At 40.7% G+C, this 144,179-nt stretch overlaps 2 protein-coding genes and 1 long non-coding RNA gene across 4 annotated transcripts; all 3 read left to right on the top strand.

Annotated features, from left to right (window-relative positions):
* The first annotated feature begins 6,429 nt into the window (after nt 1–6,429).
* PENK (proenkephalin) lies at nt 6,430–12,244 on the top strand. The gene is made up of 4 exons (XM_003823230.5): nt 6,430–6,636; nt 6,724–6,780; nt 7,249–7,389; nt 11,267–12,244. Exons 3-4 carry the CDS (start codon nt 7,252–7,254, stop codon nt 11,930–11,932), a joined length of 804 nt encoding a protein of 267 aa, XP_003823278.1. The 5' UTR covers nt 6,430–6,636; nt 6,724–6,780; nt 7,249–7,251; the 3' UTR covers nt 11,933–12,244.
* A 61,146-nt stretch (nt 12,245–73,390) lies between these two features.
* On the top strand, nt 73,391–91,685 carry LOC130541749 (uncharacterized). The gene is made up of 4 exons (XR_008955851.2): nt 73,391–74,271; nt 81,371–81,496; nt 83,021–83,052; nt 90,388–91,685. It is a non-coding gene; the product is annotated as an uncharacterized LOC130541749 (long non-coding RNA).
* A 15,724-nt stretch (nt 91,686–107,409) lies between these two features.
* SDR16C5 (short chain dehydrogenase/reductase family 16C member 5) lies at nt 107,410–130,193 on the top strand. 2 transcript variants are annotated; one of them, XM_034966119.3, is made up of 7 exons: nt 107,410–109,689; nt 113,378–113,724; nt 117,468–117,599; nt 120,965–121,064; nt 123,172–123,316; nt 124,270–124,395; nt 128,398–130,193. In XM_034966119.3, the coding sequence occupies exons 2-7, from the start codon at nt 113,392–113,394 to the stop codon at nt 128,489–128,491; spliced, it is 930 nt and encodes a 309-aa protein (XP_034822010.1). In that variant the 5' UTR covers nt 107,410–109,689; nt 113,378–113,391; the 3' UTR covers nt 128,492–130,193. The 2 variants fall into 2 exon arrangements, with proteins under 2 accessions (XP_034822010.1, XP_003823279.1); XM_003823231.5 differs by having other exon boundaries at nt 107,412–109,677.
* The last annotated feature ends 13,986 nt before the right edge of the window (nt 130,194–144,179 follow it).

Here is a 144,179-nt window from a genome sequence, read left to right as displayed (position 1 = left end):
ATTTTTAATGTAGATCCAAGTTTTTGACCTTTATTATTTTCCTTCTCTCTAAAGAATTTAACATTTCTTGCAAGGCAGGTTTACTGGCAATCAATTCTCTCAATTTTTGTTTGTCTAAGAAATTATTTCTCTTTCACTTTTGAAGGACAATTTCACAAAATAAAGAATTCTAGCTTGATGGGGTTTTTTTTCTCTTAATACTTTCAATATTTTACTCCTGTCTCTTCTTGCTTGCATGATTTCTGAGAAATCAGATGTAGTTATTATCTTTTTTTTTTTTTTTTTGAGATGGAGTCTTGCTCTGTCACCAGGCTTGAGTGCAGTGCCACGATCTCAGCTCACTGCAACCTCCGCCTCCCAGGTTGAAGCGATTCTCCTGCCTCAGCCTCCTGAGTAGCTGGGACTACAGGCGCCTGCCACCACGCCTGGCTAATTTTTTTGTATTTTTTAAGTACAGACGGGGTTTCAGCGTGTTAGCCAGAATGGTCTTGATCTCCTGACCTTGTGATCCACCCGCCTCTGCCTCCCAAAGTGCTGGGATTACAGGTGTGAGCCACCGCACCCGGCCGTAGTTCTTATCTTTACTCCTCTATGGGTAAGGTGTTCTTCCCCTCTCTGGCTTCCTTCAGGATGCTTTCCTTATGTTTGATTTTCTGTAGTTTGAAAATGGTATGCACAGGTATAGGGTTTTTGGCATTTATCCTGCTCAGTGTTGTCTGGGCTTCCTGACAACATATCCTGATATATAGGGGTTAGCATCTGACAAAATTTGGGGCAATTCTCAGTTACTATTGTTTCAAACATTTCTTCTGTTTCTCTCTTCTCCTTTTGGAATTCTCATTACATTTGTGTTACTGCTTTTATAATGGTCCTGCAGTTCTTGGATATTCTGTTTTTTGTTTTTTGTTTTTTCAGTCTTTTTTATCTTTGCTTTTCAGTTTTGGCAGTTTCTATTGACATATCCCCAAGTCCAGAGATTCTTTCCTCAGCCATATCCAGTCTAACAATAAACCCATCAAAGGCATTTTTCATTTCTGTGACAGTGTTTTTGATCTCTAGCATTTCTTCTAGGATCTTTCTTAGAATTTCTGTTTCTTTGCTTACATTGTCCATCTGTTCTTGCATGCTGTCTACCTCATCCTTTAGTGTTTTAATCATAGTTGTTTTAAGTTCCCCATCTGGTAATTCTAACATCTCTGACATATCTGAGCCTGGTTCTGATGCTTGCTCTCTCTCTTCAAACTGTGGGGATTTTTTTTTTTTTTGGTTTTTAGTATGTCTTGTAATTTTTTCTTGACAGCCAGACTTGATGTACTGGGTAAACGGAAATGTTATAAATATGCCTTTAGTAATGTGTTGATAAAGCAGGAAGGGAGTGTTCTGCAGTCCTCTGAGTAGGTCTCAGTCTTTAGTGAGCCTGTACCACTGGGCTGTGAACTTTACATATGTTCTTAGTCCCCAGCCTCCCCTTCAGTAGAACACAATGGCTGGAGGGGGCTGGAGTTGGGTATTTCCAGTCCCTCAGGTCAGCTATTTTCTGATAAAACTTCAGGAGATTGGACTCTGGTTAACTAGGTTCTCCTGTGGGCAAACCTTGTTAGGAACACAATGTTCCGGTGTATTTCAAAATGGCTCTTTTTTCCCTCCCACTGCTTAAAGCACAAGGGAAATTTTTTCCATTATTCATTGTGAGAACCTGGTTGAACACCTGTAAGTAAAACTCATGAAAGTGTGGAGGCCTCCGTGGACTGGGTTCTCCTGGAATTTTTATCTCAGATTTGTTCACACAGTTTCCCGGAATTTGTCAGCTGTAGTTCAGGTTTTTCTACCTCCCAACTGATTCTCTGGGAGGTTTCTGCACCAGCAAGCCAGGACCCTCTGTGTTTGCCTGTTGGTCTCTCCAATTTGGGGGGACAGTGGTTTCCCCTGTGACCCAACCTCTATGATAGATCTAAGAAGAGTCGTGGTTTTTCAGTTTGCTCAGTTTTTATTTGATAGCTTTGAAAGATTTGAGTGCTTTCCCTATATAATTTTATTAAAACATTTTGACCTCTTGGGTCTATCCCACCATTCACCATCACTTGGGAGCTATGGAAGATGTAACTATAAGCAAAAACACATGTTTTAAAAGCAACTTCACTGAGTCTCTACTATGTGCAAACATCTGTGCTGTGGATCATATGCAAAGGGATTCCCTTAAGAACTTGGTATCCTGCAGCCATTGCATTCATTCCGATAACTTACTATTGATCAAAGTCTATTTAGAACTTCTCTTCTAGCATTCCTTCAACTGTGGAAATTGTCTCTGGTGGATGAATATTTTTGAATGCCTTCTATACAGGTCCCATAAGTGGGATCTAATATTTGATTTCAGAAACAACCAAAACACCAAATCAAAGTCAAGTTGTTGAATAAGGTTTGAATCCAATGAGGTGACACAATTTTTTTTGTGATGGAGTCTTGCTCTGTCCCCCAAGCTGGAGTGCAGTGACGCGATCTCGACTCACTGCAAGCTCCACCTCCCAGGTTCCTGCCATTCTCCTGCCTCAGCCTCCTGAGTAGCTAGGACTACAGGCACCCGCCACCATACCCAGCTCATTTTTTTTTGTATTTTTATTAGAGACGGGGTTTCACTGAGGCAACACAATTTTTTAACATTGACTGGTTCTCTCGTGTGGCTATTAAATTTCTCAAGGCAATTTCAAAAGTCATTATTAAAAGTCAAGCTGCTCAAGACACACTCTATTGGTTGGACTCACAGCTATATGTTATTTTAATCTAATTTTTCGTAATAGGACTTGCTTTATTCATTGTCTAATTACCTATACTTAATAGTAAGATTGATCTTTTCCCTCCTGGAGAGCAAAAGGCCAAAGTTAGGAAGTGTGTTTCAATCCTCCTTAAGTTTACAGTACATAAACAATATGTTTGATATTCTTGGTTTAATTTACCTTCCCTTTCTCCCCACCTCCTCTGACACATTGACATGTTTTCTATTATTTAAACTCATTCTATTATTTAATTTATATTATTTAAACTCTTTCTATTATTTAATCTGGCAACTTCGTACCAGATTACCCTTTCTTCCTAGAGTTTTATTCTATTTCCTGGTACATTTTCCAGAATGTTCCAAGACTGACTTTCCTTAAAATGGGGTTTGTGACACCATAAAACATCTCGTTCAAGCCAACCCCACTTCCAGCTGCTCTGTTATGGTGTTCTGAGCCAGTCTGAAAAAGAATCCCTTAACAGTGCTACTTCACAGTTATATGCCCAACTCACAGAATCACATTTTGCAAACTGTGCACTTTAGATTATAACTGAAAACGGGGATGTCTCCCCTGACTCTGGCATGACTCCAAACATCTGAAATGTTAGAACATGTTGCTTTTATGCCGAACCATCACACAATTGCCTGAGTGCTGAAGGGGCTTGTTTCCACTACTGCTACTTTAGAGAGAGGGGGACAGACAGAAATGGCTTTCTGTAATAAAATATGTGTGCTTGGGTGACAGGAAGGGGAGGGGAGCAGAGGAGTGAGTACCAGAAAGACATCATTCAATTTAGGCATCTTCCATCTGAAAATAATGGAAGAGGACACTAAAAGAAGATTGTAAAATCCCACCTTTTTAGACTCTGAGAACACCTAAGAACTGAGTAAAATGCCATTCATCATCAGGGTTAAAAAGTCAGATTTCTTAGTCTCTAGGATGAATCCCTTTGGGCAAATGCTTGGGACCCTAGGATCAGAAGATGAGTTATTGATCCTAACCTGAAAATAAAAAATGTCTGGATTGAATGCTTTAAGACAGAGCCCCTTCCCTTTTTTAGTCTGATTTCTAGAGCAGCTTTCTCCCAGATCATAACTGCAAAGTCTGTTCACTCTTGATAAATATTTAAAAGATGATGAAAAAATGAATTTCTTACAACTCATTGCCACCAGAATGACTTTTAGTTTCTCAGGTCGATGGGGGAGGATGATGGGAAGAGATGTCACTGATTTGGGGTAGGCAAACAAGGTCGACCTCCTATCACTTCATTCATTCATTCAGTCAGCCGGTCGACACACATTTACCAAGCAACCACTGTGCCCCAAGCATCTAGGAAGGTCTCGTGGGGGACTGCACACTCTTGCACTGCCCCTAGGAGGCGCCCTCTCTTTCCCTTTCTGTTTCTCTCTCCCCTGACATTTCAGGAGTCTCAGGGGGAAATGCAAATGTGCCAAGAGACCCTAACTCAGAGCAAACATGACTAGTTCCAACAGAAACAAACTAGGCCTGAGGTAGGTTTCAGGGAAGGAACTCAGAGGCTGGAAAACCTGGTCTGCCACTGCCTTGGCTGGTCACTCAGACGTTCTGAGCCTTGGTTTTTACCATCTGTAGAACGGGCGGTGGAATAAATTATCCCTAAAACCCCTTCCAAACTTAAGCTTCTACTTTTCCAAGATCCTAACGAGACTTTGTGTCGCCAGAGTGCAGAAATGCACTGTTTCCACTACTGCGCGCTGTGCACCCTTAAAAAGCATCGCGTGATGTGGTCATTCCAAACACACACACACACACGCACACACACACACACACACACACACCTACCTCAGCCTCCCGCTCCTGATTATGTGTTTAAAGTTCTTAGGTGATCCCAGGTTCGCAAGTGCTCAGCTATAGCAAGTTTCCTTTAATTTTAGGTAGAATTTGTTCATGCAATACTTTCGCACTGAGTACTGCAGTGGAGTCAGCTTCCTTTCCAAAGCCCAGGCAACAGGGAAAAATCTGAAGTAAAGACAGAAGCTCTCCTTTGCCTTGAGGAGAGAGTAAGGAGCTAGTAAGGGGCCCCATGATGAAAAGAACCTAAAGCGGGAAACACTGTGTTTTCCTGCTCAGAGGGTAATGCTGGCTCCCTAGGGCTATGTCCGGCGTTCTCCAGCCCCACTCCAGGGCTCTGCTTTCCCGACCTTGCTACCGTGATGCCCCGGCCGGGAGGCAGGCGGTGCTCGGGTGCAGCTTCGGGGCTAATCCGAGGGCTGCGTGTCAAGCCCGCACATTGAGGCCTGCGGAGAACTGAGACCCCAGTCCCCGCAAGCCCAGCCTACGCAGGAGAGCGCTGCCCTCTAGCGACTATAATGGGACATGCAGCGCGGCCCGAGCCCCGCGGGAGCAGCGCCGCTGCAGGTCCTAGCGACTGTAGAAATCAGCCCTTTGCAGAGGGCGCAGAGGGCCTGGAAACCTCTGGGACCTTTTCCCAGGAACTGTTTCTGGTTTCCCCCTAGGTCTAGGAGAGATAGATGCATAGGTGGATTGGATACATCGATGGTAGATGTAAGGTAAGCAGACAATGGTCATAGATGGAAAGGTGGACGGACGGATGACGGATGGTTAGGAAGATGTTTTGAGGGCTTGCTATAGTGCCAGGCACAAGGCTAAGAGATTTCGTCCAGTATTTCATTTGATTCTCTCCAGAACCTTATGAATGGCATATTACCTCTGTTCCTATTTTTCAAATAGGGAAACTGAGGCCTCAGGAAATGTAAGCAGCTTGCCGCTTAGCAATCTTTTGCAGAGCCAGGAAGCGGGAAAGCGTGTCTTAATGGACAGTACCAGCCTCCACAGTGTGCCCTCGGCCCCCTCCCGGTGGAGAAGAGGTTCCAAGCCCCGGCGTCCCGGGTAGGGTGTCCCTCATCCCTCCCTCCCCACCACACTCCTGGCGCGCTGACATTACACCCGCCCCGGCACCCCCCTCTCACTGATCCAACACCCCCGGACACCCTGGACAGCGCTCTCAAGGCAGTAGGTCTTCGACTTGGGAGCCCCGGGGAGCTGGTTAAACACAGATCCTCTCCCACAGTGGCTGAAAAGCGCGCAGTCCCGGAACCTGAGGGTTTACCTGCTTCTACGCTTGGCCAAGGGTCTCTAACTGGAAAGGTGAAAATTCTGTCCCGAGATTTTAAGATTCCCAGAAAGTTTCAATCGTTCAGTTCCTGTAACCATTAATTGAGCGCCTAAACTGCGCACCTTGACGCTGTTAGATGCTGCGGTAAGGAACTCGGAGTCAAGTGTGGGGAACAGGTTGGTCAATAAATGACGACATTCCGGACGGCTGTGCTTGGTGCCCACGGGGACCCGCGAGGGGGCCCAGGGAGGAGGCGGAAAAGGGGCAGGTTCACCGGCCCGCTGGGTCTCCAGCACATTCCAGAAGTCTAAGCCAGTCCATCTATCCTTCCAAACGCCCCCACCTCGCTTCCCTCCCTGGAGCCCGCATCCCACGGTGCAATTTCAGTGACTTTATGCGGAGAAACTTGATTCTATCTCACTCTCCCCAAACTTCCTAACTGCCTTGGGTTTGTCACCTGGCCGTGTGGGGGGCCACCGAGCGCCCCCTGTGGCCCCCACCCGAGCTCGGCGGGGGGAGCGGCGCGCGGGTGCTGGGGGACCGACCCCTCCCGCGAAGGCGTCGGCGCGGGGCTGGCGTAGGGCCTGCGTCAGCTGCAGCCCGCCGGCGATTGGGGCGCGCGCGCCTCCTTCGGTTTGGGGCTAATTATAAAGTGGCTCCAGCAGCCGTTAAGCCCCGGGACGGCGAGGCAGGCGCTCAGAGCCCCGCAGCCTGGCCCGTGACCCCGCAGAGACGCTGAGGACCGCGACGGTGAGGCCCTACGTCCGCCAGCACACCCGGGCCCGCTCCTCCCCGACGCCCGCCCTCCTCACACTTGCCTTCTTCTCTTCCCTCTAGAGTCGTGTCTGGAACCCGGCTTTTCCAATTGGCCTGCTCCATCCGAACAGCGTCAACGTGAGTGAATTTGCCCGAAGCTTGTCTTTGCTGCGCGGGTTTGGGGACGTCTGCCCGCCCTCTTTCCCTTCACATTTCATTGCATGGGTTCCCCAACAGCGTTCCCTGGTTCTTCTTTGTGACCCCAGTCAATGTCCTGCCTCCCCCGGCTCCCGCTCTCTCGCCCCTGGTCTGCGGCGTTCTCTCCGGAATCTTGCCCTGGGCCGCGGACGCCCAGGATAAGAGCCGGGTGCCCCAGGCAGCCTCGCGCTGGGGGCGACCGCGCCATCCCGGGAACCGCGAGGCGATCTGAGTCGCCTCCAGGTCTACCTAAAAGCTGTCGGCCGGGAGGGCGGGGCCCCAGAAAGGAGCATTCCTGCGGGCTTTTGCTCGACGATCCCCTGCTGAGGCTGTCGCGGCGAGGGTCCTGCCGAGGGACCCGTTCTGCGCCCAGGCAGGCTCGAAGCACGCGTCCCTCTCTCTTCGCAGTCCATGGCGCGGTTCCTGACACTTTGCACTTGGCTGCTGTTGCTCGGCCCCGGGATCCTGGCGACCGTGCGGGCCGAATGCAGCCAGGATTGCGCGACGTGCAGCTACCGCCTAGTGCGCCCGGCCGACATCAACTTCCTGGTGAGTGTTGCGCGCGGCGAGTGTTGCGCACCTTGTGAGACAGAGTTTCCGCAACAGTACGCGGACTGCCCCCGGCCCACCGCGCGGCGCGTATGGCGGTTCGCACCGGGTCGGAGCCGCAGCGGCGCGAGCCCGTGGTGACCTGGGTGTCTCAGCTGTTCCTGGAACACTGACTGAAGTCCTGCCCTGGCTCTTAGCTTCGGGGATCCGCGACTATCTGGGGACCGGTAAGGGTAGCGGTGTCGCCGCACAAACCAAGTTTGTTTTAACCCTGGGAATTCGGGAACCCCGAGAAGTCCTCTGTTCAGCACCTCGGATAGCACTGGGTTCTCTCCTGGGCTGTCAGAAGGAAGATGGCTGTCACCAGGACTCCTAACATATCCCAGCTAAGGGCCCCTCCACACGCAGCCATCTTCCCATCTTTCCCACAAATAATGTAATTTTTTGTTAGTGACATTTCGGTGCCTTTCTTTAGATTTATGTTCCCCAGCTCTCTTAATCTCAGGTCCCTCATTCCCTACCCTCACCTGTAAATAGGAGAGAGCAAAGGGATGGAAAAGGGGTACGGGGAGAGGAAGGCGAAATAACCGTAGAAAGGAAAGAGTTCAAACTGTCTCACTAGCCAGTGATGCTGGAATTCAACTTCTGTTTCGACTTCCCTTTGTAATAGTAACTAAAACAACAGTTTAATTTGGCTATGAGAAAGGAACAAGAGAAGTGGCCAGTGTCCAATGGGTGACAACAGTCCAAAGATACACTGCACTACAGGGGGTTGGGGAAAGAAAAAGCTGAGGACAAAATAACTTTCATTCTGATCATGGTTCCCCATGGGCTGTCGAATCACCTCTGGTGCTCTACTGAGTCTGAATCTCCAACCTCGAGACTCAGGTAGCTTCACTTTTACCAGCTCCCCTGACAATTCCTTTGCATTGCTTTTGAAATTTGTTGAAATTTTATGGTGACTTAAAAAGCTCATAGAGAATAGTGTATTCATCCAAGCTGCTTTGGGTTCCACGTGGAATTGAGGACATTTTACCTTATATAGATGTTTGAAATGGGGAGAAAACCAAGGAACAGTTTCCAAATATCTGTGGTATATATTTCAGGTTAAATGTTTGTTTGTTTGACCTGTGCTAACTTGGCATTAAAGAGAAGACACATAGGAAGGTTGTATATTTAAACTATGAGAAAAATGTTTCATCTTCAATAGGAGAAACAATCCCCTTCACCCATCTTTCTTCTTTCTCCTGTAGTCATGAGCTTTTAACCTATGCCTAAAAATTGAGCCAGTGCTGCAAATATAAGCATAGATCTTGTGGATAAAGAATTTTAGACACAGAAGGAGGAAGAGAAATCCAAAACATGCCATATAGAAGACTCCACTTTCTGACCCCATAATTCCCTGTGCCCAGTCACACATATTTTGAGCTTTGCCTGCTCAACATGTCGGGGGCTCAGCCCCCTCCCCTAGCTTTCTCTGCCATCTGAATAAAGGTTATATGGATTCTAGTCTAATTTTTCTAATCACACAGACTGACCCCAAAGTAGTATCATATTTACTTAAATTATGTGAGTTAGCGAATTAATATGACTGACTTTTAATCATGCCTATTCAAACGGGTTTTTTTCATACTTAATCTGTTTGATTCACCAAGCTCCCAAAATGCTACTAATCTTCCTTTTGCATTGTTGAGGAACTTGAGCAGAGCTCACTGGGTAGCAGCTAGCCCTTCCCTGGGTATCACCTCAAATCTTGACTTCTCTCCCTCTCTCACCCTCTTCTCATCATGTAACAGGATTGTGGGGGAGGAGAAGAGGAAGGCTGCTCTTTCCAGAATTTTCCTTACTGCTTTTTATGCTCTTGTTGTTATCACTTATTACTATTTTCATTACTTTAATCCAGGTGATGGAATGGCACATGTAGTGTTAGCAACTTGAAAAAAATAGATAATAAGCAACCATCAATAAAAATAGTCTTATAGAAAGGCATTTTGCATAATAACTGATTTGCATTGGACCCTACATTTAGGGTTGTTATTGTCTCAATGACAAAAGGTTTACTTAGTGACTGTCTCGCTAGAATTACAATATTCTGGGATTTTGGCTCGGATGCAAAAGACATGTGAGAAATGAGGTTGCCTAGCCAAAATTATGTAGTGAAATCAATGTAACAAATATTTATTGAGCTTCTACCATGAGAAAGACACTTATGATTGGTACTGTGGTGGATGCAGAGATGAGCAGGCGTGCTATGGCTGATGTCCAAATAGAATTTCCCATCTAATGTGATCTTGACCATACCACACAAAGTGTGGTAAATACCACAAAACATGCATACATGGCTATAGGAGCCATCAGTTAACATCGCTACCTTAGTACGAGTGCATTATTCTGATATTTGTTACTATTTGGTTTTGAAGGAATCTCATATCACATACATTTAAAAATCTTCTGGTATTAGTATGCAAAACATTCAACATTAATTTTTAACAACAAGATCACTTAGATACAACTTTAGAATGGAAATATTATTGCCCCTTAAATATCTTAAGCTTCTAATGGTGTTTTTATTTGTTCATCATATGTCAGGAATAAAATAAGACATTTTAATTATTAATGGATCATCTTTAGATTCTTATGTAGTTATATATTTAATCTTCTCAGACACGAAGCTTAAATACTCATTAAGAGCTTACTAAATACGTGCCTTCAAGATTTTGTTGCACTAATAAAATGCTTTCTTTCATTGTGAAAATAATATATGTGTATTTAACATCACTTAATATACCAGTATATTTTTAATACCAAGAAAGACTTCAGAGGGCTATAAAAAACTCCTGAAATGCTAAGAAATATCATGCATGTTTTGTAAATGTTCACATATTAGTACTTTCTTTATCATACCCAAGTGATGTGTTAAATAGAAAAAAACTTAAGATCATTCGAATGTATAGACTTACAATGATTTTGTATTTAATATTTATATAAGAAAAAGGAAAGAATGTATGCTGATGATTCCTATTTTACCAAACACCATGATTTCCATTGAAAAATACTTTTTCTGTACAACAGTGACTAAATGTGAAGAAAATAAAAATGAATAATTTGTGCACTTGCATTTGTATAATTTTATATCTGATCTCATCATTATAGACATTTTGTTCAAAATAATAAAGTCTGTTGTATCCAGCAAAGAAAAAAGGAAAAAAACAAAAGATCTGTACTTACAACAAATTAACAAATTAATAAGAATGCAAATAATTCATAAGATTTAAACTGAGTTTTTAGGATGTGTTTATAAACTTTTTTAAAATTGTTGTTTTTCTTTGAAGATTGAAAGTATTTGCAGGAATACTGGATACCATTTTAGGTAAAATATTAACACAAAAAAGCAAATGACCCTTAGGTTATTAATATTGATTTTATCTCTAAGACAAGAAGATAAAAGGAATTTTGAGGAAATATCCCTGATTAGGTAAATAAAAATTTCTCCTTTTTGGTTAGAAAAATCTCGAACAAAATTATATCAGAAGTGGAAAAGTTATCCAGTGAAATTAGATTGTGAAAGCAGTCAATCTAAGTTAAAACTGCATGGAAAATTTTTTTTTTTAATTCTTTAAAATTTCTATGGGTTTAAAATCCAAAGGCAGATTCCTAACTGGATTCAGTGAACCCCTCCACTTTCCCCTTTCCAAATTTTATTTGTTTCATTTGCATGCTCAGCCTTATGAAAAGTCATGATAAGAAATTGGAGATGACCTTATTATAATAAGGAAGTTATTATGTCAAAGTAAGCATATTTTGGTCCACAAAAGTTCATTTGCTTAATGAAATCACAGAAGCTTCTTTTTATCATTACATCAAATTGTTTTCCCAGGCTTGCGTAATGGAATGTGAAGGTAAACTGCCTTCTCTGAAAATTTGGGAAACCTGCAAGGAGCTCCTGCAGCTGTCCAAACCAGAGCTTCCTCAAGATGGCACCAGCACCCTCAGAGAAAGCAGCAAACCGGAAGAAAGCCATTTGCTAGCCAAAAGGTATGGGGGCTTCATGAAAAGGTATGGAGGCTTCATGAAGAAAATGGATGAGCTTTATCCCATGGAGCCAGAAGAAGAGGCCAATGGAAGTGAGATCCTCGCCAAGCGGTATGGGGGCTTCATGAAGAAGGATGCAGAGGAGGACGACTCGCTGGCCAATTCCTCAGACCTGCTAAAAGAGCTTCTGGAAACAGGGGACAACCGAGAGCGTAGCCACCACCAGGATGGCAGTGATAATGAGGAAGAAGTGAGCAAGAGATATGGGGGCTTCATGAGAGGCTTAAAGAGAAGCCCCCAACTGGAAGATGAAGCCAAAGAGCTGCAGAAGCGATATGGGGGCTTCATGAGAAGAGTAGGTCGCCCAGAGTGGTGGATGGACTACCAGAAACGGTATGGAGGTTTCCTGAAGCGCTTTGCCGAGGCTCTGCCCTCCGACGAAGAAGGCGAAAGTTACTCCAAAGAAGTTCCCGAAATGGAAAAAAGATACGGAGGATTTATGAGATTTTAATATCTTTTCCCACCAGTGTGGCCCCAGGCCCCAGCAAGCCTCCCTCCATCCTCCAGTGGAAAACTGTTGATGGTGTTTTATTGTCATGTGTTGCTTGCCTTGTATAGTTGACTTCATTGTCTGGATAACTATACAACCTGAAAACTGTCATTTCAGGTTCTGTGCTCTTTTTGGAGTCTTTAAGCTCAGTATTGGTCTATTGCAGCTATCTCGTTTTCATGCTAAAATAGTTTTTGTTATCTTGTCTCTTATTTTTGACAAACATCAATAAATGCTTATAGAGATAATAAACCTATTACCCCAATTGCATAATATCCTTGTAAGTCTCTTTTTCTCCAAGGCTCTCATTTACCTTTGGGTTTCCACAGCAATCCTAGACTCAGGGACAGTAGAACCATCTGCTTTTGACATAATTTTGACATCATAATCATTGTCTTTCTTCTCTTTCAGCCAAGGCTCAAAAACATTTTTTATTTAATTCCTCACAGCATGAAATCTTAGATGAGTAAACACGTGGGAGCAAAATAAAATGTATTTTCACTCTCATTTCCGGAAATCAGATACATGAAGAAAAACCAAAGCCTAATAAAGGAGCCAGCTATGCCCCCATTAAACACACACACACACACACACACACATACTTGCATTTACATCAGATGTGTATGTCTCTTTTCTTCAGTAAAGTATTTTAGAAGTTAGTAAGAAATTAAAGATAATTTAGTCCAATTTTACAAATGAAGAAAGGGAAGCCAAGAAAGGTTGTGTAGTTGGCCCAAAGTTGCCCAGCAGTTGAAGGACAAAACTAGGATTAAAACCCCAAACTTTTTGTGCCCAGTCAATATCCTTTTCACTGCAGTTCCTTATCTCCTATCCACGTCACTAGTAAGAATTGTAAGAATGTGGAACTACATCTTAGTCACCATTGTACACCTCTACACTATGACTGTAGCAGATTCTCCAATATCGGATGAATGGATATATGAATGATGAATAAATTAATTTGGTGACCAGATAATGAGGAAAGATATTGTGTTTTGTAAGGTAAATCCCCAAAACACAAGGTGCTTTAATGAGACATATTAATGAGACAATGCTCAGATATAAGAAATGTAACTTTTCATTTTTGTTTATATTATTATTATTATACTTTAAGTTTTAGGGTACATGTGCACAACATGCAGGTTTGTTACATATGTATACATGTGCCATTAACTCGTCATTCTGGTTTCTCTTCAGATCGTGCAAATCTTTCGCCTTTAACTTTTCATTTTTCTAACTGAAACAACATACGGCTTAACCCCTACTCACTAAATCATTTTTCCAGGACCCCCACCAACCCTTTCTCTTGTGTTTCTCAAAACATTGGAATTTAGCAACTCTGGAAAGTGGGGGACGAGTCTCTGGTCTGCAGTCTACCAAGGCTGCTGCCGAGATGCTCACTGTGCAAGCCTGTGTGCCCCATCTGATAAGGCAGCTGCACTGTGCTCGGCAGTTTGTTCTCTATGTACAGCCCCGCCAGGGCTCACAGGACATCCACATGATCATGCTGTTAGGAGACCCATCTCCTGGAATTAGTGCAAGGAATCACAGGGCCCCACACTCACAGAGCCCCAACTCCATCAATCTTCCTGATCCTTGGTAAACTAATTTTTTCTTCCAGGCAAAGCCTGGGAGGAAAAAAGATAATACAATAATTACTGATAAGATAATACCATTATTACCTCACAATAGTCCAATATGTATACTTACATATCTCATACAATGTGTTTGAGAAAATAACAAAGTTCACCATCAGACAAATACATTTTTTAAAGCAAGCGCAGTTTCATGCGTGTCCATGTGAAGAGACCACCAAACAGGCTTTGTGTGAGCAATAAAGCTTTTAATCATCTGGGTGCAGGCGGGCTGAGTCCGAAAAGAGAGTCAGCGAAGGGAGATAAGGGTGGGGCCATTTTATAAGATTTGGGTAGGTAAAGGAAAATTACAGTCAAAGGGGAGTTGTTCTCTGGCGGGCAGGTGTGGGGGTCACAAGGTGCTCAGTAGGGGAGCTTTTGAGCCAGGACGAGCCAGGAGAAGGAATTTCACAAGATAATGTCATCACTTAAGGCAAGAACAGGCCATTTTCACTTCTTTTGTGCTAGAATGTCATCAGTTAAAGCAGGAACTGGCCATCTGGATGTGTACGTGCAGGTCACAGGGGATATGATGGCTTAGCTTGGGCTCTGAGGCCTGACACACAGTTCTTTTTTTTTTTTTTTTTTTTGGAGATGAGGGCTCACTTGGTTACCCAGGCTGGAGTGCAGTCGCTAGCTCACTTCCGCCTCGGCTTCCTGGCCTCAAGCGATCCTCCCGCCTCAGCCTCACAAAATGCTGAGATTACAGGCGTGAGCCACCGCGCCTGGGCAAGCACAGTTTTTTTAATCTAGGAGGCTTTCTTCTCTTTTGGGGAAGCAGTGTAGACTGGGCTAAGGCACTCGTGGTAGTTAACAGACAGTTGTCTGCGGCTCCATTTCACCCCCTACCCCCCAACACTCCCCCCCCCCCACGCCCCGCCGGTCGCCTCCGCCAACGGCCTCACGATGCTCGGGGTGGGACAGCGTCACACATTTGCAGTTCCTCAATTCTCTCATGTCTGGTGTAGAATCGGGAACCTAGAGGATGCTTCAAAATTGCTTAGGGAAGGAAGGAACAGAGGAGAGGGGTCGGGACACGAGGAAAGGGGGAAGGGGCGATCGGGGATGACTCCTCTCCAGGCCGCGGAGCGATGCCAACCAAGGCTGTGCGCCCGCCCCGGGCATTACAGGACGCAGGACCCCCTCCTCCAGAGGTCCTCAGCAGTAAGTACGGGCGGTCGTCCACAAAACATGACTCGAGGGGGTTGCGTAGGCCTCACTCACTCTCCAAATTTCTCCTGAGCTGTCTGGCCTTCAATTTGAAATTCCAGCATTAGAAGTTTGCTTTCCAACTCTTAAGGGCTTTGATGTTTGATGTTTTTAAGAATTTCCTATTTGAATTCTGAGGGGCCCAGGCTCCCTAGGTTGCTATTCTAAGGGCCGCTAGCCGGACTTTGTTGTGGCACTCGGTGCGTACTCAGCGCATATGTCTGAGTTCTGAAAACACGAGACAGGCTAAGGTGGGGACTAACCTAGGACTAGGACTTAAGGTGAGATGAACCCAAAGCCACAGCTGATTTGAGAGGGTCTCAGAGAAAACCACGTGGAACAAGAAGAAGGAAAATCCACAACCTGCAGAGGGCGCTGCTGTTCCATTCCGCGCTCTCCCGGTGCTGGGGCTGGTTCCTATCCACTCGGGCCTTCCACTGCCACCACCAAGCCTGCGTCCCGCTCTGGGCTCCCTCTGAGAGTTCATTTGTGAGGCCAGGCTGCCTGCATCGAAATCCCAGGTAGCTGTGTGAACTGCAGCTCTCCCTGCCTTGGTTTCTCCTCTGTGCCTCATTCAGTTGTTGTGATAAGTAAAATGTGTTAGGGAGTAGAGTCTTTAAGCCAGGGCCAGCGCACAGCAGCACTTACAGGATTAGCAGCCACGATTGCTCTTCCACGTGGATCTTGGGCTCCCCCACCCCACCACACACACCCACTTCACCCTGGCTCTTTCAGAGATTAGATACCATCCATGAGCCTCCGTCCTGGTCACCAGGCAGGGGGCTCCTTTCCTGACAGTTATATCCCACGAGGCAGAAACTGCTTGCAAAGCCACCTCATACTCATCTTCACTTGTTCGGTTTTCTATTACAAACCTGGAAAACCTGTGTAATCAAAGAATTATCCACATGTCATTCTGCATTTGTCCAAACCACAGAAGGTCCAACACCAAGAGCGAACCCTAATGTAAACTATGGCCTCTCGGTGATAATGATGTGTCAGTGCAAGTTCATCAACCTTAACAACTGGACCTCTCTGGCGGGGCCTGTTGATCATGTGGGAGGCTGTGCATGCGCCCGGACAAGGTGCATACAGGAAATCTCTGTACCTGCCACTCAATTCTGCTGTGAACCTAAAACTGGTCTTAAAAAGAGAGAGGAGAGAGAGAGAGAGAAATTATCCAAAAATAAAACGCATGAAGACTCTGAGCCTTGAGCTAAAACGATTCTTAGGAGAAGATAGGGGAGGGGTGTAAAGCTTTGACCATTTTTATTTATGTGTTTGTTTTTCTTCTTTTCCTGAAATGTACAGAAGCACCCCCGCATATATCAATTCATTCATTCAACAAATGAATATTTGATGGAAGAGGCTCCAGATGGAGGGAAGAGCCAGTGCAATGCCTCAAAATGGAGACATGGTGTATTAATGGAGAAGCAGCAGGACTTGTGAAAGCCTGGGACGAGGGCTTGGGGTTTTATTCTCAATATGATAGAAAATGATTCAAGGCTGAGAGCAGGAGAGTGGCAGGATATACTGACATATTTAAATCTCACTGTCTCCCACAAAGAACAAGTTTTATCTCTCCTCATGCTCCTGAGAGAAGAATGTACTGCTTATCTACCATCATTTCTGCATCCATCGAAACATCTGGGTTTACCTGAAAAAAAATTATATAAAACTTTCAGTGTTTTCTAATAAAAATGCAATGAATACATTCTTTATCAATTCCTATTCCAAAAATCAGAACTCACAGCACTCGCCAATAGCTTTGAGAATGACAAATTACAAACAAAACAAAACATACAATTATATTATTGGCCAGGCACGTGTGTCTCTGCAGGGAGTGCAAAATTCACATCTGCAGAGGAGCTTGGCAATAGCCTAAACACAACCATCCATGTTTCATGCTTATCCTTCTTCTCTTACCTTTTTTTTTTTATCAGGTATAACATAAACACAAAGAGTTCCACATATCACGAGGGCACTTCTCACTGGATTGCTATGAAGGAAACATTCCCATGAACCACCCTCCAGGGCAAGAAAGAGAATATCACCTGCATGTCAAAAACCCCACTCATGGCCCCCCCAGTTAACCATTCTTCCCTTCTGCCCAAGGTGACCACCCTCAGGACTTTGAAAAACCATGGATTAGTTCGCCTGTTTTCAAATTTTATAGACATGGAAACACACTTTTCCCCCCATCTATTTGGCTCCATATTTGATTTGTGAGATTCATCCATGGTGTTGCATATCGACATGGTTCATTATTTTTATTGCCACAGAGTATTCAATTGTATGAAAATACGACAGTTCCATTTCATTACTCGTGGATGCCTGGATGGTTTCCAGGTTTTGGCTATTGCAAATAATGCTGCTATGATTGTGTACACTTTATTCTGCCACGTTTCTTTCACTTTGTGTATCTTGGCAATATTTCTACATCAACATGTGAGTCTACCTGATGCACTTTAACTACTGCATGGAATTGTGTCATATATATGCTTTGGGTTTTTTCTTAATAACTCCACTAGCAATTAGTTTTTTTCACATTACAAACAGTGCTTCAGTAAACATCCTCCACTGTGTCTCTTAGCACACATGACACATTTCTCCTGGGTACTTAACTGAGAGCAGACTTGCCAGATCATAGCGTATACGTGTATTCAACTGTCATTTATAGCGCCTGACAGCTTTAAAGAGTTTGTACTAGGCTGGGCTCGGTGGCTCTCACCTGTAATCCCAGCACTTTGGGAGGCCAAGGCAGGTGGATCACCTGAGGTTGGGAGTTTGAGACCAGCCTGGCCAACATGGTGAAACCCCGTCTCTACTAAAAATACAAAATATTAGCTGGGCGTAGTGGTGTGCACCTATAATCCCAGCTACTCAGGAGGCTGAGGCAGGAGAATCACTTGAACCCAGGAGGTGGAGGTTGCAGTGAGCTGAGATCGCGCCATTGCACTCCAGCCTGGGCAACAAGAGCGAAACTCGGTCTCAAAAAAAAAAGTTTGTACTGTTTTGGACTTCTACTTGCAGTATAGCCCACCAATACTTCATATTGTCAGTCTTTTCAAAGTAGGCCATTCTGTTTTAATTTACATTTCCCTAATTACTAATGAGATCAAGCATCATTTCATATGTTAATTGATCATTTGGATATCCTTACTGTTTTGCTTTTCAAGTGTGTTTTTCAGGGTACATATCTGAATGATTTTCTGCTCTGCGGTGAATTGCCTTAGACCCATCAAATGCATGAGTTCTTTAAGCTATAAATTACCTTCAAGAATCATTTTTTATCACCTTGTTACAATCCACACAAGCCTATCCATCACCCTGACTATAGACTTACTCCATGACAATGCTAATTTATCTTTTGCTGCCTAGCAAAATACTGATAGGCTTTCTGTTTTTCCTTCCAGCTTTTGTGTTTAGAAGTCCTGAATGGAGTGTTGGGGTTAGAACAGCCCTCTCCCATAGTCAGCCTTACCATTCTGCTGGTCTCCTTGCAGGCTCCTTGGGATTAGGAGAACTGGGCAGGTCCTCCTAGGACCTTCCACAGCAAGGTGAGGAGCACACCCCACTTCTGAGGGATTCACAGGTTTTGATGACTGAGTCATTTCAAGGAGCCACTCCATCCCAGGCCCTCAGCGAGGCGCCCCCTTCCCTTAGCCACTAGGCTTTAGTCTGTCACCTCGCCCCTGGGGTTTCTTGTTGCTCTCTTCCCTGGAGAACTCTGGAGGACCTCAGGCACACCCTTTGCTGGCCGCCTTGCTTACTCTCATTTTGATATTGATCTAGAAAGAAATTGGAAGGGAGAGGGAGTTGTAGACACGAAATGAAAGAGCCAAATTTCTAAAATTCCTCTCTCAATTTATCAATCAAGTAGAATACTAGATCTTCAAAGAATCCAGAAAGGACTGAGTAGAGGATGGGCCATGAGGAAGGCACACAATTTGAAATCAGCAGTGAAGTGATAGGAGAGGCTACTCTTGTTAAAGAATTGTCTGGCGGGATGGAGACTTAGGTAAATTTGGAACTGGCAATAGAGAATTTGCCCAGAAAGTCATTATTTCCTTTTCATTACCCAAATTACTAACTGAATAAATACTTATGGAGCATATACTATAGGCCAGGGGTTCCCAATCCCCAGGCCACGGACCAGTACTGGTCCATGGCCTGGTAGGAATCCAGCAGCACAGCAGGAGGTGAACGACAGGCTAGTGAGCATTATAGCCTGAGCTCCGCCTCCTGTCAGGTCAGCAGCAGCATCTGATTCTCACAGGAGCGCGAACCAACCCTACTGTGAACTGTGCATGTGAGAGATCTGGGTTGCACGCTCCTTATGAGAATGTAACTAATGCCTGATGATCGGAGGTGGAACAGTATCACCCGGAAACCACCCCACCCTGGTCCATGGAAAAATTGTCTTCCACAAAACTGGCCCTTGATGCCAAAAAGGTTGGGGACCACTGCTATAGGCCATGCACTACCCTCAGCTCAGAAGCTACTGAAAATGAAAGTCCACCGGCTTTCTCAAAATTTACATTCTATGGGTAGAGTGAGGCAATAAACAACAAGTGACAGGGAGATTTTAGGGAGTTCTAAGTGCCATAATTGTTCTTCATAAGAATTCTTAAAGGCAGATTTATACAATGTTATTGGTGAAATTCGTCTTTCACCTTCTGTAACTCCCACAGAAGTAACCACTGTTAACAGTTTGGTGCTTAATCTAAATATATTGTCTTTATTAATGAATACACACACACCTGCATTCATGAACACACGCACACAGAGTTTTATTTTTGTTTTTAACACAAATGAAATAATTCTGTACACTTTATTCTGCCACCTTTTTAATAACTGTAATAAGCTAATGTTTATTAAATAGTGTGGGTTTACATTACAATGAAGAACATTTCTACAGGTAGCATCCTTAGTAGCTGGGCATAACATTGAACAAAATAACATTGAAAAGTCGCTGTCGTGTCTTCCCAGAGCTTTTCTTTCAAGCTGAATAATACAATTATTGCTAGTATTCCTTATAGGTTTTGTTTTTTAATCCCATACTTAATTTTTTTATCTTCTCTGATAGCACTCTCTATCTCCACATTTCTCTTCAGTTCTAGGCTGGGCATAGTTCTCTCTAATTCTGTGCTTCTTTAATACAATTTATGTTATATGTTGCCTGACCTCTCCCCCTTCAAGCCCAGCACTCCTGGATCCCTTTAATCCACTCTACTAGTTTTCCACAGCATTTACTACATTCTATCATGCTACATAATTTCTTTATTGTGTTTATGGTTTATTTTCTGTTTCCACCATTGGACCCTAACTAGAATATAAGTGTCACAAGAAGAGACATCTTTGTTTTGCTCATTGCTGTATCCTGAGAACCTAGAACAGAACTTGGCACACACTATATACTCAATAAATATTAATTGAATAAATGAATGTAGATCTGATCAGTGTAGATTACCAATTTCTAATTAAGCTTAAATTAATGTATAAGTATTCATCTAGACCCATGTTTCTAGCTGATTGGTAAGTACATTGGGCAAGACAAACTTACACGTCTAAATTAAAAATAAACATTTATTGTGTTACAATATAAACGAAAGCAAATGGGTTGTGTAGTAATACTATTCTTTAAAAAGTGTTATTCTTCAGTATCAAAGATTGGGGATACTGATTACTTCTGACTTATTCCCATATTTTTCTAGTTATAAATGCTGAATACACAAGTCTAGAATGTTCAGTTATGCTCACTCACTTCTCAATTTAAATATGTGTTAAATATCAAATCTATTTTAGGTTCCTAATTGGCATCATTTTTGTATTATAAGTTAGATTTTGTGGTCTTAGATTTTTTTTAATACTTTAATTTCTAGGGTACACATGCACAACGTGCAGGTTGTTACATATGTATACATGTGCCATGTTGGTGTGCTGCACCCATTAACTCGTCATTTACATTAGGCATATCTCCTAATGCTTTCCCTCCCCCCTTCCCCCACCCCAAGACAGGCCCCATTGTGTGATGTTCCCCTTCCTGTGTCCAAATGTTCTCATAGTTCAATTCCCACCTATGAGTGAGAACATGCGGTGTTTGGCTTTTTGTCCTTGCAATAGTTTGCTGAGAATGATGGTTTACAGCTTTGTCCATGTCCCTACAAAGGACATGAACTCATCATTTTTTATCGCTGCATAGTATTCCATGGTGTATATGTGCCACATTTTCTTAATCCAGTCTATCATTGATGGACATTTGGGTTGGTTCCAAGTCTTTGCTATTGTGAACAGTGCCACAATAAACATACGTGTGCATGTGTCTTTATAGTAGCATGATTTATAATCCTTTGGGTATATACCCAGTAATGGGATGGCTGAGTCAAATGGTATTTCTAGTTCTAGATCCTTGAGGAATCGCCACACTGTCTTCCACAATGATTAAACCAGTTTATAGTCCCACCAACAGTGTAAAAGTGTTCCTATTTCTCCACATCCTCTCCAGCACCTATTGTTTCCTGACTTTTTAATGATCGCCATTCTAACTGGTGTGAGATGGTATCTCATTGTGGTTTTGATTTGTATTTCTCTGATGGCCAGTGATGATAAGCATTTTCTCATATGTCTGTTGGCTGCATAAATGTGTTCTTTTGAGAAGTGTCTGTTCATGTCCTTCACCCACTTTTTGATGGGGTGGTTTGTTTTTCTCTTGTAAATTTATTTAAGCTCTTTGACGATTCTGGATATTAGTTCTTTGCCAGATGAGTAGATTGCAAAAATTTTCTCCCATTCTGTAGGTTGCCTGTTCTCTCTGATGGTGGTTTCTTTTGCTGTGCAGAAGCTCTTTAGTTTAATTAGATCCCATTTGTCAATTTTGGCTTTTGTTGCCATTGCTTTTGGTGTTTTAGACATGAAGTCCTTGCCAATGCCTATGTCCTGAATGGTATTGCCTAGGTTTTCTTCTAGGGTTTTTATGGTTTTAGGTCTAACATTTAAGTCTTTAATCCATCTTGAATTGATTTTTGTATAAGGTGTAAGGAAGGGATCCAGTTTCAGCTTTCTAAATATGGCTAGCCAGTTTTTCCAGCACCATTTATTAAATAGGGAATCCTTTCCCCATTGCTTGTTTTTGTCAGGTTTGTCAAAGATCAGATGGTTGTAGCCGTGTGATATCATTTCTGAGGGCTCTGTTCTGTTCCATTGGTCTATATCTCTGTTTTGGTACCAGTACCATGCTGTTTTGGTTACTGTAGCTTTGAGGTATAGTTTGAAGTCAGGTAGCATGATGCCTCCAGCTTTGTTCTTTTGGCTTAGGATTGTCTTGGCAATGCGGGCTCTTTTTTGGTTCCATATGAACTTTAAAGTAGTTTTTTCCAATTCTGTGAAGAAAGTCATTGGTAGCTTGATGGGGATGGCATTGAATCTATAAATTACCTTGGGCAGTATGGCCATTTTCACAATGTTGATTCTTCCTATCCATGAGCATGGAAGGTTCTTCCATTTGTTTGTGTCCTCTTTTATTTCATTGAGCAGTGGTCTGTAGTTCTCCTTGAAGAGGTCCTTCACATCCCTTGTAAGTTGGATTCCTAGAGATTTTATTCTCTTTGAAGCAATTGTGAATGGGAGTTCACTCATGATTTGGCTCTCTGTCTGTTATTGGCGTATAAGAATGCTTGTGATTTTTGCACATTGATTTTTGTATCCTGAGACTTTGCTGAAGTTGCTTATCAGCTTCAGGAGATTTTGGGCTGAGACAATGGGGTTTTCTAGATATACAATCATGTCATCTGCAAACAGGGACAATTTGACTTCCTCTTTTCCTAATTGAATACCCTTTATCTTTCTCCTGCCTGATTGCCCTGGCCAGAACTTCCAACACTATGTTGAATAGGAGTGGTGAGAGAGGGCATCCCTGTCTTGTGCCAGTTTTCAAAGGGAATGCTTCCAGTTTTTGCCCGTTCAGTATGATATTGGCTGTGGGTTTGTCATAAATAGCTCTTATTATTTTGAGTTACATCCCATTAATACTTAATTTATTGAGAGTTTTTAGCATGAAGGGCTGTTGAATTTTGTCAAAGGCCTTTTCTGCATCTATTGAGATAATCATGTGGTTTTGTCTTTGGTTCTGTTCATGTGCTGGATTACATTTATTGATTTGCATATGTTGAACCAGCCTTGCATCCCAGGGATGAAGCCCACTTGATCATGGTGGGTAAGCTTTTGGATGTGCTGCTGGATTCAGTTTGCCAGTATTTTATTGAGGATTTTTGCATCAATGTTCATCAGGGATATCGGTCTAACATTCTCTTTTTTTGTTGTGTCTCTGCCAGGCTTTGGTATCAGGATGATGCTGGCCTCATAAAATGAGTTAGGGAGGATTCCCTCTTTTTCTATTGATTGAAATAGTTTCAGAAGGAATGGTACCAGCTCCTCCTTGTACCTCTGGTAGAATTTGGCTGTGAATCCATCTGGTCCTGGACTTTTTTTGATTGGTAGGCTATTAATTATTGCCTCAATTTCAGAGCCTGTTATTGGTCTATTCAGGGATTCAATTTCTTCTTGGTTTAGTCTTGGGAGGGTGTCTGTGTCCAGGAATTCATCCATTCTTCTAGATTTTCTAGTTTATTTGCGTAGAGGTGTTTATAGTATTCTCTGATGCTAGTTTGAATTTCTGTGTGATCGGTGGTGATATCTCCTTTATCATTTTTTATTGCATCTATTTGAGTCTTCTCTCTTTTCTTCTTTATTAGTCTTGCTAGTGGTCTATCAATTTTGTTGATTTTTTCAAAAAACCACCTCCTGGATTCATTGATTTTTTGAAGGATTTTTTTTTGTGTCTCTATCTCCTTTAGTTCCACTCTGATCTTAGTTATTTCTTGCCTTCTGCTAGCTTTTGAATGTATTTGCTCTTGCTTCTCTAGTTCTTTTAATTGTGATGTTAGGGCATCAATTTTAGATCTTTCCTGCTTTCTCCTGTGGGCTTTTAGTGCTATAAATTTCCCTCTACACACTGCTTTAAATGTGTCCGAGATTCTGGTATGTTGTGTCTTTGTTCTCATTGGTTTCAAAGAACATCTTTATTTCTGCCTTCATTTCATTATGTACCTAGTAGTCATTCAGGAGCAGGTTGTACAGTTTCCATGCAGTTGAGCAGTTTTGAGTGAGTTTCTTGATCCTGAGTTCTAGTTTGATTGCACTGTGATCTGAGAGACAGTTTGTTATAATTTCTGTTCTTTTACATTTGCTGAGGAGCGCTTTACTTCCAACTATGTGGTCAATTTTGGAATAAGTGCGATGTGGTGCTGAGAAGAATGTATATTCTGTTGATTTGGGGTGGAGAGTTCTGTAGATGTCTATTAGGTCCGCTTGGTGCAGAGCTGAGTTCAATTCCTGGATATCCTTGTTAATTTTCTGTCTTGTTGATCTGTCTAATGTTGACAGTGGGGTGTTAAAATCTCCCATTATTATTGTGTGGGAGTCTAAGTCTCTTTGTAGATCTCTAAGGACTTGTTTTATGAATCTGAGTGCTTCTGTATTGGGTGCATATATATTTAGGATAGTTAGCTCTTCTTGTTGAATTGATCCCTTTACCATTATGTAATGGCCTTCTTTGTCTCTTTTGACCTTGTTGGTTTAAAGTCTGTTTCATCAGAGACTAGGATTACAACCTCTGCTTTTTTTGTTTTCCATTTGCTTGGTAGATCTTCCTCCATCCTTTTATTTTGAGCCTATGTGTGTCTCTGCACGTGAGGTGGGTCTCCTGAATATACAGCACACTGATGGTTCTTGACTCTTTATCCAATTTGCCAGCCTGTGTCTTTTAATTGGAGCATGTAGCCCATTTACATTTAAGGCTAATATTGTTATGTGTGAATTTGATCCTGTCATTATGATGTTAGCTGGTTATTTTGCTCGTTAGTTGACGCAGTTTCTTCCTAGCATTGATGGTCTTTACAATTTGGCATGGTTTTGCAGTGGCTGGTACTGGTTGTTCCTTTCCATGTTTAGTGTTTCCTTCAGGAGCTCTTGTAAGGCAGGCCTGGTGGTGACAAAAATCTCTCAGCATTTGCTTGTCTGTAAAGTATTTTATTTCTCCTTCACTTATGAAGCTTAGTTTGGCTGGATATGAAATTCTGGGTTGAAAATTCTTTTCTTTAAGAATGTTGAATATCTCTCTGGCTGCCCTTAACATTTTTTCCTTCATTTCAACTTTGGTGAATCTGATAAGTATGTGTCTTGGAGTTGCTCTTCTCGAGGAGTATCTTTGTGGCATTCTCTGTATTTCCTGAATTTGAATGTTGGCCTGCCTTCCTAGGTTGGGGAAGTATTCCTGGATAATACCCTGCAGAGTGTTTTCCAACTTGGTTCCATTCTCCCCGTCACTTTCAGGTACACCAGTTACACGTAGATTTGGTCTTTTCACATACTCCCATATTTCTTGGAGGTTTTGTTTGTTTCTTTTTACTCTTTTTTCTCTAAACTTCTCTTCTCGCTTCATTTCATTCATTTGATCTTCAGTCACTGATACCCTTTCTTCCAGTTGATTGAATTGGCTACTGAAGCTTGTGCATTCATCACGTAGTTCTCATGCCATGGTTTTCAGCTCCATCAGGTCATTTAATGACTTCTCTACACTGGTTATTCTAGTTCGCCATTCGTCTAATCTTTTTTCAAGGTTTTTAGCTTCTTTGCGATGGGTTCGAACTTCCTCCTTTAGCTCAGAGAAGTTTGGTTGTCTGAAGCCTTCTTCTCTCAACTCGTCAAAGTCATTCTCCGTCCAGCTTTGTTCCATTGTTGGCAAGGAGCTGCATTCCTTTGGAAGGGGAGAGGTGCTCTGAGTTTTAGAATTTTCAGCTTTTCTACTCTGTTTTTTCCCCATCTTTGTGGTTTTATCTACCTTTGGTCTTTGATGATGGTGACATACAGATGGGGTTTTGGTGTGGATGTCCTTTCTGCTTGTTAGTTTTCCTTCTAACAGTCAAGACTCTCAGCTGCAGGTCTGTTGGAGTTTGCTGGAGGTCCACTCCAGACCCTGTTTGCCTGGGTATCAGCAGCGGAGGCTGCAGAACAGCAAATATTGCTGAACAGCAAATGTTTCTGCCTGATCCTTCCTCTGGAAGCTTTGTCTCAGTGGGGTACCCAGCTGTGTGAGGTGTCAGTCTGCCCCTACTGGGGGGTGCCTCCCAGTTAGGCTACTCGGGGGTCAGGGACCCACTTGAGGAGGCAGTCTGCCTGTTCTCAGATCTCAAGTTGCGTGCTGGGAGAACCACTACTCTCTTCCAAGCTGTCAGACAGGGACATTTAAGTCTGCAGAGGTTTCTGCTGCCTTTTGTTTGGCTATGCCCCACCCCCAGAGGTGGAGTCTACAGAGGCAGGCAGGCCTCCTTGAGCTGCGGTGGGCTCCACCCAGTTCAAGCTTCCTGGCCGCTTTGTTTACCTACTTAAGCCTTAGTAATGGTGGGCGCCCCTCCCCCAGGTTCGTTGCTGCCTTGCAGTTCGATCTCAGACTGCTCTGCTAGCAATGAGCGAGGCTCCGTGGCTGTGGGACCCTCCGAGCCATGCAGGGGATATAATCTCCTGGTGTGCCATTTGCTAAGACCATTGGAAAAGCACAGTATTAGGATGGCAGTGACCTGATTTTCCAGGTGCCATCTGTCACCCCTTCCCTTGGCTAGGAAAGGGAATTCCCTGACCCCTTGTGCTTCCTGGGCAAGGCGATGCCTCACCCTGCTTTGGCTCATGCTCGGTGGGCTGTGCCCACTGTCCTGCCCCCACTGTCCAACAAGCCCCAGTGAGATGAACCCAGGACCTCAGTTGGAAATGCAGAAATCACCTGTCTTCTGCGTCGCTCATGCTGGGAGCTGTAGACTGGAGGTGTTCCTATTTGGCCATCTTCCTGCCACCTTTTTTTTTTCCACTTTGTATATCTTGGCAATATTTCCACATCAACATGTGAGTCTACCTGATGCTCTTTAACTACTGCATGGAATTGTGCCATATATATGCTTTGGGTTTTTTTTAACAACTCCACTAGTAATTAATTTTTTCACGTTACAAACAGTGCTTCAGTAAACATCCTTTTAAATACATATGCACTATATATCCCATTCTATGTAAAAGGCACGTGTCTGTGTGTGTGTGTGTGTGCATGTAGTAATGGTAGTAGTAGTAATGCATATTGCAAATATTCCATAGGATTAACTTTTAAAAGTAGAATTGCTGAATTACCTTTATGTTAAAAACCCTCAACAAAGTAGGCATTGAAGAAACATACTTCAAAATAATAAGAGCCATCTATGACAAATCCACAGCCAACATCATACTGAATAAGCAAAAGTTGGAAATGTTCCCCGCCTGAAAACCAGAACAAGACAAGGATGTCTTCCCTCACCACTCCTGTTCAACATAGTACTGGAAGTCCTAGCCAGAGCAATCAGGCAAGAGAAATAAATAAAAGGCACTGAAATTAAAATAGAGGAAGTCAAACTATCCCTGTTTGCAGGCAATATGACTCTATACCTAGAAAACCCCTTGGTCTTTGCCCAAAAGCTCCTTGATCTGATAAACAACTTCAGCAAGTTTCAGGATGCAAAATCAACATACAAAAATCAATGGCGCTGGGCATGGTGGCTCACATCTGTAATCCTAGCACTTTGGGAGGCTGAGGGGGTTAGATCATGAGGTCAGGAGTTTGAGACCACCCTGACCAACATGGTGAAACCCTGTCTCTACTAAAAATATAAAAATTAGCTGGGTGTGGTGGCATGTGCCTATAATCCCAGCTACTCAGGCGGCTGAGGCAGGAGAATCACTTGAATCCGGGAAGCAGAGGTTGCAGTGAGCTGAGATCGTGCCACTGCACTCCAGCCTGGGTGACACAGCAAGGCTCTGTCTCAAACAAACAAAAAATCAGTGGCATTCCTATACATCAACAACATCCAAACTGAGAGCCAAATCAAGAATGCAATCCCATACACAATATCCACAAAAACAATAAAATACCAAATGATACAGCTAACCAGGTAGGTAAAAGGTGTCTACAATGAGAATTACAAAACACTGCTGAAAGATATCAAAGAGGACATAAACAAATGAAAAAAACATTCCATGCTTATGGATAGGAAGAATCAATATTGTTAAAATGGCCACAGTGCCCAAAGCAATTTACAGATTTAGTGCTATTCCTATCAAACTACCAACAACAGTCTTAGTAAAATTAGAAAAAACTCTTTTAAAATTCATATGGAACCAAAAAAGAGCCTTACTAGCCAAGGCAATACTAAGCAAAAAGAACAAAGCTGTAGGCATTACATTACTGAACTTCAATTTATACTACAAGGCACAGTAACCAAAACAGTATGATCCTGGTACAAGAACAGACACATAGACCAATGGAACAGAACAGAAATCCCAGAAATAATTCTGCGAATCTACAACCATCCGATCTTCCACAAAGTCGACAAAAACAAGCAGTGAGGAAAGGACTCCCTATTCAATAAGTGGTGCTGGGATGACTGGCTAGTCACATGCAGAAGATTGAAACTGGACATCTTCATTAACCGTATACAAAAATCAACTCCAGATGGATTAAAGCCTTAAATATAAAACCTAAAATTATGAAAACTTTGGAAAATAATCTAGGAAACACCATTGTGGACATAGGATCTGGCAAAGATTTTATGAGGAGGACACTAAAAGCAATTGCAACAACAACAAATTGACAAATGGGACCTAATTAAAGAGCTTTTGCACAGCCATAAACAGACAACCTACAGAATGGGAAAACATATTTGCAAACTATGCATCTGACAAAAGTAACTATCAAGAGAGTAAACAAGCAGAATGGGAGAAAATATTTGCAAACTTTGCATCCAACAAAGGCTTAATGTCCAGAATCTGTAAGGAACTTAAACAAATCAGCAAGCAAAAAACAGCCCCATTAAAAAGTGGACAAAGAGCATGAACAGACACTTCTCAAAAGAAGACATACGTGAGTCCAACAAGCATATGAAAACATGTTCAACATCACTAGTCATTAGAGAAATGCAAATCAAAACCACAATGAGATACCATCTCACACCAGTCAGAATGGTTATTACTAAAAAGTCAAAAAATAACAGATGGCAACAAGGTTGCAGAGAAAAGGGAATGCCTATACACTACTGGAAGGAAAATAAATTAGTTCAGCCATCCTGAAAAGCAGTTTTGCGATTTTTCAAAGAACTCAAAGCAGAATTACCATTCAACCCAGCAATCCCATTATTCGATATATACCCAAATATAAATTGTTCTACCATAGAGACGCATGCATGCGTATGTTTATCACAGCACTGTTCACAATAGCAATGACATGGAATCAACCTAAATGACTGTCAATTGTAGACTAGATAAACAAAATGTGGTGTATATACACCATGAAATACTATGCAGCCATAAAAAAGAACAAGATAATGTCCTTTGCTGCAACATGGATGGAGCTGGGGCCATTGTCCTAAGCAAACTAATACAGTAACAAAAACCCAAATACTGCATATTCTCATGTATAAGTGGGAGCTAAACATTGAGTACATATGGACACCAAAAAGGGAACAACAGATGCCAGGGCCTACTTGAGTGTGAAGGGAGAGAGGAGGGTGAGGACTGAAAAACTACGTATCTAGTACTATGCTTATTACCAGGGTGGCAAAATAATCTGTACACAAAACCCTTGTGACATGCAATTTACCTACATTACAAACCCTCACATGTATTTCTGAACCTAAAATAAACGTTAAAAATAAATAAATAAATAAATATTTTTTAAAAATTGCTGGATCAAAGGACATGTATGTTTAATATTTTGTAGTTATTGCCACATACTTCTAAAGTACTGTACCAATTTATATTCCCAGCTACAATATATGTGTGTCCTTTCCTCATACTCTTGACAGTGTTAAATAATTTCAGTTACTTAATTTTGCCACAATGATGGGTAAAATAGTATCTTGCATTAATTTGTGTTAAGTCTCTCTGTACTAGTGAGTCTGAGCTTCATTTTTTGTTTCCTGAACATTCTATAAATTTTTATGTATTTTACCATTTATCTGATTGCATTTTTCTTATTGAGATATAGATAACTTTTAATGGAATGTACCAAATAATCCTTTTTCTGTATATTGTACTATGTAACTAAGAAAAAGTTTTCCATCACAGTGTATCTTAAGCTATATATGTAATGCCTCAAATTGCAAGTCTCTTGAAAAATCTTGTGAATTTAACTTTCTGAAAACTCCAGGAATCACATAATTTTGTTATATGTGGGAAGCTACTCCAAATAGAAAACAAGCCTGTCTCCTGATAGTAAACTGACAACTTTAACATTAAATCATCCTTTGGACAATAAAGCATAAAAAGGGGAAGCATTTGAGAGTTGGAATACATCATGTGGAAATTCCTTTGTGCATAAGGAATCTCATTTTCAAAATGTGGCAACCACTAACTTATGCATTAAATTATTGGCCCAATCAGCCTCCCCAAATTGTAGCATGGTCTAGTAATGACTGCTGTAGCAAATGGAAGGCGTAGAGCCTTTGGACAGAAGAATACTGAGCTGTTAGAAGAGTACCAAGCAGAAATGGTTTTATGTGATTAGAGATCTCTAAATTGAATCCTGCCCTCCTCCTTGAAGCATCACGGGAATATTTGCCAAGTTGAGCATCTACTATACCTGGAAGTCTTCAAATGAAACAAAAACTGGATTTTATATGACTGATTTATTGCTGTTCAAGGTCTTAATATCAAGGTATTCTAGCAAGGGAAAAACTCTATAGACTTTTGATCAGAATTTTAAAACCACTAAAATAAAACATTTCACTCTATATCAGCCAAGCACTACCAATCAGCTGCTCTAAAAAAGCTACTTACTGGTTTACTCTATTATTAATGACTTCCAGAGGTCCACCTCCGCACTCCTCCCTGCTTGGATTCCCTTTCTTCATCATAGCTCTCATACAACACTCTTTTTTGTTTGGCGGTTTGTTGGATTTTGGGCTGTCACAGCACTTGGTTCACTTTATAACTATTTCTTAATTCATTTCTCAACAAGTAGAAAGCCCCAGGAAAGTAGGAACTGTGTCTATTTTGCTTGTCATAGGCATTCAAGAAGTATCATTATGAGTCCTTGTTCCTGTCCAAACTCATAGCAAAGATATGTAAATTGTTTTAATTTAAAAGACATAATTATGCCTAGAGATAATGAACCCATGCGCAGCCAAGAAACAGAACAGGTAAGCACCACACTAAGTTAGAGCTGAATGGTGGGCTTGTGGGCTCCCAGGCTCTGAGGCTGGTGCCTGTCTGATGCAGGCAGCCTTCTTTCCTTCTTCATGATAGCTGAGAACAAGTGGCAAGGTGTAAGAGACAGCTCCACTGCCAATGACCTCAGATAGAGACAGGCCTCTTGCATGTATTGAAAGCAACAGGAAGAGTAAGAAGACACAGTTGAGGAATAAGATCTGGCCAAAGCCACTTGCCAGCTTTACCATTAGATTTGCAATATTATTTACATCATTATGGGGAAGTAACCCCAAACCTCCAATGTAAAATGTATTTCTGAACCAAAAGTGCAAAACTACTAAACAGGTAAAAGTGAGGAAAGAGAGAAGAACAAATATATCTATTTGATATGAGCAACACTATAAAATTCTAAATTACATAAGGAAAATAATATTAAAAACAAGAGTCAAAAATGCAACATTGACTTCACTCCTGATTAAATGCAAATATTAAAGGAATCTGAACAGAAAGTTTAAAACAAGTGTTTCAGTATTTTCAAAGCGATAAAGACAAGAAGGCCATTCATTAAGAAGAAGCAAGAAATCATAAAATTAAAATGTGTTAGCAATAAATTATGTCTATAGTCATTGGGAAAAAGTGTGTTTAAACAGGATTTATTCTACTCTAGACAGAATTAAAGACTGCATTCATTAATAAAAAGATAGTGATGAGAAATTAACCCACAACAAAATGAAGATTTTTTAAGTGACAAAAATTGATTGAGTGGCTTGTTCCCTAAGATGAGACTACAAAGAATGGCAGAGAAGAAATAGTGAAAAAAAAAAAAATAGTAGCCCTTGAAGAACCTGAGGATGGCTATAATAAAAAAGATGAATAATTACCACTATTCACAATGATGTGGAGAAGTTGAAACCCTTACACACTGCTAGAAAACAGTTTGGCAATTCCTCAAAAAGTTAATTATAAAGTTACCATAAAACCCAGAAATTTCATTTTTAAATATATACCCAAGAGAATAGAAAAGATACAGGCCAGGCACGGTGGCTCACGCCTGTAATCCCAGCACTTTGGGAGGCTGAGGTGGGCGGATCACAAGGTCAGGAGTTCAAGATCAGCCTGGCCAACATGGTGAAACCCTGTCTCTACTAAAAATACAAAAGAAAAGTAGCCGGGCAAGGTGGCACACGCCTGTAATCCCAGCTACTCAGGAGACTAAGGCAGGAGAATTGCTTGAACCTGGGAGGCGGAGGTTGCGGTGAGCCAAGATCGCACCACTGCACTCCAGCCTGGGCGACAGTGGGAGACTTTGTCTCAAAAAGAAAAAAAACAGAAAGAAAAGAAAAGAAAAGATATGTCCACACAAAAACGGTTTCATGACTTTTCACGGTAACATTATTCATAATGGCCACAAAATGAAAACAACCCAAATATCTATCAACTGATAAATGGATAAACTGTAGTATATCCATACAATAAAATATTACTTGACAATAAAAGGAAATTAAATATTGATACATGCTACAGCATGGGTGAAACTTGAAAACATCATACTAAGTAAAATAAGACACAAAAGTCACATATTGTATAATTTAATTCCATTAATAGCAAATATCCAGAATAGATAAATCCATAGAAACAGCAAGCAGATTAGTGATGGTCAGTGGCTCAGAGACAGAGGGAATGGAATGTCACTACTAATGGTTATTATGTTTCTTTTGGGGTGATCAAAATGTTCTGAAGCCAGGTACAGTAACTGATTCCTGGAATCCCAGCACTTTGGCAAGTGAAAACAAGAGGATCACTTGAGGCCAGGAGTTCAAGACAAGCCATTGCAACATAGTGAGACCCCATCCCTACAAAAAATTTAAAAATTAGCCAGGCGTGATGGTGTGCACCTCTAGTCCTAGCTGCTCAGGAGCCTGAGGCAGGAGGATTGCTTGAGCCCAGGAAGTCAAGGCTGTAGTGAGCTATGATTGTCCCCCTGTACTCCAGCGTGGGCAACAGAGACAGATGCTATGTGTAATAAATAAATAAATAATTTTTAAAAATGTTTTAATGTTACGGAATTAATAGTTGTGACAGTTACAAAACTTGGTCAATATACTAGAAAACCACTTAATTACACAATTTAAAAGACTGAATTTTATAGTATGTCAATTATATCTCAATATAGCTGTTGTTTTTTAAAATAGTGGCTACAAATTTTATGGGATTGAAGACAAACTTTAATCCAAAGATGGCAAGCATGAAGACGGTGCCAAGCAGTTTACATAAAAGCAAATCCATACCTGGTACACTATAGTAAAACTTGTAACATCATCAAGAAAGAGAAAAATCTTAAAAACTACCAGAGATAAAAGAAAAATTAAATACAAAGAAATAACAGGCAGACTGGAGATTTTATAATAGAAACAATACATCCTAGGAGCTGTAGGAAATTATCTTTTAAAGGCAGTAGAGGAAAAGTGGGATATGAAGTGAGGGAATAGATTCAAGCCCAAATCTTACATCCTTTTAAACCAGCATTTAACAGTGTAAAAAAAGGAAGATGTTTTGAATAATATAAACATTAAGAACTTTTGTAACTCTTTCTAGAAGATATGCTAAAGGATATACTTCAGCAAAAAGAATAGCAAATGGAGAAGAAAAGAAGAGGGAAAAGAAATAAGATAAATCCAGAAACAGGTAAACAAGAAAGTAAGTATAATCAACACAGAGACTCTTTTAGACTTAGCTCTTTTCTGTTCTGGAAACATTAATTTAATTTAGTACTGACGGTTTCAAAAAGCAAATTTTATGTATTTTTAAAGCAAAATAAAATTTCCAGACAAAAATAATGAGGAAGAGAAGAGGCAGAAAATTCAGTGGGTAAAAATAGTGGCAGGGTCAAAACTGTTTTCAGGCCGGGCACAGTAGCTCATGCCTGTAATCCCAGCATACTGGGAGGCTGAGGCAGGTGGATCACCTGAGGTCAGGAGTTTGAGACCAGCCTGGCCAACATGATGAAACCCCATCTCTAGCAAAAATACAAAAAATTAGCCAGGTGTGGTGGCAGGCACCTGTAATCCCAGCTACTCAGAAGGCTGAGGCAGGAGAATTGCTTGAACCCAGGAGGTGGAGGTTGCAGTGAGCAGAGAAGAATGGTAGCTAGTTTCCAGAGCACTCCTTAGATGCTATCTTTCCTCTCTTTTGCAATAGATAAGAGTGACTACAGGTTCTGGAACTGGACTGCCTAGGTTACAATGTTGGCATCCCAACATTGTAATCTTAGGCAAGTTACCTAAACTTTAGTGTGTTAATGGGATGATAATATTACCTAAATTACATTTGTTGTGAGAGAAATTTGGCTACACTGAAACTATGCTTCCAAAAGTAGAAATCTTGGAGAGAAGGTAAAAATTCTTTTTTTTTCTTTTATTATTATACTTTAAGTTTTAGGGTACATGTGCACAATGTGCAGGTTAGTTACATATGTATACATGTGTCATGCTGGTGCGCTGCACCCACTAACTCGTCATCTAGCATTAGGTATAACTCCCAATGCAATCCCTCCCCCCACCCTCCACCCCACAACAGTCCCCAGAGTGTGATGTTCCCCTTCCTGTGTCCATGTGATCTCATTGTTCAATTCCCACCTATGAGTGAGAATATGTGGTGTTTGGTTTTTTGTTCTTGTGATAGTTTACTGAGAATGATGATTTCCAATTTCATCCATGTCCCTACAAAGGACATGAACTCATAATTTTTTATGGCTGCATACTATTCCATGGCGTATATGTGTCACATTTTCTTAATCCAGTCTATCATTGTTGGACATTTGGGTTGGTTCCAAGTCTTTGCTATTGTGAATAGTGCCACAATAAACATACGTGTGCATGTGTCTTTATAGCAGCATGATTTATAGTCCTTTGGGTATATACCCAGTAATGGGATGGCTGGGTCAAATGGTATTTCTAGTTCTAGATCCCTGAGGAATCTCCACACTGACTTCCCAATGGTTGAACTAGTTTACAGTCCCACCAACAGTGTAAAAGTGTTCCTATTTCTCCACATCCTCTCCAGCACCTGTTGTTTCCTGACTTTTTAATGATTGCCATCCTAACTGGTGTGAGATGGTATCTCATTGTGGTTTTGATTGGCATTTCTCTGATGGCCAGTGATGATGAGCATTTTTTCATGTGTTTTTTGGCTGCATAAATGTCTTCTTTTGAGAAGTGTCTGTTCATATCCTTTGCCCACTTTTTGATGGGGTTGTTTGTTTTTTTCTTGTAAATTTGTTTGAGTTCATTGTAGATTCTGGATATTAGCCCTTTGTCAGATGAGTAGGTTGTGAAAATTTTCTCCCATTCTGTAGGTTGCCTGTTCACTCTGATGGTAGTTTCTTTTGCTGTGCAGAAGCTCTTTAGTTTAATTAGATCCCATTTGTCAATTTTGGCTTTTGTTGCCATTGCTTTTGGCATTTTAGACAGGAAGTCCTTGCCCATGCCTATGTCCTGAAAGGTAATGCCTAGGTTTTCTTCTAGGGTTTTTATGGTTTTAGGTCTAACATTTAAGTCTTTAATCCATCTTGAATTGATTTTTGTATAAGGTGTAAGGAAGGGATCCAGTTTCAGCTTTCTACATATGGTTAGCCAATTTTCCCAGCACCATTTATTAAATAGGGAATCCTTTCCCCATTGCTTGTTTTTCTCAGGTTTGTCAAAGATCAGATAGTTGTAGATATGCAGTGTTATTTCTGAGGGCTCTGTTCTGTTCCATTGATCTATATCTCTGTTTTGGTACCAGTACCATGCTGTTTTGGTTACTGTAGCTTTGTAGTATAGTTTGAAGTCAGGTAGTGTGATGCCTCCAGCTTTGCTCTTTTGGCTTGGGATTGACTGGCAATGCGGGCTCTTTTTTGGTTCCATATGAACTTTAAAGTAGTTTTTTCCAATTCTGTGAAGAAAGTCATTGGTAGCTTGATGGGGATGGCATTGAATCTATAAATTACCTTGGGCAGTATGGCCATTTTCATGATATTGATTCTTCCTACCCATGAGCATGGAATGTTCTTCCATTTCTTTGTACCCTCTTTTATTTCCTTGAGCAGTGGTTTGTAGTTCTCCTTGAAGAGGTCCTTCACATGCCTTGTAAGTTGGATTCCTAGGTATTTTATTCCCTTTGAAGCAATTGTGAATGGGAGTTCACTCATGATTTGGCTCTCTGTTTGTCTGTTATTGGTGTATAAGAATGCTTGTGATTTTTGCACATTGATTTTGTATCCTGAGACTTTGCTGAAGTTGCTTATCAGCTTCAGGAGATTTTGGGCTGAGACAATGGGGTTTTCTAGATATACAATCATGTCATCTGCAAACAGGGACAATTTGACTTCCTCTTTTCCTAATTGAATACCCTTTATTTCCTTCTCCTGCCTAATTGCCCTGGCCAGAACTTCCAACACTATGTTGAATAGGAGTGGTGAGAGAGGGCATCCCTGTCTTGTGCCAGTTTTCAAAGGGAATGCTTCCAGTTTTTGCCCATTCAGTATGATATTGGCTGTGGGTTTGTCATAGAGAGCTCTTATTATTTTGAAATACGTCCCATCAATACCTAATTTATTGAGAGTTTTTAGCATGAAGGGTTGTTGAATTTTGTCAAAGGCCTTTTCTGCATCTATTGAGATAATCATGTGGTTTTTGTCTTTGGCTCTGTTTATATGCTGGATTACATTTATTGATTTGTGTATATTGAACCAGCCTTGCATCCCAGGGATGAAGCCCACTTGATCATGGTGGATAAGCTTTTTGATGTGCTGCTGGAATCGTTTTGCCAGTATTTTATTGAGGATTTTTGCATCAATGTTCATCAAGGATATTGGTCTAAAATTCTCTTTTTTGGTTGTGTCTCTGCCTGGCTTTGGTATCAGAATGATGCTGGCCTCATAAAATGAGTTAGGGAGGATTCCTTCTTTTTCTATTGATTGGAATAGTTTCAGAAGGAATGGTACCAGTTCCTCCTTGTAACTCTGGTAGAATTCAGCTGTGAATCCATCTGGTCCTGGACTCTTTTTGGTTGGTAAGCTATTGATTATTGCCACAATTTCAGCTCCTGTTATTGGTCTATTCAGAGATTCAAATTCTTCCTGGTTTAGTCTTGGGAGGGTGTATGTGTCGAGGAATTTATCCATTTCTTCTAGATTTTCTAGTTTATTTGCGTAGAGCTGTTTGTAGTATTCTCTGATGGTAGTTTGTATTTCTGTGCGATCAGTGGTGATATCCCCTTTATCATTTTTTATTGTGTCTATTTGATTCTTCTCTCTTTTTTTCTTTATTGGTCTTGCTAGCGATCTATCAATTTTGTTGATCCTTTCAAAAAACCAGCTCCTGGATTCATTAATTTTTTGAAGGGCTTTTTGTGTCTCAATTTCCTTCAGTTCTGCTCTGATTTTAGTTATTTCTTGCCTTCTGCTAGCTTTTGAATGTGTTTGCTCTTGCTTTTCTAGTTCTTTTAATTGTGATGTTAGGGTGTCAATTTTGGATCTTTCCTGCTTTCTCTTGTGGGCATTTAGTGCTATAAATTTCCCTCTACACACTGCTTTGAATGTGTCCCAGAGATTCTGGTATGTTGTGTCTTTGTTCTCATTGGTTTCAAAGAACATCTTTATTTCTGCCTTCATTGTGTTATGTACCCGGTAGTCATTCAGGAGCAGGTTGTTCAGTTTCCATGTAGTTGAGCGGTTTTGAGTGAGATTCTTAATCCTAAGTTCTAGTTTGATTGCACTGTGGTCTGAGAGACAGTTTGTTATAATTTCTTTTCTTTTACATTTGCTGAGGAGAGCTTTACTTCCAAGTATGTGATCAGTTTTGGAATACGTGTGGTGTGGTGCTGAAAAAAAATGTATATTCTGTTGATTTGGGGTGGAGAGTTCTGTAGATGTCTATTAGGTCCACTTGGTGCAGAGCTGAGTTCAATTCCTGGGTATCCTTGTTGACTTTCTGTCTCGTTGATCTGTCTAATGTTGACAGTGGGGTGTTAAAGTCTCCCATTATTAATGTGTGGGAGTCTAAGTCTCTTTGTAGGTCACTCAGGACTTGCTTTATGAATCTGGGTGCTCCTGTGTTGGGTGCATATATATTTAGGAGAGTTAGCTCTTCTTGTTGAATTGATCCCTTTACCATTATGTAATGGCCTTCTTTGTCTCTTTTGATCTTTGTTGGTTTAAAGTCTGTTTTATCAGAGACTAGGATTGCAACCCTTGCCTTTTTTTGTTTTCCATTTGCTTGGTAGATCTTCCTCCATCCTTTTATTTTGAGCTTATGTGTGTCTCTGCACATGAGATGGGTTTCCTGAATACAGCACACTTATGGGTCTTGAGTCTTTATCCAAATTGCCAGTCTGTGTCTTTTAATTGGAGCATTTAGTCCATTTACATTTAAAGTTAATATTGTTATGTGTGAATTTGATCCTGTCATTATGATGTTAGCTGGTTATTTTGCTCATTAGTTGATGCAGTTTCTTCCTAGTCTTGATGGTCTTTACATTTTGGCATGATTTTGCAGCGGCTGGTACCAGTTGTTCCTTTCCATGTTTAGCGCTTCCTTCAGGAGCTCTTTTAGGGCAGGCCTGGTGGTGATAAAATCTCTCAGCATTTGCTTGTCTGTAAAGTATTTTATTTCTCCTTCACTTGTGAAGCTGAGTTTGGCTGGATATGAAATTCTGGGTTGAAAATTCTTTTCTTTAAGAATGTTGAATATTGGCCCCCACTCTCTTCTGGCTTGTAGGGTTTCTGCCGAGAGATCCGCTGTTAGTCTGATGGGCTTCCCTTTGAGGGTAACCCGACCTTTCTCTCTGGCTGCCCTTAACATTTTTTCCTTCATTTCAACTTTGGTGAATCTGACAATTATGTGTCTTGGAGTTGCTCTTCTCGAGGAGTATCTTTGTGGCGTTCTCTGTATTTCCTGAATCTGAATGTTGGCCTGCCTTGCTAGATTGGGGAAGTTCTCCTGGGTAATATCCTGCAGAGTGTTTTCCAACTTGGTTCCATTCTCCCCATCACTTTCAGGTACACCAATCAGAAGTAGATTTGGTCTTTTCACATAGTCCCATATTTCTTGGAGGCTTTGCTCATTTCTTTTTATTCTTTTTTCTCTAAACTTCCCTTCTCGCTTCATTTCATTCATTTCATCTTCCATCACTGATACCCTTTCTTCCAGTTGATCACTTCGGCTCCTGAGGCTTCTGCATTCTTCACGTAGTTCTCGAGCCTTGGTTTTCAGCTCCATCAGCTCCTTTAAGCACTTCTCTGTATTGGTTATTCTAGTTATACATTCTTCTAAATTTTTTTCAAAGTTTTCAACTTCTTTACCTTTGGTTTGAATGTCCTCCCGTAGCTCAGAGTAATTTGATCGTCTGAAGCCTTCTTCTCTCAGCTCGTCAAAGTCATTCTCCGTCCAGCTTTGTTCCATTGCTGGTGAGGAACTGCGTTCCTTTGGAGGAGGAGAGGCGCTCTGCTTTTTAGAATTTCCAGTTTTTCTGTTCTGTTTTTTCCCCATCTTTGTGGTTTTATCTACTTTTGGTCTTTGATGATGGTGATGTACAGATGGGTTTTTGGTGTGGATGTCCTTTCTGTTTGTTAGTTTTCCTTCTAACAGACAGGACCCTCAGCTGCAGGTCTGTTGGAGTACCCTGCCGTGTGAGGTGTCAGTGTGCCCCTGTTGGCTGGTGCCTCCCAGTTAGGCTGCTCGGGGGTCAGGGGTCAGGCACCCACTTGAGGAGGCACTCTGTCCCTTCTCAGATCTCCAGCTGTGTACTGGAAGAACCACTGCTCTCTTCCAAGCTGTCAGACAGGGACATTTAAGTCTGCAGAGGTTACTGCTGTCTTTTTGTTTGTCTGTGCCCTGCCCCCAGAGGTGGAGCCTACAGAGGCAGGCAGGCCTCCTTGAGCTGTGGTGGGCTCCTCCCAGTTCAAGCTTCCCAGCTGCTTTGTTTACCTAAGCAAGCCTGGGCAATGGCGGGCGCCCCTCCCCCAGCCCGGCTGCCGCCTTGCAGTTTGATCTCAGACTGCTGTGCCAGCAATCAGCGAGACTCCGTGGTCGTAGGACCCTCCGAGCCAGGTGCGGGATATAATCTCGTGGTGCGCCGTTTTTTAAGCCCGTCGGAAAAGCGCAGTATTAGGGTGGGAGTGGCCTGATTTTCCAGGTGCCGTCCATCACCCCTTTCTTTGACTAGAAAAGGGAACTCCCTGACCCCTTGCACTTCCCCAGTGAGGAAATGCCTTGCCCTGCTTCGGCTTGTGCATGGTGCCCGCACCCACTGACCTGCGCCCACTGTCTGGCACTCCCTAGTGAGATGAACCCAGTACCTCAGATGGAAATGCAGAAATCACCCGTCTTCTGCGTTGCTCACGCTGGGAGCTGTAGACCAGAGCTGTTCCTATTCGGCCATCTTGGCTCCTCCCCCAAAAATTCTTAAAAGAATAGGAAAGAAGATGGAAAAGTCAACGCTTCCAAACTTTGGTATTCTCAAGTGCACTTTGCCAAGAAGTTCCCTCTTGTCCCATCCCAACAGGATAGGAACAGGTTCTAGCCTTGGAAGGCAGTGAGGGCTGTCAATCAAATAGAGCACTTGGGTTGTGAGAAAACAAACATGCTGACCAAACCAGAGACAAGTTCAACAGAGGATTAGTTGAGACAAGGTCCAGCGAGTTATGCCTATTCATTTCTCTAACAAATAGTTATTAGACATTCTTCTAGGTTTTGTCCACCTGAAAAGATATTCAAAGTGTAAGTTCTAGGTTACAAAACCAACATCAAGCTCACTCAGCAGATATTGAGGGAGGGAGGGCTGAGGGACTGCTGAAGTTGGAGACTGAAATAAAGCAAATTCTACTAAGAGCTCAAAACCCATTGTCTTAAAGCAAAGTCAAGCTTTGCCTGAACTGATGGCCACGCTTTGACTTTCTTAAAGTGGCAAGGTTGTGTTACAGGCTTGTGAGCAACTGATAAACAGCATCTACTTGGCTCCACACCTGCCAGAAGCTACCTAAATAGATTACATGGATGGGCTGCATTGCTCTCTGGCTTCCTGTTGGGTTTGACTGAGTGGACATACCAGCAGATTAAAGAGTAAGTTATGAATTATTTATACCTCCAGCTTCTTCCCTGCAGGGTTGTCACTGGCTAACTGGGCCCCCGAACTAAAGGTCTCAGATTCCTCTCCGTCTTTCCTCTCTGCCTTTGGTTCTGGTAATGCTCCCTGCCTCTGCTCCTTCAGACCCGGGCAGCCTTCTGTCACCAGCCACTGGTCACCTCATTCTCCCATGCAGTTTCCTCATGCCCTGTCCACATCTCCGTAAATAGTCTCTTGATTAAACTCGACTTGAAGAACCTGTGTGGTTGCTGAGACCCAGCATGTAGTAATGAGCAGATAAAAATCCCCGAGATTGCAGAAGAAAAAAAGATCTCAGAAGCAGCTCCATGGGGAGACTGGCACCTGCAGTCAGACCAGGCTGTTCAGTATGGTTGGCCATTTGCAGAACTACAAGCAGAAAAATGGGACTGGTGAAATCACTGCAGGGTCAGAGGGATTTCACATTCCTCAGACGACCAGAATTGTGACCATTTCCACTCTGTGTCCTTTCCTCCCTTCTTAGAGTGCCTCAAAATATATTATAACAACATTCAAATCTGCTTACAGGAAGGAAGACTCAACTCCAGGAAAGAGACAATATTTTATTAATGAAAACACACACACAGTAATTTTCGTGGATTATTTTAATAAAGTATAACTCTCTAGTGCCCCTAAGTCCTTGGAGTTTGACAGAATCGATAAAGGAAGCTGTGTTCTGCAACTCCTACTTCTCTTAAATGGATTTTGTTCTGTTAGAGTTGGTTTTATTTATGTGTATGTTTTTAATCATATATATATATTTAATTGTATAAATTTTTCAGATGTGATGTTGTGGAAAGAGTAGCAGGACAGGGTCTAGCTTTGGGTCACTTGTGTGACTTACGCATGACCTCCCCAAGCTCCGATTCCTTTTGATCAGTTAGGGAGCGATGATAGCCATCAATCTCATTTGGGGCATTATTGAAATGGACATCTTTATTTTAGTTTCACGAGCTCTGCAGGCCTAGACTGGCTGCATGTTGTGCTCTTCATAAAATAGGATGTTATGTAAAAACAAAACCTAATATCTAATAAGGGAGAAACACCTTTGTAAATTTTATGACAGTGGATCTGATTTGCATTTCTATATGCAACCAAAAATATTTCTTCAAAATCACTTTTATTAATTTTTTGCTATCACTTTTAATCTAGTCTAAATAGTCTGGGCAAACTACATTTGTTACAATTAACCTTGTACCTATTATGTTGTAAAAATTTCAAAGATGGCTTGTACAATTAAGAAAATTTCACAACAGCCCCAAATGGTAAGTGTTCTATCAAGTCTTCCAGGCCATTTTATTAGCCAATGTAGTTTCTTAGTGTTAGGCTCACTGTTGAACTTTACTTTGATGTCAAAATTCTGGCAATAGGCCAAATAACTTCAAAAGATCCATTACTGTCCTACAACTCTATTTCAGAACCATGGATATATTTCAGTAAGTTCCAAAAGGCAAAAGGAAACCAGGTATCTATCCACAATAAACTTGAAATATAAAAAACTATCAAAGTGTTTATCTTTAAATCTACTGTGATTTTTTTCATCTATTTCATGTAAAGAGTAAGGTTTTATGTACTTTATGAATGGCAGAAATCCTGGTTTGCTCATTAAGCAATTAATTAATAGCTACTGTATCCCTATAACGTGAAACACTATGGGGTAATAAAGCACATCAATCTCTCTAGGTTAGATCTATTTTGGATTCTCTGAGAGCAATGCATTTTTCCTCCATGACATATAACTGGAATTAAATATTTTTACTCAATTAGTTGTTTTCTATCTGTCTCCCACTAGACTTACTACGAAAAAAATAATCCTCGGTGCTTTGTCATAGCTGTAATCCCTGGAGCCTAGTATACAACTTTCAACAAAACAGGTATTTGAAAAATGTTTGTTAAACACATGAAAAAAAAAAGCTTAACATCACTGATCGTTAGAGAAATGCACATCAAAACCACAATGAGTGAGATAACCACATCTCACACCAGTCAGAATAGCTATTATTAAAAAGTCAAAAAACAACAGATACTGGTGAGGTTGTGGAGAAAAAGGAATGCTTTTACACTATTGGCAGTAGCATAAATTAGCCCAACCACATGGAAGACAGTGTGGCGATTCCTCAAAGACCTAGAACCAGAAATACCATTCCACCCAGCAATCCCATTACTGGGTATACACCATAAGGAATATAAATCATTCTATTATAAAGATACATGCACGTATATGTTCACTGCAGCACTATCCACAATGGCAAAGACGTGGAATCAACCTAAATGCCCATCAATAATAGACTGGATAAAGAAAGTGTGGTACATATACACCACAGAATACTATGCAACCATAAAAAGGAAAGATATGTCCTTTGCAGGGACATGGATGGAGCTGAAAGCCGTCATCCACAGCAAACTAATGCAGGAACAGAAAACCAAGTATTGCATGTTCTTACTTGTAAGTGGGAGCTGAGTAATGAGAGCACATGGATGGACACAAGGAGAAGGAACAACACACACTAGGGCCTGCCATAGGGTCGGGAGTGGGAGGAAGAATGGCTAATGCATGCTGGGCTTAATACCTAGGTGATGGGATGATTTGCGCAGCTGACCACCATGGCACACATTTACCTATGTAGCAAACCTCCACATCCCGCTCATGTACCCTTGAACTTAAAATGAAAGTTGGAAATTTAAAAAAGAAAAATGTTGGTTAAATAAATGAATGGCTTAAAAATCAGCTGAATGGATAGCACACAAATGGCATACGTACTTAAAATTGATTATCAATAGAAGGCAAAAATAAACAGATCAGACAATAACTCAGGAAAAGTGCTGTCACTGTGCACTGCAATGGAGAAAATGGAATCAGAGCTGTGATGGGGTGGAGGACCCACTCGTCTAAGAATGTGGTGTTTAGGCAGGATGGAGCCAAGAGGGCTCTGGGAGGTGGGAATCAGGCCTGGGCCTCACATTACTAAATCTTACATACATTGTCATAGAGTCCACTCAAAGTTCTGGAAGAAGATTACGCTCATTATAGAATACATAGCAAGCATCACGAGTTAATGCTTTTTTAAAAAATAAATCCTGTAGTTGTGTCATTATCAAAATTATACTACAGTGTATTTTCTGGGTTAAAAATGTAACAGTCAATTTTTAAAGCCACAGGTGTGGTGACTCTTATTTGGCATTTCTTCATTTTTCAGTATTTAGTAGAGACAACACATGGAAGGGCCACTGCCTCTCTCTGTCTCTAAACTGTCAATTGGGACTGTCAATTGTCAATTGTGGAAGAAGAGAAGAGAGCTCATTCCAGGCTGGGAAAAGTGCTAGTGAGTGAGAGAGTTGGGAATATAAACAGCTTGCTCCTTGGACTCTGGGTAAGCTAGGTGGCACAGGACTTAAGTGACAGGGAAAAAATCCAGAAAAACTAGTTAGAATCAAATTACAAAGACATTAAATGACAGGCAAAGGCATTTAGACTACGTCCACCATTGGATCCCTCAGTCACAGTGGTCACATAGTCACTTCTTTCTACAGTGCCTCTGATACCTGCCCTTCCTTTCCATTTTCAAAGCTGCCCGTTTGGCCTGCTCAGGCGGGTCCTCAGTTCTGCTGAGGGTGCAACCTCCAGGTCACCAGTCCCTATCAGGAAGGTTTCACCGTGCTGATGGAGGCAAGGACGAGACTAGCAGGATGTGTGATAACCACCAGGCAGTCCTCTTCTCCCTTTAATTTAGGATTCTTGATCTCCTATGTTTGATGTTACACAGTAACACAAACTCAGCTGTTTAAAACAACTTTATTTCACACAGTCTACAGGACAGAAGAAGCCTGAGCACAGCATTGCTGGGTCCTCTGCTCCAGGTGCTGACAAGGACATCTGAAGCTTACGTTTCTCATTCGAGCTCATGTGGAGTAGCAGGGATCCGTTCCTGTGGTTGCAGGTCTGAAGTCCTATTTCTTTGCTGGCTGTCAGAAGCCACTCACAGTCATTCCTTGTCACATGGTTCCCTCCACCTTCAAATCAGCATGGAGAATCTCCCTCATGCTGAATTCCTCTTACCCTTCTAGTCTCTTCTGTCAGCAAGAGCCCGGTCAGCCCAGTCTCCTCTAATGGGCTTACCTGGTTAGATGTGATCCGCAGAGGATAATCTCCCTTTTCTTAAGTCAACTAACTTGGGACCTTAAGAACATCTGCAAAATCCCCTCACAGCAATGCCTCAATTCTTGTTTGATTGAATGACTTGGAAAAGATGTGTGCACACCACAGGCAGGAACCTTGCAGCCCTCTTAGACTTCTGCCTACCACACATTCATGGGTAAACTAACGAACCCATGACAAGTGGTTCAGGTAAAATAAAAATAAGCCAAACTCTTAGCTAATCCATTGTGAAGTTACACTTCCAAAAGTTGGGTCACGACTTTTTTTGTTGTTGTTGTTGTTGTTTGTATTTGTAAACAAGATTCTGTAACATAATCCAGGATCTTGTTTATTTCCTACCCTTCCACCTGAACCCCTGTTGCTACACAGTATGCCAAGCTCAGGCAGAGGTTCAAGACATGTTTTGTTCTCTCCCGCCTTCTACAGGCTTGGAATCCCTCCTTGACACCTCAGTCTGAGGACCTGAGCCCTCTCACCTGCATTCTTATGCTCTGATGCTGGCCAAACACCTTTCTCTCTCTGCACCTGGCACAGATCCTCAGTCCTTTGTAGGTTATGGCCCAGTGGGTCTCAAACGTGAGTGTGCACCAGTATCACCTGCAGGCCTTGTTCAAATTGAAATTGCTGAGCTGCTCCCCAGAGTTTCTGATTCCATAGGTCTGGGGTGAGGCCCAATAATTTGTATTTCCAGCAAGTTCCAAGGGGATGCTGTTGCTGCTGAGACCACACTGCTGAGACTGCAATTTGAGAGCCACTATCTTTTCCCTCCCTTCACCTGAGTAGAAAATATGCAGCCCAATGAACTTACTGCCAGAGAAGTCAGTTGACTTTTAACTTGGAACACCTCAGCACCACTGACCATCAAGGACCCACACTAGTCTTTGTAGAGAGCTTCTTGGTGTCCACATCTGATGGGGCATGCTGAGCAGAACCCAAACACATTAGAAGCTAAGTTTTCAGGTCAGCAGACTTCTCTTCATGGTGACTGTTATTTCACATATTCAGAAAATATTTATTAAGCACATAATATGTGCCAGGAATGCAATTGTAAACAAGGCAGATACTTCATTTCCTGGCACCTGGAACTTGCAATAGACCACTGAGTAGTTTCTGCCCTGTCTTGTGCCGAATGCAGCTGGATCAACAAGGATTTGAATAGCTCATGTAATTGGGAAAGCCAACATCGAGCAGAGCTTTGCTCGATGTTGTGAGATGGCAACTAGATTTCACCCCAGTTGCCAAGTGTGATTAATCTCTAGGAGGGGTTGACAAGGATTCCAGGCCATGTCAGAGTTCGGTAGGGTTAAAAGATAAACTTAGGTACATCAAAATCATGTGTTTGTGTGTATGTGTGTGTGTGTGTGTATAAATTCATATGGACGTGTATATATATGTATATATATATGTATATATTCGTAGAGAAAGAGAGAGAAAGCACAAAAAATGGGATGGGGTAGTTATGGCTGAAATAGAAGGATATCCACCATGAGTACCTGGCTATATAACTTTGTTCTTTGAATAATTAATATGAATTACCTATTCCAAACAATAACTAAAACTAAATCTTAAAAGAATATTTTTAATTTTAAACAAACTGAAACAAATGTACTTGTGTGTATATCAAGTTAATAACACAGGAACATGTATCTCAATTTCCTTTAGAACGTAGTACTTTAACCATGTGCTTATAGTGGAAGGCATTCTAGAAATAAAAAGAAACTCAGGGGAATTTTGAACTTCCTCAGCAGTTTTGCTGTTTGTAGTAATATTTATGTGTTTTGTAACTATTCTCCTTATATTGAAAGAAAATGAAGAAGAGCTATGGGAAGAAAGATTTTCAATGTAAGAGGAAAAAGATGTATATAGAATAAAAAACAAGTTAAAATGATTCGATGCTAAAGTTGATTTGAAAATGTCAATGTCAAGATATTTTAAAATATATACTATCTGGCTCTGCCACTTTAAAAAAAAAAACAAACCTTAGAATTTATTGCTGCTTCAGTAGTAATGAGCAACCTAAGATCCTAGATTTTGGTGTCTGATATTCTGCTGGAATGAACAATAATTCTTTTTTTTTTTTTTTTTTTTGTGAGACAGAGTTTCACTCTTCTTGCCCAGGCTGGAGTGCAATGGCGCAATCTCGGCTCACCTCTACCGGGAGGTGGAGACCTCCCGGGTTCAAGTGATTCTCCTTCCTAAGCCTCCCATGTAGCTGGTATTACAGGTGCCTGCCACCACTCCCGGCTATTTTATATATATATATATATATTTGTAGTAGAGATGGGGTTTTGTCATGTTGGCCAGGCTGGTTTTGAACTCCTGGCCTCAGGTGATCCACCTGCCTTGGCCTCCCAAAGTACAGGTGTGAGCCACCACGCCCGACCCAGGAATGAAAATTCTTACAGAAACAGCTAATTCGAGTTCTGATATAGAAGTTTAAGGTGGGCCTGAGGTACCTTATTGTGCCAGAAAGCAAAGTCATTTCCAAAGCTTACAAGACTTTCCTCCTCCTCCTCCTCCTCCTCCCCCTCCACCCCTTCCCCCTCTGCCTCCTCCTCCTCTTCCTCCTCCTCCTTTCTCTCCTCCTCCTCCTTCTTTTTCTTCTTCTTCTTCTTCTCCCTCCCTTCAGAGGCGCCAGGAGTGAGGTGAGATGAGAAGTTGATGGCAGGGTCAGGGTTGAGGAGGAGGAAGGATTGTCATTTCTGGGTATTCCTTTCAAAAATGCTTGAATGACCTGTATCTGGACATGAGGACACATTGGATGGACCCATGCTGAGGGTCTTCCTACAGAGTAAAAGGACTGCACTTTGTAAAATTGCCAAGGTCATGGAATTTTGGAAAGCCAAAATTTTCCTGGGTTTCCGTGGAAACCCAGAAAAGACTGAGGAATGGTTTCAGAGTAAGGGAGATTAAAAAGAATGTCAACTACAAGCAAAAAAACAATCCAATTTGTTAATACTGGGGCAGTAATAAATTCTAGGCTTTTAGGTGGCAGAGCCAGGTAATATATATTTTTTAAATATCTTGACATTTATATTTTCAAATAATATCAATATGAATATATATTATTGATATTTTCTTTCTTTCTTTTTTTTTTCTTTTTGAGCAGGGTTTCACTCTTGTTGCCCAGGCTGGAGTGCAATGGTGTGGTCTCAGCTCACCACAACCTCTGCCTCCTGGGTTCAAGCGATTCTCCTGCCTTAGCCTCTCAAGTAGCTGGGATTACAGGCATCCACCACCATGCCTGGCTAATTTTTGTATTTTTAGTAGAGACAGTGTTTCACCATATTGGCCAGGCTGGTCTCAAACTCCTGACCTCAGGTGATCTGCCCATCTCGGCCTCCCAAAGTGCTGGGATTACAGACGTGAGCCACTGTGCCCAGTCGATGTTTTCAAACAATAGTAGACAACATTGGAGTGTTTGGAGAAATTTGAATGGAGACTGTGAGTTACATATTCACCTTCTGATGTAAATGGTTGTATTGTGGTTTTGCAGGAGTGTCCTTGTTTTGCGGAAACACACAGTGGAGGATTAGGTGGCAATAATGCAATGAGACATCATGCAGAAAAAGAAAAATAATAATGGATGAAAATATATATGTGTTATTATATATGTACATATACATAGAAAGAAAGAGGAGAGTTCTCTGTAACAATTTCACAAATTTTCTATAAATTTTAAATTATTTCAAAATTTAAAAAACACACTGGGCACAGTGGTGTGCACTTGTAGTCCCAACTACTTGGGAGGCTGAGGTGGGAGGATTGTTTGAATCCAGGAGTTCGTGCCCAGCCTGGACACTACAGTGAGACTCCATCTCTTAAAAAAAAAATAGAAACATACAGTGAAATATTATTACATAATGACATTCCTCATTTTGCCCATTTGCCTTAGTTCATTTTGTGCTGCTGTAACAGAATACCATAGAGTGGGTAATTTACAATAAACAGAAATGTATTGGCTCACAGTTCTGGAGGCTGGGAAGTCCAGGATTGAGCCATCATCATCTGGCAAAGGCCCTCTTACTTCATCCTGACATGGCATAAGGGCAAAGAGAGAGTGAAAGAGAGAGGCAAGAGGGGGGCAGATTCATCTTTTTATAAGAATTCCACTCCTGTGATAATGGCATTAATGCACTCATGAGGGCAAAGCCCCTCGCAGGTGAATTGCCTCTTAAAGGTCCCACCTCTCAATACTATTACAATGGCAATTGAATTTTAATATGATTTTGGGAGGCAACAAACATTGAAAGCATAGCAAAAGTAGTGCAAGACCATAAAAATGACCCAAAAAATTTCAGTGCAAGTTGTAAGCATATAAAACAATGTCAACCGTAAATGGGAAATATTACAATTATGCCATAACCATTAAAAATTTTTGCCAAAACATTAAAAGCTCTATTACCATTGGTTATAAATGTATGAGGACACTTAAAAATAGTAGAACTAGTATTTACTTTGTACAATGTAATTTAAAACACTTGAAACATTGAGAATTAAAGTGTTTTATTTCTTTGTAAAGCATGTATTAAGTTCAACCCATGCTTGTCTTCTCATCATGTAACTTACCATATGGGAAAAGCATCTTTCCTGTGCTTTCTTGAATTTTCCCACACCTTTCTAAGTTCAGATCAGCTTTTAATATTTTATGCATTGTGCTTTTGACATCATAAAATTACCTCTGAGAATTCTGTATGTGAGGTTTTTTGATGGCATCATTTCCTCTGGGACATATTTATCTTTTTGGTCACAACCCCCTTCCTCACTTATGTTGGTAAGTACCCTTCACTGAGTTCCCCTGAACACATAGCTGGAGTCTCTCCAATAATAGCAGTGTTCCCATTCCCAGCCAGCTATTCTTCTATTGCTCTATTTACATTCACTTCAAATCCTGCGGCTATTTGCACAGCACAGTAAGAGTTTTCATCATCTTGAACTCGTATCATGCACTGTTGCTTCCTGCCTTGATGCTTGAATGTTTCCAATTGTGTGTCAAGTTTCTTCTAAAACTCAGCAAAAGAAATTGCTTCATCTTCATGTCTTAGTCCATCATAACAAATTATCTGAGACTGGGTAATTTACAAGCAACAGAGATTTATTTCAAGGTGGAGGTAGCCATGCCTCCACAGCTCATATACTCTGCCCACCTAAAGATTTGGCACTACACAGATGCTGCCAAGGTTTACTGCTTGAGCTATCTGTAGTGGCAACCCCAGCAACATTTGGGCCTGCTTGAGACACAGCTGGGGCGGCCTGGGAGTGCTGCACCAGAATATATGAAGCAGAGACTTGAGGCAGGCCTGGACAGAGAGCTGTAAGGTCCCACTGGTGCCCTGGGCCCCTCCCTTGAAACCACTGTGCCCTCAAAATCTTGGTATTCTGGGCCTGTGATGGGAGTGGCAGCCTCAAATATCTCTGAAATGCCTTTTGGGTCATTCTCCCACTGTCTTGATGAATAATATTGTAGTTTGCCAGCCGCCATTAGTATTTTCCCCCAAACAAGCCTTTTTTTTTCTTTTTTTACTACATGGCTGGGCTGAGATATTTCCAACTCTTTAATATCTGTGTATTTTAGGATTATAAATTCCATATTTAATTCATCTTCTCTTCTTGCATTTTATCATAAGCCATCAAGAGAAGCCATGCAGCACCCTGAACACTTAACTTGGAGATTTCCTCCGCCAAATATCCCAGTTCATTGCTTGCAAGTTCTGCTTTCCCCAAAGCACAGACACAATTCAGTCAAGTTACTTGCCATTGTGTAAAAAGAATGACCTTTTGTCTAATTTCCAATAACATATTCCTAATTTTCATCTAAGACCTTATCAGAATGGCCTTTCCTGTCTATATTTCTACCAACATTCTGATCACAACCACTTAGACAATCTCTAAGAAGACCTCTTCCTCTTCTGAGCTCTCACCAAAATCACCCTTAACACTCTGCTCACAGCAATTTAGCCTTGTTCTAGCATGCATTTTTTTTTTTTTTTGAGACAGAGTCTCACTCTGTCACCCAGGCTGGAGTGCAGTGGCGCGATCTCAGCTCACTGCAACCTCCGCCTCCCAGGTTCAAGCAATTCTCTGCCTCAGCCTCCTGAGTAGCTGGGGTTACAGGCGCCCACCACCATGCCCAGCTAATTTTTGTATTTTTAGTAGAGACGGGGCTTCACCATCTTGACCAGGCTTGTCTTCAACTCCTGACCTCGTGATCCACCTGCCTCGGCCTCCCAAAGTACTGGGATTACAGGCGTGAGCCACCGTGCCCGGCCTAGCATGCACTTTCAAACAGTTCCAGCCTCTATCCATTACCAAGTTCCAAAGCCACTTTCACATTTTCAAGTATTTGTTATTAACAATATCCCAATTTTTGGTACCAATTTCTCTCTTAGTCCACTTATGCTTCTATAACAAATCCTAGGCTGAGTAATTGATAAATAATAGAAATGTTTTTCTCACAGGCGTGGATGCTGGGAAGCCCAAGAACAAGGCACCAGCAGATTCAGTGTCTAGTGAGGGCTGCCACTCACAGCTTTCAAGATAGTGCCTTGTTCTGTATCTTCTGGAGGAAATAAATGCTGTGTCCTCACATGGCAGAAAAGACAGAAAGGGCAAAAACGAAAAACAACTTAGCTAGTTTTCTAGAGCCCTTTTATAAGGGCTCTAATCCATTCATGAGGGTGGAGCCCTCATGATCTGATCACCTCTTAATGCCTCCACCTCAATACTATCACTTTGGCGATTAAGTACCAGTATAAAAATATTGGGGAATATTCAGACCATAGCAGATGGCTACTGGCTGTTTTATTAAGCAGCAAGCACAGCCCTAGCTGCTTAGAGCAAACCCCAAACCCTTATTAAGTTTGCTAGACCCCTAACCCAGCCACTGAAATGCATCTGGGTCCGGGTCAAAAGCTCTATGTTCTCTGGAACTAAAAGCTGTGCTGAGGATGCTGGCTCCTCTTTGGACAGGAGGCAACCTCATCTGGGTTTGGATTCCTCCTTTCATTGAATGTTTCTGCCTCTGATGTTTAATCTTCTGCATTCCTACTCCAGGGCTAGGGCAGAGGTCAGCATAATGAGGCTTTAATAGTGTCGCTCCTAAGTTTTTCTTCATGTGAAATGTTACCTCACAGTTAACAATTGAAAGATTATAGTAAAATCTGAGAGGCATAGTCAAGTCAGCCGTCAGTCTGTGCATGCCTGCTCAGGTGACCAGCAATGACCCACTGACTCTCAAGGGATTACACAGAAAGGTCCTATGAAACATTACCCAGTGTAGTGCTCCTAGTGGGATGTCCTGTGTCTGAGATGTATTGACCAAGCAGAAATATGATTTAAAAAATTAACCAGAGTAAAGGGTCAAAAACAGGGATTTGAGTTGCAAAGCAAGACTTTGGAAGACACAAATTTGAAACACAAACATTTTATGAGCTTCTTAATGTATACCCTAGAAGACTCAGCCAAGGAAAGGAAGGAACACAGAATCTGCAAGTGCAATGGGCCACTACATGGACAGGGCATCATTAGCCTACCACCACATTTTTTAGGGAAAGGCCTAGCAGGAACTCAGAGAGGATAGCAAAGAAATTGCTGATGGGCAGAGCAGGCAGAATGACATGCATGACCTGGCCCCTGGAAAGCAGAACAGGGTGGAAATCCCAGCAGCAGACACTGTGATGTAGAAGTCCACAAAGAGTGAAAAGGAGGGTGACATCAACATCAAAAGCCACAGAGAAAGTCAACCAAGAAGACCTGTGCCTTCCTGCAATGCCTTAATGCCACCCAATGGAATGAGGCAGAGTGTAGAATTTTGACTTATCTATCCAAAAAAGATTAGGCTTTAACCTGGAAGACATAAGGAATAACTTGGAAATGGTAAGATTAATCATCTGCCGTAAGTAGAAATGGAGCCTTGAGAGCTAAGACAATTCAACTCTAGAGAAATAAAGTGCTGTTTCTTCACCTGGGTCTTGTGTTCCTCATGGCTGTGTGTGATGTAGGTGTGCTATGATGAATTGATGATTAAACTGTCAGTAGCAAATACAAAAGTTTTTGGCAGGAACGGGGTTTTGAGAACAAACCTCCCATGGCCAAAGGTATGAAGACAGACAAAGGTGCATAGATAGCGCATCCACCTGTGCTCTCGCTCTTCTGATCAGCAGTGTCCAGAGGCCTAGCTAAGCTCAGGCCTCCTTTGCAGCTGGACAGTGGGCTCCCCAAATGTCATGCCCACTATTGCAGGGCAGACACTTGGACCTGACATCAGTGATTACAAGAGAAAACAAAATGATTATTTGGAATACATGCTTATAGTGTAAGTTCAGTGATTACTGAATAAACAAGCAAAAACCTGAGTAAGAATATCTAGTACTGTACTAATCAAAACTGCCCCTGGACATTGTAGAAGAGAGTCCTGTCTAATTCTATTCTCCTGCACTTATTGGTTCTGATCTTTCACACCTTTTCCTCAACATCAATCCCAGTCAATCCCAGAGAACTCCCAGAGAGCTATGACAAAAAGGTGTGTGTGTATGTGTGTGTATATGTGTGTATGTATATGTGAGTGTATACAGGGATGGTGGATATAAATACATACGTATATGCTTTTATGTGCATATGTATAGAAACATATATTTCTATGTGCATATATAACATAAATATATACATATATGCATTTGTGTACATGTCTATGTATGTGTATATATGTACATATATGTGTATATAGATGTGTGTATCAAAGTATTATTTTCTCAGAAGAGAAATTGGAAGGATGAATTCAACTAGAGGGAAGACAACTCTACTAAGGATTTCAAAATAGAAAAATAGGAAATTTTGCCCCAAACTGATCTTGCCATAATACTACCCCTGCTTACCTAGTAACAGAATGCTAATGTTATTGGAGGAGCAATATGCCCAGCTAAGAGATGACATTTCTCAACTTCCTCTGCAGATGACAGTGGTCGTGAAGCTAAAGGCAGAAGTAGCAGAAGCAGGCTTTGGGGAAAATGCTCTTTTTGCTTTCTGCCTTTCCCTTCTTCCTGGTTGGAACTTAAATGTGATTGTTGAACACTAGCAGCCACATGGTGAACCTGAGAAAGGAAGCCACAGGCTTAAAAAGACATACTAGAATGACAGAAGAAAAAAAAAATAGTCCAACAATGAACCAATCTTACAACTTTATTTCATGGATTCAGCAAATATTTATGAAGAATTGATTGTGAGTTACACCCCTCATTGGGTACCAGGAATACAAAGTTAATTTGTCCAGTCCTTCCCCTTGAGAAATTCATAGTCTAGTGGAGGAGAGAGATATGTAAAACAGTAATTATGGGATGTTAATCTTAAAAGTATTTCAAAATATTTCTCTTCTGCCATAATATATTTGATTCATATCATTTTTGTTTTCCAGGAACTTGTAAGTACACTGAGAGTTCATTGACCACATCCATAATAGCATTTGAGACTCATTCTTAAATTAAACTAAATTCAATAAATAATTACTGAATGCTTGTCATATGCAAGACATTGGCTAGGTTTTATGAGGCATACAAAATGATGGAGTAACAGTCAGTTACATGTAGCTTTCTGTGAGTCCCTGAGAGGCACAAAGCATGACAAATCCACATGGTGAGAGTCATTCTTTTCTTTAGAATCCTCCATTGCAAGAAAGACTATTAAAAAAATACAGCAAAATGATACCTGTTACAGAGGAAGGCCAGTTAATAAATGTAGAAAGAATGCTAAACTAGAAAATCAGCATTTTCATGCCCAAGTGTAATCACTGATTTAGGCAAGGGTCATTAACAGATGTTAAAATCTTGAGGTGCATTGCACATTTAGTAGAATGGCTAAAATTCAAAGCACTGACAATACCACATGCTGATGGAGACGCGGAGCAACAGGAACTCCTATTAATTGCTGAAGGAAAGCAAAATGGTTATAGCCACTTTGGAAGACAGTCTGGAAGCTTCTTGCTAAACTAAACATACTCTTACCACATGATCCAGCAGTTGTGCTCCTTGGTATTTATCCAAAGGACTTGAAAAGTTATGTTGACACAAAAACCTGCACATAGATGTTTATAGAAGCTTTATTTGTAATTGTTAATATTCAGAAGCAACAAAGATGTCTTTAAGTAAGTGAATGGATAAACTGTGGTACATCCAGATAAAATAATATTATTTAGTGCTAAAAAGAAATAAGCTATCAAGCCATGAAAAGACACAGAGGAATCTTAAATGCATATTACTAAGTGAAAGAAACTAATCTAAAAAGGCTATATACTGTATGATTCCAACAATATAACATTCTAGGAAATGCAAAACTATGGAGACAGTAAAAAGTTCTGTGGTTCCCCAGGGTTAGGAGGAAGTGGGGATAAATAGGCAGAGAACAGAGTATTTTTTAGGGCAATAAAACTACTCTGTATGATACTGTAATCATGGATACATGTCATTACACACTTGTCAAAATCCATAGAACATACAACACCAAGAGTGAGCCCTAATGTAAACTACGGACTTTGAGTGATAATAATGTGTCAATGTAGGTTCATCAATTGTAACAAATGGACCACTCTGGTGGGGGATGTTGATGTTGGGAGGACTGGGGCAGGTGGGGATTATGTGGGAACTCTGTGCTTTCAATTTCCTGTGAACCTAAAACTGCTCTAAAAAATAAAGACTATAGTTTAAAGAACCATTAGGTGAAAGATTATGGAGAGCAAGAGTCACATGGTGCCCAAGTACCATTCCGCAGACTTCTAGCAATTATAAAGTGGGAAACGTGCCCGAACAATGGAGAAATCTTGCGGTCACCACTTTCCCTAGTGACTGAATTTGCCATCATTAATAATGGAACAACAGCCTGACACTAGACATTTTAATGTGTTGCAATAAAGTGTTCCACATCATGTATGACATTTTCTTGATAAAAATATTTAATCTGAGTATAATCAACTCTCTAATTCTAACTTGAAGTTTGAAGAAGATACAGGGAACAGAATTCCAGTTAAATGACACCATGAGAAAAGAAAGACAAATCGAGAATATGGGGCACTCTACATGACATTTGGCCTGGACTCCTCAAAAAGTCAGTGAATAGATAAATCAATAATTTTTTTAGAAAGATGAAGCAGAGCTGTTCCAGACAAAAGGATATTGAAGAGATATCACAACCAAATGCAATGCATGAATCTTAATTGGATCTTTGAGACAAATGGGGAACTTTGAATATGGATTAGATGATAGTATGAAATTGTTAATTTTATCAGGTATCATCATTTTATTGGGGTTATATAGAATAACTCCTTCTCAGGAGATGAGGGCTCAGTATTTGCAGTATAATATGATATTCGCTTATTTTCAAATGGTTCAGCCAGAGATAGAGAGGAGGAGATAGAAAGCAAATATGGTGTCCAGACATGGTGGCTCACGCCTGTAATCCCAGCACTTTGGGAGGCCAAGGCGGGCAGATCTCCTGAGGTCAGGAGTTCCAGACCAGCCTGACCAACATGGTGAAACCTCATCTCTACTAAAAATACAAAAATTAGCCAGACGCGGTGGCATGCACCTGTAGTCCCAGCTACTCGGGAGACTGAGGCAGGAGAATCATTTGAACCCAGGAGGTGGAGGTTGCAGTGAGCAGAGATTGGGCCACTACACCCCAGCCTGGGTAACAGACTGAGACTCTGTCTCAAAAAAAAAAAAAGAAAGCAGTCAGGCACAGTGGCTAATGCCTGTAATCCCAGCACTTTGGGAGGCCAAGGTGGGCAGATCACAAGGTCAAGAGATCGAGACCATCCTGGTCAACATGGTGAAACCCCATCTCTACTAAAAACACAAAAAATTAGCTGGGTGTGGTGGCACGCGCCTATAGTCTCAGCTACTCGGGAGGCTGAGGCAGGAGAATTGCTTGAAGCCAGGAGGTGGAGGCTGCAGTGAGCCGAGATCACACCACTGCACTCCAGCCAGGTGATAGATGAGACTCCATCTCAAAAAAAAAAAAAAAAAAAAAAAAAGCAGAAAAGTAGAGAGAATGAGAGGTGAGGGAGAGATAAGGGAGGCCATGACAGGCAACTGTATGTTATTCTGAGTGCATTTGGAAGTCTCAATATTTTTGAGCTGGGGAGTGAGATGATTATTGATGAATCTGTTGAAAAAAAAGGTAAAATGTTTGGCTTGACTGTTTGGTTCAAGTTTGGGTTCTTAGAACATTTATGCGCCATTTCCCAAAGTTTTCTGTATTGATACGTTTTCATAATACAAATTGGGAGAAAATATTGAATCCTGACAATCAAATTGTTTAGATGACGCTGCAACTGTGTTTCACATTTTCCTAACAGAACTAAGGAGGTGTTTGTGTCCTCAGTGTAGAAATAAAGATTTCAAGATACCCACGGGAAGCCTGACATAAAGGCAGAGTTATGCCTATAAATTACTTCACAGGACACACCTTTCCTCCAGGCCACTTTGGGAGTTAAAAGTGCAGGCCATATGCCATATATTGCACTAATACAAGCACAGGTGAAGCCCAGGCAAATTCTCATGGTTGACACTCCTTTATCTTGCACACAGACAGATCTCAGAAGTTGTGGGAGAAATAGTAAACCCAAAGTTATTTAAGAGCGAGCTACCGACACGAGTGGTGTTTGCTTCAGCCCCTGTAAGGACGCCCATGCTACCAGAGTGCAGCATTTCTGCAGGTAAGATTCATTTATTTAGCCATTCGGGAGAACATTCTAAGTGTCTGCAGCTGAGAATGAGTTTCTCTGAGCATGATTTAGTGCAATTTCTAAATAGGGGTGTGAAGTCATTCTAGGATCATCTCTTTATTCCTCTTTTCTAATTGTTGTTCGCTAGTGTGGCTTTTGGCAAGTTGAGAAGAGGTGGTTAAGGACATGAGAGAAAGCCAAGAGATAGTGGAGGGAACGTGCTTGTGTGTGCCACACACATGTGCCTGAATTCCTGTCCTGGCCCCTCACTGGAGCCCTACGCCTGTCAACAAACTCGTCTCCCATGCCCTCCTCAGCAATTTCATAGTTGAGGCACAACGCTAAACAGTAGAGAAAAGCTTCCCATGCCTGCGTGTTTGGCATCTTTATGGCCAGCTGGCTGCAAACTCAGTGTCATCATCAAAGAGGCTCCTGTGCAAGTGATAGAAGCTAATATTTGCATGGCATTTTACAATTTATAAAATGCTTTGTTACATTTGATATTTGAAAATGTATAGCATTCCTGGGAGTTAAATATCATGCCAACTTCGCAGGCAAATACACAGAGGCTCACAAAGGCAAACCTTGCCCAAAGCCCTCAACTGGTCGGTGGCAGGGCCAGCAGTTGAGTCCACGTCTCCAGAGTGAATCCTACTCATTCCACCCTGCATAATGTGGGTGAACATGGTACTAATACTTCCTCCACTCTCATGGCCTATTCTTCAACCTGAAGCACTCAGTACATGCCTGAAAAATGAAAGACGATCCTTGTGATTCAAGGCCCAGTTAACTGAAGTCATTTGGGGAGTTACATGTGTAGTAGTCAAAAGAATAGGAGTTCTGGAATCATAGAATCTGGGCTCAAATCCCACTTCTACCTACAAATGGTGCAACCCTCAGCAAGTTATGTCCCCATCTAAGCCTCATAGTTACCCCACAGGGCTATTCTGAGAATGAAATAAGCACATGGTGCCATTTAGCACTTAAGTGTTTGCTCATGGGAATGCTTCACGATTTTTTTTTTCTAACTGCCTGGTTGCCACAGCTGCCCCAGGACCTGCATAGGAATAATTGTCTTTTCTGGCCAGCACTCTCTCTATCAAGGCTTATTTGTACTTTTTTCTTTTATTCCAAAATTGAACACTTTCAGTGGTCTGAGGGTGTGAGCTATTAGTTCAGGATTGAAGAAATGTCAAAACTCTTGTCCTCAAAGTGGTCCCAAAGCATAACAATATGTTGCTGAAATTTAGTGATTTTCATAGCAAGCTACTTGAATTTCTTTCAAGATAAATCATCTACCTTGAAAACAAACTTTCTTATACAGAAAAGTTATGAGGAAAGTCCCAATTCTCTCTTGTTCTCCACACAAAAATCCTGTGGCCCAGAATGCCTTCTCCATAATACCTGTATTTTTTTATAGGTGATAAGATACAGCTTCGTTTCATCATTGTAATATACTATATGTTTCTAGGGTTGTGCTTGAATCAGAAAAGTCTATATAAGCTTAGAGAAGAGAATGAATTTTTCATGGCTTAATCTTTTTGATGATTGTAAGCTTGAAATCTCTGAGTGAACACTCTAAGTCCCTAAAATTTTCCAAGGAGAATACCTTTTAGAATATAGTTAATATTTTCAATAAGTTAACAAGGAGCAGCTGTAATACCCTTTCTCCTTGTTCTGTCTTGGAGGCAGCCTTCTAGCTAAAACTCAAATGCAATCCTTCCTGCCCACTTTTCTCAGTGTCTTCACTATCCCACTGAAAACCAGACTCCCTGCCACACAACCCTGGGTCCAAGTCCTTTGTGGGATTGTAGTGGCACCACTTAACTGTTCTGCAACCCTGAGAGCACTTGATCTGCTTCCAACATCTTAGTTTACTAGTCAAATAATACTGGGCAACTCAAGGCTCAAAGATTTTATATCTTTACCTGTAAAATTGGCCTAGTAATCTGTGACCTACCTATGGGTTAAATTAGATTAGTGTAAGCAAGTGCCCTGTAGGGAAAGGTACTTGTTAACAAAAAATATTTCCATAATCATTATTTATATAAATTTTAAGTTTGACAGTTGTGTCAATTGTTGTTAATTTGTATGTTTTGGAGAATGAAAGGTAAATCTCAAAGGTAAATTTCTTTGTGCAAAATGCTCTCTGTGTACTGTAATAGTTGCCATAGTATCATGGATTTATCACTTACGTTTTTCCTTATTAGAACATTCCTTTCTGCAGTCAATAAACATGGATGTGATTGCAGACACCTTGGTACTTTTGGGAAAATTTCTATATTACTTTTTGGAATCTTTGGTTTACAAGATAATTCCCAAGAAGAAAAAGAATGTTGCTGGAGAGATTGTACTTGTAACGGGAGCTGGAAGTGGACTTGGGAGGCAATTGGCTATACATTTTGCCAGGTTTGGAGCCATTTTAGTTCTATGGGATGTTAATCAAGAAGGCAATATGGAAACTTGTCGACTGGTCAAAGAAAAGGGTGGTAAGAAAGTGTTTCCCTACACGTGTGACTGTAGAAACAGACAAGAGGTCTACAGAGTTGCTGATCAGGTAAGCTGACTGGTGTTCTCTGCTTCTGTTCCCAAAGAAAATACTGCATCTTGTATGCACTTTTACAGATAGAAGTTTGTCATAAATTTCCCTCGAGCTCTCTATGTGTTTCCTGCTTGATTCTGCATGTCAGAAATCAGACTATGTAACCTTCAAAGGGGAGAAGAGTATAAACAAGGCAAGTGGGGATCTGAGAAGCCTGAGCCCAGCGCTGCCCAGCTGTGTTTCCGGGAGACTCATTCACTGGCAGGAGGTGGTAGAAAAGCGGCCTACTCCTGGCTTTGCAGCTCATTGGTTGTGCAATGTTTAACAAGTTACTGGCCCTCTCTAGGTCCCTGTTTCTTCGTCTGTAAAACAAAAGGATTGAACCAAGTGATCTTTAAGATCATATCCAGCTTTAACTTAACTTTCTATGTTTTGTGAGTCTTTTTTTTTTTTGAGACATAGTCTTGCTCTGTTGCCCAGGCTGGAGTGCAGTGGCTCCCATCTCAGCTCACTGCAACCTCCATCTCCCAGGTTCATGCAATTTTCCTGCCTCAGTAGCTGGGATTACAGGCCCACACCACCATGCCCAGCTAATTTTTATATATTGTTTTTAGTAGAGATGGGTTTTCACCATGTTGGCCAGGCTGGTCTTGAACTCCTGAGCTCAAGTGATCCGCCCACCTTGGCCTCCCAAAGTGCTGGGATAACAGGCGTGCACCAGCACACCGGGCCAGTGGTTTGTGATTCTAATGCATCATATCCATTACCATCATGTACTGAGGCTATATATGAAATATACAGTAAAAACAAAAATAAATATAAATATAAATATGCATTTAGCATATTTTAGATCAAATTTCCTCTTAGACTTAGCCTGCTGATATTTGTTCTAACTCCACATTAAATATTGACAAATACTTTAAATTGTAGCTACCATCTGTTACGTAGCTAGCAGGTACCCTAACAGCAATGGGTCAGCTTTTGAGTAGCGTTTCAACCATGTTACCTCGAGTACGGTGTGGTGAGGCCAGACGCAGATGGAGAGAAAGAAACAGAATCGAGTATTTCCATTTTGTTTTGCTCACAGTCCCCGGGGGCGAACACAGCACAGCCTACAGGACCATGAAGGGGAGCACTGGGGTCACTCATGAAGCAGGGAGGTCGGGCCAGTGGTGGGGGCCTTTATGAGTTTTCCTCAGGAAGGAATGGGCAAGGCAGGGTAAGCATGTTCAGGACTGGTTAATTTGAATAACTTCAGGGGGCTCTAGGGCATGCAGGCTGCCCCTGGTTGTCTGGTACCTGGCCCTGGTGTAACTGTGGTGGGCATAAAGCAGCCCAGAGTGTGAGGACTCGAATAAGTGAAGTGTTTGGATATGTGGACTTAACTGGCTGCTCAGGAAGGGGAACTGATCAGCCTCTAGCCATGGCCTCAAATTGGTCAACACAGCACTAGAAAAAAACCAAAAGCCCACTATATTACAAATAGTTACTATTCTAAGCACATTACACACATCACAACTCATTTAATCAACACAATATCACCTTCTTAGGTATACATCATTATCATCATCCCCACTTACAAATGAGAAAACTGAGGACCGAATGAATATGTAATTTGCCCAAGATCATAAAACTAATGATTAGCCAAGATTCCAACTCAGACATGTTGAAGCCAAAGTCTGTTCTCTTATCCACTATGCTATGGCCCAAAGGGGTGCAAACACTTTGATAACAGAATCTCCAAGGGATTTTCCTTCCCTTTGACAATCAATCTAAGCTCTATATATGGAATTCACTTATTGATCCGTTCAAAAAATATTGATTGAGTCCTACTTTGTGACACTTAACCTTCTGAAGCACCCTCTTCACCCTTGACCTTCATTTTCTATTGCCTTCTTCTTTATTCGGTGGTCCCATAGGATTTGTTCTTTATAATTCATCACGAGCTAATGCAAATATTGTATTGTAGATCCTTAGGCATATTTTAGTACAAAGCAAGTGGGATCAAAGTTAGTCCTCATTTGTAAAAAGGAAAGACACATGGCTGGAAAAGTTAGTAGACGAATATATCCGGGATGAGCTCGGGAAGTAGTCTAACAGAGCTCCAGTCCCAGTACCACCAACTGGCCAGATCAGGACCCTGGAAAAAGTGTTTTCTTCCAAAGTATTATCCCATATAATCTTCACAACGAAGTAGGTACTATCATTTTCTCCATTTTACTAGTGATGGAGCAGAGGCAGAGAGAGTTTAAGGAACTTACCCAGGCCATAGAGCAGACAAGTGAGGGACCACATTGCCTAGGTCAGACCCCATGCTGCATTCCCAAAGGGATATCAACAATATGTGCATAATCAAAAGACCCCTTCATAATCCTCTTTCTTTGATCAAAAGTATTGTAATCTCCTGCCTTCTTCCCCCACTGCCAACCCCTAACAAATCTTTCCTTCTTGGTCAACATTTTCTTGTTACTTAGTAGAAACCAGACTAAAACTTTAACCTAAAATTATCTTTTCATATTAAAATGTTCTTTTTCGCACTCCTATAAATAGAATTTTTCTCAGCCAACTACTTTATGTGTGTTTTTTGTATTATTTCAATTATGTAGCAACTTCCAAGAAACCTAAATACTAGGGTTGTACTTCAAGACGTTCAACAAACCACAGGCTTTACCAGATTCCTTGAAATTCGTGGAAAAGTGAATAGCAATAACAGCATTCTAAAGGTGCATGGTAATTAACTTCCCAAAATTAGAGTGAGGTAACATTCATAGAAAACCAATATATTAATAAATTGCTTTTGTTAAAATAAGTAGGTTCACAATTTATTTTCAAATGTTCAGGTCCAATCAATGATTAATATTTATCTGTATGTGTGTGAGTGTGTGTGCGCGCATGTGCACACACATGAGACTGGCTTGTTACAGCAATAATCATTTTTACTAGAAAGAGTAGTAAATTTGGAGGGAAACAGCTTTTTTGTGTGTATTTAAATTGGGTGTGAATCGCTGTTGCTCTTCTCAAAAGCTATGGGTCTTTTGGCAAGATGTTAATTTGTCAAAGCCTGTTTCCTCATCTGTATACTAGGATAATGATGCCTCCCTAGACTGCCTCTTGGAGATAAAGTAAAAATTAAATCCCATGATCTAAATAAAATTTCTCTTGTCCCTGTTGTCCCTAAGGCTCAAGGCTTCTTAAACTGCATGACAGCAGCCACTGGGCTTTTCTTAAGTGTTCAGGAATGTATTAAGCTGAAGATTCTACCTCTTTCTTGGGTCCCTGTTACCACCTCATTGGTCTTGAGCACTTGCTCGCACTGATTGCTTCACCAAGCCAATGAGATGCCCTTCTTTAAAAGTTAGTCTCCTGTGGATGTTTGCCTCTGCCCTGCCTCTCTCCCTAGTAGAGGAGTCTAATTCCTCAGCCCAGCATCAGCTCAGCAGTATTAACTATTCCTTTCCTAGCTCATTCCAACCTACTACATCAGCAGCAATATTTACCTTATTCTCCAAATCGTGTTATCTGGCAAGCTCAACTAGCAGTGCATGGACCAGGAATTAGAAAACAAAGTCAGGGCAGGTAGTGCTCCTTGTTTAAAAAAAAAGAAACAGATAGTTGTATCAGCTGAGAGATCCATTTCAGGGGAGGAAAGTCTTAATTGCTGTTTAAACATACTTCATGATTTGCCATTGGGTCACCTTTCTCAATGTCACCTACAAAGTCATAATAATGTGAGTCAAAACGGTGAAGAGAGGAAACCAGTCCCTCAGGTGTTTCCTGGAGCATACTCTTCTCTGATCAGCGCTTGTGGTATATTGGGGTTCGTGCAGGCAGATGAGGTGGGCAATTTAGGAGGGAAGGGTGAAGGAAAATGATGAGGACTTAGGAGGCACAATAGCGGCACAGCTGAGGAACTCAAGGCAACATCAGTCACAGAGAGTAATTCGATTCTACGGGGTCCATTGGATAGAAGAGCACAGAAACATGGAAGTCCATCGGCAGCGGATCAAAGGCATCCATGTTTAGGATGTGTTCATGCAAAACTCACCCGGCTTGAAGGGATGAGATATGTCTTGCCTTCCTCCTCAGAGAGAAGTAGGGGAGATGACGCCCACAGAAGCAGGCATCAGACACCTGCTGATGTGCTGCGGGAAAACCTGAAGGCCATCTAAAGGGAGCCGTCCTGAGACATGCAGGCAGGCAGTGTCACTCAGACTCCACTGCCATTAGTGACCCGGGAACGGGCAGTCAGGTAACAGAAATGGGAGGTGAGGAAAATATGCTGCAGGTCGTCTCCACCCAAAAAATCCAGAATCTGGCTAAATCTGTTTTTTTTTTTTAAGCTGAAGAATTTCTACATGCAGGATAAAAATATCTAGCTTCGACCGGACGCGGTTGCTCACGCTTGTAAATCCCACCACTTTGGGAGGCTGAGGCGGGCGGATCACAAGGTCAGGAGATAGAGACCACCCTGGCTAACACGGTGAAACTCCGTCTCTACTAAAAATACAAAAAATTAGCTGGGCGTGGTAGCGGGCGCCTGTAGTTCCAGCTACTCGGGAGGCTGAGGCAGGAGAATGGTGTGAGCCCAGGAGGCTGAGCTTGCAGTGAGCCGAGATTGCGCCACTGCACTCCAGCCTGGGCGACAGAATGAGACTCTGTCTCAAAAAAAAAAAAAAAAAAAAAAAATCTAGCTTCAGAGAAACTACATGAAGAAAATGAGAAAAAAAAATCGCAACTTGAGAAAATAAATGTCAAAATGCAATGCCTCAATTGAACCAATGCTTGCCTCCCTCTGACCAGGTCAGGAAAGAAGTTGGTGACGTGACCATCCTCGTTAACAATGCTGACTTAGTCACGGGAAAGCCCTTCCTCGATATTCCAGATCACATGGTGGAAAAATCCTTTCTTGTAAATGCCATCTCTCTTTTCTGGGTAAACCTCTTTCTTTATCATTTTATTTTGTTGGTGAGTACGTAAATTCCATGCAGTCCTATAAACACTTGTTCATGCATTTCTTTATAAACATACCATTTGGGGATTTTCCATTGAAAGATGTGGGGTCTCAATCCTTGCAGGGTTTATCTGTTGTGCTTTTCCTGATCTTGTTTTCTTCCAAATTATCTGAGAAATTTTTTTCCCTCTACCCTCTGCAGTTTGTTCCCAAGACTTATTAGGCTGTCAGAAATCTTCCCACCTAAATACAAACTGAAAGTGACAGCAATTATACAAGAGAGATTTAATTTGGCCATGAGTGCAAAAGGAGCTTGTGCAGAGACAGGGGCTATTTTTAGAGTGGTGGTTTATGGGCATGCAGGACTGGGCATTCTAATAGAGGAATTAAGGGGGGGATGAATCACAATCACCACTATTTGTTGAGTACTTGCAGCCATTATGCCATTTTCACTCTCATTTTACAAATAAGGAAACTGAGGCCCAAAGTATTTAAATGAATTCCCCAAGGTCAGGCAACTGGTAAATGGTGGCCCATGCTTACAGAAGGAAGAAGTATAGAGTGAAAAATTACAGAAAAAGAATGAGTTAATTCATGACTCAGGAGTGTCTTTCCTGAGGCCTGGAGTGGTTTACACAATGCTGCCCAGTAGAGCTGTCTTTGATGGGGGAAATCGCCTTCATCTGTGCTTCCCAATATGAAAGCCTCTAGTCATCTGTGGCTACTGAGCACTCGAAGTGTGGTTAATGGGATTAAGCACTAAACTTTTAACTTTATATCATATAATCTATTGAAATGCATATTTATTTATTTATTTATTTATTTATTGAGACAGAGTCTCACTCTGTTGCCCAGGCTGGAGTGCAGTGGCACAATCTCAGCTCACTGCAACTTCTATCTCCTGGGTTCAAGCAATTCTCCTGCCTCAGCCTCCTGAGTAGCTGGGACTACAGGCACCTGCCACCATGCCCGGCTAATTTTTGTATTTTTAGGAGAGATGGGGTTTCACCATGTTGACCAGGCTGGTCTCGAACTCCTGACCTCAGGTGATCCACCTGCCTTGGCCTCCTTAAGTGCTGGGATTACAGCTGTGAGCCACTACACCCAAACTTAAATGCATATTTAAACAGCCACACATGCCTAGAGGCTACCTCCTTGGTCAGTGCAACTCTAGAAAGTGGGTAGAGGCTAAAGGACAGAAGAGTTACCAGAGATGTTTCCTCTAAGAGGGTTCATACTTGATGCTGCCAGGGAATGAACAGGGATCAGCGGCAAATGGGGCCTGTGGGAGAAACAGGTGCTGAAACCAGGGCACTGGGAGACATGGGGAAGTGGGGACAGGTATGGCCCTAGTTCTCTGTGTCTCCAAAAATAGGACCTTGGAATGGGCTTCCTTTACATGTCTCCTGATTCTTCCCTCTTTCCACTGTACACTTTTATACCACTCTCCATGGAACTCAGAACTATTTCCTTGGTCTTCTTCCTTGGTCACTGGGAAGATAATGGGAACCCCCACTAACCTGTTTTAACCAATATTCCTTGAGCACTTACCACAGTGCTTGCCATATAATATGTTTTCCAGAAACATTTGTGAAAACCATTGATTTCCTTCCCTGTACCACCCTACCCCAAACATTTCCTTCAGAAAGGGGAAATGTCATCTTGTTAAATGGAGCTAGGGTGCATCCATTACAATCACATCACAAATCTATAAATCATCCTGATTCCTCCCCTTCCCTCTACACCAGCAATCTTGGCTGTCCCTGCACAACATGCCCAAGTGCATGTCTCTCCTTTCTGCTGCCAGCCCCTGGATCAAGCCATCCTCATCTCTCACCAACAGCTCCTCAGGGCCTTCCACCCTCAACACTGGTGACTGGTGACTTCCAACCCATTTTTTTTTTTTTTTTTTTTTTTTTTTTGAGATGGAGTCTCACTCTGTCACCCAGGCTGGAGTGCAGTGGAGGGATCTTGGCTCACTGCAAGTTCCGTCTCCCAGGTTCACACCATTCTCCTGCCTCAGCCTCCCGAGTAGCTGGGACTACAGGCGCCCACCACCAAGCCCGGCTAATATTTTCTGTCTTTTTAGTAGAGACGGGGTTTCACCGTATTAGCCAAGATGGTCTCGACCTCCTGACCTCGTGATCTGCCCGCCTCAGCCTCCCAAAGTGGGATTACAGGTGTGAGCCACCACGCCCAGCCCAACCCATCTTTATATGGGAGCAAGGTGACCTTTTCAACAGATTCATCAATAATCATCTCACTCCACAGCTCAAAAATATTGAGACTTCCAAATGCACTTAGAGTAACATACAGTTGCCTGTCATGGCCTCCCTTATCTGTCCCTCACCTCTCATTCTCTCTACTTTCTGCTAACTTTTTTTTTTTTTTTTTTTTTTTTTTGAGATGGAGTCTCATTCTGTCACCCAGGCTGGAGTGCAGTGGTGCGATCTCGGCTCACTGCAAGCTCCGCCTCCCGGGTTCACGCCATTCTCCTGTCTCAACCTCCTGAGTAGCTGGGACTACAGGCAGGTACCACCATGCCCAGCTAATTTTTTGTATTTTCAGTAGAGACGGGGTTTCACCTTGTTGGCCAGGATGGTCTCTATCTCTTGACCTTGTGATCCGCCCGCCTCGGCCTCCCAAAGTGCTGGGATTACAGGCGTGAGCCAACACAGCCAGCTACTTTCTGCTAATTTTCTACATGCCAAGGATCCTGATTAAACTCCAGAGAACATCAAGCTCTTTCCCACCTGAGGGTTTTGCACAAGCTGTTCTCTCTCCAACAGGAATATTCTTTCTCCTCACTCACATAGTAGCTCCTTCTCATTCTTTAGGCTTCATGTAGCCTCTGAACTTGTATCTTTATGTTGTGTATGTGCTCTGTTGTTTGCCTTGAATCAGCTCCATAGGTAGTGGTAAGAGCTATTAATAAACACACATAAGCCTTCTGGTTGTGTGTCAGCAAACCTAGAGACAGATGATACTGAGCAACCACTGAAACCAGGAAATCTACTTCCATCTGAAGATGATGGAAAGAATCTTGATTCATCTCAAGAATTGGAGAGATTTTTAAAATTTTGTTCTACTGCTCTTACTAGCTCATCTATTCCAAGGCTATGAGACCAAACCCAATAAATATATCTCCACCGGGTGCTGCCTGCAGTACTTCTGGGGAGAAATTGTACTGCAGTTCTTCTAGTGAGAGATTTGCTTTTTTTTTCTTGAGGTCTCCCAAACCTGCCAAGGCTCCTGGTCTACCAGGAAGTGACCTCCCTTAATACCTGTAAGGCTGGAAGGGGACTTGTGACCCATAAAGCAGGTATCAGTTCAAATTCCTGAGGAGGCAGCTGGTTCAATATATGAATAGCAACCATCATCCCTAAAGAATAGGCTTGTCATACATGATTAAATTAAACTTATTCTTAAACGGGTCACACCTGTGCTCTGGTTGCATTATCAAACTATTCATTACATCCTGGAAAAAGAAGGCCTGGCTCTACTTATTGAACATGTACAGATAGGCACATCACCATGAAAGATAAAAGGATCTCAGTAAGTCATTATAATAGAATCTACCGACTGCCATCAGTAGGTTTGTGCACAAGGGCAATTAATAGCTTTCATATTATTTGTAAAATTAGTTTGATTGTATATGAATGTACAATGATTAGAATAAGTTAAATTTCATTCCACACATTTTTCTAAGCTTAACCTATTGTGAAAACATTTATCTGAATTTCAAGTACTAAAATTATTATCATCCTTACATTCCTTCAAATCTTCACTCAGTTTATAATCTAAATCAAGATCCCCATAAGATATTTTTCCTTGAATTAAGATAGCATTCAAAAAGTTTCATGCCACTTTGCATTAGCTTCCTGAAGAGAGAACTGAAAACACATCAAGAAGTAAAAAGGGCTTGCTCACATGCCCATTAGAAAATATAACTTTGACCACATTAAATTTCCCTCACTGATGCTGTGACCCAGACATATACCATTAATTCTGTTCTGCCTGATGCTGGTCAGGGCCTGCTTTCACATAGCCATCTACTCCTGGACTAAACAGGTTCTGTGGACCTGGCTCAGCCCCAGACATGACCTTGCAGGGGCCTCCTCACTGTGGCAACGTCAGCCCACACTGGGAAGCCCATTCCAATGAGTCGATCCTTGGCACGGTCCAGGCCACACTGTGACTCTGAGTGTGTCCTTCTGGGCTGTCTTGACAAGGCACAGTTTCCAGTTTGTACTTCTAGAAGCCTCCAGGCAAGAACAGGAAGACTAGAAATTACCTACTGATGACAAAACTGAATGGCTCTAGTTAATTCATTTCAATAACCAAAGATACCAAATTAAGAAAATAGAAACTGGTATTGGGGTATAAGACAAAATTATTTTATAAGAATTTGGTTACTTATTATAGCAAGAGCACTGACAAATCCTCAGGGTCTTTCTAACTGTCCTGGCAAGTGTGCAATCTCTGGTTAAATATATTTGTGTTAATGAATTCATCCAAGGAAATGTTGACTTTCTCTTTTGGAGTTGACAATTTTTCCCCACATTTTCTCAGGGCAGGTCCTAAATAGGGTTCAGCTAATGAAGAAATGTGGAGCATACCCAGTGTACCTCATTTTCTCTAGCCACCCTGCTGCTGCTAATTGCCGTGTCATGAAATCAGGCCAAGGGAACAGACCATGGGTGATTTGGTCATCTAAGAAGTACCAAAGATGACTTTGAATGCAAAAACACCTCTATAGACTTATTTTTCTAAACAAAAACTATGGAATAGCTGTAATTGGCTGCCTTAAGAGCCAGAGTGACAATAGTTTTGTTTTGATTTTTAAATACACCTAACAGCACATCACAGTATAATTATTAAGGGATTTTAGATCTTTCAGATGTGGCAAGTTTTGGTTATTTGATTTAACAAAAAGTTAATTAGGTCTCAAGTGCTCAGAGTAAGAATATTTTGACAAGATAAGAATCCATGCTCTCTGGGCAGACTACACAAAGGTCAAAAATAACCTTCCAATACCTCTTATTTACAACAGACTGGAATATTCCAAGAGATTTTAAGCTATCAGGTCCATCATCTTTATCATACTGAAGTTTCTTTTGTTCATTAGTTTTAATATGCTCTTATATGTGTATACGAGCTTAAACACACACAAAAAAAGTATCACTATGTAACTATATCACTTTTAGCTTTCAATGATCACTTTAAAATATAAACAACTTTATCATATTAAAAGTTAAGGTGTATATTACATTGAATTTACTATCTCAAATGAAGCTTTACAAAAAGCAGGTCGAAATGGTGCTAAGTGACTCAATACCTTTTCTCTATGAATTTAAATTTTTTTAATTGTATTGGTAACCAAAAATTTCTCGTAAATTTACCCAACTTAATATTATCCTAAAATATTCAAGCCATTTAAGTTACACTACAGAGCAATACAATCACTGGTGATATTAAAAGGTGGTCAAAGGGATGACATTGAAAAATTATAAAAGGCAATGCAAGTGCAGTAACTAAGTGAAAGCAACTTGCAAAACTAAAGTTCAAAAACATCAATCTTTTTTTGATAGTAAAGTCATCATTCATTATAGTTCAATTTAACTGTATGCATATTTGTATTCTTTGTAACCAGAAATATTTTGTGGAAACAAAGATAATCTGTCTGACCCATAAACCAGTATTGAAAAATTTAGAAAGTTTATTAATTTGGCTTTTCCATGAAAAAAAAAACAAGTCTTACATAAATGCAATAAAATGAAATCAAGCAAATCTGATGTTTGTTTTCATTACATCCCACATGTGATAAAATCAGGAAATCCTGATTAACAGAATATAGCTGTTTAGCAAACAAATCTGATTTGTTCACAGATTTACTTTGATTAGGAGTAATGTGCAAACCTAGATCCATATGTAATTTTCTATTAATTTCTCAGGCACTAAAAATATTTTACAAAAGGTAAAATACATTTTTGGCAACTAATTGCTGACTCAACACTTAATTATATTCCTTTTTCTTTCCTTTAGTAATAGATATACATCTAGTGAGCACTAGGTATGGGTCCCTATGAGCAATTCATCTTCTAGAATGTCCTAAAAAAGTGCTCTACTGGTACATAGGCCTGCAAATTCAAACAGACCCTTGTCATTACCTATTCCTTTTCCCTCTAGGAGGGAGAACTTTTTTCTCAACTGAACATACAAGAAGCTAGCCACAAATTCAGCCACAGCCAAAAGTAAATACACATACAGAAACCTTTGCAGAAAAAAAAAAATGTTGATAGAGAAAAGCAAATAAAATTGAATTCCTAGGCTGGGTACTGTGGCTCACGCTTGTAATCCCAGCACTTTGGGAGGCCAAGGCAGGTGGATCACTTGAGCCCAAGAGTTCGAGACCAGCCTCCCCAACATGGTGAAACCCCATCTCTGCAAAAAATACAAAAATAAGCCAGGCGTGGTGGTGCGTGCCTGTAATCCCAGCTACTAGGGAGGCTGAGTCACGAGAATGGCTTGAACCTGGGAGGCAGAGGTTGCAGTGAACTGAGATCACACCACTGCACTCCAGCCTGGGTGACAGAGAAAGACTCTGTCTCAAAAACCAAAACTCCTAAAAGTGGCTACATCCCTGTGAACAGGTAACTTCCCACCGTCATCATTGTTTTTTATAATTTCACCAGTGTTCGGCTGTATGATAAACTATTGTAGGTCACTGCTTTCTCTTCCTTACTCTGGGGAGTTTCACTGTCCCCAGCCATGGGATTTCTTACAAAGGTAGCACTGATACTCACCTTCAACTCCATTTCTCAGCTTCATTTTCTTGAAAGTTTCATAAACTTTTAGATATCAATAGTGGTGCCACTGCTGGGCCTCCATACCTAGGCTTCCTGTCCTTAAACCTAACTGGGTCTACCAGACAGTCACTGAGATGTTCTCTGGGCATCTGGCCGGATCTTTCACACTTTTGTGTTGAAAGACAATAACCAGCTCTTGTCATTTCTAACTAGTCTACAGTCATGACTGATGCAACAAGAATTTAATTTTTGAAAGACAAAGATGTTACAACTATAAGACAGATGTATAAATTGCCACTGCATTTGGACAGGAAATGTCAAAAGAGGCCAATTGTTCACATCTAAGCAGAAACTTGCCAATTAGTTCAGCAGCTCTGGGACAAGGTTACTGAGATGAAGAATATCTCAAAAACAAATATATCATTCTTTGATCCAGTGTCTGCTTTCTATTTTACTGGCCCCTTGTAGGTGAGCACATCTTGGCACTCTCCAAAACTATACATACCAAATTCTGACAATGTTAACTTTGCAAACTCATATAAACAGATCAGAGCATTGTCAAGATTAGGTTGAAATCATTTATAAGAGAACCAGTAGAATAACACAGCCAACAAGATAATGATATTAGAAACTTGGATTTACATAGTGAATGAGAAAAGGAGTGCTGAAATAAGAATAGATCTAAGATATGGTAGTGCTTTACTTACCTGGGTGTGTTTAGCTTGCACTGAAATTCACTTTTCCTTAAACAATTCCTCCCATTCTGCCAAACCATCAGGGCAAGGGCAAATCTTGTTTAGGGTAAAGCCAGGAAGGTAAATGCAATTAAATTTTAATATAAATTGCTAAAAACTACATGGAAAAGTTCAGCATACCAGAAAAACTAGATTTTAAGATTTTTAGCCAACCACAAATATAAAATGTTCATTTGATTCAATTAGTATAGTTTACCTCAAAAGAAAAAGAAATCAAATAATACAGATTAGTAGATAATAACCTCTAATCTCACTGAAAACAATGATTATATGGTACCTACTTTTCTACTGCCACAGAATTTAACACATTATGGTGTTAAATAAATATTTGTTAAATTAGTAAATTCATCAAATACTTATGAAGCAAATATAGTAATAAATGAATGAAATATTGACAAAATGCATTTATACCTTTCAGACTTGTAAGGCCTTCCTTCCTGCCATGATTAAAGCTAACCATGGTCACCTGGTTTGTATTTCAAGTATAGCAGGAGTAGTTGGTATTAATGGACTATCAGATGAGTACTTTGTTTCACCATGTGTCACAGAAGTCAGAAATTAGGACTCTTCCAAGATAGATAGAAGCTGTTCCTGCATCAAGGGGAAATCTCTGGAATATTGAACTCTATTTATAATTCCAGCATTCTCTTCTATTTCCAGAAGGAGATATATTCTCTTCTAAAAAAAAAAAAAAAAAAAAAAACAGCCAGAATATGCCTATTGGCTTTGGTCTTCTTGGGTTAGGAAACACTGATATGATTTCCATCTTTTTGTTGGGTGTAGAGTGTGGATATGTAGGAGTGGAGTGTTTGGCCACATAAATTGACTCTGACAGGAATGCTTTGTCCCCAAGGACAAGCCACAAAAAGGGGAAGGAGATTCAATTTTTAAAATAATTCCAAGAATTAACTTGTCAAGCTCTATTACTAATAGTTCCTCACTTTTTTTCAGATTATTCTGCAAGTAAATTTGCAGGCTTTGGCTTTGCTGAATCTCTCTTTTTTGAATTAACTACGATAAAGAAAACTGAAGTTAAAACCACCATCGTGTGCCCAATTTCATCAACACTGGAATGTTTGAGGGCTGTACAAGCAAGTTAACTCTTAAAGTAATCTTTGCTCTTATAACAAACTTCCACTATATGTCATCATCTGATCATTTTGAAGTTTTGAAATTGGAGAGTAAAACAAAAGAAACAATGTGAATGACTAATTTAGTAAAAGAAAATTTCAATATGTATGACATTTATAAATTTATTCAATTTAAAGACAATAATATAGTTATGAGGCTTATGGTATAGTAAAAATTTAAACCTAAAATACTAATCAGTATATTAAAATATAAAATAAATTAATACTGAGAACTTTGAAAATATTTTGTATTGTAGTATTGAGAAGATAACTTTTTCCTAAAGAGAATATAAAGGTATAAATAACCTCTGAAATAAAATATTTTGTAAAATTGATTAATATATGGGGGTAAATAATGCAGAGTGACATTTTGGTATGAAGGTTAAATTTATCTAGAACAGCCCAAACTAGGATGCAAATGTGATATGAGAGCTTTTACATACGGATCCAGTCAGTGAGTATATTGGAAAGTGTAAACTGGATATGAGGACGAGTGTAGTCATTATGATCATTAAAAAAGAGACTGACACAATCCAAATGACATGAATCAACTTTATTTGTGGGACATGGAGACAGCCAACAGAAAGCCTGGCTTAGAGGCAATGAAACTATTTAGAGTCTAGTGAAGCTTTAAAATTAAATAGAAGTTCCAAAACAAGTGGTCAAGAGCTGACAGAATGTATAGGGGAAAGCTCTCCCCAAAGAGCCATGTATTAAGCTGGTCAAAATTAGCAAAGACAATCATTTAAAATTTAAATGTTAAAAGACACAAACAAAGCTATATCTTGAAACCAGCAAAAGGAAAAAAAAGGTCTCATCATGTACAAAGGAACCCAAATGTGATTAATGGCTGACACCTCAACAGAAATAATGAAAGTCAAAAGGCAGTGGTATAACATATTCAAAGTACTGGGGGGAAAATTACCCACCAAGAATCTTATATCCAGCAAAAGTCTCTTTCAAAAATGAAAGCAAAAGGAAGGCAAACTGAAACAGAGAATTTGTTGCTTAGCATACTACCTCACAAGAAATATTAATGGAAATTCTTCAAGATGAAAACAAGTGACTCCTGAGAGTAATCTGAATCCACATGAAATAAAGTGACAGTAAAGGTGACAAAGTAGGTAATTTTTAAAAGACAGTATAAATGCCTATTTCTTTTCCTTTCTTCTCTTCATTGATTATAAATACAATTGTATAAATAAAAGGTACATAATAGTTTTATTTGGCCTACTACATATAGAAATGTAATATTTTTGAAAATAACAGCACAAAGGACGTGAGTGGGGACAAAATTATATTGAAGTAAGTAAACGATACCAGATAGTAACTCAAATCCACAGGAAGAGCTGAAGAGAACCAGAAATGAAGAAGAGTGGAAAACTAAGAAAAATCAATGAAACCAACAACATTAATGATCAACAAAATTAACAAAACTTTAGTTAGACCGACCAAGAAAGAAAAAACAGAGAAGTCTCAAACTACTAAAATCAGGAATAAAAAAGAGGACCTCACTACTGGTAATGCTGCAGAAAGGAAAAGGACCATAAGGAAATACTACGAAAAATTATGTGCCAAGAAACTAGGTAACTTAGATGAAATGGAATAATTTCTACAGAGACACAAGCTAACAAAACTGACTCATGAAGGAAAAAACATCTGAATAGACTTAAAGATATTAAATTAGTAATCTAAAAAAAATTCCCACAAGAAAAATCCCAGATCCAGAGGGCTTCATGGGAAATTCTATAAAACTTTTTAAGAAGAATAGCTACCAAAATTTCAAAAATTTCCAAAAAGATAGAAAATGACTGACCACTTCCCAACTCACTCTATGAGGGCAGGATGACCTTGATACTAAAACTACGCAGAGACATCACAAGAAAATAAAACCAAAGATCAATACCTGTTATGAACATAAACACAAAAATCCTCAATAAAATACCAGCAAACTGAATCCAGCAACCTATCACATTAAGACATAATGATTAAAGAGGATTTATCCTGGGAATGTAAGATTGGGTTAATATTTAAAGAGAATTTAACACAGTACATCATTCAGTAGAACAACAAAAGCTGCATGATCATGTCAAAACACACAGAAAAAGCATTAGACAAAATCCAGCACACTTTCAAGATAAAAACACCAAGAAAGTAGAAATAAAAGGGAACTTCCACGACCTGATAAGTGGCATCTATGAAAAAGCCAGAGCTAACATCATGTTTAATGCTGAAAGATTGGATGCTTTCCCCACAAGGTCAAGAACAAGACAAGGCTATCCATATTCACCACTCTGATTCAACTACTGTTCAATAGAACATTTAGACAAAATATTAAAAAAAGATATTCAGATTGGAAAAAAGGAGCAAAATTATCTTTATTCTCAGATGACATGATCTTGTATATAGAAAATCCTGAAGAATACGTATGTGCACACACACAGACACACACAATTACATCTACAAAATGAATTCAGCAAAGGATCAATATTCATAATCAATGTACTAAACTCATTTGTATTTCCATACATCTGAAATGAATAACCCAAAAATGAAATTAGTAAAACAAGTCTATTTAACAATAGCTTCAAAAATAATAAAATACTTAGGAACAAATTTAACAAAAAAAGTACAAAACTTATCCTATGAAAATTTACAAAACATCTTCAAAAGAGATTAAAGAAAACTTAAATAAAAATAAATCCCACGATCACGGATTGGAAGACTTAATATTGTTAAGACACTAATACTCCCCAAATTGATCTACAGATTGAATGTAATTCCTTTCAAAATTCTAGCTGCTTTTTTTGCATGCCTCGACAAGTGGATTCTAAAATTTATGTGGAAATGCAAGGTACTCAGAAAGCCAAAGCCATCTTGAAAAAGAAGAAAATTGGATGGAATCACACTTCCCCATTTCAAAACTTACTATAAAACTATACTAATCAAGACAGTGTCAAACTTTCTTAAGGATAGACATATATAGATCAACAGAATAGAACTGAGAGTCCAGAAATAAGCTCTTACATTTTTGCTCAATTGCTTTTCAACAACGGTGTCAAGACAATTCCAATAGTGCTGGGACAACTTGATAGCCATATGCAAAACAACGAAGTTGAACCTCAACCCCTACATCATATACAAAAATTAACTCAAAATAAATCCAAAAGCTAGCTGTAAGAGATAAAATCATAAAACTCTTAAAGAAAAATGATGTAAATTTCCATGACCTTGAATTAAGCAATGGTTTGTTAGCTATGACGTCAAAATACAAGCAACAACAGAAGATAAATAAAGTAGTTTCATCAAAATTAAGTACTCTTATGCTTCAAAGGACAACATCGGTAAAGTAAAAATACAACTCAAAGAATGAGAAAAGATTTTTGCAAATCTTAGAGCTAATAAGGGACTTGTGTCCAGAATATATAAATAATTCCTGATGACTCAACAATTTTTAAAAGCCCAACTTTTAAGAATAGCGAAAGCTCTGAACAGATATTTCTTCAAATAAAGATGGCCAGGCGTGGTGGCTAATGCCTCTAATCCCACTTTGGGAAGCTTAGGTGGGTGGATCACCTGAGATCAAGAGTTTGAGACTAGCCTGGCCAACATAGTGAAACCCCATCCCTACTAAAAATACAAAAATCAGCCAGGTATGGTGGTGCACGCATGTAATCCCAGCTATTGAGGAGGCTGGGGCATGAGAATCACTTGAACCCAGGAGGAGGAGGTTGCAATGAGCCGAGATTGTGCCACTGCACTCCAGCCTGGGCTACAGAGTGAGACTCCATTAAAAAAAAAAAAAAGATATAAGCGGTCAGTGGTCAATGTGTACATAAAATGATATGCACCATCATCAATCACCAGGGAAATGCAAATCAAAAGCACAATGAGAAAGTACTTCAAACACCCTAAGATGGCTAAACTCAAATAGATAGATAATAACAAGTGTTGATGAGAATGTGGAGAAACTGGAATCCTCATACATTGCTGATGGAATTATAAAATGGTCCAGCCGCATTGGAAAACAGCTTGACAGTTCTTCAAAAAGCCAAAGAGTAAGTTAGCATATTTGAACTCCTAGCCATATACCTAAGAGAAATGAAAATGAAATTTTTTATACAAATGTTCATAGCAGCAATATCCAAATTGTGAAAACAACCCAAATGTTCATCAAGTGATGAATGAATGAATAAACAAAATGTGGTATGTTGATACAACTAAATATTATTCAACCATAAAAAGCAATGAAATTTGAAACATGCTCCCACATGGATATCCCTTGAAAACGTTATTTTAAGCAAAAGAAGCCAGACACAAAAAGCCACATATTGTATGATTCCATTTATATGAAATAGCCAGAATAGGCAAATCTACAAAAACAGAAAGTAGACTATCGATTGCCAGGGACTGAAGGAAAGGCCAAGGAGAAAATGACTGCTAATGTGTACGAAGTTTTTTGGGGGAGTGATGAAAATATTCTAGAATTAGATAGCGATGAACAATTTACTGAATATACTAAAAATCACCACATTTTATGTTTTAAGGCAGTGAATTTTATGGTATATGAATTATTTCTCAATAAAGCTGTTATTTAAAAACAATGAATAACTTCACATTAATTTGGAAGGCATAATATAAAAGACAGACAATAACAGTATTGTAAGGATATGGATAAATTGGAACCCTCGAACACTGATGGTGGTACTGTAAATTGGTGCAACTGTTTTGGAAAATACTTTGATAGTTCCTCAAAATGTTAAACATAGAATTACCACATGGCCTAGCAATTCCACTCCTAGGTATATATCCAAGAGAAATGAAAATACATGTCCCCACAAAAAACTTGTACACAAATGTTTATGCAGCATTATTCATAACAGCTGAAAGGTAAAAACAATCTAAATATCCATCAACTGATGAATGGTTAACCAAAGTGTGTCACATCCATGTGAAAGAATATATATGATGCAAGAATTCAACAAAAATTAGCAAAACATTCTGTGAAAAGTAATTGATTATATGGTGTTTATAACAAAAAGTAATGTATATTTTATTAGTAGTAATAAATCATGTACTATACATGTTTTATCTCAGTAACATTTATAATAAACTTATGTATATGTACATATGTAGTTATATCTAATGTAAGTATACTTATATACATTTTTAAGCTATTTACTTTGTTTCTAACATTATTATTAAAATAATATTAGTAAGAATTGTTAATATGTGACTAAGTTTTATTAAAAGCTCGAGTGTTAAGATCACAGAAAGAATATGACCAGCCAGGATAAGGGGGCATGGTAGCCAGAGAAGTCAGTGATGTTAAATGATAACTTGTATAAAATTGGTGTCCTTAGATAAACAAACGTAAAAAAAAACAGTCTCCAGAAAAAGAAAGATTCACAATCCTAAAATGGTAGAGAATTAAACAATGATCTGTAGATTCTATTTTTAAATAATCATTAGAGCCCTTTAGGCTATAGTTCTGGAAAACTTTAGGAGAATAAAATATAAAGACTAACTGTCAACATTCAGTTGTGGAAAATTGATCAGATTCCCAAAATCAGCTGAGATAAACAGAATTTTTGAGGGAAGTGTGGTTCAACTAATTAAGCAGAACAATATAAAAGTATAAAATATCTTATGTGATATTTATTTATATTCTGATCCATTTCAACTATTGATTTCACAAACATCTATTTCTGCTTAATGTTGTAACAATGATCTACCTAAACTGACACATTACACATGTTCAAGAGATTTTTTTTTTTTTTTGGTAAGATAATTTTTGCTATTTTGCTTTTTTTTTTTTTTTTTTTTTTTTTGAGATGGAGTCTCACTCTGTCACCCAGGCTGGAGTCAGTGAGGCAATCTCTGCTCACTGCAACCTCCACTTCCTGGGTTCAAGTGATTCTCCTGCCTCAGCCTCCCAAGTAGTTGGGATTACAGGCATGGGCCACCACACCCGGCTAATTTTTGTATTTTTAGTAGAGATGGGGTTTCACCATGTTGGCCAGGCTGGTCTTGAACTCCTGACCTCAGGTGATCCATCCACCTCAGCCTCCCAAAGTGCTGGCATTAGCAATTGGGCTGTGCCTGGCTGCAATTTTGCTTCTTAATAGTATACAACTATGGGATGTTTGGGAGGGACAGAGAGGGAAGAAAGAAGCAAAAAATCTAAAAGCTAATCCCAGCACTTTGGGAGGCTGAGGTGGGCAGATCACGAGGTCAGGAAATCAAGACCACCCTGGCTAACACGGTGAAACCCCGTCTTTACTAAAAATACAAAAAAATTAGCCGAGCGTGGTGGTGGGCACCTGTAGTCCCAGCTACTCAGGAGGCTGAGGCAGGAGAATGGTGTGAACCCAGGAGGCGGAGCTTGCAATGAGCCAAGATTGTGCCACTGCACTCCAACGTGAGCGACAGAGCGAGACTCTGTATCAAAACAAACAAACAAAAAAATCTAAAAGCAATTACTTCCATATGTTTAGACCATCACACAGCAGAAAATCAACAAAAGCAGGAAGTTTACTCCAGGAAATTAAATATATTAGCACTAGTCCTATTACTGATCATAAGAGAAAACACAAGGCAATTCCTAAGATTTGCATTTTGTTTGACTAGTTTTTGTTTGTTTGTTTGTTTGTTATTATTATTATTATTTTTTAGATGGAGTCTCACCCTGTTGCCCAGGCTGGAGTGCAGGGGTGCGATCTCGGCTCACTGCAAACTCCGCCTCCCGGGTTCAAGCGATTCTCCTGCCTCAGCCTCCTGAATAGCTAGGATTACAGGCGCCCACCACCACACCTGGTTAACTTTTGTATTTTTAGTAGAGATGGCATGTCTCCATGTTGGCCAGGCTGGTCTCAAACTCCTGACCTCAGGTGATCTGCCCACCTCGGCCTCCCAAAGTGCTGGGATTACAGGCGTGAGCCACTGCAGCTGGCCTTTGTTTGACTGTTTAAAGCTGTATGTTATAGTTCCATATCTGAAATTTCATAATCAATGCCCTATGATGACAGCAAAAAGATACCAGTCTGATGATATCACTATTTGTTATTGTTATTCCAGGTATCCGTTTCTGTTACCAATTCTGGAGCAGGAGTATGTGGCCAAAAAAATTTTAAATGCTATTTTAGAGGAACAAGTTTATTTAATGATATCCAAATTTGCATATATCGGATTGATTCTTAAACAGTAAGTTAATAATGACCTCACTATCATTCTGGTTATTGTGAACAAATTGTCCAATCACTGCTACCTCTTTTGCATAGAAAGCAACTTTATATATTTACTTAATGGTAAGAGGAAGAACCTTAATAGAGCAAAAACAACTTATCGGACTATTGCTGTGTCTTGGTTGCTTCAGACACTGACTAAATTTAACAATTATTTAGGTCTTGCAAAACACACATTTTTTGTTTCAACACAAATAAGTAACAAATTATTTGGGGTTTTTTGTTTGTTTTTTATGTTTTTGGTTTCGGTCAACTATTTAGTTTGGTTAGTGTAGAGCTCTACTTTGAAAACAAGGGACAAAAAAACACAAGTATGTTGCCAGAAAAATATTAAGGGTATTTTACAAGTTCTTCATTTTATTTTGTGAAATAGCTCCAGCAACTTCATACAAGGCCCATGCTATGAATTCCAGGTATTTGTTCATGGATTCCACCCAGGTCCAGATTTAGCATTTATGGGGTGACTACTACATGCCAGCTACTGTGCTAATAGCTTTGTGTGAATTTTATCAATTTAGGAAATCTGAGGTTTAAAGACAGTAATTTTTGCAGGGTTAAACAACTAATAATATGTGCTGCAACAAAGTTTCAAACTGAAGTTTCCAATTTGATTACAGAGCTTAAGGTCTTACCGTCAAGAAATACTCCTCCTCTGCTGTAAGTAGTAGCAGAGTAGAAAGCACAAGCAGAGATTCACTATTACAAAATTATGTTACTGATAAATAAAGTACTTTCTTTACTATTTATATCTATTTAACATATTTCCTATTCATCCTTAGCTACCCTGATTGCTCAGCTAGGTCAAAGTCCCACATTGTACATTCCATCACACCTGACCCTGGTTTTTGGCGCACTCATTTCACCCGTGGTTACTTGCTACCTTGCATGATCCCTAAGAACAGAAAATATTGTCTGAATTGTTTCCTGCTCCTTGCCCCAGCCTAGGACAATACCTAACGTGTAATTAGCATGCCATAAATATTTGCCACATCGAGCTGAATTGAGCATAACTGAGCTGGATACAGCCTCTATCCTCAAGGAACTAAAACAATGGTTCTTCATCTTGGATGCACATTGTAATCACCCAGGGAACATTTAAAACTACAGATTCCTGGCTCCTACCCTCCAGAGATTCTGCTTTAACTGGTCCAGTTTTTTTTTCTAGTTTTGCTACCTTTTGTTAGTCTAGTAAATAAGGATATACATAGTCTTTCCACAGAACTCAGGGGGTGTGATACAGGGATAAATTGTGGCTTGAACTTTGGTGCTTTTCAAAGCTCTGGTGATTCCAAGGTGTAGCCAGGGTTGAGAGCCATTGGTGTTGAGGATGGTGATGGCACTTGGGGATGACACAGCACTTTTCTCTTCAGCCCTCCCATTAAGTGACATTTTGAACTTTGTATAATTTGCACTTACTCTTTGCAAAGTAGTTTATTTGACTCCTGTTAAAGGATCATAATTTTTTTCTCTGCTTTTCTTCTAGAATAATATCTCCAAAAATGTTGATTGCCTTTGGTGAGTACCTTGGAGTGGACACTTGCATGGCTTCTTTCAAAGGGAGAAAGAAAGCAAATGAACTTCAGACTGAAACTGAAGGGAAACACCAGAAGCTCAAGACTCAAACATGAGAATCAAAAAGTGTTCTAAGGATAAACTATTCACAATTCCTCCTAATGCTTAAAGGATTGCAGTCTACCAAGGATTACTGAAGCTTTCAAAAGTGTCAATTGTGTTTCCTGGACATAGTTTACACACCAATTATTTTTCTAAGCATTCAAGTAATCTATCAAGTTTTTCTTATCATTTTTTAGCATTATAAATCAGGACATTACAGTCTTTTCAATGGACTTTGAACATAATATGTTTATAAAAACATATTAATGCAAGTTGACCTTAATTTAATTTTAAAATAGATAATATATAATACCTTTGGAAGAGAGATAATTATAAATAATGACCTTATAAGTCAGTTTTTTATTTTGATAATTTTTAAACATCAGCTTTAAAGGTACATATTAGTTTCATAATTAAGAAAAATAATGTTTGCCTCACAAAGTAAAGGCATATTTGTGTTGCCTATTCATTCCTAATAGAATTAGATGTTCATTTCAAGACCCTTAGTGGGATTGAACCTGAATATTTGATAAAACATATCTGTAACTTATCATTTCTTTTGCATCTGAATATGTCAAACTTTTAGCTCTTTTACTCCACTAAAAAAAGTACAAATTAGAATTATATACACTATTGGTTTGAAAATGAAACATTTTCATACTTAATTCAACAGAGTGCCATTTTAACTGATGTATTTGAATACATGACATAACCTTTCTTTTAAAATCCTTTATCCTCATGAGAAATGGGCACAACATATGCCACCTATGTGGCAAACATTCCTAACAATCTCACCTCTGGGCTGGGAATAGTTCTTGAGCTGTAATCACCATACAATAGTCTAGCTTTATCTCCACTGGGCTCCAGACCTACTGAGTAATGGTAACATCAAAAACTGAAATTTCAAGTAAAGTAAAGCACATATTCAGTTAACCAAAAAGTGAGCACTCATTTTATCAGATCTATCCTAGTATTAGAGACATAATATTTCTATGTTCATGCAAATAAAAAGCATAGTTTAACTTGAGATGAAAAAAAGTGAGAAAAAAATTTTAATACAGAAATAAAACATTCTAAACAAGCAATATTTGTAAGAAAATGAAACTTATCTTTTAACGAGCTTGTGAGTAAAACCTTTCTAAAATTTTGATATCTCTCTGCCTTCTTAAATGAAGTATTCAAAGCACAGTTTAACTTTTCTTTCATGCCGCAGGAGCATTAACATATTTTTGCCTAGCTCAGTTGACACCCAGCAGGGGTTTTTGAAGGGCCATTTTCTTCTAAATAAACTGATCCACAACCCCTCACTCAGGTGTCAGACGACCTGACATATCAGCTTTTGCTTCACTCAGCCAAGAATGTATCCTGCTACTTGTAAAGCTGAATCTATAAGATGGACTTCTATTGGCATGCCTAACATGTCTATGCATTTATGTGTTGTGTACACAATGTTTCAGTACTGAAAATATACTTTAAAAAGCTCTAATTAAAAAGTGGGCAAAGGATATGAACAGACACTTCTCAAAAGAAGACATTTATGCAGCCAAAAGGCATACGAAAAAATGCTCATCATCACTGGCCATCAGAGAAATGCAAATCAAAACCACAATGAGATACCATCTCACACCAGTTAGAATAGCGATCATTAAAAAGTCAGGAAACAACAGGTGCTGGAGAAGATGTTGAGAAATAGGAACACTTTTGCACTGTTGGTGGGACTGTAAACTAGTTCAACCATTGTGGAAGTCAGTGTGGTGATTCCTCAGAGATCTAGAACTAGAAATACCATTTGACCCAGCCATCCCATTACTGGGTATATACCCAAAGGATTATAAATCATGCTGCTATAAAGACACATGCACATGTATGTTTATTGCGGCACTATTCACAATAGCAAAGACTTGGAACCAACCCAAATGTCCAACAATGATAGACTGAATTAAGAAAATGTGGCACATATACACCATGGAATACTATGCAGCCACAAAAAAGGATGAGTTCATGTCCTTTGTAGGGACATGGATGAAGCTGGAAACCATCATTCTCAGCAAACTATCGCAAGGACAAAAGACCAAACACCACATGTTCTCGCTCATAAGTGGGAATTGAACAATGAGAACACATGGACACAGGAAGGGGAACATCACACACAGGGGCCTGTTGTGGGGTGGGGGGAGGGATAACATTCAGAGGTATGCCTAATGTTAAATGATGAGTTAATGGGTGCAGCACACCAACATGGCACATGTATACGTATGTAACAAACCTGCACATTGTGCACATGTACCCTAAAACTTAAAGTATAATTTTAAAAAAGGAAAAAATAAAAAAATAAAAATAAAATAACTAAAAAAGTAAAAAAAAAAAAAAAACAAGATGTTGGTGAAGATGTGGAGAAAAGGAAACACACACTGTTGGTGGGAAAGTAAATTGGTACAATATTTGTTGAAAATAATATGAGGATTTCTCATAGAACTGAAAAATAAACTACTGTTTGATCCACCAATCTCATTACTGGGCATATATCCAAAGGAAAGAAGTCATTACACCAAAAAGATATTTGCATTTCTGTTTTTCACAGCACTATTCATTCACAATAGCAAATATATGGAATCAACCTAAGTATCCATCAATAAAGGACTGGATAAAGAAAATGTTTATATATATATATATATATATATTCTTTTCAGCATGGAATACTACTATACCACTATATATAGAATACTACTACTATAAAGAAAATATTTATAAATAACATTTTATATATTTATAAAATATATATACTATATATACCTCTATACTTATATCTATAATGTCATATATACATATATACAGATAGATAGATAGATGATAGATAGATAGATAGATAGATAATAGATAGATTAAAAAAAACACTGAACCAGACACTGGTTCTGGTATCAAGGTAATGCTGCCTTATAGAATGAATTAGGAAGAATTCCCTTTCCTTCAATTTTCTAGCATAGTTTGAGAATTGGTATTTGTCCTTCTTTATAAGTTTGGTAGCATTCAGCAGTAAAACCATGAGGTCCTGAGCTTTTCTTTGTTAGGAGAAATGTTACCACTGATTCATCATCATTACTTATTATTGGTCTCCAAGTTTTCTATTTATTTTTGGTTGACTCTTGGTAGGTTGTGAACCTCAAGGAATTTATGCCTTTCCTCTAAATTTATCAATTTGTTGGCGAATAGTTGTTAACAATATTCTCTCATTATCCTTTGTATATCTGTGGCATCAGCTTCATGCCTCCTTTTTTGCTTCTGATTTATTTGTGCCTTCTTTTTTTTCTTAGTCAGCCTTGCTATTAGACTATTAATGGATTGTTAATTTTATCTTTTCAAAAAACCAATTTTGTTTTGTTGATCTCTTTTATTGTCTTTTTGATCTCTATTTTGTTTACATTCTGATCTTTATTGTTTCTTTCCTTCCACTAATTTGGAGTTTGGTTTATTTTCTCTTTTCTAGTCCCTTGAGGTGATTCATTGGGTCATTTATTTAAAATTTTTCTACCTTTTTGATGTGGGCATTTATTGCTATAAATTAACCTCTTAGTACTGCTTTTGCTGTATCCCATATATTTGGTGTTTTTCTTGTTGTTGTTGTTGCTGCTGCTGGGTTTTTTGTTGTTGTTGTTGTTGTTGTTTAGACATAGTTTCTCTCTTGTTGCCTAGGATGGAGTGCAATGGTGCAATCTTGGCTTACTTCAACCTCCACCTCCCAGTTTCAAGCGATTCTCCTGCTTCAGCCTCCTGAGTAGCTGGGACTGCAGGTGCATGCCACCATGCCCGGCTAATTTTTGTATTTTTATTAGAGATGGGTTTTCACCACGTTCACCAGGCTGGTCTCAAACCCCTGACCTCAGGTGATCTGCACACCTCAGCCTCCCAAAGTGCTAGGATTAGAGGTGTGAGCCACTGCGCCCAGACTCCCATATGTTTTAGTATGTTGTGTTTCCATTTTCATCTTTCATGAAATGTTTTCATTGTAAAGAATATCTTCTCTTACAAGAATTGTACCTAGGGCGAAACATTCTTTTTCTACGAGGAATTTAAGGAACTTCTCAGAAAAGAGAATGAGCCCTCTCTGATCCAAGAAGCAGGAATGAGAACAGCAGGCAATCCTTGGCTCGCTTTTGCCCTTTGATTTACTCAAGTGTACAACCTTAAGGATAAATATGAATTGTTTAGGACATTAGAAGGGTTCTTGAGAGACTGTGTGGATTAAAAAGATAGTGATACACTAGCTAGATAAAAGATAAACTTTCAGGGGAAGGACAAACCCTAACATGGGAATTTCATTGTGTTTCTGTTGTGTGTTATGGGATATGGATTATCTTTCTCATCTATTCTCAAAATTTTTCAGTTAGTGCCCTGTGGAGATAAATCTGTTTTGAGTGATGCTATTGATATAAAGTGCTAAGTATGGCCTTCAAGTGCAGCCAGGATAAAAGTAGTTTGGCCCATAAAAGCCCCCCATACTTGGATCACATAGAGGCAAAAAAAATATGTGTGTGTGTGTGTGTACATATATACACACACACACATATACACATATACATAGATATACATATATACATATATATACACACACACACACACATATATATACACACACACACTGGAGGCAAATCAAAGAAAATGATGAGGAAAGTAAATCATAGACTATACACAATTCTCAAAATGAAGAAAAGATGCCTCTAGCAAGCACCCCAGGGTCTGAAGCAGGAGACGGGGTTTCTCAGGGGGCTCTGGTCACAGTCAGCTTCAAGGCATTCAGTGACAAAGGACCTAAGAGTTGAGAGAATAGCTGTGCAAAGCTGGAACAGGAAGAGCAGGGCCATTGCAAAATTAAAATGTGGAGCCCTTTGTTCAAAAAGCAGGAAAAAAGTGCCATAAAATGTCCTAAAATATAAAGCTTTCTCTTTTAAAAAATATTACATTACTAATATAACATGCTAGTGATAATTTTCATATATGGGTACCAACAGAAACTTAAAAATTACCCAAAAAAATTTTTTGCTTTAATAATTTTGTATAATGCAATAAGTAATAATTTATCAATATGATAACTTGATTAGTCATGAGATTATTCTCACTCTTTTTTTGCAACTTCATTTGTTAGATCATCAAAATCTGTATCTTTTGTCACTTCATTTTCAATCAATATAATTGAAAGAAACATTTGTCACTCTAGGCAAATAAAAGATTGATGAAAATTTTTAATAATTTTTAATTTTGAGAAGAAACTTTCTGCCAACGTGACTGTCAAGAGTATCTTATAGACTCTAATAATATTGAGAGGTATTTCTGACAAATTATTTCAAAACATAAATTTTAGTACATCTACAGCTGATGAATCTCATGGAATAATTTTTCTAAGATATAACTCCTCATACACATCAATTATATGTAACTATGATATTAAACACAAATTCAGACCAGGCGCTGTGGCTCATGCCTGTAATCCCAGCACTTTGGGAGGCTGAGGTGGGTGGATCGTTTGAGGTCAGGAGTTCCAGACCAGCCTGGCTGACATGGTGAAACTGTATCTCTACTACAAATACAAAAATTAGTTGGGGGTGGTGGCAGGTGCCTGTAATCCCAGCTATTCAGGAGGCTGAGGCAGGAGAATCACTTGAACCAAGGAGGCAGAGGTTGCAGTGAGCCGAGGTCGCGCCACTGCACTCCAGCCTGGGCATGAGTGAGACTCATCTCTAAATAAATAAATAAACACACAAATTCATACAATGGCATTTTAATGTTTCCTCTGATTTGTGAATGCCATGCAAGGAACCCAAAATGGCTTGATGATTTTTATATAATTCAAAATACCTGTTTATGAATTCTGTCACTTACCTTCAGTGACAAGGAAAAGACTAATTTTAAAATTGACTTCCTTACTAATTACTGGTTCATGTGAAGCTTCAAATGAAAATAGTGTTTTTTCCATCCAACACAATGATCTTAAGATATAATTTCTATTTCTAAGCCTTTGAATATTTGCTTTGTAATGTGGCAGTTCTCAAAAACAGAAATTCTAAATATTCTAATAAATCTTTGATATGCTTTATTGAAATGTCCACGCTTACAATCTTATTTTGTAATGACTTACCACAAAGCTTACTGCCTAAACACTGGCTGTTCCTATTCTGGTGCTCAGATGGGAGAGTTAATGCTTGTGCAGATACCTCAGGGAGAGACTCTGGAGATGACAGGCAAGCCAGCCTTTCACTGCGGGTCTTGGTGCTGTCCCCATGTGGAACTGTTCTCTCTCCTGTGGGTACAGCCACTGCCATAGCCGATTCTGCTGCTGCTACCACCATAGCAGCACCAATCTGGGCCCACTTACAGGTTTAACCCTCTCCTTGGGGCTCTGCAGCACTCTAGACTCCCCCAAGGCATGCATCTGCATATAGAACCAACTACTATGTGTGCACTGCTTGCTCTGCCTGGAGCCTGAGCCCACTCATGTGTGGTCTGCTCCTGGACCAACCCTGTGTGCACACTGCCACCAGGCACATCCTCTGTGCTCATGCCCAGGCTCCATTATCCCATCGCATTTCTCTTACAAAACACAAGTTCATAGATAAATTATGTGTAATGTTAATACAGTAAAGGCAAAACATTAAACCAAGCATAAGGTCCTGCTGAGCACAAGACCGGGTGTGGCCCTGGAGGTCCCTGAAGCTGGCCCTATCCCTATGTGTCACATACTGTGCTGGAACTTCCATAAGAAAGGCCATATGGTGGAGTCAAACTCCCTTATTCAAATTCAGAATCCCAATTTACCAACTAGATAACTATTACTGAGGTTGCTAAGCCCTAGCTTTCTTATCTGTAAAATGCAAATAATAACATGCCACAACTCAGTTGCTGTAGAAATGACTTTACAACAATCCATGTAAATCTCTTAGCACAGTGCCTCAAGCATAGTAAGTGCTCAATAAATTGTAGGGCTCAATATGTTATTACCCATGAAAACAGGCAGGAGATCCTAGTGATTGAAATTGTGGCCTTGTTTAGAATACAATCCTGGTGCTAATTGCTAATGGTAAGTCTGGGCAGGTTAACTTCTCTGGGCTTCAGGTGCCTCATCTGCAATAAAACTAATTGATTAATACGTGTAAAGAACTTAGAAATTTTCTGATGCCTTACAAGTACTCAGTAAGTGTTAGCTAAGAATATTTTTTTGTCATAATTTATTCCTCACAATGCCAGGTTCCAAGATGGCCAAATAGGAACAGCTCCAGTCTACAGATCCCAGCGTGACTGATGCAGAAGATGGGTGATTTCTGCATTTCCAACTGAGGTACTGGGTTCATCTCACTGCGGCTTGTCACACAGTGGGTGCAGCCCATGGAGCATGAGCCAAAACAAGGTGGGGCATCGCCTCACCAGGGAAGCACAAGGGGTCGGGAAATTCCCTTTCCTAGCCAAGGGAAGCAGTGACAGATGGTACCTGGAAAATTGGGACACTCCCACCCTAATACTGCACTTTTCCAACAGTCTTAGCAAATGACACTCCAGGAGACTATATCCCACGCCTGGCTTGGAGGGTCCCAAGCCCATGGAGCCTTGCTCACTGCTAGCACAACAGTCTGAGATTCAACTGCAAGGCAGCAGTAAGCCTGGGGAGGGGTGTCTGCCATTGCTGAGGCTTGAGTAGGTAAACAAAGCGGCCAGGAAGTTCGAACTGGGTGGAGCCCACAACAGCTCAAGGAGGCCTGCCTGCCTCTGTAGACTCTACCTCTGGGGGTGGGGCATAGCTGAACAAAAGGCAGTAGAAACGTCTGCAGACTTAAACATCCCTGACACCTTTGAGGAGAGTAGTGGTTCTCCCAGCACACAGCTTGAGATCTGAGAACAGACAGACTGCCTCCTCAAGTGGGTCCCTGACACCCGAATAGCCTAACTGGGAGGCACCTCCCAGTAGGGGCTGACTGACATATGGCCAGCTGCCCCTATGAGACAAAGCTTCCAGAGGAAGGAACAGGCAGCAACATTTGCTGTTCTGCAATATTTGCTGTTCTGCAGCCTCTGCTGGTGATACCCAGGCAAACAGGGTCTGGAATGGACCTCTAGCAAACTCCAAAAGACCTGCAGCTGAGGGTCCTGACTGTTAGAAGGAAAACTAACAAACAGAAAAGACATCCACACCAAAATTCCATCTGTACATCACCATCATCAAAGACCAAAGGTAGATAACCCCACAAAGATGGGGAGAAACCAGAGCAGAAAAGCTGAAAATTCTCAAAATCAGAGCGCCTCTTCTCCTTCAAAGGAACACAGCTCCTCACCAGCAATGGAACAAAGCTGGATGGAGAATGACTTTGACAAGTTGAGAGAAGAAAGCTTCAGATGATTGGTAACAACAAACTTCTCCAAGCTAAAGTAGGATATTCGAACCCATAGCAAAGAGGCTAAAAACCTTGAAAAAAGATTAGATGAATGGCTAAACAGAATAAACAGCCTAGAGAAGATGTTAAATGACCTGATGGAGCTGAAAACCACGGCACAAAAACTATGTGATGCATGCACAAGCTTCAGTAGCTGATTCGATCAAGTGGAAGAAAGTGTATCAGTGACTGAAGATCAAATGAATGAAATAAAGAGAGAAGAGAAGTTTAGAGAAAAAACAGTAAAAAGAAATGAACAAAGCCTCCAAGAAATATGGGACTATGTGAAAAGACCAAATCTACATCTAATTGATGTACCTAAAAGTGACAGAGAGAATGGAACCAAGTTGGAAAACACTCTGCAGGATATTATCCAGGAGAACATCCTCAACCTAGTGAGGCAGGCCAACATTCAAATTCAGGAAATACAGAGAACACCACAAAGATACTCCTTGACAAGAGCAACTCCAAGACACATAATTGTCAGATTCACCAAAGTTGAAATGAAGGAAAAAGTGTTAAGGGCAGCCAGAGAGAAAGGTTGGGTTACCCACAAAGGGAAGCCCATCAGACTAACAGCAGATCTCTCAGCAGAAACTCTACAAGCCAGAAGAGAGTGGGGGCCAATATTCAACATTCTTAAAGAAAAGAATTTTCAAACCAGAATTTCATATCCAGCCAAACTAAGCTTCATAAGTGAAGGAGAAATAAAATCCTTTACAGAGAAGCATATGCTGAGAGATTTTGTCACCACCAGGCCTGCCTTACAAGAGCTCCTGAAGGAAGCACTAAACATGGAAAGGAAAAACAGGTACCACCCACTGCAAAAACATGCCAAATTGTAAAGACCATCACTGATAGGAAGAAACTGCATCAACTAATGAGCAAAATAACCAGCTAACATCATAATGACAAGAACAAATTCACACACAACAATATTAACCTTAAATGCAAATGGGCTAAATGCTCCAATTAAAAGATGCAGACAGGCAAATTGGATAAAGGGTCAAGACCCATCAGTGTGCTGTATTCAGGAGACCCATCTCACATGCAGAGACACACATAGGCTCAAAATAAAGGGATGGAGGAAGATTTACCAAGCAAATGGAAAACAAAAAAAGCAGGGGTTGCAATCCTCATCTCTGATAAAACAGACTAAACCAACAAAGATCAAAAGAGACAAAGAAGGCCATTATATAATGGTAAAGGGATCAATTCAACAAGAAGAGCTAACTATCCTAAATATATATGCACTCAATACAGGAGCACCAAGATTCATAAAGCAAGTCCTTAGAGACATACAAAGAGACTTAGTCTTCCACACAATAATAATGGGAGATGTTAACACCCCACTGTCAACATTAGGCAGCTCAACGAGACAGAAAGTTAACAAGGATATCCAGGAATTGAACTCAGCTCTGCACCACGCAGACCTAATAGACATCTACAGAACTCTCCACCCCAAATCAACAGAATATACATTCTTCTCAGCACCACATCACACTTATTCCAAAATTGACCACATAGGTGGAAGTAAAGCACTCCTCAGCAAATGAAAAAGAACAGAAATTATAACAAACTGTCTCTCAGACCACAGTGCAATCAAACTAGAACTCAGGATTAAGAAACTCACTCAAAACTGCTCAACTATATGGAAACTGAACAACCTTCTCCTGAATGAGTACTGGGTACATAACGAAATGAAGGCAGAAATAAAGATGTTCTTTGAAACCAATGAGAACAAAGACACAACATACCAGAATCTCTGGGACACATTCAAAGCAGTGTGTAGAGGGAAATTTATAGCACTAAATGCCCACAAGAGAAAGCAGGAAAGATCTAAAATTGACACCCTAACATCACAATTAAAAGAACTAGAGAAGCAAGAGCAAACACATTCAAAAGCCAGCAGAAGGCAAGAAATAACAAAGATCAGAGCAGAAATGAAGGAAATAGAGACAGAAAAAACACTTCAAAAAATCAGTGAATCCAGGAGCTGGTTTTTTGAAAAGATCAACAAAATTGATAGACCACTAGCAAGACTAATAAAGAAGAAAAGAGAGAAGAATCAAATAGATGCAATAAAAAATGATAAAGGGGATACCACCACTGATCCCACAGAAATAAAAACTACCATCAGAAAATACTATAAACACCTCTACACAAATAAACTAGAAAATCTGGAAGAAATGGATAAATTTCTGGACACATACGCCCTTCCAAGACTAAACTAGGAAGAGGTCGAATCTCTGAATAAACCAATAACAGGCTTTGAAATTGAGGCAATAATTAATAGCCTACCAACCAAAAAAAAGCCCAGGACCAGAAGGATTCACAACCGAATTCCACCAGAGGTACAAACAGGAGCTGGTACCATTCCTTCTGAAACTATTCCAGTCAATAGAAAAAGAGGGAATCCTCCCTAACTCATTTTATGAGGCCACCATCATCTTGATACCAAAGCCTGGCAGAGACACAACAAAAAAAGAGAATTTTAGACCAATATCCTTGATGAACATTGATGCAAAAATCCTCAATAAAATACTGGCAAACCGAATCCAGCAGCACATCAAAAAGCTTATGCACCATGATCAAGTGAGCTTCATCCTTGGGATACAAGGCTGGTTCAACATAAGCAAATCAATAAATGTAACCCAGCATATAAACAGAACCAAAGACAAAAACCACATGATTATCTCAATAGATGCAGAAAAGGCCTTCAGCAAAATTCAACAACCTTCATGCTAAAAACTCTCAATAAACTAGGTATTGATGGGACTTATCTCAAAATAATAAGAGCTATTTATGACAAACCAACAGCCAATATCATACTGAATGGGCAAAAACTGGAAGCATTCCCTTTGAAAACTGGCACAAGACAGGGATGCCCTCTCTCATCACTTCTATTCAACATAGTGTTGGAAGATCTGGTCAGAGCAATCAGGCAGGAGAAAGAAATAAAGGGTATTCAATTAGGAAAAGAGGAAGTCAAATTGTCCCTGTTTGCAGATGACATAATTATATATTTAGAAAACCCCCTTATCTCAGCCCAAAATCTCCTCAAGCTGATAAGCAACTTCAGCAAAGTCTCAGGATACAAAATCAATGTGCAAAAATCACAAGCATTCTTATACCCCAATAACAGACAAACAGAGAGCCAAATCATGAGTGAACTCCCATTCACAATTGCTTCAAAGAGAATAAAATACCTCAGAATCCAACTTACAAGGGATGTGAAGGATCTCTTCAAGGAGAACTACAGACCACTGCTCAATGAAATAAAAGAGGACACAAACAAATGGAAGAATATTCCATGCTCCTGGATAGGAAGAATCAGTATCGTGAAAATGGCCATACTGCCCAAGGTAATTTATAGATTCAATGCCATCCCCATCAAGCTACCAATGACTTTCTTCACAGAATTGGAAAAAACTACTTTAAAGTTCATATGGAACCAAAAAAGAGACTGCATTGCCAAGACAATCCTAAGCCAAAAGAACAAAGCTGGAGGCATCATGCTACCTTACTTCAAACTATACTACAAGGCTACAGTAACCAAAACAGCATGGTACTGGTACCAAAACAGAGATATAGACCAATGGAACAGATCAGAGCCCTCAGAAATAATACCACACATCTACAACCATCAGATCTTTGACAAACCTGACAAAAACAAGCAATGGGGAAAGGATTCCCTATTTAATAAATGGTGCTGGGAAAACTGGCTAGCCATATGTAGAAAGTTGAAATTGAATCCCTTCCTTCCACCTTATACAGAAATTAATTCAGGATGGATTAAAGAGTTAAATGTTAGACCTAAAACCATAAAAACCCTAGAAGAAAACCTAGGCAATACCTTTCAGGACATAGGCATAGGCAAGGACTTCATGACTAAAACACCAAAAGTAATGGCAACAAAAATGGGGTGGGAAGCCTCCTAGCCAGAACTCCAGAGTGCAGACTTCACAGGAGGGGGGAAGAACTAAAGCTCTTCTTTCACAGCTGGGAGGCAGATAGCCTCCAGCAAGTTTTCAAAGTGGTCTCCCCCTCTGCCTGGAAACAGACTTGGGGATGTTGGTGGGGGCACTGTGGGAGTGAGTCGGGTCCTTTGGTTTGCATGGGAACTGGGTGAGGCCTGTGACTGCCGGCTTTCTCCCACTTCCCTGACAACCTGCATGACTCCAGGGGCAGCCATAATCCTCCTAGGTACACAACTCCCCCCATCTCCCACAGCAGCCACAGCAAGACCCACCCAAGGAGATCCTGAGTTCAGACATGCCTAGCCCCACCCCCACCTGATGGTCCTTCCCTATCCACCCTGGTATCAGAAGACAAAGGGCATATAATCTCAGTCCCTTTCCATACTACTGCAGAGGATGCTTTCTGGAAAATGCTACCTTCTGGCCGTAGGCCAACCAGCACAAAAATAGAGCATTAGGGCTGGGCACGGTGGCTCACGCTTGTAATCCCAGCACTTGGGAGGCCAAGGCGGGTGGATCACCAGGTCAAGAGATCGAGACCATCTTGGCTAACACGGTGAAACCCCACCTGTACTAAAAATACAAAAAATTAGCTGTGTGTGGTGGCAGGCGCCTGTAGTCCCAGCTACTCAGGAGGCTGAGGCAGGAGAATGGTGTGAACCCGGGAGGCGGAGGTTGCAGTGAGCCAAGATCACACCACTGCACTCAAACCTGGGTGACAGAGTGAGGCTCAGTCTCAAAAACAAACAAACAAATAAATAAATAAATAAAGCATTAAACACCAAAGCTAAGGACCCTCACAGAGTCCATTGCACCTTCCCCCACCACCACCAGAACAGGTGCTGGTATCCACAGCTGAAAGATCCATAGACGGTTCACACCACAGGACTCTGGCAGACAACCTCCAGTACCAGCCTGGAGAAGGGTAGATTCGCTGAGTGGCTAGACCCAGAAGAGAGACAACAAGCACTGCAGTTCAGCTCAAAGGAAGCCACTTCCATAGGAAAAGGGGGAGAGTACTACATCAAGGGAACACCCCGTGGGACAAAAGAATCTGAGCAACAGCCTTCAGCCCTAGATCTTCCCTCTGACAAACCCCGCCCATATGAGAAGGAACCAGAAAACCAACCCTGGTAATATGACAAAACAAGACTCTTAAACACTCCCCCAAAAAAATCACACTAGTTCACCAGCAATGGATCCAAACCAAGATGAAATCCTTGATTTACCTGAAAAAGAATTCAGGAGGTTAGTTATTAAGCTAACCAGGGAGGGACTAGAGAAAGGCGAAGCCAAGTGCAAGGAAATTCAAAAAATGATACAGGAAGTGAAGAGAAAAATATACAAGGAAATAGATAGCTTAAAGAAAAAACAGCTGACCAGATGCAGTGGCTCACTCCTGTAATCCCAGCACTTTGGGAGACTGAGGCGGGTGGATCGCCTGAGGTCAGGAGTTCAAGACCAGCCTGGCCAACGTGGTGAAACCCCGTCTCTACTAAATATACAAAAAAATTAGCCAGGCGTGGTGGCGGGCACCTGTAGTCCCAGCTATTCGGGAGACTGAGGCAGGAGAATCCCTTGAATTCAGGAGGCACAGGTTGCAGTGAGCCAAGATTGTGCCACTGCACTCCAGCCTGGGTGACAGAGCAAGACTGTGTCTAAAAAACAAAAAAAGAAAAAACAGTCAAAAATTCAGGAAACTTTGGACACATTTTTAGAAATGCGAAATGCTCTGGAAAGTCTCAGCAACAGAATTGAACAAGTAGAAGAAAGAAATTCAGAGCTCAAAGACAAAGTCTTTGAATTAACCCAATCCAACAAAGACAAAGGAAACAGAATAAGAAAATGTGAACAAAGCTTCCAAGAAGTCTGGGATTATGTTAAATGACCAAACCTAAGAATAATTGGTGTTCCTGAGGAAGAAGAGAATTCTGAAAGCTTGGAAAACATATTTGGGGGAATAATTGAGGAAAACTTCCCCAGCCTTGCCAGAGAGACCTAGACATGCAAATACAAGAAGCACAAAGAACACATGGGAAATTCACTGCAAAAAGATCTTCACCTAGGCACATTATAATCAGATTATCCAAAGTTAAGACAAAGGAAAGAATCTTAAAAGCTATGAGACAGAAGCACCAGGTAACCTATAAAGGAAAATCTATCAGATTAACAGCAGACTTCTCAGCAGAAACCCTACAAGCTAGAAGGGATTGGGGACCTAACTTCAGTCTCCTCAAACAAAACAATTATCACCCAAGGATTTTGTATCCAGTGAAACTAAGCATCAAATATGAAGGAAAGACATTGTTGTTTTCAGACAAGCCACCACTACAAGAACTGCTAAAAGGAGCTCTAAATCTTGAAACAAATCCTGGAAACACATCAAAACAGAACCTCTTTAAAGCATAAATCACACAGGACCTATAAAACAAAATACAAGTTAAAAAGCAAAAAAACAAAAAAACAAAAAAAAGTAGTCTAAGTACACAGGCAACAAGTAGCACAATGAATGCAACAGTACCTCACATTTCAACACTAACATTGAATGTAAATGACCTAAATGCTCCACTTAAAAGATACAGAACCATAGAATGAATAAGAAGTCATCAAACAACTATCTGCTGCCTTCAGGAAACTCACCTAACACATAAGGACTCATATAAACTTAAAGTAAAGAGGTAGAAAAAGGCATTTCATGTAAATGGACACCAAAATCGAGAAGGGGTAGCTATTCTTATATCAGACAAAACAAACTTTAATGCAACAGCAGTTAAAAGAGACAAAGAGGCACATTATATAATGGTAAAGGGTAAAATATCACAATCCTAAACATATATGCACGTAACACTGCAGCTCCCAAATGTGTAAAATAATTACTAATAGACCTAAGAAATGAGATACACAGCAACACGGGAACAGTGGTGGACTTCAATACTCCATTGACAGCACTAGACAGGACATCAAGACAGAAAGTCAGCAAAGAAACAATGAATTTAAACCAACCTTGGAACAAATTGACTTAATAGATACATACAGAACATTTCACCCAACAACCACAGAATACACATTCTATTCAACAGTGCGTGGAACTTTCTCTCCAAAATAGACCATATGATAGGCCATTAAATTAGCCTCAATAAATTTAAGAAAATTTAAATTATATCAAGCACTCTTTCAGACCACAGTGGAATAAAACTGGAAATCAACTCTAAAAGGAACCTTCAAAACCATGTAAAAACATGGAAATTAAATAACCTGCTCATGAATGAGCATTGGGTCATTGTCAAAAACAAAATCAAGATGGAAACTGAAAAATTCTTTGAACTGAATGACAATAATGACACAATCTATCAAAACCTCTGGAATACAGCAAAGGCAGTTCTAAGAGGAAAGCTCATAGCCCTAAACACCTACATCAAACAGTCTGAAAGAGCATGAACAGACAATCTAAGGTCACACCTCAAGGAACTAGAGAAACAAGAACAAGCCAAACCCAAGCCCAGCAGAAGAAAGGAAATAACCAAGATCAAAGAAGAACTAACGTAAATTGAAACAGAAGAAAAATACAAAAGATATATGAATCAAAAAGCTGGTTCTTTGAAAAGATAAATAAAATTGATAGACCATTACCAAGATTAACCAAGAAAAGAAGAGAGAAAATCCAAATAACCTCACTAACAAATGAAACAGGAGATATTACAACTGACACTACTGAAATACAAAAGATCAGTCAAGATTATTATGAACATCTTTATGCACATAGACTAGAAAACCTAGAAGAGATGGATAAATTCTTGGAAAATTACAACCATGCTAGCTTAAATCAGGAAGAATTAGATACCCTGAACAGACCAATAACAAGAAGCAAAATTGAAATGGTAATTAAGAAATTACCAACAAAAAATAGTTCTGGACCAGACGGATTCACAGCACAACTCTACTAGACATTCAAAGAAGAATTGGGACCAATCCTTTTGACACTATTCCACAGGACAGAGAAGGAAGGAACCTCCCTAATTCATTCTATGAAGCCAGCATCACCCTAATACCAAAACCAGGAAAGGACACAACCAAAAAATAAAACTACAGACCGATATCCCTGATAAACATGGATACTAAAGTCCTTAACAAAATACTAGCTAACTTAATCCAATGACATATCAAAAAGATAATCCACCATGATCAACTGGTCTCATACCAGGGATGCAGCAATGGTTTAACATAAGCAAGTCAATGAATGTGATACACCACATAAAAAGAATCGCTGACGACATGATCATTTACCTTGAAAAACCCTAAGGATTCCTCCAGAAAGCTCCTAGAACTGATAAAAGAATTCAGCAAAGTTTCTGGATACAAGATTAATACACACAAATCAGTAGCTCTTCTATACACCAACAGCAACCAAGTGGAGAATCAGATCAAGAACTCAACCCATTTTACAATAGCTGCAAAATAAATAAATAAATAAATAAATAAATAAATAATACTTAGGAATATACCTAACCAAGGAGGCAAAAGACCTCTACAAGGAAAACTACAAAACACTGCTGAAAGAAATCATAGATGACACAAAGAAATGGAAAAATATCCCATGCTCATGGATGAGTAGAATCAATATTGTGAAAATGACCATACTGCCAAAAGCCATCTACAAATTCAATGCAATCCCCATCAAAATACTACCATCATTTTTCACAGAATTGGAAAAAACAAATCTAAAATTCATATGGAACCAAAAAAGAGCCTGAATAAGCAAAGCAACACTAAGTGAAAAGAACAAATCTGGAGGCATCACTCTACCTGATTTCAAACTATACTATAAGGCTATAGTCACCAAAACAGCATGGTACTGATATAAAAATAGGCACATAGACCAATGGAACAGAATAGAGAGCCCAGAAATAAACCCACATACTTTACAGCCAACTGGTCTTCGACAAAGCAAACAAAAACATAAAGTGGGGAAAGGACACCCTTTTCAACAAATGATGCTGGGATAATTGGCTAGCCACATGTAGAAGAGTGAAACTGGATCCTCATCTCTCAGCTTACATAAAAATCAACTCAAGATGGATTAAGAACTTAAACCTAAGACCTGAAACTATAAAAATTCTAGAAGATAACATTGGAAAACCCTTTCTAGACATTGGCTTAGGCAAGGATTTCATGACCAAGAACCCAAAAGCAAATGCAGTAAAAACAAAGGTAAATAACTGGGACCTAATAAAACTAAAGAGCTTTTGCACTGCAAAAGGAACAGTCAGCACATTAAACAGACAACCCACAGAATGGGAGAAAACCTTCACAACCTATACACTTGACAAAGGACTAATATCCAGAATCTACAATGAACTCAAACAAATGAGTAAGAAAAAAATAAACAATTCCATCAAAAAGTAGGCTAAGGACATGAATAGACAATTTTCAAAAGAAGACATACAAATGGCCAACAAACATATAAAAAAATGGCCAACATCACTAATGATCAGAGAAATGCAAATCAAAACCACAATGTGATACCACCTCATTCCTGCAAGAATGGCCATAAACAAAAAATCAAAAAACAGTAGATGTTGGTGTGGATGCAGTGAACGTGGAACACTTCTGCACTGCTGATGGGAATGTAAACTAGTACAATGTGAACTAGTACAATCACTATGGAAAAGAGTGTCGAGATTCCTTAAAGAGCTAAAAGTAGAACTACCATTTGATCCAGAAATCCCACTACTGGGTATCTGCCCAGAGAAGAAGAACTCATTATTCGAAAAAGATACTTTTACATGCATGTTTATAGCAGCACAATTCACAATTGCAAAATTGTGGAACCAACCCAAATGGCCATCAATCAATGAGTGGATAAAGAAACTGTGATATATATATATTTACATATATATTTATGTATATATATTTACATATATATTTACATATATATTTATATATTTATATATTCATATATATTTATGTATATATTTATATATATATTTATGTATATATTTATATATATTTATGTATATATTTATATATTTATATATATTTATACATATTTATATATAGTTATATATATTTATATATGTAGTTATATATTTATATATAGTTATATATTATATGTAGTTATATATTTATATATAGTTATATATATTATATGTAGTTATATATTTATATATAGTTATATATAGTTATATATATTTATATATGTAGTTATATATTTATATATAGTTATATATTTATATATAGTTATATATATTTATATATAGTTATATATTTATATATATTTATATATAGTTATATATACTTATATATTTATATATATTTATATATAGTTATATATACTTATATATTTATATATATTTTTATATATATTTATAGATATTTATATATATTTATAGATATTTATATATATTTATATATATTCATATATATTTATAGATATTTATAGATATTTATATATATTCATATATATTTATATATTTTTATATATATTTATATTTTTATATATATTTTCATATATTTATATATATTTATATTTTTTATATATTTATATTTTTTTATATATTTTTATATTTTTATATATATTTATATTTATATATATAATGGAATTCTACACAGCCATAAAAAGGAATGAATTAACAGCATTTCCAGTGACCTCAATGAGATTCGAGACTATTATTCTAAGTGAAGTAACTCAGGAATGGAAAACCAAATATTGTATGTTCTCACTGATATGTGGGACCCAAGCTATGAGGACGCAAAGGCATTAGAATGATATAATGGACTTTGAGGACTTGCGAGGAAGAGTGGGACAGGGGTGAGGGATAGAAGACTACAAATATGGTCGAGTGTATAATGCTTGGGTAATGGGTGCACCAAAATCTCACAAATCACCACTAAAAAACTTACTCATGCAACCAAATACCACCTGTACCCCGATAACTTATGGGGAAAAAAAGAAAGAAAATGAATATATTAACTCAAGGAAAAAAAAAAAAGATAACTTCAATAGCCCTAGCCTTTGACTCTTTCTGTACATAATATCTGACAGGATTGATGGTTACACCTCTGTAATCTATAACGAGATCTACTCTTGAACCCAAACTTTGATGAAATTTTGCTGTAATATAAGTTAATAGCACACGCAGAATCTCCATCACGTGATATACAAGCTGTGGACTGAAACACTGGTTTGGAGCCACGTAGAAACCCTCTGTAAAACACTCCCAGTTTGCAATCCTCAGTAAGACTGAACAAAATGAACTTTAACTGTTTGAAAGCCTGATTTTTTCTTTAGTTCACAGTCGGGAGGGTGGAAGGACTTGGAATACAGGAACTTTTATTGAAATAGAACATACATTCAAAAAAATGCATAGAAGTGTATACAGCTGGATATGTTTTTAGATAGTGAACATAACTGTGTAACCACTGCCCAGGTCAAGATGTAGAACATGGATGCCACCTCAGAAACTTCCCATTTACCCTCTCTTGGTCATGACTCCTCAAAGGTAACCATTGTTCTGACTTTATCACATGGATTAGTATTGCTGTTTTTGAACTTCATGTAAGTGCAATCACATAGTATGTACTTAGGTGTGTCATTTTTTTTTTTTTTTTGCTCAGCATTATGTTTGTGAGAGTCATCTACAAATTGTATGTAGTAGTAGTCCATCCCTTTTCATTGCTGTATAGTATTCCATTGTGGAAATATACAACAAGGTATTTGGGTATTCAGTCCAGTTTTGGGCCATTACAAATAATGCCAAAATTAGCACTTTGTACAAGTCATTCAAATGAAGTGGACCCTAAACTACTAAAGCCTCTTTCAACTCAGAACTAATTTCTAACCATAGCTTTATTGTATTTGGTAACTGGATAGGCCCTCTGCTAATTTTTTTTCATAGTTTCCAGCTAGGTGAAAAAGTTTTGCAGAATAAGAACTGTCTCTATAAAAAATAAAACAAAAACTCAAAGAAAATGTTTACAAAGATGACTATGATGACAGCCATTTCTGGCTGTAGGAATTACTAGATGTTCAGAGAAAGTGTTTCAGTATAGATCTAAAAATTATGCATAAAAATTTTTGTTTAATCCTCTAAAGTAATCAATGAACTGTTGGGGAAAGAAGTAAGATATGTACCCTAGATAATAAGAAACTAATAATCCTGAAAGTTAAGGCATTATCAGCTAATGCCAGATTGCCATCCATATAGGACACACCTCCTCATTGTCAGGAGGTAGTGACAGGGGGTATATTCGTTATCCCAGATGCTCATGTGTTGGGGAGAACAGACAAAAACATGAAACCAAGAGGATGGACTGGAAAACCACATGACTCCAGAATCCCAGAAAGGTTGCACTGTCAGAGGCTTGACCTGAAAAATGGTGGTGAGTGAGGGCAGGAAGGAGGGTTCTAGAGAAAACAATGGAGAAACTTACTTATCGTCTTTAGATCTAAATAAAAAATAAAAATGAGAGGTGGGAATCCTTGGAGAACACCTAACCACAAGTTTGTTACCACATGGGTTGGGGCCATGGGGCCCATGAGTGGGGCTACTTTCACTCTCCAATAAATCTAAGTCAAATATTTTGTTTAAAATATTCCCAGGTGTGATGGAAGCATTCTGAAACTGGAATGAAGTAATGCACAACTGCACAACCCTGTAAATTTACTACAACACAGACTATACACTTAAAATGGGTACATTATAGCATATAAATTATACTTCAGTAAAACAGAGTAAGGGAGAGAGCATGCCTGTCATACTCCTCATCCTAATCATATATCCATCAAAAGTTTTTTTCTATAACTGTATAAGCAAAAAATGCCCTTCACAAATAGTATTTCCACTGATCACAGAGAGAGTCAGAAAGGAAGAGAAATTCCTGATGAGAAAAGCAGAATGAAAATGAAAATAGGAGAAAATGTATCTGGGCCCGTAAGTCTCTGGCTGTAAGTAACCTTGGCACAACAAGCCAGGTCAAATCTACATAAATGAGCGGTAGCTCATTCTATGATTATTCGGGGAAAAAAAATTTGTTAGAGGTGATAATGACCATGGGATAAATAGAAGAGCTAGAACAAACATAAAACAACACATCCTTTTGTCTTTTCGGCGAGAGATGGAATGAGGAGTGTCGGGCTTCATGCCCAGTTTTTCTGAAAAATGTAGTAAACAGGGAAATTCAGTCATGTGCCCAGTCCTATCACTGTCTTCCTTGAGTCTTGGCTTTCTGAAACTTTTGCATTTCTTTGATATATAGTTACTTTCCCCAACAAAGTGACAGGGCACATGTCCCCTTTCTCCTTCAACTCTTGGATTTATTATCAGTATATATTATTCATCCTACTCTTTCACATGTTCGTTTACTACTTCTGTTCCAGCCTAACACTGCTCTCTTCCTGTCATTGAACAAATAAGTCTACCTTTACACTAATCATGTACTTCTCTGAGGATTTCACAATCTCCTTCTGCCAAATAATGCATTTTGGTTAAACATATATATTTGTGAAAGTATCATCTGCTGACTGTACTTACTCTACTGTTTTACCAAGTAATCCCCAAAGACAACATGTTCTTTAAACGAGTCTTTTAAAAGTAGGCATTTTTTTCATCTTTTTTTGTTTTTAATATAACAAAATATTGCACGCCATTTATAAAAAGTCAAACAATACAGAAATATATATCATAATGGAGGCGACTCTCCTTGCCCCTTACTCAATTCTGTGCCCCTCCCGAGGTAACTACTGCCAACGGTTTGGTGTGTAGCCTTCCAGATCCATTCTTCTGTGCATTTCCATCTGTTTTACACACATGTGAACACACATGTGCATGCACAATGCACAGTAATCATCAATTTAATTTCAGTGGAATAATTCTGTACTTTTTTTTCACTGACCACAGCCTGGAGATTTCTCCCTGCCACTAAACATATTTCTAACTTCATCCTTTTTTTCAGCTTCAGAGAATTCTATTACATGACTATATCGTGATTAATGGAATAGCTGTGCATTCAAGTAGCTTCTCATTTTTTGCTATCACAATCTTCAATAAACATGGGTCAATTTTTTTTTTTTTTTTTTTTTTTTTTTTTGAGACAGAGTCTCACTCTGTCACCCAGGCTGGAGTGCGTGATCTCGGCTCAATGCAACCTCTGCCTACCGGGTTCAAGCGATTCTCCTGCCTCAGCCTCTTGAGTAGCTGAGACTACAGGTGCGTGCCACCACACCCAGCTAATTTTTTGTATTTTTAATAGAGATGGAGTTCCACCATGTTAGCCAGGATGGTCTCGATCTCCTGACCTCATTATCCACCCACTTCGGCCTCCCAGAGTGCTGGAAGTGTCAATATTCTTATGTGATAGATTCCTAGATGTGAAATAGCAGTCAAAAGTTATGATAGCTACTGCCCAATTACTGTCCATAAAAGACTCAAAGACAAATATCCCCACATTGTTTGAGAATGTCTGTGTTCCCACACCCTTGCCAATCCTGAATTCTTTTTTTTTTTTTTCTTTTTTCCCAAGATGGAGTCTTGCTCTGTCACCCAGGCTAGAGTGCAATGGCGCGATCTCTGCTCACCGCAACCTCCACCTCCCGGGTTCAAGCAATTCTCCCTGCCTCAGACTAGTGAGTAGCTGGGATTACAAGCGCCCACCACCACCCCTGGCTAATTTTGGTATTTTTTAGTAGAGACGGGTTTTCGCCATGTTAGCCAGGCTGATCTTGAACTCCTGACTTCAGGTGATCCGCCTGCCTTGGCCTCCCAAAGTGTTGGGATTACAGGCATGAGCCACCATGCCCAGCCCCAATCCTAAATTCTTATCTGACTTTTTAATATGTGGATATTAATGAATGAAAAAAAGGTTATTCCTTTTCCAATTTCCTTTTCCTGAATATGAGTGAAATTTCACATCTTTTTAGGCATTTTCAGTAATTTATATTTATTTGCCTATACATTTCTTTATCAATTTTTCCCACTGTCTTATTTCAATCAGTTTATAGAAATGCTATATATTATGACCAATTATCAATGGTCAAATCTTTATGCAAAACTATTTTCTCCTAGTCTGTTGTTTATCATCTTACTTTGCTTATGATATTTCCTTGCCTAGTCCCAAATTTCAAAACAATTTTTCAATATTGTATTTCAATACCTTCAGAGTGTTGTTTTTTATATTAACACTCTTATTCCATCTGAGTGTCCCGTGTCCTATTTACACTCTGTGTTTGTTTACTGAATTGTGGTTACTCAGGCTTTCTGTTGGGAAGAATGACTCATTTTTGCAGTACCTTCTGTGTGTCATAGCTTAAGGTATCTTTTGCTCTGGTTTCTGGAAATAGGATCCATCTGCTTAATGAAGTCAACCCTCACTGGTAGCTCCTTTCTTTTTTCTAGCACTAATGTGTTTATTTGCATTTTTATATTTTCTCTTTTATTTCAATGGAATTTTGGAAGAAAATAGGATATGAATGCATATGCTCACTGTGCTATCTGGAATGGAAGCATCTGTGTATGTGTGGCCACAGAAACATTTTTATTATGAGATAAAGATATACACATAATGGAAAATTTGGAAAATACAAAAAGATACAAAGAAATAAATTCAACCAACATTCCACTACTATATTACAAAAAATGTTAAGATGTTGGTGAACTCTCTTCCAGTGTTTCTAATGCATGTACATAAAATTTTCATAGAAATTAGGATCATAGCAAATATATTTAGTCTTGTACTGTGTTTTTTAAACTCATATTCTGTGAAGTGTACTTCATACCCTTGAAAAACATGATTTTATAAAGACGGCTGTAGAGTACTCCATCTGCACATACTTCTTAGGAATTAAAGATCAATTTATTTTGATTAATATACTTGTTTCCTAAAAAGGTACTACTTCACATGATTCAGTGGAGTGGAAAGTCTCTTTCCCATCCCTGACTCTCAGTGACCCAGTTTCCCTTCCTGAAAGGCCACAGACAATACCTGGGTATTTGGTAAAGATAAAGGTGGAATTGGGTCAGAGGATATATCCCTTTCTAATTCCTGATACATATTTGTTTTCCAGAAATGCATAATTTATACCCCCATATGAAGGCATTCTTTTAAAAAAAAAAAAAAAACTTTCAATTTGTAAGGTAAGAAATGTTTCAATATGCATCTCTTTGGCCCTAAGATCAAAGAAATTGAGAATAAGATTAAACCACTTTTTCATGTTTATTAGCCCATGACACATGTTCTGTCATAAACTGTCCATTCCTAGCCTTTGCCAAAAGAGACCCTTTAGAAATCCTTTCCCAGCTTTCAGGATTATGGTCAGTCCTCTGAGTTTCCCCCACATCAAGTCAAAGCAGGACCCTTTCCAACCAGCAGGGCCTCTGGCTTCTTTCACTGCGTCACCGGTGCATCCCCCACTACTCACTCTCATCTTTTGTACTAATGAGATTTCTAATAATGCTCCAAATTTCTTTCTTGAGGTCCACCCAGGGCTTCTGACCAGAAAGAAGAGTGACAGCCCAGGATTCTGCTCAGAGAAGCCATGAAGATAATAGGAGGCTGGTGTTTCCCAGTGTCCACTCATCTGAACTCTTGCAGGCAGGCTGCACCATCAAGGGCCCATTACCCGACGTCTCTCTGCCTCAGTCCACTCTCACTCCCAGGTGCTGCTCACCTCCACACCTTAGCCCATTCTGGAAGGCCCTTTGAGTCCAACTGCCTCTCCTCCTGCAGGCTGGTTGTGGACTCTGGAGGCACCTGGGGTGCATGTCTATCACCCGCACTGTTCATGAATGTGTCTCCCTTCTCCCTCAGAAGCCCTGCAACTCCCCAGAGCCCCACACAGCAGTGTCGCTGTGTGGTGACGGCTGACCTGAAACCCATGCACGCACATTTACCCACTCGCCTTCCCACACGCCTCGCATAGCTTGCCACAGCTCGCTGCTGCTGCCTAAAACACACAAGTAACCTCTTAAGTACTGAAAAGACAGTCGAGGGTTTCCCCTGCACCTACTTTTCCAAGCTTATACGACCTGCCTGTTTCTTCTGTCACCCAAATAAAGAACAAATGTGCAGTTCCTCTACTCCAGATCTGTCCCAGATATGGGCTGGCTAAGGCTGCTCTTCGACCCCTCACCACTTTTCCTGTCCTACTCAGCCCCGGGATAAATTTCAAACCCAATCTCATCATGACTCCCCTGTTTTTCTTTCAACATCCCATAATTTATTGTCATTTCTGCCCCTCATTGCCCCCAGAAAAGTTCACCCTCTATTATTAGCATCTCAGTGGTGTCTTGTGCTTATATTAACTCTTTTATTGATTTATTAATGAATGTTTTTCCTTTTTTTTTTTTTCTTGACAGATATATCATCGCTGTATCTTCTGGATCGCTGTACACCCAGATGCTTAATATATCTTGATTGGGTCAGAGTGCCTGGTGACTCTTACGCTAGCCTCATTTCTCGGCTTCATCTTGTTAGAACAAATTTCCTCGCCCTCTTCTCCTAGGCCGCCTGCCAGCGCCGCACCTACTCCCGCCCCTGCCTGCACCCCACCCACTTCCCGGGGACTTCCGAGCCCACGCCCACATCCTTTACCTCCAAGGGGCAAGGAAGCTGTTGACTTAAGATCCCATGTGGAGCAGTCAGATGCTGCTGGAGAACTCCCCGCACTGCAGGCTCCAGACACACGACCTGGCCCCTCCCCCGTGGACGCCTATACTGCTCTGTTCTCTAATTCCAGGGTTCCCAACCTCGGGGTTGTGCCTTGCAAATACCTGGGAAACTTTTCTAGCTAATGCCTAGGCCCCTGCCAACCCAGAAATTCCCATCTAATAATCTGGGGTACAGCCTAGGCATCGAAACGTTAAGCCTAAGAGAAATCCGGCGCACGCATCCAGTTTCCACCACCGAATTTCCAGCTTCTTAAATCTGCAGGTCCAGAAAAAGAAGATGGGAGTGCTGCCCACGTCGCGCGCTGGGGCTACGGCCGGCCCCACCCCTGGCGCTGCCGCGGCCGTCCCGCCCTTGGACTTGGGCGGCGCCTGGATAAACACCTGAACCTCACTGAGCTCCGAGCCAGGGACTCGGGTGCCTGGGGCAGACGAGGCCGGCTTCTCCGCGGACAGCTAGGGAGAGTGTCCTGGGTAAGTTGCCGGGTAAGTTGCCGAGGTCGTCGGTCCTGGGTGCTGGCTCCCGGAGGAGGTCGCGCTGGCGGGGGTCGGGCGAGGCGGCCCTTTGGGCTGGTTTCACGCTGGGTCGCTCGCAAGGGGGCGCGGGTCGCTGAGCCGCGGCAGGACCCACCCGCGAGCTGGTGAGAACGCAGCTCCACCGGGTAGCGCACGGCTGAGCGTCCCAGAAGCCCGGGCTCCCGTGGCTACGGCTAACGCAGACCCCTTGCCCCCGGGGGTGAGCTGCCAGCCTCCCTCCCCACCCGGAGCAGAGGGCAGGATGCCTCCCTGGACCCTCTTCTTCGGTCCGTTCTGCCCAGGTTCCCTGCTCTCTGCTGCTCAGTGCATCCACCTTCCGGGTGGATATCCACCCCCATATCACCCCTTTCAACCCAAGCTGTGATTGTCAGTCTGTCTGCCCTCCCGTTTCGTCCGGGTGCCCTCACCAGAGCCGACTTGCTGCCGCGCACTGGTATGGGAAGCCGAGGGCGCCTGTTTGGATTGGGTAGGCCGCGAGATAGGGACACCTAGAAGACTTCTGCCAGATTAAATTGTATACGCTCCGTAACATTCTAGGAAAGTCTTTGCAGTAAAATGGAACCGTACATTCACTCTTGTTTATAAGTTTACTATAACCATATTTAATTGATATAGCCAGGGATTATTAATTCATATGCTTAACAGGACCAGTGGAAGTTCTAGCCATTAATTATTTTGCTGTCATTCTGTGCCTGGCACTGTTCTAGAAAGGCCTCCATGTTTTATGGCTGTGCCACATTATTATGGGGATTGAGGAGCAGAGGGGGAGACATGTAAGCTGGCAGGTGTTGAAATCCAAACAGCTCCTCTTGCACCCCCTCCCCAACCCCTTGCACCCCGCAGAGGACTTTGTGCAGGGCAATGCCTTTTTTTTTTTTTTTTTTTTCTAATTTGTTCGAAGGTTTCACACAAGCTAGTAGTGACCACATAATGCTCCTTAAAACTTTACCTATATAAACTGGCTTAATTCTCACAGCTCCTCTGTGTGGTAAGTATTCATATGCACTATTAGAAACTCCCTTTTTAGAGGAGGAAACTGAGGCACAAGAGATTAAATCATTTCTACCAAAGTTGCAGGGAAAATCAGTGATATATCTGGAATTCCAACCCAAACTTTAACCTCTAGACCTCATTGCCTGTGTGGGTACCCAGCAGGCACCCTAAACTTCAACTGGGGAAGGGGGGTAACTAAGGCTGACAAGCTCTTAGAAATCTAGTAAGCATCTGCCAAGACAGGGTTAAAAGATGGACATATTTTAGGTCTTGCATCAAGCCAACATTGAGACAGTGGAACACTGAAATCTAGAATGTCCTGACATTAAGAGCGTTCATGTCACCCAGGTCGATGTTGAGACTTCTGGCCACTGCTGAGGTGCTGGAGCCCTGTGATGGGAGAAGTAGACCTCTGTCCCTCTATGTGAATTCACATAGTGATATAAAAGGGAGTGTGGTGGTCTGACCAACTACTCCCGGTGTGGATTTTCCAAAGTTGGCGATGCCCAGGCTGCTGTCTGAGAAGGGTGCCTAGGGTTTCCCATTACTGTGTGCACAGTCTGACCCTCATCCTTGCAGATCCACAGGTACAGGCTCCATGTATTTGATATGAGAGTCCTCTTTCAGGACACCTGCAGTGCCTGAGAGGCCTGATCAATCATCCAAAAGTTACTCTGTGAATGTAAATCAGAGCAAAGATCACAGAGAGTTTGAGGTCTATTTCATCAAAGCATGGATGAAAACGTTCTTCATTTGACCAGAGCATCCATGTTCCTTAGAGCAAGCATTCTTATTCTCTGGACAGCCCTGGACACACAGGTCAAACCTGCCTTAAAACAAACTATTTTGTCCCTCTGCCAGGAAAGCTACTGCTCAATATCCCTACCTCCCACCATCATCATTTGGATATCCACTCAAAGGGTCACTTTCCAGCAGACGTCTGTTGCTTCCTCTCCCAAGCCCAATCTGAATCAGCTCTCCGATCATCCTCTCCATAGCACACTGCACTTTTCTTTATAACACTATGGCTTATAATGATCTATTTATTTGTTGAATACGTCTCTTCAACTAGATTACTTGGCTCACCTGCACAGAGATTATGAGAGGCTGCCCATCCCCTCAGCCCCAGTGCCCAGATAGAACCAGCACAGGGTGGATACTCAATAAACATAACACATGAACCAATCTGGCCCTCACCAGCTAACCAGCACAGGGACCCTGAACAAGTCACATACATCTTCTCTTAGATCTTCAGTCTCATCTGTACAATAAGCCAGGAACAACAGCCTAGGTTGCATCGACTCTTGACATTTCCTAAGGGTGTGACCACATACCAAGTCCTCCTGTAGATGAATCTATCCACCCTTACTCATTAACCGCAACTAGCCTGACTTCAGCCAAACTGTGAAGACCTGCTGTTTTTTCATTACTCCCCTCCTGTCTCCTCACACCTGTGCCTTTGTCTGAGCCTCTCAATTAAACACCCCATTCAGAGAAGCCTCCCACCCCCAGCACAGTATGCTCTCTGCTAAATATGTCTTCTGTTCCCATCCTGAAGGAAATAAGACCTTCCCTTCTTTCTCAGCTAGTGGTTAGTAAAGCACACCTTATATACTCATTCATACTAAAGTGTGAGTAACTGGTAGCAGGATGTAAGCACTAAGCTCTGTATGAGTTTGTCAAGGGGAGGCCTTTTATTCATTCAGCAGACCTAGTGGATGCCTTGTTGGTGGGCAGCACTATGAATCTGAGAAATGTGATAACATCTGTAAAGCACTGACTATAAGCCAGGCATTGTGGTCATACATGGAACATTCTCATTTCATCTGCAAAAACACCCTATGCCACGGGACCAATATAGATGAAGAGACCAAGGCCCAGTGTAAGGCCAAGAGAACCCCCGCCATGGGGTTCACAGGTAGGCAGAGGCAGTGCAGGGCAGGAGTCCAGGTCTGCCTCGCCTGTGACCTTTAATCACACAGAGTGGTAAGTGATATAGAGCCGCTGGCGCGGGGACCTCAGAGCCTAGAGAAGGGCTATCTGGTGCTGATTGCAAATCTGTCGGAAAAGGTCTAGAACATCTGGTTACTTCCTGTCAAATGCTTTCTACAAATAGGACTTTACATTTTCCTCTCAAATCTCAGATTTTAAATAGTAATGCAAAATTAACGAGAATGCAAATGAGAAAGCACAAACATCAAAGGAGAGAAACATAAAGCCAGAGAGGTAGTAATGATGTTATAAACATTGTGATGTGGTCAAGACTTTGAACATAAAATCAGCCAACAGGATTCATGATTATTATGAAGAAAGGCTAACTATGAGCAATAATGAACTTATTCTTTGTGTTAAATTTGGGTGTGGTGGTTACAGTTCCTGGTTAACAAACATTTCTGTTGTGTACTGCACATAGCAGGCATGCAGATAACATGCTGAGCCTGGGGCCAAGTAAGAAAGCTGAATAAGTATAGTCCCTGTGGCTTCCTCCTCCCCCTTTCTGAATTCAGAGTCTGCTACCAGGACAGCTGTTTAAATCACATATCTCAGTTACTTTCACTGTTTCAGAAAATAGGAGCTCCGTGGAGTAAACAACTCAGAGGAAATGGACAAATAAGTCTTCATGTGAATCTGTCTTTCTTCACAGGTGTCAGCCAGAACATGTCTTTCAACCTGCAATCATCAAAGAAACTGTTCATTTTCTTAGGAAAATCACTGTTTAGTCTTCTGGAGGCTATGATTTTTGCCTTACTCCCAAAGCCACGGAAGAACGTTGCTGGTGAAATAGTCCTCATCACAGGTGCTGGAAGTGGACTCGGAAGGCTCTTAGCCTTGCAGTTTGCCCGGCTGGGATCTGTTCTTGTTCTCTGGGATATCAATAAGGAGGGGAATGAGGAAACATGTAAGATGGCTCGGGAAGCTGGAGCCACAAGAGTGCACGCCTATACCTGCGATTGCAGCCAAAAGGAAGGAGTGTATAGAGTAGCTGACCAGGTAACTCTTGTGTGTTTACTATTGTAATTTGATACACATCACGCTCTTTTTCACTTGCCTTTCTCAGTGCCTATTAGCCTGTCTCCAGTGTCCCTTTAATGTAAACAAGATTATGGGAGAATGGGAATTGGGATTTTTGAATTCTTATTGTATGCAAAGACACTGTACTAACTACCATGTATGTATTATAACCTTATAAAGTAAAACCCATTATTATCCCTATTTCATAAGTAAGGAGACTAAGGCTTAGGGCAGGTATGTAGCTGCCCTAAGAAACACAGTTAGTAAACAGCAAGACTATAGCTGCCACTTGCATCTATTGACACCTGAGTACCTGCTTCTAACATTACACTGCACGGACCATACCGGCCCCTATTACAGTGTAAGTTAATGGAGGGATAGAGGCATCCTTCTTTAAGAATAAAGACTCGAGATACAGAGACATTAAATAACCTGTCCAGCGGTCACAGACCTGGTGTGTGATGGAAGCAGGATTTGAATCCATATTCTGTCTGATTTTAAATTTAGGCTGTGTCCACTCCACCACAGTACCCTACGTTCGAATGTGTATTGCTCTTAAGTAGTCATAAGACAATCAGAATCTTTTATTAAACCTAAAGACTCAGCTATATTTTCTTCTTTGGGGTTTATACAGATACACACATAAAGCTTTCAGGAAACCAAAGCTCTGACATGAAGATGGTAGGGATTTTCTTACCATCATAGAGGCACGTGCCCGTCCCTCACAAGGAATTTTTTTTTTTTTTTTTGAGATGGAGTTTCACTCTTGTTGCCCAGACTGGAGTGCAATGGCACCATCTCGGCTCACCACAACCTCTGTCTCCTGGGTTCGAGCGATTCTCTTGCCTCAGCCTCCCGAGTAGCTGGGATTTCAGGCGTGTGCCACCATGCCTGGCTAATGGTTTTGTATTTTTAGTAGAGACGGGGTTTCTCCATGTTGGTCAGGCTGGTCGAACTCCCGACCTCAGGTGATCCACCCACCTTGGCCTCCCAAAGTGCTAGGATTACAGGCATGAGCCACTGTGCCCGGCCTAAGGATTTTTGTGTCCTCATATTGGCTTGAGTACTTCACTCATCATTCTCCTGGGACACTTTGTGCCTCCCAGAATTGCCCAACTTATTGAGAAGGGAAGAACCAACCAAGCCTGCCGTGAGCAGCCTGACTACATTGTAAAGTTGCTCCTTAGCTTCTAGGCTCAATCAGGATTTCCTTGCTAAGGTTTGCAGGTCCCTGGCAGATAAGTTTATGACTTTCAAGTTTGTCTTTACATTTTAGTGCTCTGCCACCACCATCTCCAAACACAGGCTGCCCAGTACAGGCTGGAGATCCACACCTGACAAGTTTGCTCGGGCCTACGCTGGGCCCACTCTTCCAAGCACAGCTGATCTCACAAATTCAGCTACTTAGAAGTTAAGCACTGATCACCTGGCATGTTGACTTACACTGACTACAATTTATCTGGCCAGCCTTAAGCAATAACCGGTTGATGTTCAAACAATGAAGATTGTTAGCTATGGGATAAACTAGTATGCAGCACTCTATAAATAATTACTTCCCTTTCCCCTGTAACTGTGATTTAGTTCTTCCCCAGGTGCTTGACTTCAGAAACAGCCAAACATGTCATATTACTAGCTTATTATTCAGGTTTTATCACTGTGGGGTCTTGAGGGAATTACTTACGTGCTCCTCTGAATTCAGGGGAAGGAAATTACTCCCCATCCTTATAAACCCACCATTTCCACTTTTTATTCTGGATAGAAAGGAAAGTACCAGATAATTTTTTTTTTTTTTTTTGAGACAGAGTCTTGCTCTGTCGCCAGGTTGGAGTGCAGTGGCATGATCTTGGCTCACTGCAAACTCCACCTCCCGGGTTCAAGCGGTACTCCTGCCTCAGCCTCCCAAGTAGCTGGGACTACAGGTGCACGCTACCACGCCCAGCTAATTTTTGTATTTTTAGTAGAGACCGGGTTTCACCATGTTGGCCAGGATGGTCTCCATCTCTTGACATCATTATCCACCCGCCTCGGCCTCCCAAAGTGCTGGGATTACAGGTGTGAGCTACCGCGCCCGGCCAATACCAGAGAGTTTTTAAGAAGTAGCCCTTAGACGAGCAATCAAAGAGAAAGCTTTCAGAGTGATATGACAGCGTTTTGTCTCTGCTGAGTCTCCAATAACTTTGAAAGCTTGTATCCCTAGGCCATAGCTTAGCCTTGAGTTCAGGAAGTCCATCCTTGGAAAGAAGAAAACCAGCCAGTTGATGAAAACAGGACAGACAGATTCTAATCTGTGCTGTGTGTTTAAAATATATACAGTCGTGCACCATATAATGACATTTTGGTCAGTGATGGACCATATACAAAATGGTGGTCCCACATTATGGGACAGATTATTACAGTATTTTTACTGTCCCAATGTTCTATGTTTAGATACACAAATACTTAACCAATGTGTTAACAGTTGCCTACAGTGTTCAGTGTAGTAACACACTGTACAGGTGGGTAGCCTAGGAGCAATAGGCTCTACCATATGGCCTAAGAAGTGTAGTAGGCACACATCTAGGTTTATTAAGTACACTCTGTGATCTTCACACAGCAACCAAGTCACCTAACAATGCACTTCTCAGAATGTATCTCCATTGTTAAGTGATTTATGACTGTATTTTCTCTTTTCCTCCATTTATTCCCTAATCCAGCCCCTTCTCCATGTGTGTGAGGTCTTGATCTATGTCACATTTGGCTATAATGAAGCTATTCTTATGTCCCATCATATTGATTAAAATGAAATGCCGCATACGGAGCACAGAACAAAGTTACTAACCACTGAGTAGAAGAACAGCTCTAACTGTAAACAGAAAGTAGCATTTTGAACATGGACTCATTTTAAGAAGAGAAAAATGGGAAAAGCACATCAAAACTTGATCTCTGGAGATCAGGCGCAGTGGCTCATGCCTGTAATCCCAACACTTTGGGAGGCCAAGGCGGGTGGATCACGAGGTCAGGAGATCAAGACCATCCTGGCTAACACGGTGAAAACCTGTCTCTACTAAAAATACAAAAAAATTAGCTGGGTGTGGTGGTGGGCACCTGTAGTCCTAGCTACTTGGGAGGCTGAGGCGGGAGAATGGTGGGAACCCAGGAGGCGGAGCTTGCAGTGAACCAAGATCGTGCCACTGCACTCCAGCCTGGTCGACAGAGCAAGACTCCATCTCAAAAAAAAAAAAAAAAAAACTTGGTGTGTGGTGCATTGTAGACTCAGCAATGGAAATAAACCAACCTGTATTTATTTATTTATTTATTTATTTATTTAGACGCAGTCTCACTCTGTCACCCAGGCTGGAGTGCAGTGGTGTGATCTTGGCTCACTACAACCTCCACCGCCCTGGTTTAAGCAATTCTCCTGCCTCAGCCTCCCGAGTAGCTGGGGCTAGAGGCACGCATCACCATGCCTGGCTAATTTTTGTAATTTTAATAGAGACAGGATTTTGCCATGTTGGCCAGGCTGGTCTCAAACTCCTGTCCTCAAGTCACCCCCCTGCCTCGGCCTGCCAGAGTGCTGGGATTACAGGTGTGAGCCACTGCGCCTGGCCCCAAGCTGTATTTTTAGAGTGCATAAACTCAGTATGAATTAACCAGGATAAAAAAAAACATAAAACTCTGGGAAAATAAAACCTAGCCCATATAAGGAATTACTACATTGGTGGTGTTGCTCTTATTCAATTCAGGTTAAAAAAGAAGTCGGCGATGTTTCCATCCTAATCAACAATGCCGGAATCGTAACAGGCAAAAAGTTCCTTGACTGTCCAGATGAGCTTATGGAAAAGTCATTTGATGTGAATTTCAAAGCACATTTATGGGTAATAATTGTTTCTTCTCATCATAAATGTAAAATTATTCTGGCATTTAGAACTGTTTTCCTCTTGCTCTTTTACAATATTATTAGCCTCTAAGTAAAGCAGAGACTTCTCAGTTTTGGACTTGTCCCGTTCTACGCAGTTGTCCTTTTCTGATGCCACTTAATCTACAGCCCCCAGGACCTCTGCTTAGGGAATTCTACAAGGACAGAACTGTCCTCATGGTCCTGCTACCATGTATTGATTAGCTGCAAATGTTAGGAAATACTCCAGGTGGCTCACATATTTTCCTTAAAACAGCTCGGTGAGATAAGGGATCATAGAACTTAAAAGATTTGCTCCAGGCTACATAGCGAGCAACTGCACTTAGACAGGACCAGGGTAGCTTTGTCATTTGCCTAAGCTGGGACACTTTTGGAAGTGAAATTCAGCATTACTAATGAGCAAGTGTTAATCAGGTCTGTTATGGGCAAACCAAAACCTATAGTCACCTTAGTTAGTACCCAACCAGAGAAATTAGAGGTTCCACTGGTAACCCGGGTTACCACCTGCTACCAGCGCTAAAAGCACAGTCCTGACTTCTAAAGCCACCCACTCAATTCCAGAAGTTGCATGTTTCTGGCCTTTGCTGAGACCAGCCATCTCAGGCCTCCCCACACTATGCATGCAACCTCTTGCTGCCTCTCCCAGCTTTTATTAAAAGTTGTATTTTTATTTTACTTTATCATTTTATTTTAATTTTTTGAGACAGAGTCTTATTCTGTCTCCCAGGCTGGAGTTCAGTGGTGTGATCTCAGCTCACTGCAACCTCCAACCTCCCGGATTCAAGCGATTCTCGTGCCTCAGCCACCTGAGTAGCTGGGATTACAGGTGCACGCCACCACACCCAACTAATTTTTTGTGTTTTTAGTAGAGACAGGGTTTCACCACATTGGCCAAGCTGGTCTTGAACTCCTGGCCTCAAGTGTTCCGCCTGCCTTGGCCTCCCACAGTGCTGGGATCACAGGACTTTTGACCTGTTTGGTTCCAGCCCTGCTCGTAGCTCGTCATTCCTGGGCAAGGCTCTCTCTTGGGAGTCTTTGCTGGAGATTTCTGAGCTCCTCCTCCATTCTCCTCACATCTTTCCACCCAACTCTTCTTTAGCAGCCTTCAAATGTAATTTGGAATTTGTAGATTTTCTGTCCCCTATTTCCACCAAAAATGTAATGGTGCTGGTGCTATTCTTGGTGTTTTGTAAAGTTTTCAGGAGAAAAATGGAAAGATTCAGAATTTAGTGGCTACCATGTTCCTACAGGAACTACTGCAAATGATTTATCTTGTCCCAAATGTCCCTCTCCTTGGTGCTTGCTTATACTCATATATAGTCGGAATGAAGATAAAGACCATGGTCCCTGGAAGTCTCCACTCCCATGGCTTTGTGTTCTTTTTTTTTTTTTTTTTTTTTTTTTTGAGATAGAGTATCACTTTGCCGCCAGGCTGGAGTGCAGTGGCGCGATCTCAGCTCGCGGCAACCTCCACCTCCCAGGTTCAAGCAATTCTCCTACCTCAGCCTCCCAGGTATCTGGGACTACAGGCGCACCCAGCTAATTTTTGTACTTTTAGTAGAGACAGGGTTTTGCCATGTTGGCCAGGCTGGTCTCCATCTCTTGACCTTGTGATCCGCCCGCCTCAGCCTCCCAAAGTGCTTGGATTACAGGTGTGAGCCACTGCGCTTGGCCTGGCTTTGTGTTCTTTTCCTACCTCTCTGTTTTTCCCCAGGTGCCTTCATGGTGTCTGTCTCTCTCTCTCTCTTTTCTTCTTCTTTTCTTCTTCTTCCTTCTTCTTTCTTCTTCCTCCTCCTCCTTCCTCCTCCTCCTTCCTCCTCCTCCTTCCTCTTCCTCCTCCTTCCTCCTCCTCCTTCCTCCTCCTCCTCCTTCGTCCTCCTCCTTCCTCCTCCTCCTTCCTCCTCCTCCTTCCTCCTCCTCCTCCTTCCTCCTCCTCCTCCTTCCTCCTCCTTCCTCCTCCTCCTTCCTCCTCCTCCTCCTTCCTCCTCCTCCTCCTTCCTCCTCCTCCTCCTTCCTCCTCCTCCTTCCTCCTCCTCCTCTTTCCTCCTCCTTCCTCCTCCTCCTCCTTCCTCCTCCTCCTCCTTCCTCCTCCTCCTCCTTCCTCCTCCTCCTTCCTCCTCCTCCTCTTTCCTCCTCCTTCCTCCTCCTCCTCCTTCCTCCTCCTCCTCCTTCCTCCTCCTCCTCCTTCCTCCTCCTCCTTCCTCCTCCTCCTCCTTCCTCCTCCTCCTCTTTCCTCCTCCTCCTCCTTCCTCCTCTTCCTCCTTCTTCTTCTTCCTCCAACTCCAACTCCTCCTCTACCTCCTCTTCCTCTTCCTCCTCCTCCTTCAATGCTGGTGTTTCCCTGGCTCCTACCACTCCTCATGTCATCTCACTCCCTTTACTTCTTCTGGGCAAGTTCATGTACATTCTTTGAGCATCTGCACATTGCCAGGCACAAAGACAGTGACTTAACTGCTGGAGCGTCCAAGAGCTACCTGAAGGCTGGGCTCTCAAAGGCAGTGTCCCTACTGAGAAGTGTCCCAACTCATGGCAGACCCCAGAGTGTTTGCTGCACTGCTTCCTTTTGCTTTGTTTTGATTTCCCACCTCTCTCTACCTGTTAGTTTCTCTCTGAGACTTATTGCAATGCAGGCAAACAAGTGAGGTTTGGCGTTTGTAAGAGATCCCTTTTCTCACCTCCTTGTCTTTGGTGTGATTAGTTACTCCTTTGCTGCAGAAGGTGTCTTCCTTAAAAGCTCATTTCTGTCTCTTTTACCTTCTTTCTCCAGGCCCCCAATCAAGGGTGAAGGTGTTGGACAGAATACAGATGTGCCCTCTTTCTAATAGATATTCTGTTTTACGAAATGGAACAAAAATAAGAGATGAGTTTAAAACAAAGTGCTCTTTTAAAATTGAAGTCAACAGCCAGATGTCCTGTGAACAATGTTCAGGGAAAATTTGAAACTCAAAATCAAGCTAAGCAGAGAGAAGGCAATCTAAATCTAAAGCATCATGTTTGTGAGGTTTGGGGTTGTGGCTGCCACAACAAAGATTTACTCCTTCAATTCTTGTCTTAATATTGTGTCGTTAAAAGTCAAATATGAGCAAAAACGTAAGTCTGAATAAATTATTTTAATAATACTGGAATTGCCATAAAAAACTGATTTAACAGGTTAAATAAGTTAAAATGATTACTTTCCAGATGTTTAAGTTTTTATATCCCCATACCTTCAGATATTTTACAGGCTGAAAAAAAAAGATTTTTTAATCACAATGAGTATATAAATATCTGAGAAAATTATACAATGTGGCATTAAACATTAAAAGTTTTCCTTTGTATTCTTAGACTTATAAAGCCTTTCTACCTGCTATGATTGCTAATGACCATGGACATTTGGTTTGCATTTCAAGTTCAGCTGGATTAAGTGGAGTAAACGGGCTGGCAGGTAAGAAAAACATAGCAATTTACAATTGCAAAATTCCCTATAGCTTTAACTTACACAATAGCTCTGAATAATTAGCACTGACTTGATGCCCTAAGATAAAGGATAATAAACTAAAAAGTATAGTCAATAAGTGGTTGATAACTTCATCGTGTAGCAAAACTGCCCATCAGATAGACTTACATGAAATTGGACTATGCCCTTTGGAATCATTAGGTCTTATGCAGTCCCCTGTGTTTAAAAGAGAGAGAGGCCTCACTGATAAATTTTTTGCACAAGTGATCAACAAAACAACTGTCCACCAAAGTTCACACTGACATTGTCACAGATGGTAAGGAGGATGACCCTGTCTTCTCCTGAAGTTTCCTTTAAGTGGTCTCCCCACTGCTGTGAGTTTGGATAAAGTTTCTACACCTCAAGATACCTAAAGTTAACTGCTTTGTTTTTCCACTGGTTGAAGACCTGCAGGAAGTGGTGGGCATTTTCATCTCCCTTGCAACAACCAACTGACTTGACAGTAGCAGTGGGGGGGGGGGCAAAGAGATCCTTCAAGACCCTCAACCAAGGAGGCCCAACTTGGGAGCTGGCTCTAGAAGGAATAGAAACCTTGACCTAACCTACCACAGCATCCCCTAGAGGAAATGTCCCAAGTCCTGGCTTACAAACATTGCTAAAACTCATCCAACAGAACTGTAGCAGCAACATTTGGATAACAGATAAGCCAGTTTGCCAGTTGGGTGGTTCCTAATGCTTTTGAAGCAAAGTGGCGTAGTTCAAGATTCACAAAACCAGTCTTAGCTCAGTATATCTATTACATGAATAGGTTTTTCAGGACCACCAGTCACCCCAAATATCACCAGTCTATCCTCCTTATGACCCAGGACTTCCCTTCCTCTCTCCTTCTTAGAACTTATCAGGTATTATTCTTACCTCCCTCTTATATATCTGTTGTCACGGGCCTTTGAAATCATTCAGGTATATTTACAGCTCCTTATCAATCCTTTTCAGACAGAACATTCCTGTCTTGAGATACAGGACTCTCGCACCTGCAGCTCATCTTAGAAACAAGTATAAGCCTTTTGTATTTCCCACCGTGTGAGTCTTTACTCCCCTGCATCAGAACCACCGGGGTGCCAGTTTAGCATGCAGATTCCTTGGGTCATGGGCCATATCTGCTCATCAGAATCTCAGGGGTCAAGGGACTCAGCTGCATTTATATCTGATGACTCCAATGACCCTAGAAGCTGCTCTGGACTCCTCATCCCCCTTCCCAGTCTCTAGCCTCTGACCCACTGTCTGGACAGCACTAGGGCTGGACAACCCCACGCCTGGCGCTTATAAACTGGCTCTTGCCAGTTGCAGTAGCTGCACCGTAACATAGCAAGTTTAAATATGCCTCCTCTGAATGTGTGGGGCAAAGGAAAGTGTTAATGCACCTCAATGCCATTTCTTCTCCAAACTTCTTCACTTAGTCAACTGAATAGTCAGATGTTTTGTTAAAATAGGTATGATTAAAGACAAAAAGCTGAAAATGGACACAAATGCCACTTTCCACTCCTTCCTCTGCCCCCACCCTACATTTTCAAGGTATTTAAGAGGTGGAGGTTGAAGCTACCAAGCCCTTTTTTTTTTCTGGAAGTGAAGGAAAGAGTTATAGTTGGAAGAAAACTTCATCTGAGAATCACAACCCATGCTGGCCTCTCTTGCCTAGATTCCTATATCACTTAGTGTTTTATTTCTTCTTTTGAATGTCTTCATGCCCCAATGGGATTGCAATTTTTTGAGACAAGGCATCATGTAAGAACTAGCACAGGGGCTCACAATGCATTTACTTGTAAGTAAAGTCCAGCAGTGTGACCTGAGACAGGATCTCTGCAGCCCTTCTTGTGCTGGGCTCTACTTGGTCATTGTCAACTGACCCTGATCTTCAGTTAACCATGTCCCTTCCCACTCCCTGCTCACTTCTTCCAGTGGGAGTAGACCAAGATTACACAAAAGGAGAACTCTGAAATTGTCTTATTTTCTGTCGCTGTTAGCGTTATGGGTAAACCTTAATGTAATGCCATTTTAAAACTTTGGAATATACGTTATCATGCTTTGTCTTTTTCAGATTACTGTGCAAGTAAATTTGCAGCCTTTGGGTTTGCTGAATCTGTATTTGTAGAAACATTTGTCCAAAAACAAAAGGGGATCAAAACCACGATTGTGTGCCCCTTTTTTATAAAAACTGGAATGTTTGAAGGTTGTACTACAGGGTAAGTATGTCCTTTAATTTCAAAGAATCTACACTCTTAAAAATGTTTTGCTATTTTATTTTGTTCTTTTTTTTAAGTTGTTTAAAATATATTGTTCTGGGATTCAGTATGATTTACAAATGGTTTTAGAATTCTGTCTTTCTTAGTATGTGTTTGTGTGAAGGATACCAAGTTGAATGGGAATGGTTTATCAAGGCAGTGTCTCTCAGCTCCCCCAGGCCCTGGATCTGCTCCTCCATTTCCCAGGCTCTCAGGGCCACATCCCCTTCCTGCCATCCAATCCCATTCTGCTCCCTCTCTGATTCCAGGAGGACTAGAAATAATTGGAGAGACATTGTCTTGGTCATATAGAAGGAGCTGCTATAATGAAGTATCATACACTAGGTGGCTTAAACAAGAAAAATGCCTTTCTCACAGTTCTGGAGGCTAGAAGTCCAAGACCAAAGTGCTGACAGGCTCTTCTCAGACAGGCACTAATCCCATTCATGAGGGCTCCACACTGGTGACCTAGCTACACCTCAAAAGCCCCACCTCCAAATGCCGTCACATTGGGAGTTTAGGCTTCAACATGTGAATTTTTGGGGGGACACAAATACCCAGTCCGTAGCAGTCACAGATGCCCAATTCTGTATCTCATGGAGACTACAGGCAATGTGTTTTCAACAACTTGCCTTACAAATATTTGGAATATTTGTTTAATATGTTTTCACGTGTATGTATATTGTAATATCAGTGTATTAATAATAATTTTTCATTTCATATTTTAGTTATGTTACTACTTACTGCATTGACACATTGATAATAAAGGAGTAAATATAAAAATAAATGAAATTGAAAAGGAAAGAAATAAATGATAACGTCTTAAAACCTTTTATCCCTAATTTGAAAAATTGTCTTTATTTGTGAATTTGGCCTTCAGGGTTTTTTTTAATTGTTGTCATTTTATATCCTAGCTGTCCTTCTCTGTTGCCAATTCTGGAACCAAAATATGCAGTTGAAAAAATAGTAGAAGCTATTCTACAAGAAAAAATGTACTTGTATATGCCAAAGTTGTTATACTTCATGATGTTTCTTAAAAGGTAATTAAATCAGCTTCTATTACTTCCCTAACATGCCAGTCTACAGTTTACTCCAAATCCCACCAGGAGAAACCACTTTAAAAATATCTGATAAATTAAAATTCATTAATTTAATTCTATTAAGCCCTGTTAGTCCTATCATTGTGCCCATTGCTGACACAATACCAAATTTACACAGTTGCAGTGCCCGCCATGAGTCAAGAAAATGGAGTCTAATCCTTCCTGCCACCTTAGTATCGAATTATTCTGAAAAAGAAGTGGATGTACTGATAGATGGAAAGATCAAAATGATTTTTTTAGGAGAGATTTTCTTGTGCTCATGATAAAATAATCCTGTTGGAATAGATATTGTATCCATGCCTCCTCAAGTACAGGGTACCAAAGTCACGGCCAGACAGTAAGCCAAGTGCTATAGAAATTTGTGGTATGGGTACAATTAGCAATACATAATAAATTTGAGCTCTTAGGATGGTTAAAGAATTTGAGGGAAAAAACTTAAAACCACCTCTTAAAAGCAAAAGAACAGGCTGGGAGCAGCAGCTCACATTTGTAATCCCAGCACTTTGGGAGTCCAAGGTGAGAGGATTGCTTAAGGCCAGGAGTTCAAGACTAGCCTGGGAAACAAAGCAAGACCCCATCTCTCCAAAAATAATAAATAAATAAGCCAGGCATGGTGGTGCACCCCTGTAGTCCCAGCTACTTAGGAGCCTGAGGCAGGAGGATTGGTTGAGCCCAGGAGTTTGAGGCTGGTATACACCTATAGTCCCAGCTAGTCAGGAGGCTGAGGCAGGAGGATTGCTTGAACCCAGGGGTTTGAGGCTGCAGTGAGCCATGATCAGACCACTGCACTCCATCTTGGCAACAGAGTGAGACCCTGTCTCTTAAAAAATAAAAAACGTACATGGTGGTGCACACCTGTAATCCCAGCTACCCAGGAGTCTGAGGCAGGAGAATCGCTTGAAACAGGGAGGCAGAGTTTGCAGTGAGCTGAGATCGCGCGATTGCCCTCCAGCTTGGGCAATAAGAGCAAAAACTCCGTCTCAAAAAAAAAAAAAAAGTGCAAAAAACATTCTTGTGCACCCTTCCCTGCTCTCCATGGAGTTTCAGTGCTGAAATTCATAGGCACTGAATGAACATTTGACCCAGTTACAAGGATAGTGGTGAGCTGCTGATTCCTGTTATCTCAATTCATTTTCTAGACTGTAACAGGTCATCTAATTAAATCTTTCCTCACTGGGCTTTCTGCTGTGTGAGGAAGCACCTTGAGTTGAAATCTGCCTCATTTGAACTTCCCCTCATTGGTTTGTGCTTCTCCCCCAGCTCCATGTGCAATTCCATCAGTCTTGCCAATGACAATTCCTAGTTATTTGAAGATAGATATTATACCTCACATCCACTACATGGCCAGCAGCCATTGTCCATCCTGTGTACAGAAATTTCTTTTCTCATTAGCTAATTTTATCTACTTTGTGCAATGAACCAAATGTCATTCTTGCATACTATCATTTTTCCAGGCTTCATCTGGCACAGGACGGGTCAGAATGCCTAACTGAGGCTATGTGGGACAGAGCAAAGGATCCTTGACAAGCAATTCGAAATTCAGGCTTATGATCCCACTATTCACTAAGTCTGTGACTCTGAGCGTGCCCTTTATTCTCCAGGTCTTGGCTTCTTCATTTACATTGTAGAGACAATGTTTGTCGTAGCTTGTAGATTCGTGTAATGCACTGTTTATTGGGCAGGGTGTGCATTCACAACACACTAAGTTCTTTTTGCTTAATAGATAGCAGATTATAGTATAGTAATGCCAATGGTAAGAACACAGAACTTAATTTTTCTACTTTGAATAACTGTGGAGATTATGTTTAATTTTATGCAATACTAGTTATGGGACATGTTTTGAGAGAGGGCTAGATAGCTGCTGAGTAAGCTAAAGGCAAGGTGAAGAAGATCAGTAAAGGCAATCACATCAAACACTCCACCAAACATTCATTCAGCAAATATTCAGAGAGTGCTTTGTGTGTCATGAATCACCCACCATCCAAGGATCTGCGCTTAGGGTTACAACAAAGAACAAGACAAACAGTGGTCCCTGCCCATGTGGAAATCACTTCCTGTGGGGTGAGGGGGCAGAAAAGAAACAAACAAAAAAGTAAGGTAAAAGAAAAGACCATAAGTGCTCTGAAGAAATATAAAGCAGGAAAGGGAAAAAAGGAAACCCCACAGTGGGAGGTAGATGGGTGCAAGTTGAGTTTTACTTTTTTTTTCTTTTTTTTTTTTTAAGATGGAGTTTCGCTCATCACCCAGGCTGGAGTGCAATGGCGCAATCTTGGCTCACTGCAACCCCCGCCTTCCCAGGTTCAAGTGATTCTCCTGTCTCAGCCTCCTGAGTAGCTGGGATTACAGGTGCCCATCACCATGCCTGGCTAATTTTTGTATTTTTAGTAGAGATGGGGTTTCACCACATTGGCCAGGCTGGTCTTGAACTCTCGACCTCAGGTCATCCACCCACCTCAGCCTCCCAAAGTGCTGGGATTACAAGCGTGGGCCACTGCGCCCGGCCAAGATTTACATTGTTGTTGTTTTTTTTAATTTTACTCTTTAATTTTTTTTGGAGACAAGGTCTTGTTCTGTCACCCAGGCTAGAGTGCAGTGGCTTGATCATAGCCCACAGCAGCCTCAAACTCCCAGGCTCAAGCCATCCTCCCACCTCAGCCTCCCAAATAGCTGGGACTATAGTTGTGCACCATTATGCACAGCTAATTTATTTTTATTTTTTTAGAGATGGGGTCTTGCTATGTTGCCCAGGCTGGTCTCAAATTCCTGGCTTCAAGCAATCCTCCCACCTCAGCCTCCCAAAGCGCTGGGATTACAAGCATGAGCCACCACATCTAAGTGAGATTTAATTTTTTTTTTTTTTTTTGAGACGGACTCTTGCTCTGTTGCCTAGGCTGGAGTGCAGTGGCGCAATCGTGCCTCACTGCAACCCTCACCTCCCGGGTTCAAGCGATTCTCCTGCCTCAGCCTCCTGAGTAGCTAGGATTACAGGCGTGCACCACCACACCTGGCTAATTTTTGTATTTTTAGTAGAGATGGGGTTTCACCATGTTGGCCAGGCTGGTCTCAAACTCCTGACCTTGTGATCTGCCCACCTCAGCCTCCTAAAGTGCTGGGATTACAGGCGTGAGCCACTGCGCCCGGCCGGTGAGATTTAATTTTAAGAATGGTGTTTGGTGGGTGGAGGGAGTCTCATAAAGAAGGTAGTACTTGACCAGAGACTTGAAGCTGTGGAAGGGATGAACCACCTGGAGATCTTGGGGTGCCCAAACAGGGGAACAAGGAGCATGGGGTCCTTTCCTTTACCCCCACCTTAGGATGAGTCTCAGGTTTCCCGTACCTGCTTTGTTTCCTTGCTCTGCAGTATTGAATGCAAAGGCCAGTGGAGCAGAGTGCTCTGTTGGGATGATGATCATGCATGTATATGGCTTTGCAGAGGGGCAGGCGTGGATGGAGAAGATGGACAGTGTTAGTTGGGTCTTGCCCAAGGTTTGAGGAGCTATTGCATCTCATCCTCACAGTAGCGCCAGAAAGGCAGACTGATGACCTCATTTTACAGTTAAGGAAACTGAGGTCTATGAGCTGAGTTGATTGCCTAAGGTGGCACTGCAAATGACAGAGCTAGGATTCCAGCCAGGCTCATCTGCCCCCAAAGTGCATGCCTACACGACAAGACTTCACTGCTTCCTCTGTGTCATTGTACAGTGGAGTGATGCTTTGGAAACCAAAATGAGAAGTGAATTGAATAACTTAAGCCACAAGACCTGTCAAGGCCCTGGGCGAGTGTCCCCCGATAGCGACCCTGAGGTGGGTAGCACTCAGGCTGCATAGTGTGTGCATAAGTGAGTGACTTCATCTGCCACAAGAGGTGACACTGCTTTTCAGTAGAGGTGGTAAAGAGGCTTTCATGAATGATAATAAAGTTTATTCTTGTGTTCTCTTTAGCTTTTTGCCCCTCAAGACAGTACTGCTTATAGCTGACTATTTGGGCATCCTTCATGCAATGGATGGCTTTGTTGACCAAAAGAAGAAGCTCTAAAGACCAACTCTATGGCTAAGGTCATCTGATACACAGTGTTACATAATGCGTACTTCAATGAAGAAAAGTATTTTTGTCTGACAGTGGAATATATCTGGAGACCACAAGTACCACTCCTATTCTGTTATCTGGACTAGAATTTTCAATCAATGTGTTTGAAAATAATGTTGCTATCACCTATTTGGTTGAGTTTTGGTTTTTTCTTTTTCTTTTTTTTTTCCAAAAATAAAGACAGCCCATTTTTGTCATTTCCATTACCACAGATGTAAGAAAGTGATAAGCCATGGCCATGAGCTGCCCTGAGCTTTGGTCGTTGGGGAGGTGGCTCAAATGGAGCCAGCGGCTGTGGTTGACCTACCTTGGGGAGCAGGGCTGAGGGGCAAAGAGGACATGTGGGTATCCAGCCAGAATGCCCTCTCTCCAGAGGACACACAGCTCTGGATTCCTACCCCCTTGCTATCCTCTCTGGCCATTTTGAACCTGTACCACCTAACGTAGAAAAGGCCCGCCTCCAGTGCCCTTCTTTCCAAAACAGCTACACAAATACTTCTGAATGCCCTGGATACGCAGACCGAGTGGCAGTCTGGCTAAAGGCCCATCCAGCACTATTGTGCCCAAGAGCATTACTGGGCATTCCCTGAAGCCCCCTCATAGGCAGTGATCCTAGACCAAACTGTTAAATAGAATCACTTTTGTTTCCTAGAAGAGATCAAAGAGTGGTTGCTTCTTACTTTGAAGATGAAATTATACCAAGTTAGGTTTTTGCTATCTATTGATCCAAAAAATATATTCGTGCAATTAAAGTTAAGTGTTCAACTTAGTATTTCAAGTTGGGATTCAGGTTGAGGCATTTTCCTGCAGAATGGGCAATTTTATGCATTTATATTCATCAGTGCTGCCCTCACTTTGGATCTATTGTATTCTTACAGTTTAATCAACTGGCAAAGTGCTTTCATGCTTTGGAGATTAACTATAAAAGCAAGATTAAGAAAAATATGTTAATTACCATATCCCTGGAACTCCTTCTCAGGCTGGTGGGGGCAGCCTTGCAAGAGAAACAGCAGCCTTTGTCTCTTCCCTCTTGTGGGGAGCAAGGAGGGGATGAGCGGTACCTTGGGAGACCCGGTAAAAGTCTAAAGAATTGAGAATTTGACTATCTTGGGGGTAAAATGCTGTCATAGGGGCAGCAGTCTCAGGGGGTGTAAACTCTGGAATCCACTATGGTCTGATTTACCTTGAGTGGCCTGCACGAACATGACAGCCCTGATCTGTATTTCCTTTCCATTCAGAAAACCTTAAAAAAAAAAAAAAAAAACTTGTTTTATGATAATATTATAACAATCATAACTAACATTTACTGTGCCCGGCAGCAAATTAAGTATTTGACAAACGTTATTTCATTAAACGAGACTGTCAATCATTACTCAAAGAATGATAAAGGTATTTGGTGTATGCCAAAGAATAAAGGCGTTTTATTTCACAGTGACATCTTATTCCACTGTAGACGTATACTGAGAGGATCAAAGGCCCTCTCAGAGTCACCCACTGATGTTCCAAATCCTTGGTTAACAAGGTTAATTAAGAGAGAAGCACAATATTGCTGTAATATTACAATTCCAGAAGCGTATCTTCTAGGGTCCTGTCTATTTAGTTAAAGAATAAAGCTCAGACTCTTCGGGGATTCAGTACAACAAAGGTCCAGGAGCACTGCAGGCATCCCCCACATCATAACAGCATTAATAGCAATTATTTCTAATTGGAGTGCATCTTGGCTGGACTGCGACAAAGACCTGAAATTCAATTGTGGTTTTAAAATACCCATAAAATTGTCTAAACAAATTCAGATTTACTTGAGATGCTTCTATGAGAAGAGACCACATGTAAATTAGTGGATTCTAGAGGGCACTAAATAACAAGGTGATTTAATGCCCTGGGGAGCAAGGAGTGCTCTTGGCATGTGTGTCATGCCCGTTTCCATCCGAAATTTAGTCCTAATGAAGCCATGACCAAGAGCCCAACACCTAAGCCAGCCTGAGGAAACGGAAGGACACAGGGCCAGGGCTGTGCCCCATGCCTGGGCATTCTGCCCTGCAGGGCGCATCTTCCAGCATCTCGTACTCACTGAGCTGCTCGAAAGCAGAGAAGAGTTCTTGGTGTAAGATGGAGTTTTGCTGGGTAAAAATGTGTGTCATGCCGTGTGTGTGTGTGTGTGTGTGTGGTTTTACATTGTGATGCTGTCTTAGTCCATTGGGGCCACCATAACAAAATGCCACAAATTGAGTACTTTAAACAACAGAAATGTAATTCTCAGAATTCTGGAAGCTAGGAGTTCAAGATCAAGGTGCCAGCTGGTTCATTTTCTGGTGAGGGCTCTCTTGCTGGCTTGTGGACAACTTCTTGCTGTGTCTTCACAGAGTCTTTCCTTGGTGTGTGTGTGTGGAGAGAGAGAGAGAAAGACATATTTCTTCTTCTAAGGACACCAGTTCCATCATAAGGGCTCTACTTTCTTGACCTCATCTAACCCTAATTACCTCCCAAAGTCCCACATCATCCCATATGAATTTTGGGGTAACACAGACATGCAGTCCATAACAGATGCCAAGATAGAAAAAGAAACCAGACCACAAATGACATTTACACTCCTTAGAGTCCTCATGCTGAGATGGTCACAGTTCATCAGATGAAATAATTCTGAATCTTGGAGGCAGAGTGAATTGAGAATGCCTGAAAGAAACTAATTCCAACCTCCCAGAGTCAGCACTTGAGAAAAATATGACTGAAAATCTGGGCCACCAGACAAAAACTGTTGTGAAGCCAGATGTCCCATGCAGAGCAGCTCTGGGACGAACATGTCTGGTGCTAGGCACCCTCAACATTCCAGGCTCATGAACCATGTTGGACCAGGAGCAGGGCTCATGCATGTAATTCCAGCTCTTTGGGAGGCCAAGGCAGGAGGATAGCTTGAGGCCAGGAATTCAAGACCAGCTTGGGCAACACAGCAAGACCCTGCTTCTACAAAAAATTTAAAGATTAGCCGGATGTGGTGGTGCACACTTGTAGTCCCAGCTACTCAGGAGGCTAAGGTAGGAGGATTGCTGGAGCCCAGGAGTTCAAGGCAGCAGTGAGCTATGATCACACCACTGTACCCCAACCTGGGTGACAGAGTGAGACTTTGTCTCTAAAATATTAAATAAAAAATAAGTAAAATGCAGCCTCAGGTAATTTGTCCATCTCTTTGATTCACATTGGCTTCTAAGCCCCCCAGCTTTCATGTCTACCATGTCATGGTGATTTTTATGAAAAGATCCCCAGGGATTTCATTCCTCATGAGATTTTATTTCTCACGACTGACATTATTAATCTCTCAACCAGGTGGTCCTGGTGACACTTCTACCTACTGGTCTCTTCTGCTGTTCACTCCTTAAATTGTTTGTGTTCTTCAAGTTTCTATCTTTGGATTTCTTTGACTTTGTAGATTCCTTCTGAGGACTCTTAACCATGCCCATTGCTCCTCCACACCATCCAAGCTAGAAACCCAGGTATAATGCTCTACTTTTACTTTATCTGTCATCTCCTTGTCCAATCAGTAATTAAATCCAGTCTGTGCTACCTCTCGACCTCATTAGCATGTTGTCCTCACCATCCCAACTGCTATTGCCTTAGTTCAGACTCTCATTGTCAGTTCCCTGCCGGGGCAATAGTTTCCTGGCCACTCTTTCTGCATCAAGGCTTGCTTGTTCTGTCAGCGAGGATTTCATTCAGCTGGGGTAACTGAAAACTCCAGTGTAATAAGGGCTTGAAGAAAGTAGAAGTGTGTTTCTCCGTTATGTTTAAAAGCCTTGGGGTAGCCATTAAGGGTTGGTAGGGTGCTCCACAGAGTCAGGGACCCAAGCTCCTTCTGTGCATTTGCTCGGCTATGGAGGCTCACGTCCTGAACATCAGTGATAAGTGTGATCTACAGTGACCACTGAAACCTCAGCCATTATGCTCACATTCCAGCCTGCAAGACCCCAAAGGGCATAAGGCACCCCTGCACTCTTTCAGTACAATCTGTGGGCATTGCACACCCCAAAACACCACATCCTATTGGTCAGATTTCATCACATGACTAAAGCAGCCCTCAAATGATGCTGAGAAATATGGTCTTTATTTTGCACCACCCTGAGCCACCTAAACACCAGGGATCCTATTACTGTGGGAAAAGATAAGATCCAGATGTTGGATGTTAACTTAAGAGTTTCTGCCACAGTCTTCCCCATACATTTATGTATTCTCTTCTAATCAGACAGAACGCACAGACCCTCTCCACTGTAAAGATCTGCCCAGTCACTGCAGGTCACCAGAAGTCCAGAACCTATGGCGCTAGGCAGCACCCTCCATCAGATCCTAATATGACTCTTCATGGCCGAATGACCAAGAAGAGACAAGGTGAGTGATTCACCCCCATCTCACTCTACATACAGTGGTGCAGAGAAGCAGAATAGCCATGATTAGAGTCAGAAATGAGAAGGAAAGGAGACGGGAGGAGAAAGAAAGGGAGGGGAAGGAAGGGGAGGAGAGGGGTAAAAAAAAGAAAAGAGAAGGGGAGGGGAAGGAAAAGACGAGAAGAGAGGAGGGGATTCGAGGGAAGGGGAGAAGAGAAGAGGAAGAGGGAGGGGAGCAGAATGAGGGGAGGCCAGGAGACTTCCCATTCAAAACCAGGAAGGGGACAGAAGAAACACAGTGCTGGTCCACAATGATGGGATTTTGCTGGGCAGGAATCACAAGTGCTTCCTTTCTCAGGCAGCCCTGCCTGCTTCTACTCTGTGATATGCCATCTTGTCCATTGTCCTCCATGAACCTAGAGGGTTCTTTGCTGTTTAACATTTTCCCCGCAGCTGAGGTGAGCTTTGCAGACCATATTCTCTCTCAAGGCTACACAGATTGTATAGTCTCAAACTAGAGGGAAGAAGAATTATAGCCTGTGTCAAGGCTGTCTTCACTTTTGCAATACAATTGGCTCCAATAACTCAACTGGCTTCTTGTGTATTTATTTCATCCTCCTCATTGGCCGTTTAAACCACTGCCACAGATCTTGCTTGGACGAAGCTTTAAGACTGAAAGCTGCTCTGTAACTGGCACCTGTGCTCTGCCCATGCCTGCCTCTGTCTCTGTTTGGTAGATGGGGTGGGAAAGGTTTAGGGGAAAGGCCACACCCATGGTGTGATGTTTATTGCTGACTGGATCCCAGGTCTGGCAGTCAATCTTTAATGGAAAGTGCTGGGGAAAAACTTAGGACCACAACATTTCTTCCCCTAAGGCCATTGTCTGGGATCTACACTTCTGAGTGCCTCCCATCAGGCACAGAGGGTGTTGGCTGTTTCAACCCTCCAAGGCTCCAAATTGCCATGCTCTCAGTCAACTTGGCTTGCAGGTAGAGAGGGCTGGGTTCCCTCCCTCCTCTGCTCGCGTGCTATGCTCTCCACACTGAGCTCCCTTCTGTGAGTTTCTGCTCAAAGCTGCAGAGCACCCAAGCCACAGAAAAATTCTGAATTTGTCTTACCTTTTCCCTTCATGCTACAGTCATACTCAGCAGGTAACACATTTTCCAAGGTAGAGTAGGATCCATTTGAACCAAATGTTTTCACTGCCAAACAAGTATGCCCAGATTTCTGCAGAATCTGGAAGATTCTGAACACTTACCACCTCTCACCTACGACACAACCTTCATTATACCACATATTTCCATTTCCGTTATGGGCAGCACTTCCTGTATGGTACTAAGTTCTATATTCACTATAACTGTGGCCCCAAGTAAACAGCCATGTAAGAGCTATGAAAGTCTGCTCTTGTCAGGTGAAAGTCCAGAGGAAGACAAACCATGTCTTCTATGTTGGTTCTGCTATAACAAGAAGGAACCCAGGCTACTGACAGCTCCTCGCTCTGCCATCCCAAGAATGTGACCATCATCATTAGGGTCAAGAGAGCAGCAGACCTAGGAAGGGATAAAGACGAAAGCAATCAAGGCACCAATTTGCCTTTTAAGAATATTTCTATTCCCTAGAAAGCAGACCCACATTAAAAAAACATAATAAAAAGACTATTTCTAGAAGCTCACACAACACTCCCCTCAAATACTATTAGTTGAGATGCAAGGATGCAAGGGAGACAGGTGATTGTAGTTTCTAGGACAGTAGCCATGATTCTGTCGAATGACTGTGAAGATTTCTGAGTAGGAAAGCAGGCATTAGTAATCTTGGCCATGGGCTCTCTCAAGTCACAGATGTGGATTCAAATCAATCAGTTTAGCTATGCAACTAAACTGATTGAAATCAAGTGATTTGAACTTTCTGAGACCCTTTTCCCATATCTGTAAATGGCTGCAGTTCTTCATATGACTGTCCCAAGGATTAAATGAGTTGACAGTTGTAAAATGCCAAATGCAGGGTTTGACACATGCTAATGCTCAACAGACATCAGTATCTACTGTGTCCCCTATCTAAACTCTGACCTTGAACTTCTGGTATCATTTGAAATCTCTTTATATTAACATTTATATATCTATTCACTTTTTCCCTCTATATGTTAAGAATATTTTGATATTTCACTGTGGGAAGTAGAATTGCTTAAAGCTATGGATTTTAATTCTTTTTAATAGAAAATTTTTTGCCTCACTCTTTTTTTAGTATGTTTATTTAAAAAAGAGAAAATATAATGCCTCACTTTGAACTTCTGCTTATGCTGCTATTCAACATACTCTATGTATGCCATTTATGTTGATATAATTTTTGATAAATTTTGAATCTTGGCCCTCTTTGCCCTTATGCTTCCTATTTTGTCTCCATTTCTTCCTCACCTGCTCCCTTCTCACTGCCCTGTCTCTTTTCCTCTCCTTATTTTTCCATTCAAAAATATGTAGTGAGTGCCTCTTACGTTTCAGTCCCTTTACCATGTGTTACATAATAGGTATATAAATATAGGTTACAGGATGTCAAATGGAACTTTTTTGATGTCTTGAAATTTTGGCTGAAGCCACAAAGCTGAGAAAGAACATGGATGGTAAGTACTTTATGTTCTTAAAAAAAGGTCCTGGCCGGGCACGATGGCTCATGCCTGTAATCCCAGCACTTTGGGAGGCCGAGGCAGATGGATCATGAGGTCAGGAGTTCGAGACCAGCCTGATCAACGTGGTGAAACCCCGTCTCTACTAAAAATACAAAAATTAGCCGGGCGTGGTGGCACGCACCTGTAATCCCAGCTACTCGGGAGGCTGAGGCAGGAGAATCACTTGAACCCAGGAGATGGAGGTTGCAATGATCCAAAATCGCGCCACTGCACTCCAGCCTGGGCGACAGAGCAAAAACTCTGTCTCAAAAAAAAAAAAAAAAAAGGTCCTAGACATATCTGTGAAAGGACAATAAAAATCTGAGGACCCCAAGCTCTGCCAAAAGGAAAGTTAAGCTTGATAACTGAGTCATGCAAAAACCGCCTTCCTTTTGTTCCCAAACAGCTGTGATTTCACATGCTTGCTTTATCTAACCTAAAATACAGATCTACTGAGTGCAAGATGAATGTGTAATTCACACCCCCCTAACTCCGTTCTTTTCACATGTAAACTGTAGGTCCATTGAGTGCTAATCAGAGCCTCACAAGAATGCAATCATCGGCGTCATTGCCTACTCACCTCTTTTTTCCTTTCCTCCTTCCCCTCATGCTCACTCTTCCCCCTTTAAATATTGAAGTCCTCAAAACTCTCTTTGGAAAAAGCCCAGGACACAGACCCTGCTGTGTGTGTTTCTTTTTCCTGGTTGCATTCTCAACCTGGGCAGAATAAATTTCTAAATCAATTGAGGTTTGCTTCAGTCACTTTTTGGGTAACTTATCTGTGTAGAGCTAGTGAAAAACATATCAAAACCAGACTTCAGATTTCATTTCCAACATGTAAAGGACTTGAAAGTCCCATTCCTTTCCTTACAATAATAAAAAGCTGGATAAATGGAAAATAAATCACTTTTCTTGGACCCATCAGAGAATAGAGGCCATAGGACAAACTGCCAACCAAAAAAATCTGGGGAAACAGGCTCATTTAGAGACACACAGCCAAGATTTGCTCATCTGGAGCAGAAGCTGCCTGGAGCTCTTGACTGGTGGGAGTCTTGACATGAAGATTTCAACAAATTGCTGGAGGAGTGTGAATTAGCATAAGAGTGAGAAGCTCTTGGGGATCAAAGTCTTAGTAGGACCTCCACAAAAATGTGGGCTTCACATCCAGGAATCCCAGCAGGTTCTCACAGGGAAGCTCTAAGAAAGATCCCCTCCTGGCTCTGGAGCAGAGTAATCACTGTGAAATAAGGCCAGAACCTTCCCCATGCAAAGGTTTACCCTCCAGGAAAAAGGAGTCTGCCAGCCTTAGCCCAGCTGCAGGAAGGGTATTCCTCCCTACTCGCTCTCTCCAGCCCTGCTGTCTCACCTAAGGGGAAACAAGATTCAAAATGGGCCAGGGCTTCAGGGAATGAAGAGGAGATGGGAAAAGCTATACACCTGGACAAACACTTGTGAATGTCAGCTCTCAGAAGCAGGGCCTCCAAGGCTAAGGTTTAAACAAAAGATAATACAATATTATCCCTCCCCCTGCACCTTGCCTCTGCACCAACAGAGCTCCAGTATAACAGTGGATCGCAGCTGCAAAAGCTACAAGACATAGGCTCTCTCTGAAAAGAAACACTTATGGAAACCCAAAGACAATACAGGAGACACAAACAAGCACCCAAGAGGAATTTGAAGACTCTGGCATTTAAAGCTACAGCAAACATTAAATATCACCCAACTCCTAGCCAGATTAACATAAATCCCCACACCAAGGGCCTATTTACCTCAGTTCCTATAACCCAATGAAACATGTTCAGCTTTCAAGAAAAAGTTACAAAGCATACGAAAACCAAGAAGAAGTACAGCCTCAAGAGATAAATTGTCAGAACCAAACTCAGATATGACACAAATGTTTGATTTGTCAGACAGGGAATTTAAAATAACTATGATTTGTATTTTAAGGACTGTAATGGAAAAAGTAAATAATACGCACAAGCATATGGATAATGAAAACAGGGCAATGGCAATGCTAAGAAAAAAATCTAAAGAAAATGCTAGAAATCGAAAATGCCATAACAAAAATGAAGAATACCTTTGATGGTATTCTCATCAATAGACTAGATACAGCTGAGGAAAAATTTTAAACTCAGTGAGAGTGAAGACAGGTCAATAGAAATTTCCCAGAGTGAAACACAAGAGAAAAACATACATGTCAGATGTGTAATTAGAATATCAAAAGATAAAGTAAGGCAGGAGGAAGCAGAAGAAATACTTAAAGTAATTATAGCTGAGAACTTTCCAAAATTAATGGCATACACCAAATCCTTACTACAGTAGAATTGGACTAGAAACAAATAACAGAAAAATAGCTGGAAAGACCCTAAATATTTGGAAGTTAGCCTCACACTTCAAAATAACCCATGGATCAAAGACCTCTCAAAAGAAACTTAAAAATATTTCAAACTAAATAAAAATGGAAATACAACTTACCAAAATGTATGAAATCCAAGAAAAGCGGTGCTTAAAAGGAAATTTATCTCGTTAAATGTATTGAATAGAAAAGAAAAAAGCTCACAAACCAATAACCTAAGCCTCCACCTTAAGAAACCATACAAAGAGAGCCATTTAAGCCTAAAGCAAACAGAAAAATAAAAATAAAAATTATAACAGAAATCAATAAAATTCAAAACAGGAAAACAATTTTTTAAAATCAATGAAATGCTAAGTGATAAAATTGTATCATATAAAATGCTCAATTAAAACCGGAGAAGGCAGAAAAAGTGATCAACAAAATTGATTGTCCTCTAGCCAGATTAAGGTAAAAAAAGGAAGACACAAATTACCAATGTCAGAAATGAAAAAGGAGTCATCACTACTGAACCTGTGAAAATTAAAAGGATAATCAAAGATAGCAAAGCCAGTTCAGCAACTACTCTTCTCAACAACCACAAAAGAGAACTGGAGTTTTAAAAGGAGCTTGAATGAAGAGGCACTTTGAAGTGTGAGTCCCTCAGATCAGAGAGCACTTTACATTTCTCCTCCCCACCACTCCCTGCACTGTCCTTCCCCACCACCACATCTGACGGCATATTCTCCAAACAGGTTATTGGTGGCAAACTAGGAGATGTCCATGAAGACAGGGAATTTACAATTTCATGGTCCAGCTGGAGGCTTGCTAAGCTGCCAGGATCATAGGCAGCATTTGGGTAGAAATGCTATTGAGAGAACTTGACATATGTCCACAGGGGTTTCAGGCCTACATGAAAAAGGTTCTTGCCTCTTGGTTGAAGAATTCTAACTCCAGGAGACTGACTAGAGCTGCTCAGTATGGCAGGATCCTGGGAAGCGATTCAGCAGTTGGTCAAGCAGAAATGTAATGTGGTGGGTCAAGAAGCACAAATGGATGTTTAAGCCTCCTTGAAGCAAAGAGGGTTGCCAGCCAGGGAAAAGAGATCCCTGCAGAAAGAATTTGTAAACATTTACTACTGGTGTACAGGAGCTGGGATGTGCATGCAGCTCAATGAGAAATCTTACCTCATTGGAGAATGGTGGCATAAAGGGGCAGGGCTTCCCAAGACTGCCAAAATCAAGCCCCTAAGAGAGAGAGCATTTGGACACCTGTTATTGCACACATTGACAACTGCATCACATCAGCAGCCATCCCACCGTTCTTATGACTTTATTCCTGCCCGTTTGTTTCCTCCTCACCACTGACGCGTGCATGGAAAGCATCAACAGAACAAGATATAAGAAGAGAAAAAGTAGATCGTACCTCCCCACCCACCATCTCCAGGACAGATCTTAAAGAGGCTTTGATTTAGAGTGGATTCGACTTTAAAATCTCCAAAAATGAGCTTAAAAATGACTGAAAACCATGAGATCTGCTAATTATGCTATTAAAAGGTGGGAAAGGGAGCTCTGGCAGAACACAGGAGTGAGAAGAAAAGGCAGCTGTCACTTTGGGAGGCCGAGGCGGGCGGATCACGAGGTCAGGAGATCGAGACCATCCTGGCTAACACGGTGAAACCCCGTCTCTACTAAAAATACAAAAAATTAGCCGGGCACGGTGGCGGGCGCCTGTAGTCCCAGCTACTCGGGAGGCTGAGGCAGGAGAATGGCGTGAACCCGGGAGGCGGAGCTTGCAGTGAGCCGAGATCGCGCCACTGCACTCCAGCCCGGGCGACAGAGCGAGACTCCGTCTCAAAAAAAAAAAAAAAAAAAAAAAAAAAAAAAGAAAAGGCAGCTGTCTGCTGACCTGTCCCACTGAGTGGAGCCACTGAATAATCAGGTTACCAATCATTGCTTAAAGAATAGTAGAGGGGAGTTGGACATCTGGAAAACAAGAGCTATAGCTATCACATAGTTGATTCTCATTATTCACAGTAGTTAAGTTCTAGAAAATTGTACAAACCCTGAATTTGTGAATACTGAACCATTGCTCCCAACAGGAAATACAAGTTTAGGTTCCTAAAAGCCTCTGGTGATACTTTTGTCAACCCATCAGTACTCAACCTTGTTTTATGTGTGTTTCTGTTTAAAGATACCTTATTTTATATTATATATGTATATATGTATACACATAAACACACACGTGCACACATATATGTGTATAGTTGATTCATTAACATTGAACCCACTCCAACAACACTGTAACTCATTCCTGAAGGAAGCTTATGTAACACACATATTTTCTCTGCAAGACACATCACAGTCTCTTGGCTTAGCGACACTAGACAGCACTTCACCTGGAGGCCATTTTAAACACCAAAATCACCAAACAAACATTCCAAAAATGCAAAAAATGTGATACTAAATAGATTGTAAAAAGGACAGTTGTTTACAGTATGGGAGCACAAACAAGAAAGCATAGTGTTCAATCTTGTTCAACCTCAGCTAAAAACATGCATGTTGGGAGACTCAAATTTTTCATTGCTTTTAGCATGTCCACAAATGACCATGAAAGCACAATAAGTGTTGATTTGGGAGTTATAGATAAATTTTAGCAAGTAGGCAAATTCACAAATATGAAATTCATGAATAATGAGGATGAACTGTACATGCTGGGTCTGGGGTGTGGGAGGGGACCTGAAACCCCACACTTGCCATTATCCTGGTTTTCAGTATTACTCTGTCTAATAATGGTCAAGTCATATCATTGTTTAAATAAATTAACATTTCTCTAATTTTTTAGCATCTCTGATATGCTTATTAGCCCTTGGTGATTCCTCTTCTGTAAATTGCCAGTTCATATTCTTTCCCTTTTTGTCTGCTGGGATTGTTCATTTGCAGTTTCTTCTCTATGCCAGGCACTAACTGCTTATTGATATTACATACAGCCACCCACGACCATACCACCCTGAATGCACCCTATCTCATCTGATATTACATACAGCAAATATCTTCTCCCAGCTTACCATCTTCTTAATTCTGTCTTTTTGATGGAATCAAGCCACTAGTTTGTTTTTTAAGTGTTGATTAAGAAGTTCCTCCCTCTTTGGGAGGCCGAGGCAGGCAGATCACCTGAAGTCGGGAGTTCGAGACAAGCCTGACCAACATGGAGAAACTCCAACTCTACTAAAATACAAAATTAGCCAGGCATGGTGGTGCATGCCTGTAATCCCAGCTACTCAGGAGGCTGAGGCAGGTGAATCGCTTGAACCCGGGAGGCAGAGGTTGCAGTGAGCCAAGATCATGCCATTGCACTCCAACCTGGGCAACAAGAGTGAAACTCCATCTCAAAAAAAAGAAGTTCCTCCCTGCCCATAGGTTATAATAATATATTTTTCTGCTTTTAATTTATATTTCATGTAGGCTTTTAATCCATCTAGATTTCACCTTCATATGTGGCATTGAGTACTAATCTATTTTTGATATTCTCCGCATGTTGAGCCTATCTCTGTTCCTTATTATTCCTCCTTCATCATATTTTAAGTTGTTATATCTACGTGAGTCTGTCTCTGGACTCACTATTTTGTTCCATTGGTCTTGTCTGTCCATGCACCAGTACTAATGGTTTTTCTAAGTAGAGCTTTGTAGTTTTATTAATGTCTAGTAGAAAAGGCATTGTTTTTAAGATTGAGTTAAATGGACTTTAGACTTTAATTCCATCATATAATTTTTACATGTATAAAAGTTCACTTAAAAATCTGGGTTTTAGGAGTATTGAACACATTTATGGGTTCTTTCAAGAAGATTTGACATCTTTATGATATTAAATCACCCCCTCATCCTATGCAAAAGAATAGAGTGATAATTTATTTGAATGATTTTTAATGTCTTTTAATAGTTTTAAATTTTTTCTCCATAGAGGTCTTGTGCATTCTTGGTTAATTCCTAGATATCATTACAGTTTTTGCTGTTGTTTGTGAGTACAATCTTATTAACAAATGTTTTCAAGTTGATTATTACTTATTAGAGAAATGCTTTTGATTTTTATAGGCTATTCTCATATCTGAGAAAGTTGCTGATTTTTCATTAGTTCTGATAGTTTATTTGTTGAATATGTCAGGTTTTCTAGGTAGGTGATCTTATCCACTGCATCACCTCCAATCTTTACATCTCTCTTTTTGTTTTGTTTTGTTTGTTTTGAGACGGAGTTTCACACTTGTTGCCCAGGCTGGAGTGCAACGGCGTGATCTCGGCTCACGGCAACGTCTGCCTCCTGGGTTCAAGCGATTCTCCTGCCTCAGCCTCCCGAGTAGCTGAGATTACAGGTATGCACCACCATGCCCGGCAAATTTTGTATTTTTAGTAGAGATGGGGTTTCTCCATGTTGGCCAGGCTAGTCTCAAACTCCCGACCTCAGGTGATCCGCCGGCCTTGGCCTCCCAAAGTGCTGGGATTCCAGGCATGAGCCACCGTGCCTGGCCCAATCTTTACATCTCTTATTTCACTTTCCTTTCAATATTGGTTAGGATCTTCACTAGTGGTAATAGTGAGCATATATATCTTGTTCTTGTTTTTAAAAGAAATGTGCATAAAGCTTCTTAATTAAGTTTAAAGTTTATTATAGGTCTTTTGCTACATAAACTTTATCAAATGAAGAAAGTTTCCTTGCAATCCAAATTTTCCAAGGGTTTCTAAACTTATAAATATGATTTTTCAACTTTGTGATATAACTTGTATAAAACTGGAATTGGTACAAATTTACCAAATTTGTACATAAAAAGTTTGGCAAACTTTACTGCATGGGCTTGTAGGCTTTTGAGAGGGAGTTACTTTGACCATTATTTTCACTCATTTAATTCACATTGGTTGGTTCAAGTTCTCTATTTTCTCTTGCATAAATTTTATTTTTTAATTTTAGACTCAGGGGTTACATGTGCATGTTTTTTATGTAGGTATATTGCCTGATACTGAAGTTTGGGCTTCTAAATGATTCTGTTGCAAAATAGCGAACATAGTACCTGATAGTTTTTCAACCCTTACCCCTTCTCTGCCTCCCCCTTTTTGGAATCCCCAGTGTTTATTATTCCCATTTTTGTGTCCATATGTACCTTATGTTTAGCTCCCACTTATAAGTGAGAACATGAAGTATTTGGTTTTCTGTTTCTACATTAATTTGCTTAAAATAATGGCGTCCAGCTGCAAAGTACGTGATTTTGCTCTTTTTTATGGCTGCGTAGTATTGCATGGTGTATAGGTACCACAGTTTCTTTATCCAATCCACTGTTAATGGACACCTGGGTTGATTGTATGTATTTGCTATTGTGAATAGTGCTGCTATAAACATATAAGTGCATGTGTCTTTTTGATAGAATGATTTATTTTCCTTTGAGTATATACTCAGTAATGGGATTACTGGGTCAAATGACAGTTCTATTTTTAGTTCTTGAGAAATCTCAGAACTTCTTTCCACAATGGCTGAATTTGCATTCCCACCAACTGTGTATAGGTGTCCCTTTTCTCTGCAATCTCACCAATATCTGTTTTTTGCTGACTAATAATAGCCATTCTGACTGGTATGAGATAGTATCTCATTGTGATTTTGATTTGCATCTCTCTGATGATTAGTGACGTTGAGTATTTTTTCATATGTTTGTTGGCCACTTGTATGTCTTCTTTTGAGAAGCGTGTTTTCATCTTTTTCTCACTTTTAGTGAGGTTATTTGTTTTTTTCCTTTTGATTTGTTTAAGTTCTTTATAGATTCTGGATATTAGTTCTTTGTTGGACACAGGGTTTTCAAATATTTTCTCTCATTCTGTAGGTTGTCTGTTTACTCTGTTGATAGTTTCTTTTGTTGTCTTGCATTAATTTTTAAACTGTATATTTTTCTAGGAATGTAGTAATTTCATTCCAGTTTTCAGTTATCATATAGCTATTTATAATACTCTTTTATTAATTTTAAATCTCTTTTTTTCTGTAATTGTTTCCCCTTCTTCTGTATTGAAAATGATGGCTAATGCAGCTCTTTCTTCTACACCATATTGCCGTTATTAGAAGTTGACGTTCCTGTATTTATTTTAACATGTACATAATTTTTTTCTAGAAAAAAAAATAAAGCTTGGCCTTGTTAAAGAGGCTGCCTTTTCAACAGGGATGTTCACTGTTGACCCTCCCAAGGCAAGTAGCGTAGCCAGGTCCTGAGACTTAATTTGAAGCTGAGGTAAGGGCTGAGGC

The sequence above is a fragment of the Pan paniscus genome, chromosome 7 (assembly GCF_029289425.2).
Source record: "Pan paniscus chromosome 7, NHGRI_mPanPan1-v2.0_pri, whole genome shotgun sequence".
In the NCBI taxonomy this organism is placed as follows: domain Eukaryota; kingdom Metazoa; phylum Chordata; class Mammalia; order Primates; family Hominidae; genus Pan; species Pan paniscus.
This window is presented reverse-complemented; position numbering and strand designations above follow the sequence as displayed.

Excerpts from the sequence above, each read along its gene's own strand:
- PENK (XM_003823230.5), top strand. The coding sequence starts at position 7,252 with ATGGCGCGGTTCCTGACACTTTGCACTTGGCTGCTGTTGCTCGGCCCC. Across the intron at positions 7,390-11,266 it reads CGGCCGACATCAACTTCCTG|GCTTGCGTAATGGAATGTGA; the intron begins GTGAGTGTTGCG and ends TTGTTTTCCCAG.
- SDR16C5 (XM_034966119.3), top strand. The coding sequence starts at position 113,392 with ATGTCTTTCAACCTGCAATCATCAAAGAAACTGTTCATTTTCTTAGGA. Across the intron at positions 113,725-117,467 it reads TGTATAGAGTAGCTGACCAG|GTTAAAAAAGAAGTCGGCGA; the intron begins GTAACTCTTGTG and ends TATTCAATTCAG. Across the intron at positions 123,317-124,269 it reads TTTGAAGGTTGTACTACAGG|CTGTCCTTCTCTGTTGCCAA; the intron begins GTAAGTATGTCC and ends TTTATATCCTAG.